Source organism: Sander vitreus, chromosome 1, assembly GCF_031162955.1.
Source record: "Sander vitreus isolate 19-12246 chromosome 1, sanVit1, whole genome shotgun sequence".
In the NCBI taxonomy this organism is placed as follows: domain Eukaryota; kingdom Metazoa; phylum Chordata; class Actinopteri; order Perciformes; family Percidae; genus Sander; species Sander vitreus.
In genome coordinates, this window is record NC_135855.1 from 36,352,685 (window position 1) to 36,496,850 (window position 144,166).

At 41.5% G+C, this 144,166-nt stretch overlaps 1 protein-coding gene across 2 annotated transcripts; it reads right to left on the reverse strand.

Moving 5' to 3' along the window:
* Positions 1 to 33,898: 33,898 nt before the first annotated feature.
* On the reverse strand, positions 33,899 to 100,262 carry mpped2a (metallophosphoesterase domain containing 2a). 2 transcript variants are annotated; one of them, XM_078253891.1, is made up of 7 exons: positions 99,857 to 100,262; positions 97,327 to 97,611; positions 78,320 to 78,501; positions 70,096 to 70,321; positions 36,801 to 36,916; positions 34,892 to 35,005; positions 33,899 to 34,060 (listed from the first exon to the last, which is right to left on the reverse strand). In XM_078253891.1, the coding sequence occupies exons 2-7, from the start codon at positions 97,437 to 97,439 to the stop codon at positions 33,942 to 33,944; spliced, it is 870 nt and encodes a 289-aa protein (XP_078110017.1). In that variant the 5' UTR covers positions 97,440 to 97,611; positions 99,857 to 100,262; the 3' UTR covers positions 33,899 to 33,941. The 2 variants fall into 2 exon arrangements, with proteins under 2 accessions (XP_078110017.1, XP_078110022.1); XM_078253896.1 differs by lacking the exon at positions 99,857 to 100,262 and adding an exon at positions 98,506 to 99,180.
* Positions 100,263 to 144,166: the final 43,904 nt, after the last annotated feature.

Sequence of the window (144,166 nt, forward strand, 5' to 3'; positions counted from 1 at the left end):
CATTTGTTGACAATGTTTTTCTTAGTTTCTGAACAGCTGACATTTTGGAGATGCATGTTATGACATCTTTGATATATATTAACACTGACAGATTTCTGCAGTTGTGAAGTCTGTCAGAAGATGTATGAATATCTTGTACTTTCTACATGTAAATATCTTAAAGCAAATCAATTAGATATTTTCCTTGGATTCAGTTTCAATCAAAGTTTCTGGTGCCTGGTTAGCTCACCTGGTAGAGCGGGCGCCCATATATAGAGGTTTACTCCTCGACGCAGCAGCCGTGGGTTCAACTCTGACCTGCAGCCCTTTGCTGCATGTCATTCCCCCTCTCTCTCCCCTTTCAAGTCTAAGCTGTCCTATCCAAATAAAGGCCTTAAATGCCCCCCCAAAAAATTAAAGTTTCAGTCTGAATTCAGAAACGGAGACTATTGTTTTTAAAAGTTCAGTTTAGCAATGATTTAACATTAAAAACGTTAAAATGTCCACACTTGAGTGAGGAAACAAAAAGAGAAATAAACTGAAAACACAAGACATGACCAAACTGTTATGGCTAACATGTTAGTGAATGCCGGGCAGATATTGTACAGTGGGTTTATCAGGTTTTTTTTAACCAGAAACTGGAAATGAGACTGGTGAGAGCTGTGAGACTAAATGTTACAGGGAAATGTGCCATTACTTGAGGACACATCTCATCTTGAAACTGACACCAAACTGTTTTATCGTAATGAGAACAAATAACCATAAATATGCTGAGCAAGTTGCTGTGTTCACACTGCGTTTTGCTCAGACTCTCCAGAGATACTTGCACATATGAAAGTGAGAACACCCCAGCCGGTGGAAGTTAATTATAGTAATAAAGTGTGTGGTGGCCGGTGGGACAAAAACATTGCATCTCTGTCTGCTTTATAAAACAAAGGAGGAATACGTCTTAGTGTGAGCCATTGTTGTGTGAGAATATGAGGATGAAGATTGAATGTCAGGAAATCTTCATCTGAACCAGAGCTCTTCAGTTTCCTCCAAAGATTTTCCATTTCACAATAGGCACTAAAAAGAGCTCTTGGTTGTGAATTAAATTAAGAGAAATAGAGAAAGGTAAGACAGAAAGAAATTGGTTCACCAAATTAAACAGATTATATAATTTCATGACTGACTAACTCCTGGGATGCATTGAACAGACAGAGTGATGATTAGTGTCTGATAATTTCAAGGTGGAATTTTTTTCTTTAATCATCATCCACTGAGAGGAAGCCTGGTTGTACTGAGGAAGTTGGTACACATTTCACTCTTTCTCTGCCAAAAATCTACATCACTTTCCCCAGACTCAAAGGCTGAAAATCAAGTAACTTAACAAACAATTAGGACACAATTACAATCATTACATTCATCAATGTTCCCTCCAAGATAATCAGACTATAATGGCATAACCAGATTGAGCCTGCCTCAATAATAATAACAACTTCATTTGTATAGCACCTTTCATACTTAAAATGCAGCTTAAAACCAAACACAATAGAGATTGTTGATAAAAAATACAATAAAAGATCCAATTAAAAGGCAGAAAGAAAGTAGTAAGCATGGTAGTAGAAAAAGATAAAAACAAAGCAACGCCTTCCTGAATAAGTAGGTCTTCAGTTGAGTGTCAACAGAGCTTGCATTTATCTAATGAAGCACTAGCTGGGCAGAGTGTTCCACAGTCTGCAGCAGACGCAGTAGGTACTGTAGTCTGTTTCTTCTTTCTTCTCCCCCCTCGCTGTCACTCCCCCCTTTGGGAGTTCAACGGCTGGGTCACGGTCTGCATTTGAACCTGAGAGGACCGGCGGTATTCAGGGTGAAAGGTCAGCCCCGAACCTTGCCGGCTGTAAGAACGAGGGTCACAAACTAAATCCCTGCTTGACCTCTGTAGCACCCTGCGTGGTAACACTGACAGAGGGCTGGTGGGAGTGTTTGAAATGAGTCTATTTTAAAAGACAGTTACAGACACATGCAGAAGTAAATCAGTGTGAATATGGACAGTTATGTCTGTCTGGAGCAGAATATTTACAAGGCTAGAGTCGATAAATGAAGCCAGAATGTCAAGACACTTGAGAGCGACACTGAGCGAAAGACATTTAGGGTGTCGGTCAGAGTTCACGGTGCACGAGAGCTTTGTTTTGATGTTTTGCTCTCTGAGTTCAGGGACGGAGTCAAGCAGCGTCATTACACGATGGGTACGATGGGATGTGATAGGTCAGGGAGCGACGTATAATACAGGTTCCAGGCCACATTTAAAACAAAGATTGTTGCATACCAAAATAATTGAATCACTGTAACACCCCCACCCCCCCATATTAAATCTGATACATACAGTGTAGGTGGAGATTAAAGGTGGAGACTACGATTCTGGAGAAAGATTGTTGATATTTGAACTCAACACCCAAACAAATACAACTCTCCCATCAGTGCTCCTTCAGAACGTTACAGACTGTCCGCATCAATTATGACTCATAGTATAGTGGCGCTGCCCTCTAGTGGCCGTAGTAATTATGATGGGAGCGAAGCAGGAAGTAAAATGACGAAGTATAAGAGCGCTAAGTTACGCTTAAGGCACCGGGGTTCATCTCCCGTTTGAAAATAAATGTAAACAGAGAGGTACAGAGACAACAGAACTATGTTATGTTCTGCGTTGTGTGCGTAACCGGAAATGAAATAATATAACAGATGATTTTAACCCAAAACCACATAACCAAACTGTGGTAGTTTCACAACGTTAACGACATGTTTAAAATAGCCGTTACGTTAGGTTACGTTCTGTGGTTTAAACATGAGGACTGAAAACACTCCTATGGGTCGTATTACAGGGTAGGAATAAACGACCTATATCGTCGTATGGTTTGAAGGACTTGTTGGAACGTTAGCATGAGCTAGATTTAGCGTCCCTTTTGCTCCCATACATCCATCCATGGCCTTTCCCCTGTCCTGTGCACGAGCACCAACGGAATAGTGTTGTGTTTGTTTTTCATTCACATTGGATTTTCTTTAAACGTACACACAGCTGACAGCTAGCGGACCGTGAGGAGATATTCCAACCCATTTGACAAAAAGTGTATTGGATTAGAATCGCATATTCCGCCTTATGTATGATCCAATAAATAAAACAAAAGTGCATGATGATATCCAGTTTAACACATTTTGATCCTCACTTCGTATCTTCAAACTACAGTAAGCTAAACATAAGAATGGAGGTTGTGCACGATGAGTATGCATTTAATGACTGAGATATTTGTTTTGTTAACGTAACGTGACGTATTTTATTCTGTGGACATGTTTTGTGTTTAAAATTTCACTGGGTGAGACCAAAGACAATTTTCCTGCCTCAGCTGAACAATGACGTTTATTTTTCCCTCACTGTGTAAAATACTGTTAAAAAGTTTTTTAAAAGTGACATTAGAAACAGCAGTTTGCAACACAAGGTCAATTTTGATTATATCACATGGTCTTCATCAGCATATGGAGTTTGATCACTTGCCATGGAATTGTAGATGGTAAAATTTCCTATTTTTCTTGTCCACATTGGACTGAGCAAACTCCATCTGCTGATGAAGCTCATGTGATATAATCAGAACAGCTGCTAAATAGACCTGGTGGTTTGTTGTTTTCTCAACAAATGACTATATTTTGCTGCTTTCCAAAATTACTATTTGCATTCTAAACGATATTTGGTGCTATGGTATTGGTAGCCATGCCATCTGTGAGAAGTCCCGGGGGTGGGGGAAAAGACAACATTCTTTTACTTTTCACTCCACTAATGAAGTTATTTTTAAACTCTTTTCGTCAGCTTGTCTCTCTGGCTGTAGGATATTTCAAACGTTTGAAATTTTCAGAAAATTTGGCGTGCAGATCGACTTCCTGCCAACAAAGCAACTGATTTTAATTTTAGCCCTGGGATTTCTGCTGTGATTATGAAAGTAAGATGATAGAGCCTTGATTGCAACTCCTGAGAGGACGTCTGCAGGTTTAAGCAACCAATTTCTAAATTTTAATCTAAAAATTAAAGTGAGAGGACCGATGGTGTGTGTGGGTGTAGCAGGAAGTTGTTGAAGGTTGGTGCTCTTCAAGGTTTTTTTTCTGATATATATTCTACTACTACTACTATAAATATGTGTTGCTGTCAGAAACAAATCTTGTATTTTCAAACTGACTTTTTGGGAACCGATCTGCTTTGTAAACAGGAAGTCATCCACACAAAGGATTTCACACACTCGCCTGGGAGCTTAAAAACTCTTCTCTGCCTCCCTATTTGAACATCTCACCACTGTGATTACATTTTTGATTTAGGAAGTGAAATCAATGAGCGATAACGGCTTTGACCTGTGTCTCTTCATCATGTCCTGCATTAAAAAGAGAAAGCGGCCTCATTATTTTGTATAGTGTCTTTGTGTGTTTGGTTTCGATTTGCGTGAGAGTGTGTTTGTTTGTGGCTGTGAAAGTGGGCTACTGAGGGGGGGTTTTCTGGCTTCAGCTTGCCAGTGGACAGCCTCTCTGTTGCAGTGCCAGGGCCGGACGAAGAGGAGGGAGGGAAGGTGGGATGGAGTGAAGGGAGGGAGGGAGGGGAAGGGATGCTGGACTAGGGGAGGGGTGAGTTGGCGAAGGACGGACATCAAAACAACAAAGGGCAGCAGGGGTGATAATCCCACCTAATGCCCCCTGTCTACCCCATGTCTGCAGTGGCTCTCTGGTGAGTGGCAGATTGAGTGCACTCATGCAAAAGGTTACTTGGGTGATCAAGTGCTCTTCTCAGGGGTGGGGGCAGTACAGCCTTCAGCGGCTGCTCTGGGCCCTCGTCTCGCTCAGCAGCAGCAGCAGCGTTTTTCTGCCGCTGATTCAGCAGAGCTCTGCCCGCCTTGTTGTCCGTGGTTATGCATTATGTAACAGGGCCGGTGCTATCTGGACAGTAAAGCGCACGCAGAGCAGGACACTCTCAGACACAACACTGGGGTCAGTCAGGGATGAGGCTGTGGTCCACTTTCCAGAAATATTGATCCTGTAGCTTCAAGCTTTCTCTGTCTCCATGCACTTCTCTGATTACCTCCAGGCATCCTACTCTCACATAAATGCTACAGGTGAAATTACCCTTTAATCTCTAACCCTAATGTTCTTTTTTGGGGTCCAGGAGCCCAAGGCCCTCTTTAAAAGCTTAATGCACGTACTTTGTCATTGGGGTGATTGTAAATAGGAATAGGACCCAAATGCACATTCTGGTTTATCTGATCTTGGACATCACCAGGGTAGAAGCAGACATGGCAAAGATATATATAAAGAGCCTGTATTAAGCCCAGAGGGCATGGACCCACTCAGAAAAGTAATGATTGCCATTTCCGCCTTCAACATGAAGTTGTTGTCATATTGCTGCCTTTTCTGCATAACTGCTTTAATAAAAAGACCTTTTTGTGGATATGTAAATTCTCTGCAGCACAGTTGACTGTGATCCTGCGTACGAGGTGAGCTTAACTCAAGGGTTTTAAACGCCTCCTGTGAGATAAAGGATCTTTCAGCTGAGGGATCTGAGCGACTGGTTGGCAACTGTCTTCACTGGACGGCATTCAAGTTGTGTTTAATCTGCTTGTGTGAACTCCGTCGTCGCGGCCATCTGCTCACAGCCACAAATGCAGCGCACCTCTGCAGTTCAGTGAATTACTTATGCTTTTTCACATCAAAAGCATGTTATTTCATGGAATGCAAGTGGATGTTCTCTGTCTTTGTGGGATTCCCTCACCCACACAGACATGGAAGCTTTCTTTTTGGCTACTAAAGGAGAACTGGGCAAACACCTTTCATTTTATCATAACAGCCTTCATCTTTCTTCTGTCAATCACAGTTGTATTTACATGACATGGTAAATATGTTTGAAGTCATTTAGAATGAGACACTTTTGTTCCTGTCAGGCGTAGGGTCTGGCAACCCGGTCTCACGCCAGTTCATAAATAGTCACGTTATCCCGCTTGCTACGCTTGTTTCTCTGATAACTTAAGATCCAGACGAGACTGACAAAGAGCTAAAGTTAAAAACTACCAAGATCTAAAAAGTATGTCGAAAAAATGTAGCTTAAAACCGGATTAAAAAAGTAAATTTATTACTAAGCTTTTGGCAGGCAACCACAACCCTGATGCATGCACAAAGGGAATATGATGCAATCAGGCGACGGCGACCAAATGGTACAGACAGTTTTGTAAGTACACAAGTAGTCGTTTTTTTGGCATTTTATTATGAAAAAGCTACATATTATAGGCCTACCTTTAAACTGTTATTTAAGTTATGCTATATTCATGCTCCTGTTAATATTACGGTACAACAATTAACAGACTGCTAAAAAAAAATAACTTGTTGACTAATAAAAGTAACTCCTTATATTTTCATATATTCTGCAGAAACTCCGTTAAAGTCTCAAGTATCTGTGGAGGGCTGCAGACCGGCAGTTTTTCTCTCCTCCAGGAGAAGTGAGTGACCCTGTGTGATGAGGTGAGCCTGTGTGGAGTCAGGGGAGCTGTCGATTCTCACTCTGGCCACGACTCTGTGACTTTGGGTCGTAACTCTAGAAAACAGAGCAGCGAGAACATTGCACCCGTGTCCTTGATCGGTAGCTCATCTCCACCCAGCGAGGCACACTAACCGGCAAGCTGTGGCACTTTATGGCGGATCGAAGCTGCTCAAGTTTAATGTGTTTGTGGCTGTCGCAGCTCTGATAAAGAGTGCAATACATAACACAGGAGTAATAGAGGAGGACAAGCCAATCAATAGCCAGAGAGGCCGTTTGACCCACGTTTTAAAATGACAAATTTCCAGCCTTGCATCACTGAGAGTCTCTCACCAACAACGGCTTGGAGGGACGGTGTGTAAAAATAACCAGCATGAACGTGGTGTCTGTCAGTGGGAAGAGGCACACTTTTCCTGGCATGCCTTATATCTGACTTCAATGTGTGTGTGTGTGTGTGTGTGTGTGTGTGTGTGTGTGTGTGTGTGTGTGTGTGTGTGTGTGTGTGAAATCTCCATTTCAGGTTCAATCTCAAAAATACCAAACTGGCAGTAAGAGTCTTGTAAGTAAAGACTGGGGTTTCACCTGTGAAAAGAGGCTTTTGTAGAAGCAGCCTCCTGTTTCCTGGCTGATAAAGCACATCTGCTTTACCAGGAGATAACACCATGCATACACTCACACATATTCACCTTTTCTTTACCTTTCCCTGCCTCCCCGCCTCCCCGCCTCCCCTCTTCATTCATATCTATTTCTGTAATTCCCTATTGCTCAAGCACTTCCCTCCATCCTGGCTGCATATTTTCTTCTGTGTTTGCTCGGGTTTTCTTTTCTCTCTCCTCCCTTTATTTCTCCTATGCCTCATCTCCAGTATTTTCTCAACCTGGCCGAGCACCAGCTGCTCCATGGTGCCGGGTCTGCTCTATTATAATGTGTGTTGTCTCTCCTGAAGTGGCCTGTCCTGCAGATTACCCTGCCCTCTGTCAGGGTGCAGCCTCTAGGATTAGATTTCCAACTCCATGGGGGTGTGTGTGTGTGTGTGTGTGTGTGTGTGTGTGTGTGTGTGTGTGTGTGTGTGAGAGAGAGTGTGTTTTTGCCTGAGGGAGTCCAGAATAAAGCCTCAGATGAACAGAGCTACTTGCTGTTGTTTGACTCGCTGAGGGAAACATGATTATTTCTAGAGAGCTAATAATGACTCTACGGGCCTTTTTTCATGTTCTGGTTCTTTTTTTGCCATCAACAACTAAGAAATATTATCGAACGTGGCAAATTAAAGCACATTGAAATAAAAAATAACCATAAGCCTACTTTTCCTTTACCTCAAATCAGTCGAGAAAGAAAAATTAAAACTTTTATGTAGGCTATTTTTACACTTTATATTTATCTTTCACTAGCTCGTTTTTATTTTTCAACAGCTTTTTTCATATTGTTGGGTCTTCGCACACATCTATTTAAAGGTCCCATGACATGGTGCTCTTTGGATGCTTTTATATAGACCTTAGTGGTCCCCTAATACTGTATCTGAAGTCTCTTTTATATAGACCTTAGTGGTCCCCTAATACTGTATCTGAAGTCTCTTTCCCTGAAATTCAGCCTTGGTGCAGAATTACAGCCACTAGAGCCAGTCCCACAATGAGCTTTCCTTAGGATGTGCCATTTCTGTGTCTGTAGCTTTAAATGCTATTGAGGAGGAGAGGGGGGGGGGCAAGGTGGAGGGTGGGGGTGTGGCCTTGACCAACTGCCACTTTGCTTGTTTTCAAGCCATGATGTCTCTCTCTTTCTCATGGGTGGGCCAAATTCTCTGGGCGGGCAAAACAGAGAAAGGGGAGGTAACCTTTCCCTTTATGATGTCATAAGGAGAAGATTCCAGATCAGTCCATCTGAGCTTTCATTTTCTCAAAGGCAGAGCAGGATACCCAGGGCTCGGTTTACACCTATCACCATTTCTAGCCACTGGGCGACCATAGGCAGGCTGGGGGAACTCATATTAATGTTAAAAAACCTCATAAAGTGAAATTTTCATGCCATGGGACCTTTAGTCATTTATCTATTTTCTCCTAAGCAACATCTCCAACTTCCCTAATGCTTACATGATAATGAGATTGGCGTGTCCATGTATGTCCAGAGCAGTGACTGGTCAAGAGTGAGTGTGTGTAAAACTCTTTTTCCACCAAAATAAATGCGTAAATGCAGGGTTTTCACGATCAACGTCATGAACGCACTGGGAAACAGGGTTAGTAAATGTCAGAATGTGACTCTAGGCATCTTTTCATTTTGTTCCCAATGTTGCATTTTTTGGTTACAGTAATGGCCCAGTTTGAGTTTTAGCAATTTCAGGAACAGGAGTCTTCTTCTTCTCCCAGAAAAAGAAAACGGATATTGAAAAGAGCAAGAGACCGACGTCATCAGAAAAAAGAGAAACGTTGGAGCTGCTTTGGACGCACACACCAAATCCCAACTAGTTAATTATCCTCCGGACCGCTGCAGTCTCCTTTTCTTTCTCTCTCCTTTCCATCGGGTGGCGCGGTTGGCTCAGGTGATGTGCGTCATAGCATTGCGCCGGATGTCATCTTTCCATCACTGCTGATCAGAGCTGGAGCCAATAAATACTCATGATTACCTCAGAGTCATTTGCCCCAGGAATAATTGTTGATTGTAACATTTCCCGCTGAAGACAAAAGCCAGATGCTAGTGGGGTTTTTGTCCAGTGGAAAAGAGGCTTAAGGGTTGTTTAACACTGATAGAAGAAGAGTGTGTGGCTGGCTCGCTAAACTGGAAACAATGTTAGCTGAACTTTTTTTGTCATAAAACTGCACCAGCTAGGGTTGTTAATGTTTCTCATCCATATGTGTACTGCTGTACAAGGGGGGACACATTATAACCGGGGGGGGGGTGGGTCCTCCCCGAGAAAACTTTGAGCATCAAACGCTTTTTACAAAAAATTTTATGCAGCAATTTGTGTAGCACAAGTAGACACAATTATTGTTTTCCATCAGAAGGTTTATAGATAGATTCATTTCATGGAGAGAGAAGATAAGAGAGGTTAAGATGGTATGGTCCACTATAGGGGTGTCTGAAATCGTTGGGAAACATATTTACAGGTAAGAAGGATATATACATGTTTTGAGCCCCCTGAATGGTTATTTTGACCTCTTTTGGGGAGTGGGTTCTTTTTATATTTTTTGAGGGGGACAAATCTACATCTTCTAAATATTGGGCTCGATGGTGTTTTAAGCCCCCCCAACGTCTCCTTCCAGGCAGCGCTGCAACCGTTGACTTCAAGGCACCTAACCCTAACCTTAACCCTAACCTAGCCTAATCCTAGTGCCTTCCAGGCAGCGCTGCCTTTTTAGCTGGCAAAGCTGGGCTAATGCTACTTAGAAGTATCTGGAATTTGTAAACAAAGCATTTTTAACAGAACCGTTCCCAAGTCTTTTTTTCAAATGCATCCAATTTCAGAATTATGGCACAATCATGTGTCCTTGTGAGATTAGTGCAAGAGTTTTATAACTACATTACTGAGATAATTAGTTTCATCCCTGCATCTTCCAGTCTTCCATTTTTTTCAACAATACTGCTGCGCAACAATACAAAAAGACCAAACGGGAGAATAATGCCCCCCCAAAAAAACAATCACTCTTAGAGAATATCCACATAAGTTATCACTGAGTCGTCATGCAGCATGTGTAGAATTTTATCATCTAGTAATCAGGTAAACAATATTGGTCTCTGGTCTCCTACTAATTCAAGAGAGGCAGAGGCAACAAGCAGAGCATGGCAGCCATAATAAATCCTGCTGAGCAGCAGCCCCCTTTTTGCGAAGTCATCCACACCAGTTTTCTCGAAAATGAAAAAAAAGCCTTCTCTTTTCCTGCTCCTCCTGCTTTGTGTTCAGTATATTGTAGATTAAAGAGGGGGAAATCAATACGTTTTACCTGGATTCACCTCATGTTGCTCCGTCTTGTATTTTAAAGAGCAGAGTCGCAGCATTTCAATAACATCCTTAGGGCTTGAACTTTGGAAACTTCCCCATTTGGCCAATATTTCAGCTCAGATATTTAAGGAAAGAGAAAAGACAATATGATAAATACATAATGTATGAGTTGAATATTCAGTTTTTCTGCTTGAAAACATCTGTGGATCAGCACAGGAAGATTTCATGTTAGTTTGAGCCATTTTGACACACAAAACATAGACATAAGGGTTTACAGATTATTCTTTTCTAAATTAAGATGAGGCGACACCACAGTATGTTTGCTTTGATCGTACAGCCAGTATTTATGATTTGATTATATAAGTGTTTGGAACAGGGGGATTCTAGGATCAGACCTTTAGGGGGGCCCCTAATGATAATGTGACACGGATACAGTGCCCCCCCCCCCGCGCCTCTGCTAAATCAGTAATTTCATTAGCCGATAATCTCTGAGCTAGCTACTGAACAACAACGTCAGCTAACATATTTTTTGACGCTATGATTGAACTAAACCTGACAATATAAGTCACAGTAATAACAACCAATTTGACACAATGTTCTAACATTCAGCAATTTTAGTTGCTTATGTTTTCAATTTGGGTTCTAATCTGCGCCATGAAATGACCAACTTCTTCTCTGGGGACTACCAATGTTAAACTTCACAACCGTCTCCTGCTCTCCCTCTGACAGATCAGATAGAGACAACCGAAGGCGGAACTCTGACACAACAACCTCTGATTGGCCAAAACTACGTTTCTGTTGATGGTAATTGTTTGTCCTCGGTCACTAACAGACACGTTCCCAAACTCTCACTTAAAGCACTAAAATTGATTTAAAAAAAAGCCCCCCTAAGAGCTTGAGCCCCCCTAAAACGGGTCTAAAATCGTCCCTGGTTTGGAATATAAGTCAACCTTGTCTGTAAATGATGTAATGTCAGTATTTTCCATATTTTCCTATTCCTCCGACAGAATGAATATTCTAAAAATGCTTGCAATTCCTCATTTTGGTTTAGTGGATAGTTAGGTCTGGAGTCATTTTAGGGCATTTGTTCACATACTAGGATTTGTAGGATTTTTTGAGAACATAACTATGTTTTTCAAATACTGCCAGAATAAATTTACAAATCAACACATTTCTAAATGTGTAAATGTGAAACAGTGATATTAAGACATATTATCTTTTTGCTTAAAGTCTGAGGAGAAAGGTACAGCAGGGGACACAGAAGGACATGTCAGATAAAATAAAAGCAGCATCAGAGCCCAACATTGATTTGACAAACAAGACAGAGCCAGAGCCATTGATTAGAAAATCCACTATTAATGACTTTGCTCAGCACAGTACACAGTGTTATTGCTGCAGAATCACAATAGGAATCAAATCAGGCAAAAGCAAACAGTTTGGTTTGAGGGACTTTCAATGTCAAAAAATGCATTCAAAATATATAAATGATGACATATCAGACCAACAGTTTTGTCACAGCATCTCTTACATGTTTGTGAATATCATACTGAACGCTGTATGTAAATATGTTTTAGTGTAAATGCAGATACTGCTGGTTTCCTGGTGTGTGATGTTGTGATGGGGGATGGAGAGAGGGCGAAGGGGGGAGTGTGTGAAGGTGGTTTTGGGGGTGGAGGTAAGGGGGCCGTTTGGAGAAGCTCATTCATCAAGTCATTACAGGAGGTGGCTCTTGTGGTATTTCAGCCTGTCCATCATTGGAGGAGGAAGAGGAGGAGGAGGATGGGGAGAGATTCCCAGAGGAGGACTGGAGCTCGGCCGTCCTTCCTCCATCTTTCTCCCCCCTTCGCTCCCACCCACTCCTCCCCCTTGGACGTCCCTGCCCTGCTTCTCCTCTGACAGCTCACCTTCTGACTGCTATTACTCCCCCTTCTTCCTCTCCTCCATCACACTGTCTTCACATTTTTTTCTGCCCCCTCTATTACACCTTCCATCTCTCTCTCTCCCTCTCACTCACCATCCTCCCTTCACATTCACAGTACTTTCCTCACTCTCTTCCTTTTTACATTTCTCCTGGGAGGCCGCCCTTGACTCTCAGATGTCCCTTGCATGCCAAAAATTACTATTGACATTTCAATTCAGTGTTTTTTTTTTCCTCTCACTGCTCTCTGCTGATGCTTTATAGCAGGAGGACATTTACATGTCAATGGGCCAGACAAAAGAGAGGCAGAGTGTGCCCGCTCCTGTGTCCTTAACACAGTGGCTGTAACACTAAATTTGTGACTTCCACGGTGACGGAGAGGCTTTGTGTGCTGCATTTCTTGATTAGTAAATGGATTATTAACATAAAAAGAGTTAAACTGGCCTACAATGCCGCATCACTTTGCCAAAGATGAAGTAGCATCAGCATTTTCTTGATTAATACTCACTTTGCAATTTGTGGCATTGCAAAATGTGTAATGATGCCAGTTAACCACAATTAGCAAAACATCAATCATGTGCCTGACCATTTCTGTAACTTTCCGAAACTGACAATTCGCCATTTACACCCACATCACGCAGCGATTGGCAAGCTCTGCAGATGAGAAGGGAAGCAGGGTTTGAATTCAACATTTTTCCCTATATTTAACGATTATCGCGTCTCCCCCGTCTCTATGGCGGACAGCTCCGAAGTGTGGCCGTCCAGAACAGCTATAAAAACATTTAATTTTAAACAAACACGACGTGGAAAACATGTCGTACGAAACAATTGTTTTTCTAGTACAAGCTCTTAGCAATGACAAAGATGAGTAGGTGAACTGGCCAAATCGAAATTGTGAGTTTTGATCAGTGTCAAAAATCTGCACAATAAATAAAACAAGCGTAAATTCGTGATAGAAAACTGTAGGAAAAGGTTGGGGAAATGTTTATGGACCAAACCGACCGACAGAGTGAGCTATAGAGCTGCTGGTCGCAGCTAAAAAGATCTGATATTTGTATCAATGTCTCTATTAATAATGAAGTTTCAAAAAATGACTTTGGGTCTTGGGGTCATGGATGAAGAACTACCAAGGCCAACTATGTTTTCCTACTTCTCAGTTTGATTCTTGTTTGATCTTGTGCAGCCCACTGCACTGCCTTAGACTTTACATTATAGGATGGTGTCACAAATAAATAGTTGTGAACAGTCGCAGCCGTCACACACACCTAAACCACGCCTGTAGCTGCCAGGAGCTCCTCACCGGATGCTGATTGGTTTTGTAAGCTGGTAGTTCAGACACAAACACATTAGGTTGGAGCCTCACAAGATGGATTTTCGTGACATGTGATTGTCGCATTATATATCTTGTGATCTCGTGATATAGCGAGAATCCAGCTGGTGTGCAAGGTTAGTAAAATGGAGCATGTTCAATCTCATAACGGTGGGCACCCTTTTGCTACGGTTTCCTGGTTGAACAACGGTGTATGTAAACTCGCGTAATAAAAAGGCAGAGCGCTTGCGCACACAACACGGTGAACAAATGGTACCAAGGACTGACTCGCTGTACCTTTTCCAGCTTTTCTTAATACATCTATGCTTTAGCTTCGATTTCCAACAGGGCTACCTCTGGCTTGGTTGTGCATTTGTGTTGACATGTCCTTATCCTCGCACTGGTGAATTTCTACTGGTTGGTCGGGGTTATCTGGGGTATCTCCCAAGGCCCTTCTAGTAAAGCTTACAACAGGCGACGCCCTATGACTATATTTGTCTGTGGCCCTACACAGGACAACACCAGAGACCACAGGGACAAGATGTGGAGGCAATAAATGGTTCTAAATTAGAGAGAAGAAAAAAGTATGAGTCAAAAACAATTACATTTGCAGCATGTACAATAACAGAAAAAGATAAAGCTCAATAAATTCCATCCCTCGTGCAATATGGGTTATGTGGGGCAAGACGGGGATTAAAGATATTTAACTGCTGGTTGAAGATGAGTGGGGGTGGTCAGCTGTGCCCCTGCACCTTAAACATGACAGTGGGTGTTGTGCATCTGGCCTCATGACTTCAATTGGTTCCACAGTGTCTTTAACATAGAAATAGCCTGAAATGGGTTGTGTTCGTGCATGCAGGAGGGTGTGTTTGCATGTTTCTGAGTATGCTCGCACGCCTCAGTATATTTCCCTCACAAGAGGGTTTTTCAGTCATGCTTCTTCATTTTTTAAGCCCTGTAAGGTATCACCACCTGACTGGTCCCGAGGCGCCGGGGCTCTTGCCTTCCTGTGATTACCTTAAAGGAGATGCATTGCATATGTAAATGTCCTGTTGTGGAGAGAGCTGGCTGCTGCTCAAGTGAGGAAAAAAGCCCCTCAGCATTGATCTGCCCTTCTGCATTTAGTCTGGGTTAAGTGTTCAGCTTCCATTTGGACCAAATTCATGCAGGGGTTTGTATAATTATGCCAGAGTCAATCTCCATTACTCCTTAGCACTATCGAGCAGCTGCTTACTTTAATAAAAACACATGTCAAATTCAGGGAGAAGAGCTGCTGCGTATATCTTTGTGTGTCTGTGTTTGCCTGCGTGTGTGCATATTCTTGTGTTTGCACATAATTTGAATCAATACACACAGGAAGGAGGCATTAAAGTGGCTAAGCAGTTGCAGGCGGCACCAGCAGCAAGCAGACCTCGTGCACCAAATATTCTGTCAACTCCACAATCCTTTCAATCAGTGCAACAAGCAGCTCTTTCAACATTTGTCTCTTTCTCCCCCAGGACACGATTCCTCTTTTCTGTCTGCTTACTGGAGACCATCAATCTGTAGCCTCTCCCTGTTGCCCTTCTTTCATCATTTCAGGTTTTTTTTCTTCCAATGAGAGCTTTCAAGCCTGACCTTTGTGCCCCTGAAAAGGACCGCTGCGGGTAACAAAGACCGCCAACCAATCAGAGATCGCTCTGAGTGGCCTTGGGTATGTGTGATCCTCATTCTTAATGACACAAGAAAGCCTGAAATGGATTTTGGGGAGCTGGTGATAACTCTTTACATACGCTCACATGGAAATATCCCTCTTAACTCTTATTTTGAAATCCATTTCATGGTTGCCGCATTTTGGCGCAAAACAAACCTAGGGGTTAATAACGGATGTGTACTCTGGGACATGTTTTCATGCTAATTGAATGTGTTTGTAGCTTGAAAGAAGCTAGCACAGACCACTGATTAGCTTACAACGCTAGTATTCGGGCACCGAATACTAGCGTTCGGGGCCCCCCTACTACAGCACGTGATGACGGCGGAATGTCCACAAGTAGGCTACCATCAATAGAACAGGATAGGACCATAGAGACACAGCATATAAGAGATGAGATGACTGACAAAATCAGGAGTATCCTACGCGCACCACAACAACAACAACAAAAAACACTGGTGAATGCGCACCATAACACATGAAAAAACACACAAGGGCAGTCCCTCCAGGATTTCGTGGCCTTTTTTTTTAGATTGTTGTGGCCCAAAATGCCTGATTTTGCGATAAAAGTTGCGATGTCTTTTGTATGTTTGTTGCAATGAAGTTGCAGAAGACAGTGAAAGTTGCAAAAAAAGTTTTTTGTATAGTTCTTTAAAAAAAAAAAAAAAAAGGAAACTTGTTTTGGGGAGAATAATAATCATTACTATTAATTAATTACTCTGGGCTGAGATTTCCTAGGAACCTTACCAAAAAGGCTCAGGATGCTGCAAATGTTGGTATAATATGAAAATGGCTGGTTGATTTAAGACAAAAAGTAATAATTTATTGAATGAATCAAATTTGAACATATGTGTCAGTGGCTTGTTGATCTTTACATTGTTAGTTTATTTCCTATCCTGACCTGGGACACACATTCATACGGTTTGATAAAGTACTTATTGGACTTTAACTTAGCATTGCACTTACAATAACGAGTGTAGCTCCTCAATTTAGGTCATCCTGTACGTCTCATCTCCGGTTTTTCCTGCATCCACCGTGTGTGATTTTGTGTGTGTGTGTGTGTGTGTGTGTCAGTCGCGGGGGGAACTCAGCAGCCCCGCCCACTGCAGAGATCAGACAGGATGTAAACAGCAGTAGCTTTCAGTGACTTTAGAGTGAAAAAACGTTACATCGTACATTGATGTTAAAATGTTTACAGGTTGGCAGGACGGTCTGAAATGTTCTGCACGGTCTTTCGTTGTACGTTTTGTTGGTAAATGTGAGATGTTCGAGTCACACACGTGAAGAGAACGGTCTCTGAAACAAGGAAATGAATTTGACCCGTTCTCACTCCCGCTTGGTCAGTGGCCAAATGCGATAGGGGGCCCCGGCTGTCAATCAATATTTTCCAGTCACGCGGGCCCCTGATTGGTCCGGGCCCGTAAGCACCGCTTACCCTGCTTACCGATAGTTACGCGTCTGGTCCAGTCTTTGTGCTAAGCTAAGCTGGCTGGCACCTGCTGGCTGTAGATTTATATTTACTGTACAGACATGAGAGTGGTGTCAATCTTCTCATTTAACTCTCGGCAAGAAAGCAAATAAACCGGGTCGGTATGAGGCAGCAGGGGAAGGACCCAAATACGGATAGTACAGACAGAATGGAACAGTTCAGGGATTTATTGTGACATTTAAGGTACATAAGCTGACAGACAGACAGGGAGGTACAGGTAAGGGTTCAGGGAAAGATTGCTGGAAAGCAAGGCACAAAGCAACATTGACAATCTGGCAGGGAACAAGTGGAAATGGGCTGGTTTTATCCTGCAGGGCTGATGAGGGAAAGTGGAAACAGGTGAGCAGATGGGTGAGAGAGTCAGGGCACTGGAACAGGTGAGAGGGCTGTGGGCATCTGGTGGATGGATGAAGAATGCAGGTCTGGGGAGGTGAGAAGTGGCTGAATACTGAGTATAATAAAAACAACTGAGACGGACAGTATTACTCATTTGCGATGATTAAAATAAGACTTTGACAAAATATTCTGTAAGAAACTGAAAAAAGAAGAAACATCAAAATCATCAATACGAGGCAGCACTGAGGCCAAAAGGGAGATAAATGTTAAGATATCAGTGTGGTTCAAACAAAGTGCTTGTTGAATCATCAAACAGAAATTGACAATCCAACATCCACACCCACTTTTTGCAGTGAGTGGCAATAAACACTCCGGCCTTCAAACAGGTAGTACAACAAGTTGTGGCCAGTACTAGTTTTCTTCAAGTAGACCTATAACCCAACCTTTAGTCAAGTCTACTACAGTAGTTGCTCCTCTGGAAGGAACTTGTTTTGATGGAACATGTGTACGTTCAAAAGTTGTTTTAGTCGTGCAACAGAAAACTCTGATTGGACAGATAGTCTAGCTAGCTGTCTGGATTTACCCTGCAGAGATCTGAGGAGCAGTTAACCATAATCTTCATAAATCCACCAGAGTTTAGAATGCCAACACAAAGAAAGCGGAAGTTACGGACATCCGGCGGAATTTCCGGCAGCATCTGAACAATCTCGTAAATGAAACGTCATCGACAAAGACTAGATGAAGATAAACAGAGACCCTGTCTTATAGGTAAAAATCTTTACACATTCTGGAGGTTTTGTTTGACATCAAAAGAATCAGGGAAAGTCATTGAACTTCAGATAAATCAAGAAAGTCAATTGACCAATCAAAAGCAGGGCTGAGTTCAGAAAAATAATCATTAAGACTATAATCTAAGACTGTACTGAAAAAACAAACAAAACACACAACTCATTTGTGGCAAAATCACGTTTTCAGGAGGTTACATTTAATGCAGATGCAGCAAAATCCTAACATTAACCTCAGACTCGTCCTTTGGGGTCAGGAGGAGCAATTACTATACTTCCTCTTTTATCCATTTTTATTTTTAACAACCTGCTCCTCTTTGTTTCATTAGGTTAGCTAGCAAAGACTAATTAGTGAGTTGCATAGCAACAAGAACAATGATGAACGTTCCTTCAGCCCTTTGAGCTCCTGCTCGCTCTGTTGCTAGTGAACCTCACAGGGGAAAAAAATCCCTCAGATCCAATCAAATCACAGCCATCATGGTGGTCATTACTCTGTCTCTCCATAACCCTGTGGCTCTATGAAATATGTGATGAATGCTGTCTGCATTCGTATATATCTACGCTGCTCCTGAATCTCTCTTCGTCCATTTTATTCCTGACATCCTCTGCAGCGCCAGAATTACTGGTGATTTAATTAGTCGGAGAACAAAGGGAGCTTGACCTTCTCTGCAGGTTCAGGATAGTTGTACATCATGCAGACAGTAAGCAGATGTTCAATATTTTCCACCAGCTACTGTTTTTCCTCAAATAAACTAACTAGCTTAATAATTCTAGACCAAACACACAGATCAGATACTTTGATGCAAACTCACATCTGAGTTATTTACCATGTTTACGCCAGGTAGGGCAAGTTTCTTGCTCACCTCAGTTTTTACAGGAGTCGGGGGATGTATATCCTTGCTATCTCGCTCGCGTTCACAAAGACAGTAATTACACAGAAGGCCATTCAATTAAAGGAGGCCGTGCACCTACATGGCTCATCACAAAAAAAAACAAAAAAACAATCATGGCTAATTAAATGATTCAAACTTGGACTCGAGGCCACAGTACCGAGACACAGAGGAGGGGAGACGCTCCGGGTGAGAGCCAACCTTCAGCTGAATACTCTGATCAGCACCCGAGAGCACAAAAAAAGAGCAATTCATACTTTTCAGACTTGTGCTCAGATAACTGTGTAACGTTAAACTGTAAGTTTGATACCACCAACATCATGGGTTTGTCAGTGTGACGGGTAAAAAAATGACTCATGAGTTTGTCTGATCTGCCACTTTGGTTAAGGTAAGGCAACTCGGTTCATCCTGCAATAACTTTTTTTAATGGCCACTTGGAGGAAGCAGGAACAAAAAACTGCGTAAACACAACACTGACGTATCACCTTTTAGGTGACATATTGTTTACGTTGGGGTTGGCGGATTTTTTACAACTCATTAGTAACAACCAAAAGGGTTTTGATGGAAATATAATGGTGCCTAGATTACGTTCATTCATACATTCACATTAACATAATGAGGAGATGTTGTTAATTAGCATACCTGGCAAGTCACCATAACTTTTTCTGTCTCCTATTTGTTTCTAGACAGGCAGTGTCCAGTGTTTTATTTTTTTTACAGATTTTTCACTGAGAACAGCTGCCTGGAGTGGATGGAAAGGAGTAAGACTGAAACAAAACAGAAAAAATGGGGGATAATTATCGTGAGTTCGTCCCTACTAGTGATCGCTTAAATGCAGTCATCTATTGTTAATTTGGTGTGAGATGGGACATGAAGCACAGTCTCTGGTGTTGTATACAACAACGTTGCGCTTCTTCAGCCTCATTAACACGTTAGGAAAAACTGAACATACCTTGTTTTATAATGGAGCCATCAAAGTTGCAAAATGGACTGACAAGGTGTGTTTTTCTTCCCGCTCGTATAGGTCTTTATCTAATCTAATGGTCATTGATTGTAGCCAAGGGGAATTCCAGGTTGGACATACAGCAGTTACACTATGGCTTCTTCTAAAAGCTTACATAGACAGAGAGAGCAGATTATCTCATTGAGCTCCACCTCCAAACTAAATGATACAAGCGTAAAGAAATGACATGAATGATAGGTCATTAGAACCTTTTATCTAATTTGTCGCTGCTTTGCCGTAGGATTACATTTCTCAGTTAATCAACAATGTGTGCATGAGACAAGGTTTCTATGTCTTCTGATCTCCTCTCTCTTTCCATCTGTGTGTACTTGTGTTCCATAAATGCTTGTTACTAACTTATCGCCGGGGGAGCTTATTCCGTTTTCTCGCCTTGCAGTTTTCCTAGGATTGGGGTGGCACCTAAATCATGGTTGCAGCTGCCGTGGCCTTGATCAACGCCCTGCTGTGCCCTACTACGCTCCGCACCACCCTGCAACGCCCTGCTATGCCATGAACTGCTACTACTATTATTTCTAGTCATAGTTCCACTATCTTTGTTACTACTGCCACTGTTCATCATTCCAACTGCTATAATTAGTCCATCCATCTTCGTCCGCTTATCCGGTATCGGGTTGCGGGGTTAGCAGCTCCAGCAGGGGACCCCAAACTTCCCTTTCCTGAGCCACATTAACCAGCTCTGACTGGGGGATCCCGAGGCGTTCCCAGGCCAGGTTGGAGATATAATCCCTCCACCTAGTCCTGGGTCTTCCCCGAGGCCTCCTCCCAGCTGGACGTGCCTGGAACACCTCCCTAGGGAGGCGCCCAGGGGGCATCCTTACCAGATGCCCGAACCACCTCAACTGGCTCCTTTCGACGCGAAGGAGCAGCGGCTCTACTCCGAGCTCCTCACGGATGACTGTGCTTCTCACCCTATCTCTAAGGGAGACGCCAGCCACCCTCCTGAGGAAACCCATTTTGGCCGCTTGTACCCTGGATCTTGTTCTTTCGGTCATGACCCAGCCTTCATGACCATAGGTGAAGGTAGGAACGAAAACTGACCGGTAGATTGAGAGCTTTGCCTTCTGGCTCAGCTCTCTTTTCGTCACAACGGTGCGATAAATTGAATGTTATACTGCACCCGCTGCGCCGATTCTCCGACCAATCTCCCGCTCCATTGTCCCCTCACTCGCGAACAAGACGCCAAGGTACTTGAACTCCTTCACTTGGGGTAAGGACTCATTCCCTACCTGGAGAAGGCACTCCATCGGTTTCCTGCTGAGAATCATGGCCTCAGATTTAGAGGTGCTGATCCTCATCCCAGCCACTTCACACTTGGCTGCGAACCGATCCAGTGAGTGCTGAAGGTCACAGGCCGATGAGGCCATCAGGACCACATCATCTGCAAAAAGCAGCGATTAGATTCCCAGCCCACCGAACTGCAACCCCTCCCCACCCCGACTACGCCTCATTATCCTGTTCATAAATACTACAAACAGGATTGGTGACAAAGCGCAGCCCTGGCGGAGGCCAACCCTCACCTGAAACGAGTCCGACTTACTGCCGAGAACCCGGACACAGCTCTCGCTTTGGTCGTACAGAGATTGGATGGCCCTGTGAAGGGACCCCCTCACCCCATACTCCCGCAGCACCTCCCACAGTATCTCCCGGGGGACCCGGTCATACGCCTTCTCCAGATCCACAAAGCACATGTAGACCGGTTGGGCATACTCCCAGGCTCCCTCCAGGATCCTTGCGAGAGTAAAGATCTGGTCCGTTGTTCCACGACCAGGACGGAATCCGCATTGTTCCTCTTCAACCCGAGGTTCGACTATTGGCCGAACCCTCCTTGCCAGCACCTTGGAGTAGACTTTACCGGGGAGGCTGAGAAGTGTGATACCCCTGTAATTGGCACACACCCTCTGGTCCCCCTTTTTTAACAGGGGAACCACCACCCTGGTCTGCCACTCCTTAGGCACCGTCCCAGACTTCCACGCAATGTTGAAGAGGCGTGTCAACCAAGACAACCCCTCCACACCCAGAGCTTTAAGCATTTCTGGATGGATCTCATCAATCCCCGGGGCTTTTCCACTGTGGAGTTGTTTAACTACCTCAGCGACTTCCACCAGGGAAATTGACGACAATCCCCCCTCATCCTCCAGCTCTGCCTCTACCATAGAGGGCGTATTAGCTGGATTTAGGAGTTCCTCAAAGTGCGCCTTCCACCGCCCTATAACCTCCTCAGTTGAGGTCAACAGCGTCCCATCCTTACTGTACACAGCTTGGATGGTTCCCTGCTTCCCCCTCCTGAGGTGGCGATAATTAGCTATAATTAGTATGAATCATATTTCTCTATATCTGTATATCTGTATCAGTGTCTGTATCCAAACGTGCAGCAACAGATGCCGCCCAAGAGCCCGGTCTGTCCGAGGTTTCTGCCTAAAAGGAAGTTTTTCCTCGCTACTGGTCTTGACCTACTCTATCTGTAAAGTGTCTTAAGATAACTCTTGTTATGGTTTGATACTATAAATAAAATTGAATTGAATAAGTCTGTTAATTATGTTGCATTTCATCTTTCAAGTCCTGGTTTGCAGCATTCACATTGTAAAGTAAGGAGCTACTCAAGAAAAGACTTCATATTCTCTGGTCAAACATATTGAAATTCACCGTGCGTGGTGGAGAAAGAAGAGCAGCTGGATAAACAACTGTGACACAGAGGTTATCATACTCAATTAAGCAGCAATCGCAGAGAAAGAAACATCTTTTGTCATGTGAAGGCAGAGGGGCCGAGGGCGAGACGGCGTCTCATGTCGAGTGACTGCTGTTAACTACCAGGGCAAACACAATTGACACTGCGTGCCAACTACAACAGCTGTAGTGCGTCGGAGTGAGCCTGAGTGTGTATATGTGTGTGTGTGTGTGTGTGTGTGTGTGTGTGTGTGTGTGTGCCAGGGGTTTGCATCATTGGGGTAAAGGAGAAACACTGGCGCCCACTGTTTCACAGGACAGGAGGAGGAATTCCACAGGATTAAAAGGAACAATCCTCTGCAGATACTCTTACACTGTTAGATCCAATCAATTTTTGATTTTGTTTGTGGCAAAGAAATGCTGCCGGGTGCCAGAAATGAGGTTGTGTTTATCTTGTTTGTGTGTGATTAAAATGCTGCTGTGTAACTCCAGATATAATTAGTGGAATTTTTTTGATAGCTCCAAGATTACCGGTTAAAAAGTTTGTTGGGTTTGTTAAAATGCCTGTGGAAGTCCTTGGAAGTTAGTCACCTCTGTTGTGTTTTTCTTGTATCTTAACATGACCCTGAAATTCAGAAATAATATTTTTTTTTTAAAGATTCCCACATTTCACAAATGCCTTTAGAACCCTCAAAGAATGTAGTTTAGTTTATTGAAAATGTAGCTGTTGCTTGAACTTACAGCACAGTGGTGGAAGAAGTACTTAAAGGTTTAGTGCTTAACTTTTTGATTTGATTAATGAATGTCCGTTACATTCAAGCCATTGCCAAATGAGTTGCTACAAAGCTAATGAAGACCATCAGCTCCACACAACTCTCTCTGTATCTCTCAGTATGACTATGTTCAGAAGATTGTGTTGTCCTGCAACTTTAGCGTGCAGAAACTTCAGTGAAGATAATTCCGTCTTCTGAAAAGTCCATCATGTTATTTTAATCCTCCGTGTCCTCTGTGGGGTGGTGTGCGATCATGGAAGGCCTGAATCATGTGGACTCGCCAACAGTTTTGTTGTCGTTACTTAGAATTCCTCATGGGGGTGACTATGCACTATAGCTTTAAATCATTCAGTACAAGTACCACAAGTAAAACTACTCCATTACAAATAACTTCCAGCATTAAAAAATCTTGAGTAAAAGTACAGAAGTTGACCAGACGCCAGAAAAAAATGCTCCCAGACGCTGTTTGTTCAAGCAGCAAAATACCAAAAAAACAATATTTACGTTTAGAGTGGCGGTGCCCTCTAGTTGCTGTAAAGATTTTGACTGAAGCAAAACAGGAAGTAATGTGATGAAATATAAGAGTGCCAAATTTCCTCATAAGGAAGTAGTTTGGGGTGGGGAATGGGTCAAACAAACACAGTACTTTTATATGGGTCTGAGTCCTGTTTTTTTAACTTAACAAACATCACGTCCAGCGTCATGTATGTAACCTTCAGGAAATTAAATAGTGTCTGATTTTAGTTTTTTAAGATTATTTTTTGGCCATTGTCATATGGGAGAGATGGGAAATGACATGCAGCAAAGGGCTGCAGGTTGGAGTTGAACCTGCAGCTGCTGCAACAAGGACTGAGCCTTTGTACATGGGGCACATGCTCTACTAGGTGAGCTATCCAGGCGCCCCATAACATCTGATTTTAAGCCAAACCACGATATTTTTCTAAACTTAACTAAGTAGTTGTGGTGCCTAAACATAACCAAACTGCGTTCATTTCAAAACGTTAAAGACGTGTTTAAAATCACGTCCTTTACCGTTCAAAACCCGTCAGACGTTCTCTGGTTTAGATATGAGGATGTATTTCCGCCACCGCTAGGGACGCAATTTTATGAAACGCTCCCATAAGTCATATTAGAGGGTAGGGAACAAATGACTTATATCGTCGTATGGTAAGAAGGACTTGTTGGTTCTATTTGCTGCTGCACACTGGCGATTAATCACATGACCTCAAAATTGTTCCTAAGGACAGTACATGAGTAAGTGATGAAAAATGTTTCATTTCTGGGAATTTATCAGTATTTCTTTTCTCTTTAATATTACCATAACATTATCCAAAAACAACCAAAACCAGAAACGATTTAGTTGTACTAGACCGCACAGAAAAGATTGAATGTACCTTTGGCTCCATGGTTTATTCAGGGTGAGCTGCTCAGCTTCATGTTACAAGCTGGGGAACACTTGTTTTCTTTTTTTACAGTTAAAAGTTTTTGCCAAACCTCTCCTGGCGTTCTCTGCCGACCCTCCCAGTGCTGTGGTTGGCATCCTGTGGTCTGGCTGCTCCCTGCCAGCCAACGCAGCAGTAATGCTACCCCATATGGCAGACAGCATCTCCTGCTGAGGGACTCCTTCACTCCTATTAATACACACAGTGTACTAAAGGGCTCAATTGAATTAATCAGCTTGAAGACATTAATCAGACATTAATGAAGTATTGACCTCTGCACCGCACTGCTGTTCACCGTGTCGGCCTGCCTGTTTACGTCTAGAGTTGTATCGACCTGCTGCTCCGTTTCCTGGAGGTTTTTTTTGTTGATTGTAGAGAATCTCCTGATTTTCACTAAACTGACATGAAAGCTGAAGCTGCTGCAGAGTTTTCTGTACAATAGGCCAACAGCAACGGCTGTCAGGAAGCAAAACAAAAGGCAGAAGAAGAAAAAACATTTTCAATGCAAATATATGGATTCATTGTGAAACATGGTGTATCTGTTGAGCACGAAAGTTCATTCCTGACCCTGGGTATAGTGGTTTGACAAAACATTATGGCTCAAGGTCCACTTACTAGTTTTTTCCTGAGCTTTTGTTTCCTCACATGAGATGCAGTTGAAAGCTCTAGAAAAAGTTAAGTGGACCTTGAGTTAACATAATTTCTTTTTTTCAAATGTGGCGCAGCCTCCCTCAGTTACCTTTATTAACCTTTATTTATCCAGGTAAGTCGATTGAGAACAAATTCTCATTTGCAACGACAACCTGATCACATTCACACAGTTCCACATTCATACCTGGAAGCTGCCCAGTACAACCACAGTCTGATCTGCTGGCCACTGAGCAGCTCCACTGGAGCGGTTGGCAGTTAAGGGCCTTGCTCAAGGGCACCTCAGTGGTGGGAATGAAGGAGGGACAAGGGCTGCTCTTTCACTTTGCCCACTTAGATTTGATTGATTTTGTCAGTCTGGGGATTGAACCGACGACCTCCCGGTCACAAGCTTGCTTTTTTTGTTATTTTGTGATTTTGTATACCCAGGATTCATGTACGCCGTCAGGTACCCAAAATGTTTCGCTTTGAGATACTTTGAGACATTTTACAATGGGTTTCAAAAGGTTTTTAAGCCCAAGTAGTGTGACAATTGTTTTCATTCTTAGGGGAACTTTAACTCTTCAATTAACAAAGAAAATGAAACCACCACAATTGCAGATACAAGGTTTTTTCATGTCACTGTCCCTACTTTAACTTTAAGTACTACATTCTCAATTCTCAAAGTACTCAATTTTTGCAGCTCTAACCACCACTTAGAACATAGAAGATCAGTGGTGAGGAACATCTGGCCAGTTAGGTGGAGAACAGAGAGAGGGAAGTGCAGCAAGTCTGAGGAGAACCCCGGGCAAATGGGGTACAAGGAGCGAATGATTTTATTTCCTTTTTATTTATTTTATTCATAAGGACAACACACATTAATTAACATTCTGTAAATGGGCCAGTGTTAGCCAGTCGGCTAATTTTGAACTGTAGTCCAATAGTCAGTAATACATCAACAGTTTCCACATTCAGTACATGTAGCCATGCAAGCAAGCAACAAAACACAGATGAGGTAACACTGATTACAGCCATTTTCTTGATACATGCAACCATGCAGAGCAGCAATAAGCAATGAGACAAAACAAATACAACAATCATAATGGAGATCTTGATAGAATTACGGGTTAATGCAAGAGAATATTTCATATATACCCCGGCCATGCAGAGTTGACTATATCTGAATGAAGAGAGTCCTAACACTAGGACAGACGCTGCTTAATCAATGGGGACAACCAGGAAATTTCCTCTTTCAGTAATCAAGTTGTTTGACGTCAGTTGGTCATTTCATAATCAGTCAAAAAATCTAATTGCTCAAATTGGATGGGCGAAAATCAAGATGAAACCAAAATTCAAGATGATAAATTTTAAGTTGAACATCAGTTAATGACGTCAGTCATATGATCCAAGAAAGAACAGTTCAGATGAGCAACCCCAGATGCTCACATTTTCTGAATTTGTAAACTCACACAGATGGTAAATTTGTGTCGATGCAAAGTAAGTAAGTAAAATATTTGAATGCTGTCACAAAGGTGAGTGCAATGCTGCAGGGAAAGGACCCAAATGCAGATCATCCAGGTAGACAGGAAGTCAGGGTTTCTCTGTTTTCCTTTTGACGACAATCAAAAATACAAAGGCTTACACGCATGGGTAGCAAGTCCGAACAGAATTAACTGAGGGCCCAGAAACAGGAATGGAGCATGGGAAAGGGTGCAGGCAGGGAGGTACGACGAGTTCCAGGGTATCAGATGCTTTACACGTGGCCGGCTATTTTCATAAACGGACATTTCAAGCTCTCCGTTTTCAAAAATAATATTGTGCACAGCTGTCAGTTTTCAGAAAAGTGTTTGTTTAGACGTACCCGTGTATATATGCCGTCAATGCTGTCAAGAGCATGCCAAACCTGTAGGTGGCAGTGTAACGAGAAGCTCAAGCCCACGTTAGCCAATCAGAATCCCGAAAATAGCAACAACAGCAACGAATCACTTCCTCTCTCTACTCTTCCTCACTTCCTCGGCTGCCCAAACCTCCGTTTGTCTCAGTTTACAATGAAAAGTGCGAACAAGTTTTCCAAAATCTCTACTCTGGCTGGAGTTTTTAGAAAGACTCGTTTTCAGAGGCAAATTCTCCGTTTGCGTGTAAACGAAGGGCACAAACGAAGGGAAATGTCTCCGTTTTTCAAAATAACTATGTACGTGTGAACGGGGTAAGAGGCTCCAAAGCAACAAAGACAATCTGGCAACTGACTGAGGAAAAGGGACTGACAACACTACGACCAATCACAACAATACACAGGGTGATGCATCCAGAGCCCCATATGCTTAGCTACCAGCAGAGCTAACAAGTAGATTAAACTGTCGTCATCTGTTTAGCTCGCCTCTGACCCGCCTATATCGGATACACCGATGTGATTGGTGCAGCTCGGCTACAAGGGCATAGTTAATGAGCATCATTACTCAACGCCAGAGTGACTCAATGAGCAAATTCAAATTGTGCTCACGCAAGAACTCTGGATTTCTAGGGTTACTGTGAGCAACTGCAACTAAATAATTTCCTTGAGGGGATCAATAAAGTATTCTGATGCCTACTTTTTAAGAACTAAATTCTTATGTAAACTACATCTGTCGAATCTAGACCAATAAAAGGTTTTAAAAACCTGCATGTCTCCATCTAATTATCTGTCCCGGCAATGTCAAAATGAATGAACATATAAAAGGTGGCCAGTGTTTTATAATTTGCTAATGTGGAGAGGCAAAGCTACACTGACGCATTTGATTGTCTAGGATGTTGATTGTCCGTTGAGCAATGTTCTTGATTAGTGAATAATGAAACAATGGTGCCCAACAACTTTAATTACGGTACTTTTCTAAACTCCATCAAACTCATCAATGATGTGCTTACAAAACGGCAGCAAGGAGAAGGAGCGAGAGAGCGAGAGAGAGCGAGAGAGAGAGAGAGAGAGAGGAGAGTGGAAATCAGGAAGGAGGTAAATTATATACCATTATACAAATGTAGCTTTTGTTTCTGTGGAGATGTAAAGAAACTGAAGGTACTAATCATCTCCCGTCATTCATCCGATCCACTTGTAAGATAATCACATATTGTTACGGGGTTACCACCGGGGTCAGTTCTCTTTCTGTTCAATCAGCTCTCCGAGATTCATTTAAAGCTCCGAAACTAAAGAGAAATGACAGCATCAACCCACTCTGCAGGGAAAATAATTAACTTGAAAAAATAATTAGGAAAGCTCTACAATTAGCCAATGGACTTTCAATTTAATTTGATCAGGTTTTACATTCCGAACGGACTAAATTAAAACTGAACCAATGGCTGCCTGATTTGCATATTGCTGTGTACTCTCAGCTGTGCCTCCTAGATGGTTTCTATTGTTTGAGTGTTTAACTTCTGTTTGCCTTTTATTTTTTATTTTTATCAATACTTATTTATTGTTCCCTCCCATTTTTGTTTATTCAATCTTGGATTGTACAGCCTTGTTTCCCTGGTTTTGAAAGGTGCTTTATAAATACTTACCATATTCACATTTCTGTCAGAAAATAGTAAATTCCAATGTGTCCATTTAGATTTTTATACAAGCTCTCAGGAGCTTATTTATCTCCATTTCCAAATAAAACCCCAAATAATGTAACTGTAACAATAAAATATTTAGTCTAAAAAGATGTTAAGTAAGGCCACATGGGAAAGATGAGTGCATGGAAAGCATGACTCCGATTTAGAGAATTATATCAAACTAACTCCACTCGTGCCAAATGAGCTCCAGATTACAATAATACCAGTGGCGGGCAATTAAGTCCATATAAACACTGCATGCAGAGTGCTGGCACCAGAGTAAGCCACACACAGGTTGGTGCTCAGACTCTGTCTTGCCCCGTATGTATCAGCAGCAGACTGACAGAATGCTAACCTGACAAACACCCAATACCACCTGCAGCTGCCTGTGCAAGGATAATTAATACAGCCAGCAATTTGGCAGAGCGATAAACGTCCTGACGCTGAGACATGAAAGGGTGACTGGTGGAGAGACTATCACTAACAGAAAAGGCAGAAGAGAGAGAGAGAGAATGTGTGGCATAGAAGTCATCCTGCATGAACTTACGCTAAGCTTCTAAAGAAGTCTTAGAGTATATTAGGGCCTACAGTATATTGAAAGGACTGCAGAGGTACATGTGCAGCATTCAAGTGCCCGTATGCATTTACACCCACACTAAGAGGTTGAACGAACACAGCAGAGCCAGAGCAGCCGTGTCTCCTCCTGCTCATCTGTGGCCTATGTTAATATGATTAGACTGGATTATGGTAATGTGCAGGGGGATCTGGTGGGTGTGGGGCGATGCTTTGCTGCTCTCGTTTCGGGGAATAGTTAATTGGTTGGGTTGCTTTGATGTTGTGGTGATGAGAGAAGGGGGTTGGTGGGAAAGGCTGGCAAAGGCGGCCCGCAACTCAAGCCCATTTTATTTTTGGCCTAAGAAGGATCTGTGCTGGCCAGTGTTGAAAAGGAATGAAACCTGATGAAACCAATGAGAAATGATGCAGATCTGGGGGCGCAACATTGTGAATATTCAGATAAAAAGTGTATGAGGAGAAACACAAGCCATGTCTTTATTCTCTCATACTGAGTGAAGCATGTTGAGTGATCTGTTGATCTGAGTTTTGTCACTAGCTGATGCATCTTAAGTTTTTCAATAGTTGATAGAAATAAACAGCAGCCTTTAAAAACTAAGCTGCCATTTTAGCCGCAGTTCTGACATTGTCATTTCAAATAAACCTCACAGCTGGAGTGGACCAACAGTTTGCAAAACAGTTTTACATTTCAGTGTTAACGGTTTTTATCTACACAGTTACAGCGGGGAGAAAAACTGCTGCTGCTGTACTGCCTTTATATTCATCTGTGGGTCAACACTTGTAAGCGTGTTGCTCTTCTGGCCTCCGCACAATGAGGACCAGCAGGTGTTCTGCCCGTTGAGGCAAAACACCTACTGTGATACTGGGCTGTGCAAATGAGTATACATTTATATATTTTAGACATAAATAACAAAAAGCTCTCATAAGTAGGCCAAGCCTGCTCGCAGCTGTGTCCACTGCATGCACAACATCAATATTTACGAAACGGGCGCTAATTCACATTTCGCTAATGTCAAAAGAGCAAAATGTAAATGTACTGTTAACTTGAAGTCAAACTGATAATTTATGATTATTCTATTAGCAGTTGCCAGACAACATAAACATCAAAACAAGCAAATGAGAACTGCCGGAATGCATGTTTGGCTGTTAGCGATCAGTTGGCTTCCGTTACATTTTAACTAAATATAAATATATCAGCCATGTTTATGATGAATCTCATCATGACAATCGCACAGCAGCAACGTTTCTCCAGAGACGTTGACTCAAACCACTTGGAATTGAGTCACGGACGTGATGATTATATCGAAAAATACTTGTTACTTGATATTGACTTTAACACCAATGAATAGTGACATCCCTTGGACTTGAACCTTTTGACCTGAGCCCACACATGAAGAAATGTTATTAAAACAGTGAGCCAACTCTTCCCTTTCCCCTACAGCGGATATACTTAGATTCAAATCTGACAGCAGCCAAGCACTTTGTGTGAACGGAAGGGGAAGGTACGTTTGGCAGCGCAGACCAGCAGACAAATGGACTGTATTTATATAGCGCTTTTCTAGTCTTAATGACTACTCAAAGCGCTGTAACATAGTACAGGAACCATTCACACACATTCATACACTGTGGCCGAGGCTGCCATACAAGGTTCCACCTCAACATTCAGAGACCGCTGGCGCAGCATCGAGAGCAATTCAGTGTCTTGCCCAAGGACACTTCGACTGCAGGGCCAGTGATCAAACCACCAACCTTCCGATTGGTAGGTGACCGCTCTACCACCTGAGCCACAGTCGCCCCGACAACAGGTGATACCGGTATCACATTCAGATGTAAAAATTCCACAGTGGTCAGCAAAAAAAAAAAAAAACAGAAAGTAAGATGAAAAAACAAGCAGGCCAGAAATGACAAATGATTTTAATTTGGTGTGAATGACATCTGGAAAAAAAAAAAAACATTATTTCTGTAGATTTACTCAGTTTAAATTATTACTTGAGACTTGCAAAAATGGCTTTGTCCCACCTCGGGCAAACTGCTCACCTGTTGTGCTATGGTGGCCTTGAGGGTGCAAAACACAGCTATTCTAAAAACCAATCAACAAAAACACAACTAAGTTTGTTGCGATATGACAGCATTTAAAGAAGCAAAACACCAGCACTCAAAGATAGTCTTCTCATTTACAGTTTTGTGGGCCAACATCTAAAACAATTGTGGTTTAGCCCACAATAAATAAGACCATTCATTTGTGAGTGCCGGTTTTTGCTTCTGTGAGCCTTGCCACTACCGTGCAACCAGATACATTATTCAAAACGTGGAGCTCTGTGTGCTGCTACTTAATACGACAACATCTTCAAATGCATCGTCTTTTAAGATTTTCAAAACGCTCCTTTTTCCGTGATTACAAACGGAGTTCGTATGATCTTGGTCTGAAGTACCGAGGACGCGAGACTTGACTCTGACATGACCTTTGAGACTCAAAGTTGGATTGAAACATTCAGGACTAACCCTGGAATTGGAATACTGGTCACATATTAAAGATTAAAAACCAAGACAGAGCTTGATAAGTAAAAATTTTGCAATTTTATTTGCATATAAAGGCAGCTAAATATATCACAATGAACTGAAAGAGAGAACTAACATTTCCATGAAGAGGGATACAATCAGAGAAAGAGCGAGAGAGGAAACGGAGCACGCAAAGAGCATTTACAGCGGCAAAGTTGAGACAACTATTGGCAACATTTTTTTTTTGTGCTAGCAAGATTGCATTTACACACAGTGCAACATTAGAAGAAAAAAAGAAAAGAAATAATAAACACAAATACTATCAAATTTACACTTTAAAAGGACAACTTTACCAGGTTTAGGCAGGCGTGTTGTTGGGAACAACCAGCACCTGTTGGATTGTGACTCTGACAAATTTTCCTCTCTCATCCAAAATGAATGCCTACCCTACCGGGAGAGTCGGTACAAAAACATTAAAGAAATGTCTGAAGAGCGTCTGATGGGAGCATTAAAGAAACATGTCAATTATACAGGTGCATACAAAAAAAATGCACCAGATTCATTTTTTCCGTCAAACACAACTTTTAGTACAGATGTTTTACAACATGAATATATAATATATATATATTTTATACATACATTTTCCAAATTAGATCAGAAATTCATAATGGGATGTTACAAAGTAAATTTTTCGGGCTGTAATGTGATAGCATTCTGTCCTTGCGTTAGTCAGGTGTTGTTTTGCGGGGTAATAAATAAGGACTTTTCTCTGAGCTTGCAGAGAGTGGGGCTCTAGCTGAGAACATTAAAGCTAGTTTAAGGCAGCGTCCCTGTCAGCCAATAAAAAAAGAGAAACTGACGAGAATACAAAACCCAAAAAAAAAAAAATATCAGATGATACAACATAAAACAATGGCATCCATTGTCCTGCCAATGCAAACCAAACAAAGAAATTGTACAAATTCACAAAGCATCATTTATCTTACAGATCTGACCAATATTTATCAAGAGCAAGATTGTTTAATCACAAAATCCCCCTGAAAAAGGAGAATACCGGTGTCGCTCATAGCTCAGTTTTACATCCCCCCAAATTCATTTCACATTGCATACTTTTAAACATTTTTATTATTATTTTTTTTTTTAAATAAAAACTTTCCAAATCATTGAACACATGCCGATATGATGGTACTGGCTGAAGAGGACAAGAGTGTGAATATTCCTCGTATTTTGTTTCTTTGTGGTCATTTAATTGCATTGTTTTGTGATCAAACAGAAGAAGATATTTAACAGCTTATGTCAGGAGCACAAAATAATACTAAGTATTTTCCTATTACCCTGAAAAAATACTGATTTGTGATCTTATGAAAATGAGCTTGTTAAGTTGAAAATAACTTATGATCCACAAAAACGACGATGAAAATGACGTTTCCTGTTCCTCCTGTGGCTGTCAGGCGATTAACAGGAAGCAGAACGGTACATTGAGTTGGTATAAAAATGCTCAACTCTGCAACGTTTCTTCATGGATAATCTCCCTTTGTGGAAGTTGTTTTTCAGACTGAAACGAGATTGAAAAACATTCTTGCTCTTCTGGAAAGAACCGAAGAAACAAGCCCCGATATCTGCAACTACGCCAACTGCGTGTAGAAAAACTACATTCTAAGAGGGAAACCAGCATTGTTGGCACAATTAGAAAAACAATAAAAACACCGGTATTCTCCTTTAACCCTCCCAGACAAACTTCCCCCACCCCGCCCCCCCTAGTCTCCAAACCGTCTCAATCTCAACAACAGCTTGGAGAAGATCAAAAGTTTGCAAAGAAACACTTAAGAGTTTTTTTTGTTTTTTTTTAACTTGACATATTTATATGAGAAGTAGTTTATCGCGCCTGCCACCCTCCCCACCCCCGTCCTCTGGTCTCAGGAGCTGGAGGGGTTGGGCAGGTCGAACACGATGGGGGGGTTGGTGGGCTGGAAGCTGACAGTGCAGGTCGACGCGTTGATGAACGTCGTGAAGCCGTCGGTCATGATCCCGTAGCCTGAGGACGGGGAACATGTGTCAGCAGCAGGTAACCTTCAATCACCTCAGATACTGTACAGTCAGGGAGCGGGGGGTGGTGGTGGGGGGCGGGATTGGGGATAAATTGTTCCACGAAATCTCTAATTGGTGCACTCAATATACCTATTTCTTTCACTCAGTTTAGCAATTTGTACTCTTGACTTCACTTGAAGTATTTCCATGAATTTATATCATGAATGTATCTCCTTTATTCTACTTTCACGTCTCTGCATTAATTGCTATGAATAGCTTGAGGTTAATCATTTTGGTTTTGGGCTATTCAACACAATGTTGTGTTTTCTTTGACATCCCTTTAAAGAGTTTTACACGATAGGAGATTATTTCAATGTAATGACTTCAATTAAATTGATGAGTTCACAATCTGAAGCTTCTTTCTTTTTATAGCTGAAAATATTTTCATGCTCAGAAATTAAGTCATTTGATTGTATTCAGATTACTATAATAAAGGGAAAGCAATATTTTGATTGACCACGTGAAATAGTTAGGACTGCTGAATTTTAGGTTAAGTTACAATTTTGTCAAAGGGATAATTTCACAAACAAAAGGTTTCACTCTCCAAACATAGTCTGTATGTTGTTCCTTTGTTGGTAACAGATCATTTTTCTACACGTGTACTCCCAGATGCGATCCCTCTATCGTACAACCTAGAAATAGGATTTTCCTGTAAGGTTACCAGAATAAAGGAGGATAATACAGTCGATCATAACAAAGCTGGACAACACTGTATTCCTCTGTATGTCAGTATGAAGCTAAGACCCTCCTGACCCTGGATTTTTTTTATCCGCCGTACCTTCGTGTATGCCTCCGAAGGCATGAAGTTTGGGTCGAACCCTCTTCTGGACCGTGTTGAGCAGCTCCACACAGCCGACCCGCTGCAGCTCCTTAGGGACCCAGTCTCGGAAACCTACAGACAGACAGACATGTTACAAGTTTTAAAATCTCAGTTCCTTGGTCTTGTTTATCATTTTCATCAAGTGCTTCATTACGCTGCCTTTATTACTGACCAATCATCAGCAATGGATGTACACAACTGTAACACGTAGGACTGTGCAGTCAATCAAAATTTCGGCTTCTAATGATCACAAAAACAGAATAATCCAGAAAAACGATTATTTTGCACATTACGTTTTGCAAGTACGCTCTTATTTTGTCTTGTGTTCTGAATGAAGGAAAAAAAAGTTCAAATGGGAAAAGTATTAAGTTCAGTTCAAGGTGTTTTGACTGTTGATTTGTTTACTTACTGCTTCAGTTTACTTTGTAAGTTCAACAATTGCAGTAATCATGTTATATAACTGTGATTTCAATATTGACCAAAATAATCGTAATGATTTTTTCCATAATCGAGCAGCCCTAGTGACCCGTGACCTTTACTAGATTATTTAAATTGTAGCGGCAGCAGAGAAACCTCACTAAGCATCAATGAAGTCAAACAGTGACAAGCAGGGGTGTCACAATTCTCTGAATCCACAATTCAAGTTGGTTTTCCCGGCTCTGATTCCTGTCGTATGATTTTTTTACCGAAAGCAGAGGTAGTGCCGAAGTAGTTTGTGATTCTTTTTGTTAAAATTGTACAAATAAGAAACAGATAATATCTCATATCTCGCTGTGCACAAGTTGAAAGTCTGCAGTTTCCTGCTGCAGGAAATGTTTCATCATATTGGACTTCCAGCCCTTCATGAAACTACTTTTGTACAATGATTACATTTTGCTGCGTCACTACTGACTTACGTAAAGCTTATCTAAACTCTTGACAGAGAACGGCGAACATATTCAAAGTTCATTTTCTTTATATTGGCAGACTTTTGTAGTTCAGAACCACATCGTGATACTCAACTCTGTAAATAAGTGAAAACCTCACAACTGTTCATTTACTGCCTTTTCATCTCTCCAGTCTTCTTTTTTCTTCCACAGTCGTGCAACCCTGATTTGTTTTGCATTTCATGTTTTCCAGTTCTGGAGAGCCACCTTACATCTTCAACCGCCCCCTCCTCTCCCCAGCTCTGCTCTCCTCTCCCATGGTCTCCCTCCAATCGTTTGCAGCGTCTGTCACACTGGTGCAAAATCGAGTTTTCATGCAATCAAACGGCTACAGCGGCTGCCGCAGCAACAGCAACAACCCTCCGTAGGCGAGGGGGAAGGAAATCACTCAATAAAGCCAGATGAAAAACAACTGGAGCCCAAACAACTAGAAGAAAACTGAATCAGTCTGTAGTGAAAACCAAACAATATGTATTTTATTTTTCATAAAGTCACACACAAATATTGAATCAGACCGTGTAATCAGACCGTATTCGGGGTGTCCACTCCAGATACTGCTGGATTTAGATAAAACCAGTGTCGACTGTAGTCAGGGTTTCTACAGGTTTCACCAAGTCAAATTTAAGACTTTGTAAGACAATTATGAATGAAATTTAAGACCTATATCACGACATCAAAAACAAAGTCAGATGTCAGAGTCAGGAACCATTGTCTGAAAAAATTCAAATTCCAAAATCTAAGACGATATCTAGTCTCATATCACGATATCGATATATTGCCAAACCCTAACACACACACACACACACACACACACACACACACACACACACACACACCGCCTGCTGCGATGCCTCCAGTGACTTCATACCGATTTTAAATAATGAGGCACAACCTCATTAGATATGGTGATGAGGGGGCTGTAATTGGGTAATTGGACTCACCGAGCGGAGGTCCGTGGGTCATCAGGATGTCGATGCCTTCAGGGACGAGGTTCCATTTATCCAGCAGAGACTGACCCCGAGGCAGGTTGAACCCCCAGCCGTTAAACCACGGAGTCCTGCATAGACGGAGGGAGAGAGATCACATTATTATTGCTCAGAAGACTTAACTCTACCATGATTATATACATAAAGTTAAATTGATATCTGGAAGTAAAATATATTATATGAATTTATGCACCTTTTCCTCAGCATGCCACTTCTTAAAAGCTGCAGCAGCAAGAAACTCTTGTTTTAATGCTCATTATCTTGCTTCTGTCCCTATTTGCTCTCTTTTCACTTCATAAACAGTTTCAGCTTCATCCAGAATCTGTTTTTAAGACACAGATGCGAACTAACAAGTTATTTTTGGCTAGGTTGTTTGAGTGTCCATGACCTAAACTGAGTGAAAATGTATTAAAATGGATTATATGTATACATTTGTAGTAACACCACGTATCACAAAGACAAAAGGGCTGCAAGTTTTCAGAAAGAGTTCATACAATGTTAACAATTCAAAATTAACACTTGCTGCTGCTTTACTGTAAAAGGAGTCAAGGGAATGGAACTAGTTAGGGCTTTTATTGTGAAGCAGCTGACCCTAACCCCCATGGGGAATTCTAAGTAATGACAACATAACTGTCGGTGCGCCCACATGATACAAGCTTCCGTGATCGCGCACCCCCCCCCCACACAATTGCTAGTAGCCAAGGAGGACACGGAGGATTAAAAAAACATTGACTCTTCAGAAGAGGTCATTATCTTCACTTGAGTTTCTGCGCGGGAAAGTCGCCGGACGACACAATCTTCTGAACATAGTCATACTGAGAGATACAGAGAGAGTTGTGTGGAGCTGATAGTCTTAATTAGCTTTGTAGCAACTCATTTGGCAATGGCTTGAATGTAACGGACGTTCATTAATATCAGAAAACTACACACTAAAGCTTTAAGTTGACTTGTGTAGAAGAAGTGTTTAATACATAATTAAGATAGATCAGAGTACAAAAAGCTACTTGATGTGCTAAAATGATAATCACAAATATTTTGTTCTTTTGCAATTGGAACATTTTAAATTGAGCTACATTTAATAGCACAAATCTTGAAATCAAAACAAGTTGTTTTTGTGTAGTGGAATGGCTTTGAATGACGACTAAAAACGCTTGTCTTTTACTGTGAACATTTACTGTTCAATATGTTGCAGTTTTACAAGAAAGAGAACAACTTAAGCTTGACGGACATGTTTTGCATCTAGCGTCTCACGTTCATTTCAGTACAAGCTAGCAAGAGTACACAACAGACAACTTCCGTGTAGGCTACTTCAAAATAAAAAGGGACTTCCTGTGATGGTTCGCAGTAAAACTAAATTAATGTTAAACAAATAAGGTTGTGTACCTTTTCACATATCAGCTGTACATCAAGTACTGTAAATAATGTAAATAGTGAGTTTTAATCACACTACAATTTACCATTTCCTTGAGACTGTTTTAAACTGAACAACATGAATTTCTTATTCAAGTGCTTTAAACAAACATTTCACAACATGGAACCTGAAATAATGATGAAGCCACAACAGGATGCATGAAAAAAGGACATGCAGTAGTAGTACATCACTGTACACCACAGCATGTAATAAAAAATGCATGAGATGGTTAAACTTGAAACAAACATCTGCAATCGGTCAGCATGTTTACCCGTGAATAAAGAGCGTTTGATGCACCAGTGTAGGAGCTTTAAATTCAAAGAGTCACAAGCAAGTTTCATTGATTTTAGAAGTCAAAACCATACGACTGACTGCGCAAGCCTTTTAGAAAAGGAAAAAAAAACAGGGAATTTCTAAACAGCAGGGAGCCCCATCATGTGTCAACCCCCATCCCCTCTGCTACACGGCTACAGATTGATTGACAGCAGCCGGGCCACCTCCGGCAGCCTGGATGGGAGTCTGCAGCTCCGGGGTGACAGGCAGCATCTCAGCCTTCCCCGGCAGACACAAAGAAAGCCTCGATCTGGCTGAGTGGGAATGAGGGATGGATGGATGGATGGATGGATGCAGGGGGGTGAAAACAGATGAAGAAATAAAGCGAACCATGCAATGGTGAGATATAGGAGCGGGGGCGGGGGAACCGAGGGGAGAAAAAGAAATCGAGTAGAGGCCGGTTGATAAATTGAGCCTTCATTTATCACAATAGTTGTAATGGGAGAAGAAGGCTGACAACAGAGGAAAGGAAGATAGATTATCACCACATAATACCTTGGTATATAAGCTGACCTACTGCAACAAGCCCAGGAAAGAAATCTTTTCATTTTAATTTTGCAGCACAGAGCAGCAGAAGAGTCGCTGATGAAAAGACAATTTTGACTCTTGTTATTTCCCAGGTTACTTTGGGACATATCGCTGAGTTGGGAGCAGCTTCCAGTCACTTAGCGATGGTGCTGTGTATGGTATTTGACTGAGGGGAAATCAGTGCACAAACATCAATAGGCTTTGTTATAGTGAGGGATGGACACTCAGACGCTAATCAATACTTACTGTTCCACAGGAGGGCCGAGTGGGGCTAACCAGAGCCTGAGCAGACTCCAGATGTGTAAAACATGAGCTCTCAATCCCTCCTGGTTCATTTTAAAAACACAACCAAGCTCCTAAAGTATCTTTGCTCAAAATAAGACACCAAAAGAATCCTATTAATTCAGCATGGCGAGAGAAAGGAGCATTATAATGCAGTCTAAGCACCGGCTCAGCCAGTTTGGGTCTGGTGCTTGAGCAGTATCGAGTGTTTGTGCACTCCGAGAAAGAGGAGGCGACGGCAGACCTGAAGCTCGCTCTTTGGTTTGCTCGCTCAGTCGTTGCCTCGTTCTCTCGCTTGGTGGAGAGCTGAGAAATGAGGTTAAAAATGAAATGTGAGGAGCGCACAGGGGAGTGAAGGCCACAGACTGAACTGATTAATTAGAACTAATCACACAAATCGGAGCTAATGGAAGTCTAATGGATTACTGGGAAGACGCGCCACTTCATGGATGGAAATAGTGCTGCGGCGGCTGCTGTTTGGAGAAACTTAGAAAGCAGTGAATCGGAGCCAGAGCTGGCCTGGTCGGCTGGCTGCACACAGAAAGCACGAGCAGGGTATTTGTCTAGCTCTGGTTTTGACTAATAGCAACAAGGCCAAACTTTGAAAAATGGCCCAACGCATTCATTTCCACCCCATTCACAAAAATAAATCGTGGTTTCAGGCAGCACAAACAAATAAATGGCTGGAACCTTGATTTTGCTCCGTGTTTCACATGTTTCTCTCGCATAAACACATTCATCTGGGAGATGAAACATAACCCCTGACATGAGCCGTGGATCCGGAGCCAACCAAAAGGTCCTGACTGAATGCAGAGCGAGGCGCTGCAGCTCGACGCCACAATGGCCCCATTGTCGGCTGTCTGCCTATGAAATATACCTTCCATGCAAGTGCATTTGTTAACCTCCGCCAAGATTAATGACATCCCAGTCACATAAAGGAGAGATTGTTTCCTGTGTGGCTGTGACACAGGTTTTATTATACTGTACTACTGTGTGTGTATGTGTGTATTGGGCAGAGAGTGCATGTCCACCAGCATCTGAGTAGGATGTGAGTGTTGAACAGAATGTACTCTGCCAGTGTCTCAGTCTGTTCTCAGAGTATGTATATGTAGACCAGCATGTGTGTGTGTGTGTGTGTGTGTGTGTTGTGATCAGACTACATTCGGAGCCCAGTCTTGCCTTGACAATCGCCATCTGGAGTGCGTCGCCGTGGCAACAAAGGAGAAGCGTCTGGAGGCAGAGGCACAGTGGGACGTAAAACAACATCACAGAAATAGAAGCAGAAGTAAGAGAAAAAGAAAAAAAAAGGATGAAGGAGGTGACGACCAGGGAGAAGAAAGACAGATAAAAAAGAGAGGAGGAGGAGTAAAACAAGGGAAGGCGTGGAAAGATGGCGTCATGTGTGGTACGATCAGAATCAGAAAACGGCTAATTGCAATAGTGCAAAAGTATAAAAACATAATATAAAATAAAAATGAGAAAATGTGAAAAAACTGTGCGTTAAAGTAAAGCATAACTATTGTGTGCCGACGCCATAAGAGGACACGTTTAAGTTCAAAAAGAAGATCATCAAACCTCCAAGAAACCTAACTGTAAGAAACTATATAAAAAAAAAAACTCTTTCACTTAAACAACAGTGACACACAAAACAAAACGCTGCATCAACAGGGCGAAAAGCAGGTAACCAGGTAACAGGGACACTTAATGATCCCCCAACCCGGGAATCAAACAGTACAAACTCGGTTCAAAATCTGCAGCCTGGGCCGACAGCGGAGGTGAAGCAGATAGAAGCCATTCAGCCCTCGTGTGCAGAACGTCAATATTCAATTAGGGCGGTGGACATCATTAGGACGGCAGCACAGGGTCTCTCTGGGCGTGACAACGCTCTTAACCCCTCTGTTCCCCTGAACTCTTCTCTCTGGGTCCCTAGACGAGTTATGATACCCCCCCAACAAAACACACACACACACACACACACACACACACACTTTCTGAATGCTTCATTCCTCTCATTACACCTTCCAATCTGACTCCCCCTTCACTTATGAGATCATTTAAAAAAAATGTTTACACCTCACTGAATCAGCTGTTTGAAGGAAAAGTTTCTTTGATGTTTATGTGTCCCTGTTACCGAAATCGTCTTGGATCCTCGTCGAGGCTGGGCAATTATTTAACCAATTTTATTGTCTTGTAGTGAAAGCGTATTGTAATCGTCCTGGTATGATCATTACGCGTGAATTACCACGTTTCCTATTTTTTCCATATAAACAATACAACAGAAATAATTGGCAGCTATTTTCACAATCACTTAATTGTTATAAGTATTTTTTATTTTTTTTTTAAATAATTGTAAACTGAGGAAGACCCTGGAGACATTTTTAACAATTGCCTGTCATTTTATAGACCAAACAATCTATTCATTTGATCGTCTGACCGCTCATGTTTCTTGCTCTGCTGGTTAGCAAAGTCTCAGTGTGCTGAATAAAATGTTATTGTGCACATGTCCACATCTATAAAAAGTAAGTGTTAAATAAAAAGAAAAAAAAGGGAAAAACTCTCAAAAACGACACCCTTAAAAAAGTGAGAAATAGCAACTCCTCACATTAGAAGAATTCTCTATCTATGAGCACATTTGGTCTGTAGAATAGAAAAACACACACACACACACACACACACACACACACACACACACACACACACACACAGAGCACTGTGTATGTGTTTTGGTTGTGTTGAGAGCAGAGATAAGACAGAAACATGTCTCAAGGTAAACAGCTGCACCCTGGGATATCAGCCCGGCACTGAACACATGACGGAATGAACAAGCTGCACCGTGACCAGCTCAGAGATAACAGGAGGGAGAGAGGGAGAGAGTTGAGAGTGTGTGTGCAGGTCCAGCGATCCATCGTGTCTGACCTCTGAGTCAGAGCAGCCCCAGGGTCAGCGGGGGGAGGGATCTAATTGATCAACCTGTCAGAACCAATGAGGAGGGCCATGTTAATGGGACTTTTATAAGCCCCGCGGGACGCACCACCTGACACTCAGAGCTGTATGAGTATGTGCAAAGCAGAGTGCATGCCCTGTGTATGTGTTCCGTGTGTGTGTGTAATCCCAGAGCCCAGGTAGCCTTATTAAAAGGAGCCAAGTGGAGACTCTGGCTGGGTTTTGACAAATGGCCTCTCAACACCAAGGCCACCTTTGCAAACTTTGGGGACTAGGTAGAAGGCGAAGTCACAAGGGTGAAGGGGCTGTGTATGTATGAGTGTGTGTGTTTGTGTGCTCTGCTCTGCCCCAGCACTAATAACCTGTGCCTAGTGACTGATGGAGTGTGGAATGGATTAATCTCGCTGCAGTCATGCTGCCAAATGCAGAGGCACTAAGGGTTAGCCACCAGACTTAGCACGCTTAGGAAAGGCTACAACCATGGGGACGGGTTGGTTCACACTCACACATACACACCCTGTCCCCAGGGTTTGTCTTCACGCTGAGATGCAGCCAGCTGCAGTTTGACCTGGCCGCTAATGTAAAACAACCGCTGCATCAGCCAGCAGACGCTTCGCAGCAAACACAGCTGCTTTCGACGACCAGGCAGCTTCCAGCAATCCACTACATGCAGGTCTGAGTGCATGTGGAGACAGAACGAGACGGTGAGTGGAAGACCGAAAAAAAGGAAGCGAAAAGGGCAAGTGCCCAACATTGTAGCAGGAAATCAAATGAGAGCAGAGATGTTCAGAGTGCATCCCCTGCCATGATTTACACCCCCCCTTTCCTTTAACATGCACGCACACGCACACACATACACACTCTGTCTCTCTCTCTCTGCAGCCAGAGATACACTGGATTAGCACAGACATCAAAGCCATCAAAGACTACAGTAAAGGAAACTGCCGGTCTGTAAGTGGGACTCATTGTGCATGCATCTCTCCTGAGTCCTGTCATGCCGTAAGAGCAATTCATATTGACTAAGTGTAAAAACAATTTAATAACAACACAATAAAGGGTCTGTGTGTCTGCATCAGAGTGAGCACACATAGGCTGCACTAAGTTTCCTCAAGTTTGAAATTTGAATTTCACATCTTACATTGAGTTCACGTCGAAGGATACTAGTCATCTAAAATAAAGTCTCATTCTAGTCATTGAAACTAAAATTGGTGCTGTTCTACAGTGCCTTGGGAAGCGTTTGTAACAGAATATAAAACCACTTCAAAACAAATTACATTGTCACTAAATTAGCAAGAACCATAGGTGGTGGAGAAGAGCTCACTGTAACTGAAGCAAGTGGTTTTTTACTACTTCACAAACATTTAAGACGTGCAGGTGCAAAGCTGCCTGTGGATGTGACAGGTGGGGTTTGGCAGGAGCAGGGAGGTGTTATAGGAACTGATGTGTCTACATGTGAAAATGGAATTCAAACACTTTGAAATATGGATATGGACCGGCAGGAAGCCGGGCAGGTCTGAAGAAACCAGAGACCAGACTAATAACGAAAGGGGTCCTATTCAGAAAGCCTGTATGGGGGCTGGGGGCAGGGGCCGAGACCCATTCAACCTGCCCTGAGACATAGGGACAAGGGTCCCATTACCCTCCTCCAGCCCCGACCTCCGTGAACTTGATCCTGGGGAACAATGCAAGAGGGGCGAAGGGGGAGCTGGGGGGAGGAGTAAAGGGAGACTGGGGGGTGATAATATCTCTGGGAAATAAGTGAGCTTTCCTCAGTGACAATAAGTAAGCTTTACTCATTTCCCAGCTCTGCTCCAAGGTCCAGGACTGAAATTTATTTTCTACGGATTTCAAACAAGACAAGGTGATCTGAAAATCGAATGTTCCGTTTCAAAGCTGTACCCTCTTACAACATTTCTTACTCAGCACAAAGACTACAGGTCCAGGTCTGCAAGTTAAATTGGAAAATGCCGTTGTTGAAAAAAAGCAGACGAGACGAGAAGCGGACTACAGAGGTTCTTTCTAACTTTCAAACTCGTAGTCTTTCGACCCAACACTGACTCAAGCGACATCCCTTGAGTAGATGTATCACTAAAAGCTGCACTTTTTAGCCGTATGTCCAGTCTGCTATACATTGTTGTTGCAAGCACAACTGCCGATGTAGATGAAAACATAGTATCTTAACTAGTAAGGGTGTCACGATTTCGATTTTAATTCAAAAATCAACCGAAATTAAGTCACAACCTCGAATTCGAATTAAAAAATGGAATCGTCGATGCTGCCACACCCCCACGTCATGTCCGGTCGGCTTGCCAAGCGGGAAAAACACACACACACACACACGTGTTGGAAGTGCTGCGAGTCAACCTCCTCTAACTTAGCTACAGCCAGTCAAAAGATAGCATGGCAACTGCAGATGCAGGAGACCCATCGACAGAACTTGAACCCCTCCTCTTTCACTGAAGTCGCCGGTGTGGAAGGATTTTGGATTTCCAGTGAGTTATGTTGACAACGTTCGCATTGTCGACAAAAAAGCCACAGTTTGCAAGCTCTGCTATGTGCGTGTACCATATCCTTCCACTGGCAGCACGACTAACATGGCAGCTGTATTCTCAGTAACGTGACAATCTGCAAGAAACAGGTTTGCTTATAAATCACTAAAATAGCAGTGACAGCACCGTTCGGCTTAGTTATCAATGCCGTTAGCATCGTGGCTAACACTTTTGTTACTTTATTTTTTGACAAATGGTTTCGGCTGTGCTTTCTAACATGTCATTGTGCTAGCCCAGCACCGTTAGCCTTTACAACAGAGCTGCTTCAATACACTTGTTAGATCATGTTTCATTACAGAGTTCTCCGTTGATTTGTGTTTGTCGCTGTGTGCGTGGTGGAATATAATGTAAGTGTGTCGGAAATGCAATGCACTACGTCACGTAGGTCCCCTTCAAAGCCAGGCTAATGTTAGAAGTCCCTCTAGTGGACAGAACGTGTAACAACAACTACATGCTTATTCACCCTTTGCACATGAAGTCACGCTCCACTCGCGCAAATTATGAACGCCATGACGGACGGCGGAAGAGCTATGCTGTAGATGGACGGCAAACTAAACTCGTATGTTTTTGTTCGTGTTTGTGTTCTCACATTCACAATCTGCAGAGTAATCCTCACCAACACAAGCATGTGTATGTATTGCATTTCTGTTTTAAATGAGCCATGAACCAGCTAGCTGCTGTGCTAACCAGCTGTCCTGCTAACAGGTCCAACCCGATGATGACCCACATAACTAGCCAACATCAGTTATTCACTGACCTAGCTACATATCGTACCTGTAACCCAGCCAGCTACAAAAGAACTGGGAAGCATCCAGACTTTTAAAAGCTTTGAGATCAGCACCAGTATATGGGGATACCCCGTTTACCACATAGTGGTACAGATCGTGTGGACTGAAGTCGGGCAGACTCTGTGATTTAATGAGGTCTGTGAAAACGGAGGGAGAATCTCCAACTTCCAACTTCTCAAAATACTGCTCTTTGTGAGCACCTACCAGATGCCCTACCTCGACCGATAACGGCACGACAACTTGTTGTTCAATAGAAGAAGCCATATAAAGCCATGAATACAGTTTATTTAGCGTTATGTATTTCAAACTGATTGAAACTATGAAACTTTCCGCTCGTCTACTACTGTTTAGCCTGTGCTTCCGCCGTCCGTAATGGCGCCGTCACGTGGTCGTGTGACATGTTTGCAAAGGGTCAATAGTGGTATTGACGATGCATAAGCCTAAGTAGTGTAGTACATATTAATAACAGGCTGCATTTGAGCATTAAATCTTCGAAAATTATTAAACCTGTAATTAAACCTCTGGTACTTCAAACGGGCATTATCAGAAAAAATATTATATCGTGATAAATATCGATATCGAACAAAATGGGAAAATATATTGTGATAATTTTTTTTCCCCATATTGCCCAGCCTTAATCTTAACAAATCTTATTTATTATTATTCAAAACCTGCATGCAGCTCAGAACTGGTTGTTGATGCACAAACCAATAACAAGGGTGCGGTGACCATCTTTTTCTTGAGATTTTTTTAAAGAGCACATTGCATCCAGTTTATCATTACATTACCTCCCTCTATTGTTAATTAGTTGTTATTGTCCCTAAGTTATAAGGAGCCCTCGATGCACAAGGAGACAGACTTTCTCAGGCGTTTGTGGCTTGACTCCTTTTTGATTGGTTGTTGTGGCCTGTGGCTCTGTTATAAAGATATTGTTGTTTCTTATTTGGTAAGTGGTAGTTTGATGTCTGATAAAGGTCTTTGACAGAAATGTTGCATTTTCAATAAACTTTGAGCAGTGTCTGTATAGTGCTGACACTATTACCCTTGAATGCACAGTCAAGAGGAGTAGGGGCCTTTTGTAGTTTGACATTTGGTAGAAAGAACTATTAAACCATCTTTTATTATCGTTCATGTTTGTATGTATGTATTTTAATCATGCTTTGAGAGTTTACAGGAAAAAGAACCCACACAAGAACTAACTCAGTGCAACTTACGTTCCATTAGTTACTAAAATAGTCTTATTATATGTGTTCTTGGTTTCTCTTCACAGCTTTCACACTAGTGGGCTTTCCCTGTCACAGTCAGGTGAAGAGGAAACTGACATAATAAATTAAGCATACTGCAAGCTGTTAAATGACATTGCTGCTTTGATTATATTGGTGTTGTGGAATTACTCTCCTCCTGAGGATTAGGAGAAAGAAAGCAGCAGGTTCTCACAGACTCCTGTCAAAAGGCTGGGAGCACACCCTGCCTTGTCCTGACATGACAGGCCAACCTGTCTTTGCTGGAGAGGTCAAAGATCAGGGGGGGGGGGGGGGATTGGACGAGGACAGGGTGTTAAAAGGCAACAGGAAGGGCCACGGGGTCAAGCCAGTGCAGATACATGGCACTTTGTTCGCCGTTATTGTCTCGACCTTACAACGAGTGGATGCTAGCCGGGGCACAGAGACGCAGTGGCAACAATAGGCACAGGAAAGCACACAAACTGGCTTTGTTAGTCTCATGGGTTTGTATACAAAGAGCCGGAACACAGACAAAACTAAACACACAAGGCTGAACAGGGCAGCCTGTACAAAAGAGTTGTACAGACGCACCCATAAAATATAAAATGCAATTCTTTTAAGGGAAAAACGGATCGACAGATTAATCGAGAATGGAAATGTTTGGAAAGATTTGTTAGTTGCAGCTCTACAGCTATCAAACTGGCCAATAAGTTATTCCATTTCGCCATAAATTTGTCATATTCCTTTAAATATATGTCTTTAATATAAGAGACTTCTGTTTCTATTGTTGGTTGTTTGCCTGACACTGATCACTGAACGGAGGTCACAGTTTGCCCACTTCTTTTATTTACGACACTACATCCCTGCAGACACCTGGGTGTTCCTACCACCCACATTGGGTGTCTAAATTCAGAGAGTGGAGATAAGCAGAGTCTCGTCCTTGCCACTGAAGCTGTGCAGAGGTCAGCAGGAAGGAAGGGAAATGCTGCAGGACGATGTGAATGCTATCACCGCCGAGCAGAAACCAGTAGGTAGGCTGCCCTTCTGTTTATGGAGCTGTCATTACTGCCGTGATTGATGGCTCGCTACAGACAATTCACATCTCCCTCACGGGCCACATAGTGTAGTGGGAGACGAAGTGGAAGAAGCAGAAGTGTGTAAAAATGTGTGTTTGTGAGTGGGGAAAAACAACAACTTTGAAAAACCAGCTGTACAGAGGACCAAGCTTGAAGTGTGGACTGCTTTAGAGGATACCACAAATGCAAAAAATATAACACCTTGAACAGTCTGATTGAGCCCTTGCCTCATCTTTTCATTTCACTCCAACTTAAATCATTAATATTTTCTTCCTTCTAAAACTTGGAAAAAGAAGAAAACTCAGTGAAGCTTCACCTCTTATCTCTGCATCAGAAACCTTCCAGCACTTAGCATCTCTACCATTATATCTAGACTTGTTGTCATTGATGGTATTACTTATTCATCTAAGCTTCAGCTGCGCCAGCACTTAGGTTGGTGACCTTTCACACCAAACTCTGCAGAGAATAATGGTTAGGACAGTAAGGAACACTTTCAGCTGAAATCTATGTTTAGGGAGAAAGAAAAAAAAACGTCACTGTGGTAAAAGGTGCAGCAAATGCAGGGCTGCCGCACCTCAGGCCACAGAAGCTGGGGCCACAGGGCTTCCTCTGCTTTTCAAATATTTATCGCCTCATAGCGAGAGACACAGCATGTGACGGAAAACAAGATGGAGTCCTGCTGGGTCCAGGATCTGCCAGTGTACACACACACACATACACACCAGGACAAACACAGCAAAGGAAAAACAAACAGATGGGAAGATTCAGATGTCAGAGACATACATGTACACGTGCCCCCTTTGTAACCACAACCACAGTGATGATAGTGATGGAAACCCACTGCTGCTTGCCTGATGAAAGAGCAGCCTGGAGTTTTTAGCATCTTCTCTGTTGAATGAGCAGGTAGCCTGAGGTCGGGTTCAGGGGGAGAGCAGGGGACCGTCTCCTGACAGATCGCCTTTACTCCCCGGCTGGTTGCTGAGCCATCTTGGGCACGCTTCCAGGGGATTGTGATTGCATTTTATAGCCTCGAGCAGCCTCCTCATGTCATGTATCCCTCCTCATGTAGCAGACATCTGGTTAGCTCTGGGCTCTTCTAGTCTCCTCTGTGCTCCCTGCTGTGCTGGATCGTTTGATTAAGCCTGCATCGCTCGTAATCATACCCATAGCTCCTTCCTTCCTCTCATACCTGCAGATCTGCTCCCTAACTGCCTCAAAGTCCCATGACAACTGCATTTTGATCTTGCTTCTCTAACTTGACACATTATTTAGTTTAAACAGGATGTTTGGGCGAGATGTAATGCAATTGAAAACCGCAACAAGGAACAACCATTTTATGAATGATTTTAAGCGCTATCCTCTATGACTTTACGTTAGGGCTGCACAATATTTTGTTTCATCGTCTACATCGCGATGTGTGCATCGCAGGACGTTGCGATGTTGACGCTACAACTTCTTTGCTGCTTGATAAAAAAGTAAACTTTCACCGTCCTCCTTTTCCATGATTGCTACCAGCAGACCCTTCCCCTTTAAGACAGGTGGTCATGTGACGTATCGTTAGTCAAACGGGGGGGTTGTTATGAGAAGTGAGGCACTCCCGTGTGTAGAAAAGTACCGTAAGCGGCAGCTGCCGCTGACACAGTGATGCACATGCTTTTCCATGGGTAGTGAAGCTACAGTAGTTAGTGTTTTGTGTTCGCTGTAAAGACAAACTAAATCACCTGATTAATGCAACGTAATCACGACATATCCCGGCCATTTTTCACTGCAGAAAGCTGCTACCAGCCAGGCTAAAGCTAACATAGTTAGCCTAAAGAAACAAGGCGTTTGTCCCAACTAACGTTATGGTTCGGAGCTGCGACGCTGGAAACGTAAAACTAATCTACAACAGCAGTCTGTTTCTGATATAACGTCATTTACACTGATTTAAGTGCTCTTGGATACACAGTTTGTTGAAGAGTGTGACACACAGGCTCTGCATGCACAGCAAACCAACAATCATGATCAATTTTAATCAATTTATCAAACAACCAAAGCAGGCCCCGCTAGTCGACCACAACCTGAAATTTAGAGGAAGCAACATGCATGCATTATTAATATCATTCACTTTAGCCTGGATTGATATTATATGAATACAATGGTGTCATGTCAGTCAACCAGTGTATTTCTTCCTAATTTCCCTCTCCAAAATCACTTCAGAAGAGTAATCACAGCCTTACTTGCTTTGGTTTTTGTAAAGCATTAAAGTTCAACAAAGACTGGTTCACATAAGAACATTTCCTTTTTCATTTTTATTTTCTTTGTAGATGCACTCCTACAAAATCACCCCAGTAGTTGAGAATGATTTAGTATTTCTAAATAGGGCTATTGTAAAAATTAGTCTTTTTTTCATATCGCAATATTTATCGCAGGGGAAAAAAAATATCGCAATGTAAGTTTTTTCCAATATCGTGCAGGTCTACTTTGCATCATGATACTCATTTGAGTTGTTGTGCTTTTAAATTCCTAATAAAAATCAAATCAACATGGTTTGTAAAGAAAGGGAAACAAGGATTCCAGGGGTAAATACAATTTGTGTTTTTTCAAATATGTATTTTCATTTAAGATATTAAGAATATCATATTATTTAGGTCCGGGTAGTGAGGGTAAAAGTCTCTCCTTGCAGCTCATTTTCCAAGATATTTCCTAGGTCCTTTGTTTGATTTTGACTTGACTACAAATATACTTCGGTTTGAAACAAACGTTCATAAATTGCCCGCTGGTAGAATTACTATTCTTTTAACACATCATGCACAAATTGATGACATGTCACCAAACAACACAGGATGAACTCTGCTATTCATTTGCACTCGCATGCCTCTGAGCAGCATGGAACCCATTTATTACCACTTGTTCACCTTGCCCCATCACTAAGCTATTCATTATCTACGTGACTAACCTGCACAGCCATTAGCTGCAATGCCATTCATTTCTTGTAAGTTAGCGCAGGTATGCTGTTAATGGGCAACGTGCTATTAATTCTGCAGGTACAAAGGAAAACGTGACCCCGTTTCAGAGAGCTGCGGTGAGCCGGTGCACCGCCAACACAAGGCTGCCGTGTGTTTAACAGGCCTCATAGGGAAAAGAGACTTACAGTGTGTTTACACAGTGGCATCTCTGAGCTGGTATTAATAATAGAGCCACTTAGCATTCAGAGGCACTGGTCTCAGCCACGCTGTTTGTTTCACAGGTCATTAAATTTATGCCGCAGCCCTAATGTTCATTACAGCAGCAAACTGGCCAGGGGTCTGTAACACTCGCTCACTGTCTTTAATCCCCCGCTGTATTCCTAACACTGGCTTTCTTTTCATCTCTCTCTCTCTCTCTCTCTCTCTCTCTCTCTCTCTCTCTCACATCTCGGTCCATTTGCTTGACAACAGTCTTTTCCTTGTTTAATTAAAAGGATTGCGCCAGTGTTTCCAGTTTTTTTTTCTCTCTCGCCCTGTTCTGACAAAATTATTCAACCACCTCACACAGGCAGAAAGCATCATTTCAAAAGAATGCCGGGACAAATACTCTAGTGTGGAAGAAGTGTTTGTGTTTTAGAAAATCTACACCATTCACTAGTGCAGTACCTCCACCTGTGAAAGCTGTAACTGCAGCACAAAGCTGCTGCTGTGAGGCCAGTTTGGCCAGTTTCACTTTTGTAGGCGATGCTGGCAAGAGCTGATCCCTGCTCTGGCTTAACGGCTGGTAATTCCACTTTAACTGTGAACAAACCAAAGTCACCGTGCTGCAAGCTAACAGAGGCTGGAGGTCAAAATGATAGACAAAAGGCACACACAATGTGAAAACTCATTAAGGGGTTTTACAAGGATTTTACAGAAATGATGAGACCGGAAAACAGCAGGGATTTATATACGCTAACAGGGAAAACATAAAGAAAAGAGTTTATGATACTGGCAGATTCCTTGCTTTTCCCCTTTTTGGTCATTATTTTCTTAAAAATCATTAACCTTCTCTGTCTTCTACCTCTATACTCCACTCTTCTATTTGAGCACCTACTCTTTGCTTCTCATCAGGTGCTTCAGCTAAAAAAAAACATCAATCTTAACCATCACACACCTCAAAGACATGAACCATTGGGCAAAAGCAGCAAAACACAGCAGTTCTGACTGGGGGAGCAGATTTAATGCGCTGACAAGGTGGGGGGCACGTTTTAACATGCCCGCACACACACTGTAAATCAACACTGCGTAAATTCACGTTGCAGACACAAACAGCAGCCTGGGTCCCACAGGCTCCAACCGCCCACCAATCCCTTCATTATTTCTTACTGTGACTGATTATTCTCTTAAGAAAAAATTAAAAACACTGCCACACAGTCCTGCAGGAGAACAAACACTTTAAGGAGCTAGCAAACACTCTGTTTAATCTAATTAATCCTCTTGGAAATGTAGCGCACGTTGAAGGCCGACTGTACAGCCACTGGAGGAAACCAACAGCAGTTGAACCGCAGAGGAAATCAGGAAGGATTCCTTGTAGGAAGAAGTTGTGTGGGTTAGAGACTGACTGTTCATGTCCTCTCCACTGCGTAGACCCACAGGACCAAGATTCCCAAACTAACTTCATATCAAGAATTCAAGGATAATATAGATGAACATTAAAGTTAAAGCTCCCATTTGAAGTACAATACCATGCTGTTAAGAAAACACACAGGGCCATGAAAAATTATTTACAGGATTTGCATATTTGTCATTAGGGTTGGGCATCGAGAACAGATTCCTACTTGGAATCGTTTAAAAAATTACGATTCCGGTGGAATCGTTTCTTTATTGGAATCGTTTGGAGGATTTGGTTTCAAATCTGATCACGGGTTCCAAATTTAACATGCGCAAGTTTTGGTTTCCGTAGCGACCAGGCGCTTGTTGTGTGGCAGCCTTGGAGCGCAGTAAGCGGCGCTCTAGTGTGGCTTTATTTTACTTTGAAAAAGCCCGGTAAAATTGCAAACTACCACTGAATCAAAATAAAACTTTCCTCTTATTTGTGAAATAAGCATGTGGCCCGTTTCAACTCCACCCTTCAAAGAACCGGAATCGATAAGAACCGCAATTGGAATCAGAATCGTTAAAATCCAAACGATGCCCAACCCTATTTGTCATCCTTTCGAATATTCACAGAACAAAAATATGAAAGCATTGTATAACCTAATAATGCAAGGCAAGCAACCTTCTGTTGATCATATGTGCCAAAACTGCAACCACACGTGTTGTGAGGCCCGCAAAACTGACTAAACCTTTGGCAAGATCGCAGACCAAACCTGACCCGAAGCCTGAAGCTAACGTCCCTAATGTGCAGAGGAATACTGGATACAGTCTAAAATGCATTTAGTGCAACACAACAATAAAGACATTGTTTACTCTACTGCTGCAGGAATCGTACCATCCATCATAATCGAGAGTGAAGCATCTGCATCTGAAGACAACAGCTGTAATTTTATATATTATATTAGCCTAGTTAGCCATTCATCATACACACAGAAGAAAAGTATTCAAACATCAGACCCACTGACAAAAAAACCCTAAACAAGATTTAACGACAAACCAATAAGCAACTATCAACATGAGCATGATGATGATCAGCTAATGTTAGCATGTTAAAATGCGTATGAAGCTTCTTGCTAGCATATCACAACATTTCTTCTCGATGTCTCACAGCAAAAAGATACAAATATAGTATTTATATTTTTAACTTTGACTTTCACCCAGGAGAACCGGGATTGCGTCCCGTGTGTAGCGTTTAACTGTATTTATTATTATTTTTTTTTTAAATAAAGCCTTCCCCAATGTTTTTTTTCCTAAACCCAACCGTCTATTGTTTCCCTTAGCGTGTGACGTTGGTCTCCATCGTGTTTTTTTTTTTTTGTTTTTTTACACGTGTGTGACGTTCTCGCGAGAGCACGGCACGTGGCGACGCCATGTGGTGTGTATGTTTACATCCGCTGTATACAGCGTAGACATACACGTGGATAGCTCAAAATGCGTACAGATAACACGCCATTTGGCTTTAGGAAAGTGGCGTGTATGTATGTTTTTTTTCTTGTGTTGTTTTTCTTGTTTAACATGTTTTTGTTTCTTTGACAAGAACCAGGACTCAAACCAGAAATAAAGAGTAGAATCAGAACAGGTATTGATAAACTTTAAAATATACTCTCTTAGGGAACTAGATGATCTCACCCTCTGTGTGCAGTGTCTGTCTGTCGGCCCTTTGCCTGGTCCGGGCCTGAATCTGAGCGTTTGCAGTGGAGGATCAGAGGCTCTGCAGAGCGTTGAGTCATGTGGCTCTCTAATTAAAGCTGACGCTGCCACCGAAGCCAGCCAGCCCCTGGGTCAAAGGTCACCACACAGCCACTGACACAAGCAAGGAGCCAGCCACTGTGAAACAGGCTGAAAGGCAAGCAACCGCCACCACCAGCCTGCCATCCTCAACCTGCCCTCCTCCCCCACTAGTCCCTGCTTCTCCTTTTCTTCCTCCAATTCCCTCCACCTCTTCCTCTCCAAGACAAAAACCCCGCCTCCACACATTTATCCACTTAATGACATGGGAGAGAAAGAATAGAGACGGAATAGAAAGAGGAGGAAAGGGAGGAAGAGAAAAGGCTTTTCAGAAGAACATCTAAAGGAAACTCGCACTTCAGCGGCCTTTCAGCGCAATGAAAGAGCGGAGACCTTGCTCAGAAGGCGCAAGGCCATCAACGAGAGGGCCAAACATGTCAGTGGAAAAATAAATACTGTAGGTGGAGATGTGAACTTCCCTGTCACTACCTCACATATGAATGATCCTATCCGATGACCAGAACAAAGGCATACTGTTGACCTTTGCGTGTCCATTCTTTTAAAGCAAAGTGGAACTGGACCATGGTGTTGTTTTCTTGGAGATACAGTCATGGAAAAAAAGTATTCAAGGACGCTTGTGTTGAGGTAGAGCCAAAAAAAAAGCCATTCATCATGCTCGAAAAAAAACAACAACACTCAACCACAGTCTAAACGGGTCCCTTGTTGTATTTGGTCAAGTACAAGTGAACCAGATCTTGTTTACAGGTCAAAGCTGTTGTAGCAGGTCAGACTTTGCACGTTGCAGAGGAGGCGAGTCAATGGTGTAGTCACTGCAGCTTCATTTACAGCGTTTCAAGGCTTTATTTTGCGATACTCGGCTTTCTGAAAACACGATGAACTGCTGGCTGTCAGATGTCAACATCCACCTCTTCCTGCTGCTGCCCAGAAACACTCATGCTTTGAGGTTGTTTCCGGGAGTTGATTGGGTTTACGTGCTCACTCCTAACAAACTGCTGCTCTGGTTTCATTTATACGGACACACACAAATAGAAACTAAAACTGAATACATAATTACCATGTTTTGTATCAGACGTGACACTTGTGTTAATTAAAACCACTGACCCCTTGTAGAGGTTTTTTTTTTTTTTATCTCAGCATAAATATAGAAAATACACTCAAATGTGAGTAGTAGAAATGAGTGAAAATGATAAACCTGGAATGTCAGGTTCTTGGTTGTTAGGTCTGGGTATAATTTGAGAAAATGATATTAATGCCTTACTCTGCAAAACCCATTTTTTAATTTCTACAAACACAAAATAAAGTTCTCAAATTTAACATATTGTGTAAACACAAGATCTTTGCCGAATAAAATACAGTCAAATAATGGCAAGATTTTGATTCAAATCAGGAATTATCTGATAAAATAAACAAGATGACCACTAATCTGACTAGACATTTAATGGCAACTTTCAGTACTTGCAGCTTTAAATACTTCAACGGCGTTACAATACACAGCCCTGTTGTTTTCTGTGAAAGATCAGGAAAAAGACTAAAGACTTGGAAGCTGATAATGTGAACATTTTAAAGCAAGAAACACGTCAAGCCGTCTTTGTTCACATTGGAACCAAAATGAACTGAAGGCGAGATGCATTTCCTTTTAGCCTGGCGTTAAGTGTCTGGCTGCCACAGATGGACGTTTCTCACACTTACGAAGAAAATCAACAGCTTCCAGATAAAAGATGGAAACCATATTAAGTGAAAAGAGTCAGGAGACATATATTGCGGCCAATTCTGCACATTAACGTCACAACATTCAGACAAAGAGTCTTTTTTCCATGCACATTTTATATCCATTAGTTTGATATCCAAGTAGAAGAGAGACAGCGTATCTGAATGCCACATATCTGTCTCTCTGTGTCCCCATCAAAGGGACGAAGGCGTCACCATCTCAGACAGAGTCCGTCAAGTTCTTACACTCTCTCAAACACACACACGCACGCACGCAAACACGCAAACCGACAGCAATGATTACCTTCCAGAGCAGTGCCAACAGCTGTCTGCTACACAACTACAGATCAGAAAGAGACCAGCTGCTGAAACACAACTGTCTCTTTCCATTATTCACAGTGTGTTCAATTTTACATCACACTAAAGGTGGGAAAACCTCACACCAGACTGTGCTACTGACATAAACAGATTAAAAGACAAAAAAATGATTCATGATGTTATAATAATAATGAAAGACAAGCAGAGCAGGAGGTCAAACCACCCACTGATTTCTGCCTATTCATTTCTTTACTTTCTAATATTACGCTTTGGCTACATTGTGCGTGTAACGTATTCAGACCGGTTGCGGAGCAGATGTGCCGCGAAATGCATCTTTTCACTGGCTACACCTGCAGCGCAGGGCGTAGGATTGTGTGAGTCACAGGTGAGACGGTGAGCTTTTGCTTTGGGATTGTTGTTTCTTCAGTTTTTGGAGCATGCACAGCGCTGTGAAATACCTATATCACTAATCTATCGTCAGCTATTAACAAAGGACGCAGGTGACAGGAAACAACAAAATGAAAATAGAAACTCTTAAAACCAAACTGCCAATACGCTCATTATGCATTATTAAAGAACAATTCTGGCGCAAAACAAACCTAGAGGTTATTAACAGAAGTGTACCCACTCTGTCTCTCTCTGGGACATGTTTTCATGCTAATCGAATGTTTGTAGCTTGAAAGAAGCTAGCGCGGACCGCTGATAAGCTTACAACGCTAGTATTCGGGGCACAGGGAAAGTAAAAACAAAATCGCTATTTATACCACTAAAAAGGCTCAAAATATTACCACACTTCAACAGTAGCATAATGAGGGTCCCAAAATGTTAACCGAAGCATTGAGAACTTTGTAAGTGTACAGACAGTTTATTGTTAGAAGAGCTGTGGGAGCTCCGTGAAAGGGCTACACGAGAGAGAGAGCTACAGGTAGTCAATGCCGCAATACAGCCTCGTACTTCGGGAAACTGGTGGTGTACCTGCGGACATTGTGAAGCTATGACCACCCAACAGGAGTGTCTGTGTTGCACGGACTGGGACCTGTTGCGTTGCAACACCCAAGAGACGCGGTGTTTTGTACAGTCTGAAGATTTCCCCTCTCTGATAAACAGGGCTGTACTTGAAACTTTTTTCCATGTCCCGAAAATAAATTGGGGATGGCGATCCAGACCGGAGGGACTGTCCTTTAAGTAATTTCCTGTACATCGGTAGTTTAATTTCAAAGAAATATAGACACTTTATGATCCATTTCTGTTGGACCGCACACACCTCACGTAAAAAATATGAAAGAAGGCTGATCTAACTATCTTCCGCTTGTAGAGAGGATCTCTGCAGGTGCATACGCACTACGTACGCAGTGCTCTCATGCCCGGTGTAGCCAGTTTCATTGATTATAGTGGAAGCATAGTGTTGGAGCATCCGCTCTGCATACATTACATTTGCAATGTAGCCGGCCCGTAAGGCTTCAATAAAAAAGGCAAATTGCTACAACCAATGATATACTGCACCCTTACAATCCAAATTAACAATCAATACAATCCAAAATCCTGAAGGCTAGAGACAATTGTAAATCAACTACTAAATGACTAATCTTGCTTTTATTGGATTTACCACAAGTGTCAACAAAATGCCAACACAATTCTCAAAGAGCCTTTGCATGTAATGTGGAAAGAAGTTTGAAAAAGAAGAAGAAAAAAGCATGGTTTTTACATGCTGAAAGATTTTTGATGTTTTGGACTTGGATATTAGACTAAAGGACAAGATCTTGTTCCTTGAAAATGTGAAAATACAGCAAGTGTCCCAACTGAGCAACAGCTTCACCTGCATCACGATAACATCACCGTGATTGAACTAAAACTTGATTTGGACTGCATTCAAAGAAAAAACTTGAGGTTTCAAAGACAAAAACTTGACACTTAACACCAGACTAAATTATATATTTTTTTGCTGCGAATCTCGTGTTGTGGCCTGGATCCAGAGTAGGATTTTGGCTGTGTCAGCCCTTATCCAGACCCGACAGTGTTTGATGGAGCTGCTGGCCATCGTGTGGCAGACCTCTGGCTGCCCGGCTGGTGACTGATGCACACAAGGCCACGGAGGAGAGCTTTATTAAATGACAGCGAAGACCCATCACTCTCCCTCTGACATATTGGGGGCTCACCTTGGGGTGGGGGTGGTGGTGTGCACCAGGAGGAGTCAGGGAGACGTGAAACATTTAGACCGTCTACACAGCTCTGTAATGACATAGGGTGTGTTGGTTGGTGTTTCCCGTATGTTGCACTTATTTATTTTTGTTGCATAACGTGTGTTGTGCATATGTATATGTGTGTGTGTGTGTGTGTGTGTGTGTGTGTGTGTGTGTAGGGTGTATCATTTAGCAGGGAATGCTGTGAGCCGGCATACTATAGAGAGTGAGGGCGCGATGACAAATCCATCACTTAACCCTCTCATTCACTCCTTTGATACACACTGAGAAACTTCGCATGTGTACACACACACACACACACACACACACACACACGCACACGCACACGCACACGCACACACACCAGCTGCAGGAGGCTCCATACAGTCTGAACCTCCTGTAACCTGACGACCACCTGCAGCTGCACCAGCACCCATGGGTGCAAAGAGCAGGGCCAACAACAAGAGCAACAAGAGCACACACACACACACACAGGCAGGAGCCACAATTTGGCCCCGGTAACAGATGCTTGACGATTTCTATTTTACGCTCCATTAAGTAAAGGTGTCACATTTTAACATCAATAAATCATTATCTCATTAATTCTGAAACATTGCTGTAATAAATGTGACACAGCTGTGGACTGAAAACATTTCACTTCCCCAAAAAGTTTTTTAGGAAAACTGAAAAACCAAAAAATGTTTTTTTTTTTTAATAGTCCGACAGTCATGTTTTATTTGTTTTTCTGATCATATTATGAAAGTTTCCTTAAGAACTAAAGGTGATAAACCTTTAGGATGTAATCCTCCATAAAAGGATAAGACAATATCTACATAACTCCTATTGAATCATGTGAAATCTGCTGGATTACTTTAAAACCTAAAACAGAAAGAGGACGCTGTTAACTGTGTACATTTAAAGACAACATTGATTTAAAACACAACTAATTGTAAAGGTGCTTACATACCAACCAGACGGCCGATCGTCGGCAGGAAAGGCAGTCGGACTGATCAGTCGGGTCCCCGAGGTCCAAAAAATGCCTTAGAACACACCGAGGCGTAGCCGACATGAGCGTACGCTCTGCGCGTGCGCGAAACGTAATACGTCTCCATAGCAGCAGGCGGCGCTTCTCTGTATTGTTTCTATTATCAGTCTATGATTGTTTCCCAGAAAATGAAAACCGGCAGCTGATTGGACGAATGTGTCACATGGGTCTTTTTTCTCCGGAAATTCACAGCCAGACTGTCATGGCGGCTTGTTCAGAATACGATCTCATATTGTACTAAAATAGTTCACCGAAACGTGTTTGTGAAAACATTTTAAGCGAGAAATAGGCCGTGCAGTTGCTGAATCTGTCTTCATTTCAGATCAACAAAGGTCAGTTTAAAAGATTTTCATCAGATTTTGAGAGGCTCATCCATTCGCCATTTTCGGGTGAGCCCCGACTGCCCTGTCTCCGACTGAACATGTCGGGTCGGCCCAAATGAAGGCCGATGGCTCCTTGGATGGACGACGGCACGGAACACACCGAACAGACTCGAGTCACTGACCTTGCCAGACGGTCCGACGGCCGATAATCGGCTCTGTGTGCCAGCGCCCTTAGTGTGACTGTTTCGTTTGTTGTCGGTTTCGTGTTGGTCACATTTGGGGCTGCAACTAATGGTTTTCTATTGATCAATTTGTCTGAAAATTCTGAAATTCTGCTATAATCTCCCAGAGCCCCAGTTAATGTATTGTGATAACTGTTTATGTTGTATTTAACTGATCTAATCAGCCCAAAACCCAAATTATTTTAGGTTTACTATCATATATGAAAGAGAAGTATCAAATGCTTATCCTTTTTTTGAGAAGGGAATGTTTGTCATTTTTGCTTTAGCAATGACGAATAATTGGTGATCAAAATAATTGAAGATTAATTTTGTCAATCGACTAAATTACTAATTCTTTCAGTCAAATGTTTCAGTCACATTTTCTGTTTTTGGCAAAAACATCAACTGCGATATTCTTTAAGACCGATGTGTTTACATTGAGAGATCAATGTAAATCAGAGCATAAAAACTTTACACAGGACAGATATTATGCAGGTAGTCTCACTCTCAGGTAGTTCATCCAAAACTTTTTTAAGTGAATGAAAGAAATATCACCGCAGTGTTCATGGGGAAAAAGCCATTTCTCAGTGGGTGGCAAATGCTTAATAAAAAAAGAAAATTAAATTTTTTTTAAAAAACCTTTTAATTCACTAAATGTTTTTGACCATAATGTGACATTTCAGAGATTCAAAAAGTTTCAACAAACTCTCTGCAGAGAGAAAGAAACGAGGGCAGAGCGACCATGAAGCCCTTGACTTCTTGGTGATGGACATTTATCATGGCCCATTGCCTCATCGGAGGCAACGCTGCCATGTGTTCACACTCAGACAAAGAAAACAGTGTGTGTCACTGTGTGTGTGTGTGTGTGTGTGTGTGGTGGGCAGACTGCCAACACAATCTGACATCGGCTGGCGCCGGCAAAGAGGTGAGTTAGGGGTGATTAAGCTAAAAGCAGCTGACAAAAAATGTCAGATCAACGACACAGACAAATGAAAACCAAACAAAGTACACCTACACATACATACATACATACATACCAAATAGTATGTATTCACTTTCCCTCATGTGTTATAGAGTCTTAAGTATTAAAGAGAAACATATTAAAACATATTATCCTATAGAAAAAGTTTTAATGTTTATACTCTTAAAGTGCTCATATTTTGCTTTTTGGCTTTTTCCCTTTCCTTTATTGTGTTATATATCTTTTTTTGTGGATGTAATAGTTTTAAAAAGTGAAAAAGTCCACCCCAAAAGAACTTACCATCTCCAACAGAAAACACTGTTCACAAACTGCTCCAAACAGCTCTATTGTAGTCCAGCCTTTACTTCAGAGACAAACGTGAGTCACTTTTGGGCTCTATCTTGCACCTGACGGAAGTGTCTTTGCTATTTTAAGACCGTCCAGCGCCCACATCGTTTAAATAGCAAATTCACCTGTGCCCATCTTTGCGCCCATGGGCATGCTGGTCTTACAGGGAGGCGTGTTCAGGTAAATTCTTGACATATTGCTATCTTGAGGCAGCGGGAAGTAATCGCGCCATTGACCAACAAAAACCTGGTCTAAAGTCAATGGCGCAGCATTTCATTGTTATTTTAACAGCGCATTAGTAAAATGCGCCTAGGCTTTTGCACAGCACTATGCTTGTTACACACACAGGGTGAGCCAGCAGCACAGAAACATGCAAAAGATTGCAAATAAAAATATTACGGTGCAAATCCGCCATCATAATAGCAATGCGCCAAGGTCCAAACGCGCCTGGCTTTTAAAGGGAATGGGAGATGACTCTCTGATTGGTTTATTGCATGTTATGCCCAAAACACACCTATGATTAATGAAGACACTAAATACAACCCTTTTGAACCATGCGCCTGGTGCACGGACCTTTTTTCCACCGTCAAACTAGCAAAAGTGGATTTGGACACGCCCTAAACGCACCTGCGCCATGCGCTTCACGCCGTGCGCTTAGTTAGTTAAAGCTCCATTGTGTAATTTTTTGAGTTAATTCTTGGCAAAAAAAAAATTTGTTCTTTCACAAATATGTGCTCATTCATGTGTAATTACTTCCACCAACTAATCAAAGTATTCTCGTACGCGTAGAATCTGCCATTCAGAATCATTCAGAAGACAAAAGAGCTACTCACGCGAATGACGGCAGCCATGTTGCGCCTCCATCTTTAAAATACATTAGCCAAAGTGGGACATACCTCTGCATTTTGCGCTTTTCACTCAGTGGCACTGACTGTGACGAATGCCAGGGAGGGGGAGAAGATTACTTGCTACTGCCGGCAGATTTAAAAGCCTGTTGAAGATGGAGGATTGCGCCTATTCTCTAGGACATGTAACTGAGTCGCCAAGGAAGTTAAAAAGAGAATTAAAACGACAACGCGACAGGCAAAGCAACAAGACCAAAGTTAATATTGGAGTGGCTTTTCCAAGATGGAAAGAGCTCATGAGGAGCAAGGATTTTAAAAGGGACGACGACGTTGCCTGCTTTCTTCTCGACAGGTAATTCTGCCTATTTGTGTAAATTCTAAGTTTTATAGTTGCTACTTGCTTGGCTAACTATAGCATGGTTGTGCTTAACGCTAGAACGACGTCTAGGATACTTTTCCTTGCGTCAATGATGAAAAAGGATTGTCTACCTTGTAACATAAATGTAATCATATGTGTTGTGATTTCCCTGGCAGACAACTCACGTCATGGAGTTGTAACACAGACTAGCTACAGCTAGAACAGCTGCATGTAAACGATGGAGATACTAAGAGCTAATTTCGGTTTCATTGACATTGTTCATACTGCTCAGAGAAATATATTAAAAACGCAAACCTCCGTTTTTTCTCTCCTACGCTGTAAACATTGCCTTACACTATTAATCTCGTACAATATACAGAATAACGATAGGACGGATACCTGATGTTAGCAATGAAATGGTACCAAAATAACATAAAACTAAACTTAGCACAAAAAGTAAGGAAATTTGTGTTTGGTAGATTATTTCTCTGTGGTAACAATGCTTTTCGACAATAAAGGGGGTGTCCATATACTTTTAGCCACTAAGTGTAAATAGAGAGATAAATAGATAATTTGGCAGAGGAGGGTAAAAGGAGTCCAGAGGAAAACAACCTCACAGATCTCTGCCCTCCTCAAAATGAAAACATGCTGATATTCAAACACCACCACTGTGCATCACTCCCTCTCGCTCTCTGCCTCTCTCTCACGCTGTTCCCCTCTCTCTCTCTCCGTCTCACACACGGCTGACCTTTACAGTGAGAAATGAATACATGAATAAAACTAAAATCTGCAAATGACACATCTGCATTCGGCCCTCGAGGTTTCCCCCGAGGTGAGTTTCAGAGAGTCAAATGAGGGCAGTTGGATTTAATCTGAGGCGTGCACACACACACACACACACACACACACACACACACACACGCGCTATTGAATAAACCAACCAAACATTGATTGCCATTTCATTTGCTAACATGAACCAAAGAAAGTTCTGTAAAGAAAGAGGAGAAATAGAAAGAAAAATGATTGAAAATGAGAAGCGAGGAGAAAGGTACTGTATTGTGTCAATGGGATAGGAGATAAATGGTAAGAAGAAATGAAGAGGAGAAGAAAAAGGAAAACGACAGGAGAGGAAGCGTGACGAATGGGCGAGAGGGAAGAGCCTCCCCAGTGGACGAGGAGAAGAGGAGAGGAGGGCTTCGGCTGGGAGGATCAGGGAGGAAGCAGCAGCAACAGTTTGACCTTCGACCAGGGAGTTAAGTTGCGGTCAAGTCCAGAATCACAAAACAGGTTAATCCCTACAGACGTCTCTCTTCCCTGCTCGTACTTCTCTATTCTGAATCAGTCAGCAAAGCTTATCAGAGTCGGCAAAGCCAGCAGGATTCCTCACATATCCGGCCACTCCTATTACTGATGTCTGAGCTGACCGTGTGTGTGTGTGAGACTTAATTGGATGATTATTGTCATGATATCTTTTACCGGTTCATGATTTAGTCGATGAAATAATCACTACTGTTCATCACCGACTCCCAGAGCTCAAAATTATGAATTATTCAGAGCTGCATATTTAGTCTGACCAAGTGTCCGAAAATCAAAAAGGATTCCGTTTATAATATTTGTTTTATGAAACAAATAAAAGCAGTAAATAGTCACATTGGAGAAACTGGATAAGGCAAATGATATGGAATATTTGCGACGAATAATCGATTATTCTGCATTAGTGTGTATTATGTGTAAAGACCTGGTCACACACACGGAAAATATTTGATATTTCTAGCTGATAAAGGACTCAAAGTTTACAGATTGATTACTCTTAGGGGTGTAATCATCTAACAATTCAGCACAGAGGTGAAGTGTTTAAAGTGTTTAAACTAAAGCTGTCAGACTACTGATCGACTGAAACGGCACTCAACTTTTTACCATTTACTAAAGGGCAAAAAACAGGAATTCATATTCTGCATTGAAGCAGTAGATTAAAGACAGAAAATTAAAAAGAAGACAAAAAAAATACATTACATAGGTTTAAAATTCAGAGAAAAGGAGTTTTACTTTGCGCCAAAATCGTGTTGCCTGGAGCAGAAAGAGTTAACGATGTGAATAAAATCCAAAAATGTCTCAGGCTCTGAGAGACCTTTAGCTCCTCTTAAAAGACGCTTGATTGACACGGTGCAGAAGCCTGTTCATCTTTCCACTCTGTGTGTGTGTGTGTGTGTAGGAGTGTGTGCGAAGGGGAGGTTTAGGTATTGGTCTGTTAAGCATCTGTCATTAAACAGTGTGTGTTGTGTGTCTTTCATGGTACACTGCTTTCACTCCAAGCAGGAGTGAAAGGGTCAGAAGAGAGTTTTACTCCAGCTGTATAGAACACGGTGTCAGAAGCATTATAAAAGGTATTAAAAATGTGTTCTAAAGTGATTTGTTCAATAAAGAAAGAGCAGAAATGAGAAAGTCAGCATTATGAAAATAATCTGTAGTTGCAAGAAGCCCAAGAAAGATGTAATCCTCCCTGTTTCGTTTCCTAATAATTCATATTACCTACTTAATCTGATAATAAAAACTCAAGGATATTTTCCAAGTACTTTATTTAGTCAAGACCTATAGGTTCATGTTTCAGTAGTGGAAGTCAGAGTATTTCAAATATCTGAGTGACAGCAGACTATAGTGTTCATACGCATTTAACGTAGTTACAGAATGAGAGAAATTAAATTGCATTTCCTTGCAGCTTTTTATAACTCAGCTCACATTTTGCAATAAAAGCAATATGTTGCAAATAACAGGACAGTGTTGTTTTGCGAGGAAATGAAACGAGTAACCAGACTCCATAGACAAAAAGTGTCATTTTACCTCACAGAACACGGGAGTTGCTGGTCTACAGCTGCCTTGATTTGTTTGCGTGGATAAGTAGCTCATACAACCTCACTTCTAAAAATTGGAACTGTCCCTTTGACATAATAAAAACCAAGTAATTTAAGGAATCCAAATTCTTATCACCATCCTTAAGCCTTCGTTTTTATTTATTTTTTTCTTCTGGCAATAAAACCCACAGCCAGAGGATCGCTCAGATTCACATCATCAGGGATTTTTTCCCTCAACACTGAAGATTTCTATAGATACTGTAACTGGTTTTGCAGATACTCCAGTGAGATTAATTAACCGAAGCAACATGTTGGACACATATTTATGTAAGCAAAAAGCTTGGCCTTGTTCAAATCCACCTCGATCCCTGAAGAGTGGAGTTCAGAACCGACTTCACTAGCTCAGTTTTAGAAGATAAAAAGTTGAAACTATTGGCGTTGGAAAGTGCAGATTTTTACTGTTATGATGAGAAAGCTAATTCGTTTGCATGCGTTACTTAAGGCCTAATGCGAGGACAGCAGACATGGATGTGTCCAAAACACTTTTAGGAAAAACATATTGTACTTAATATACTGTTGCACAGTGGCATATCCAAATCTTTCCGCTGTAAATAGCCACATGCTGAACTGACAACCTGCTGCAGATAATTATGAAATAGATTATGTTTGAAAAGCGCTGCAGCAGAATGTCATTTTTATCCATAAGACCTTTAAAAACAGACATTTAAATGATGGATGGATAAAAAATGGTGGGAGCAGTGATGAAAGGAAGGGTGTAATGTTGCTAATCAGTCACTCAGAGCAGAATGTTTCCTTCCATCTTGTACAGATGAAAACCTGCAGGGTCACTGTGTGTAAACTGCTGCTTCTTCACGATGCCAAAGAGAAAACTTTACAGTCCTGCTTGCTCTTGTGGTAGAAATCTGACTAATTGATCCAGCAGTTAAAAACATTACTTATTTAAGTTGAAATGAGGAGCTGTAAAGAGAATAAAATAATAATTGAAGTAGTTTTTTTTTCATTGTGCTGGTGATAATCTAACTATTGTATTTTGTGTTGTGGTGGTTGGACATATTGTACACTGAAATACGTTTTCATTCAAAGTAGGAACAATCTGCTTTTTCACATGCAGAGTAGATGCAAAATGTTTTAAAATTGTGGCATTTAAGGTTAAAAAAACAAACAAATGACTATTGGTTGGAATTCTCTTTTTTTAGTCACAACCAAAAAATACAAAATTTTCTATGAAAAAGGCAACAGCTTTTTGTCATGAAACTGAAAACCTTTCTGACCACTAAAAGATGAACATGGTTAGATGAACTGGTCAGCGAGCTGAAAACCTAACATATTTAAAAGGTGGAATCTGGGATTCTGGAGAAAGATTGTTAATATTTGAACTCAACACCCAAACAAATACACCTCTCCTGTCAGTGCTCCTTCAATGTTAGCATGTGGCAGATGTACTGTCCCTCTTGTTCCCACTGCATTTCTCTTTATGCATCTATGGCCTTTCCTCTGTCCTGTGCACGAGAACCTACAGAATAGTGTTGTTTGTTTCCCATGAACACTGTATTTTTTTTAAGTGCACGCAGAACGGACAGCTAGCGGACGGAGAAATACGCTAAATTTGACAAAAAGTGCTGCAGAATCGTGTTTTTTAATAAGCAGCAGCAGCAGCAGCAGGAGAGCAGGCCACTGCGGCGTTTTTCAGGTGGTAGTTACACGCTACATTTCCTGAGTGATGCTGTCGCGCCCTGGCCTGCAGCAGCAGACCGCTGAGGGCTCGGAGGAGCTCGGCCACCCAGGCGGCGGGCTGGTGAGCTGTTGATGAAGTGAGGGGTCACCGCGGGGCTAAGTGAGACCTCACACTGGACAAGCAGGCCAGACCTCGGGCCACGATGGCATATGGGTGTGAAGGAGGTGAGGAAGCTGTGGAGGGGTGGGGGTGAGAGGTTGGCCAAGCTGTCCATTCCGCCTCTCACGAGACCCCCAGCTGTCACAACAGACACTTACCAGCTCTCACACTAAACACCCACCAGGGAGAGGGGGGCAGCATCCTTCCTCTTCCAAAGGATGGAAAAGAGGAAGGATGCAGTGGAAAAAGGAGAGGGTAATCTCTTCTTCCTGCTGCTGTGATGTCTGAGGAATGGTGGGATCTGCCCCCGCCACTGTCCCTCTGCCACTTCTGAAGCCAGGCTGCAAACCTGCTAATTATAGCCACTAAAAGGATGAAGGTGTGACCCAAATAGTTATTTTAAGTCTGGAGCAGACTTGTGAGAACCACTGCACACAGACAGAGAGAGAGAGAGAGAGAGAGAGAGAGAGAGAGAGAGAGAGAGAGAGAGAGAGAGAGAGAGACTCAACAAACACACGCGAGCCCAGGTGACACTGCAACACTGTAATGAAAGCAGTTTGGACTTTCTTTCCATTGGACCATCTAGCAGAGGTGAATAGAGCAAAGAGAGGGCATTGAGTCTAAGTAGTAGTCCAAGTATAAAGGATCATTAGATACACAACACTGTATTGGCAAACTATCAGCATCAGTCCAAGATCACTTTGACTGCAGAGAAATAATGCTGAAATGATGAGTCAGTTAAAAGATTAGTTAGGCAATCGATGGCAAAATAATCCATTTCAAATTGAATCACTGATTTTATTCAGAAATAAATATTCTAATTTTGGCTTCACTGATGTAAGGAGTGGCTCATATAACATTTTTAATTAATTATTGGTCTTGGTCAGAATAAGTGAGCAATTTTAAGACAATACATTATAGTCTTGAGACAATATTTTTGACAGTTTTAAAAACCAAAAACAAAGAAATAGTAAATTTCATTTATGGATAGAAGTAACTGTTCTACTTACTGGAATACAACTGCAATAGTGATGTTTTAACCATAGATGGCTGGCTGTACTCCTGGTTTCATGTTAAGCTGTTGCTTTATGTGCGTTCATGTGGTACATTTTAGAAAATGTTTCATATATTTATCAGTCCCTCCAGGAATTCGCAATCACAAGAATTCACACAAATTCAACAAATCACAGTGAATTCAGTGTGACTCGCGATTTTGACCAATCGCCGCAACTTTACCGCAAATTTGACCAATAAGCAGAGTTTCCCACGACTTCAACCAATCCCAGCAGTCCCACGTGCCAGACTTTGCGTCAGTATGTGAGGCTGAGAGCCACTGACCAAGCGGGAGTGAGAACGGGTTGACGTAACACACGTACCTCGCTGAATTCATTTCCTTGATTCTGGTATGAAGAAGAGACGTGTGTGACTCAAATGTCTCACAATTACCAACACCACGTACAGCGAAAGACCGTGCAAAACATTCACACCGTCGTGCCAACCTGTATACATTTTAACATCAAAGTCCGCTGTAACGATTTTTCACTCTGAAGTCGCTGAAAGCTGCTGCTGTTTCCTGTCAGCTTTCTGCAGCGGGCGGGGCTGCAGCTCAGTTCCCCCCACGAATGACGCGCGCGCGCGCACACACACACACACACACACACACACACACACACACACACACACACACACACACGGTGGATGCAGGAAAAACCAGAGATGAGACATACAGGATGACCTAAATTGAGGACAGCTACGTAAGTGCAATGATTAAAGTTAAAGTCCAATAAGTAACGTTACTTTATCAAACCGTATGAATGTGAATGTGTCCCAAGATCAACAAGCCACTGACACATATGTTCAAATTTGATTAATTCAATAAATTATTACTTTTTCTCTTAAATCCACCAGCCTTTTTTCATATTATACCAACATTTGCAGCACCCTGAGCCTTTTTGGTTAGGATAAGGTTACTAGGAAATCTCAGCCCAGAGTATTTTTTCTTTTCTTCTTTTTATTTTTAAAGAACTATACCAAAAAAAAAAATCTCAACTTTCTTTTTGCAATGTTCACTGTCTCTCTATTGCAACAAAACTACAAAAGACATTGCAACTTAAAAAAAAAAAAAAAAGAAGGTACGGAACCTACATTTTACCTCAGAAATCAATGTTAAAATGACACTAATTCACAAACACAGGTTACCTATTCTACATTATAGTGTATTAAATATCTTGACTGCATGAGAATGTATACATCAATGAATGCAGCAGTGATCTCAGGAGAGTTTTCTTCCATCATGACTACAAGTATTTTCTCTACACCAAAACTTCACACCCACCTGCCTCCGTTTGTTGAATACATGCTGCTTACACCATTCTTCGACCGACCAACCCCACCCCCCCCACATTCTTTTCACACCTGATAGTCTATTGACGGAGTGTCCCGGTACCACGCGTATCACTTAACCCCATGTCAAAACACAGGTGTAACGTAAGCCCGGGGAGCAGGCGAAAGTCCTGAGCTCAGGTATGGTATGCTCAGAAGGTATGTGCGATCTGGGAATGGCACCCTGCATGTAGCAGAGAACAGAGTTACTGCAGGCAGGGGAGCTGGAAAACAGCCAGACACTGACAGAGGGGAAGGCACACCTTCGCCTTAGGGATCCACAACACGACGAGATAGAAATGCGACTCAGCGGTTATGAAAGGCAGAAAGTGATGAGAGTAGTTTTGGATGGAGGACAAAAAGGATTGGTGGAAAGACTGGTGCTCTTACCATGGCGCCCCGTATATCCGGAATCCCTTTATGGTGACGTCCGAGTCCTGCAGGTACACACAGTTTGTGAGGAGCGTCTGGACATTGTCAAAGTCCTCTGGTTTGAGTTTGGACACTGAGGGGAATCGGTAGTAATCCTGCTTGACCAGCTCGGCCATAAAGTCCTTATCAAAGGTCAGCTCGTGGTTCCCGGCGATCACCACCTTAAACTCATACGGGAGGCCACCTAGAAGAGACGAGAGAGGGAGAGGGTGGTGAGCTGAAGCCCTGCATCCACATATGCATCCACATGTTGAGCTCTAGTCTGTAGCCCTTTCTTCTCATACTAGAATATTGTCCTCTCTGACATTTTGTAATATCTCTGACCTGAAACAAACCGTAAATGTGAATGTATAGCATATCAGGAACAATTGCTCCCCCAACATGTAGCTGAGAATGCCTGAATACATTTTTGTACAAAAGCTGACTGAAGTGACGGCGGAACATAGAACTGAACTGAGGACGTTGCAGTTACACGGTATGAGTCTGGTTCCATCCTGCATACGGGGATGTCAGATCTTGTCCAAAGGTTTTAGTATCCTGTGTCCTCTACTTCAGTTTCAGCTCCCCGATAGGCCTGTATTGCCTTTGTATTATTATTACCCCCACCAAGGAGGTTATGTTTTCAGTTCGGTTTTGTTTGTCAGCAGGATTACGGAAAGGATTACTACTGGGCCGATTTTTATGAAATTTGGTGGAAGGATGTAGCATGGGCCAAGGAAGGACCCACTAAATGTTGGAGCAGATCTGAATCGCGGGGCGAATACACACATTATTTTTCTCTTTCGTTAGCACTGTGAGATAGGGCATGTGGCAGGGTTCTGCGCTCTCTGAGTGCTATTCCAGTTGCGATATGAAATTACAGGAAACATAAGCATCAAGTTCATTCATACTGAAAAAAGTTTCAATCTGTTTTTAAATAAAAAAAAATAAAAAAAATGGACAAATAAAGATTTAGAACAACTCTTAACTCAACAGTGATTTTACATTCCTGAAAAATGTAGGTGTATCCTTACAAATATTTGACTTTTGTAAGTCAAAAAACTAATGTTATTTCTGATCTATATTTGTACACATTTTACTGCATGTTGTCAGCAAATCAGCAAAGGATATTATTAGTATCGTTTCTAAGGTTGTTAAATTAAATTAACAAAAAGTACAACACATTCTTATGATTTCATTAATGATTGATGATGACGGCAAATGATTATTTACAAACAATACCAAACTAATTTACCAAACTAATTCTTCACACGCTGCACATTTTGTCCAGATTGTACAGCTCTGTTCTCAAGGCAGATAAGTATTTCATAAAGTCTCAAAGGGATTATACTTTCCACCTGGTTGTCCTAATATTTTGTACATGGAGCATACATTCCCCCTGTATACCTAACTCAGAGCACAGATCAGGCCTGGAAAGAAAAGTCAGATGAGCAAAGGGGGAAAACACCCTCAATTCAGACAGACAGTCAGAGAGGTTACAACCACAGCTGACGGCTCTGCTTGACCCCAGCAGTCCATCTCTGCAGACACCGGGCAGCTGGAAAAAGCATGAACCTGAACTAAATAGAGAAGAACATCTATTACAATTCTCATCCCCTCATCTTTCAACTTCTGCTGTGGCCTTTTCGCGCTCCTCTTTCAGGGTGATTTGTCCCGGTTCCCCTTCGCCATCAAGAAACTGACTTACTACTTTATTCCAGCAGATTGAGCACTCAACGAAAAGCTCTGGCCTTCATCACCCCTCCATTCTCTCTCCTTATTTCTCTTTTTCCTCTCTTTCATTCTGGTGTTTTAGGCGTCCTGTTGATTTTGCTACTTTCTGTCTTTTGTAGCCTGCTCTGCACAGTAGGTTCTTTATCGACTAATCTGCAGGCTAATTTATGTGTAGAGTTAACCTAGCAGCAACCCCCAACCCAGGCAATATAATATATAATAAAGGCTGCTACTAACGATTAATCTCCCGATTATTCTCTTGATTAATCTATTAATTATTTGGTGTATAAAATCTCAGAAAAACGTCTGTCTCAGTTTTCTATAGCCTAAAGTGTTCGTTTTGTCAGACCAACCCAAATATCTTTTGTTCACTTTTAAATGATACAAAGAAAAGCAACAAATCCTCACAAGTTAGAAGCTGGACCTTGGTAATGATTGCAATTTTTGCTAGAGAAAAATGACTAATTAATTATTAATCTGTTGTGGGTTCAAATTCAGCAGCGGCACTTTAGAAGTGTGGCATTGACATGAGTGATGGCTCAATGCTATGCTAATGATTTCATCGTGATTGCTAAAGGACATACGGTCACATTGTTTTGCTGACGTAATGTCATGTAGTGCTGTCAAGAGGTGATTTACTGATTTATTTATTTTGTTTTATGAACTGAATACAGTTTCATAGCTTTGAAAGCATTGACGTTGGATTGAGATCGATATTCGGAAATCATCACTTCCAACAGATTAAGGCAGCCTGTGTTAATGTGGATGTTACTCAGTCTCGAAACACGAGTAGGAAATTGGTTCTGACCTCAACTCTGGGCAAAAGAACACAACTTAAAACGTACCACCATCTAACCTCCTTAGGATAACCGTGTAGTGCTGGGTAGCCATAATTACAAATCAAATAAACATTCAATCCACTTTTCAGATGAAATACTGTATATAAACGTAATAGAAATCTAATTTTTTACTGCCAATGACAATCATCTAGCAGAGGCTTTCAAAAGGTTTACGTTTATTGTCGGAGTTTCTGATATGAGCACAGCTCAGTCAGCTGGTTTTGGTGATTTGCATGTGTGAAGACATTGGGGAGTCTGATTAAATGGAGCTAAATTTAGTTGGGAAGTCAAAGTTTAGAGGTCTAGATTACACATATCCTTTGCATACGTCCTTTGAAACTGCTTTTCGGCAGTTATATTTTAACATTTAGCAGATTTTACAGGGTCTCCAACACATTTATTGACAAAAACTGTGCAAAAGTCAAATGTATGTACACTGCATAATTATTGCACATATTTACAGGCAAGATTCATGCATCCACCTACAACATGGAGTTTGACTGGCAGGAAAGTATTCGGCTTATCAACACTAGCCGATAGCCCTCTTTACGGGAAGTGCTTTTGTCCGTTTTGAGCCTCTGCTCCATAATGCTCTGACCAGTGATAGCAGGAGGGTTTGATGCATGCCAAGAGGGCAAATTGAATAAAATGTTGAATAAAGAGTCCAATAAAAAAAAAAAGTTGAATAAAAATGCTTTTGCCTCATGACAGTAAGTTAAGGAAAAGACGTACTGCTCAATGCAGCGTTCAAGCTCACAATTGGAAATAAAGATAATAGAAACTGGATAGAATATAAATTCAATCAGGATACGCTGGCTCAATCCAGATGCAGATAAAAATTTCACCGCATCGGTGTGTCAGAGAGAGAGAGAGAGAGAGAGAGAGAGAGAGAGAGAGAGAGAGAGAGAGAGTGTGTTCTTTAATGCTGAAAATGAAAGAATCATGGTTTCCCGGTCTACAGGTTTCATTCCCCCTCCTCTAAATTAGCTCTTGACGCGTCTCAGGATCATAAATTCCAGTCTAACCTTATGCAGTATGAGAGCACTGTCTCTCAGTCCCCCCCCAACACACACACACACACACACACACACACACACACACACACACACAAAAAATGGTGGGGAAACATAATTACCATCAAACAACTCTACAGTATCTCCATTACTCTACTGGGAATTTCTACTGCTTTTTATTGCCACTGTGATCCATCTTACAGAGGGCTGGTGGAGTGATACACCTAGATTTATATTTTATACTTTGCCCACAAACGGGTATGAAAATTAAAATCAGCACAAAAAAACTCTGAAGAACTACATGTGCAGACAAATGTTTTACCTCTCAAAAAGGCAGATTTATAAAAAAAAAAAAAATCTAAAAAACATTTAAACAAGAAAGTGATTACACAGTGCAATACTTAAAACACACTCCAACCATCCCTCTGACATCCCTTCAATTAAAAGGTGAATATCTAAGAAAATTAAAGGGAATCCTTGAGGAAATATGATAGAACCAAATCAACATGTTTTCCAATTGGTGCCGAAGCTGCGGTCTTAAACCACACACGCGCGCAGGAAGTGAACAAAACCTTCATTTGTTAGTTCTCATTGTTGAACACAACGCACGCTACAGAGGCCTCTGGGAGCAGCTTAAAGCAGCAGATCAGAGCTGATTCAGGGAAAGCCATCCTCTACGTCGATCTCCAATGATCTACTTCAACAGGCCGAACAGCAGTCGATGGCCGAACAAACCGCTGACTCCTCCAGAGCCTTCTGAGAGGAGCAGACGAAGGGAGGACACTGCTCAGTTTACAGACGCTTTAAATCTACAGCCTCATCCAGCCCAGAGTTTAGAATCTCTTTGGATGTTGTTGAGTATTCTGTTTTAGTTGTATCAATTCTGACTGGAATTCCAAACGTAATAGTCTTTTCCTGTACTTTAGTGGTAATTTTTTTCTACCCTCGAGAGAGTTCCGAGAGGTTGATGACCAGGTGTGATCTCCACACGTACAAGCCATGGTGCTCCCAAATACACTGAGCCATTTTCCACTTTGCCCTGCATCGATCCCCAATTATGGCCAATATCGTGGTTTTTACTGAGGCTTAACAAAGCGCACACACACACACACACACAGTTTGTGTTGATGAATGGAGGAGTTTGTATGTGTTTGTGTGTTCAACCTTTGTATATATATATATATATATATATATATATATATATATATATATATATATATATATATATATATATATATATATATATATATATATATGTGTGTGTGTCTGTGTGTGTGTGTGTGTGTCTGTGTGTGTTTCAGGAGGGCATATTAGGGCACAACACCTGGCAGTAGGAGTCAGCCTGGTAAAGTGGGTGCACTACTGTGGCTGTCCAACTACAAATCACATTCACAATTCATAAAACCGAAAATTTTAAAAAGGTTGACAGTATGTCTAAAGGAACACGCCGACTTTTTGGGACTTTGTCTTATTCACCATATCCCCCAGAGTTAGATAAGTCCATACATACCCTTCTCATCTCCGTGCGTGTTGTAACTCTTTCCGACGGTTCCACCGGTAGCTTAGCCTAGCATGGATCCTGAAGGTAATCGGTTCAAACTAGCCTACTGCTCCCAATAAGTGACAAAATAACACCAACATGTTCCTATTTACATGTTTTGATTTGTATAGTCACAGTGTGTACAAATAACAAGGTCACATGAGACACAGCCATCTTCTAACCGTATACAAACTGGGAACTATATTCTCAGAAAGGCGAAGCACTGCTACTTCTGCTACTTGGGCGGAGTGATATGCTTGCAGCACCTGAGAAGCACCGGACAGAGAGTAGAAATACTTTGCCTTTCTGAGAATATAGTTCCCAGTTTGTATACGGTTAGAAGATGGCTGTGTCTCATGTACCTTGTTATTTGTACACGCTGTGACTATACAAATCAAAACATGTAAATAGGAACATGTTGGCGTTATTTTGTCACTTATTGGGAGCAGTAGGCTAGATGGAACAGATTACCTTCAGGATCCGTGCTAGGCTAAGCTACCGGTGGAGCCGTCTGATAGAGTTACAACACGCACGGAGATGAGAAGGGTATGTATGGACTTATCTAACTCTGGGGGTTACAGTGAATACGCTAAAGTCCCAATAAGTCGCGTGTTCCTTTAAAACGTTTTAAAGAGGATGTTGACTTCTGGGTACCAATACACTCCCTGGTAGCTAGTATCCAAATCTCCTAATCTCCAAATATGGTGTCAATGGTGATCACGTTTTTAAACATCTTTTTTCTGTCTGTTATGTGCCTTCCATTCACATCGAGCAGGAATTTTGCATCACTGACCTTTTGAAAACGCACTCCAGAGTGGATACAAAACAAAAAGGTTGCAGTTGTAACGACCAACCGCATGAGGAGGAGGAGGAGGAAGAGATTCAGCCATTTCACAATGTGGACTGTACAACAATCCCTAAAACACTATGTGTGAATGGAACCTGTCATATAAATGGTGTTTTTAAATGTATCTGCGTTAGTGTGAACACAGCCTCGAGTTTACATATGGCAAAGAAGTGGAAGATCAGGAGGCGGCGAGTTAGGATTGCGATGGAAGCTATGTTTTAGGTAAATACTGTTGAAAATATGAACATGCAGAGCATACTGACCGACAGTAGAGAAGTGGATTATGCTGCAGGAGTGGTTTGAGAAGTCTCTACAGACGCCTGAATTTCTTTTTTGCTGTGAAAACTGGGTCAATGTTGGAATCTGCTGTAACTGCTGTGAATCCAGACTGACTGCAGCCGCTGTCGTCTTTGGAGAGGCCAAACTTTGACAGCTACCTTTCAACTCTACAGGGGGTGAGTGTCTGATACTCTAAACAGATTTTGAGAGCAGTGCCACTTTAAGCTAAGGGGTTCTATTCACTCTATTATTGTAATTATTCACCGTCTAGTTTAAGAAAGTGAACTTCATGGTTAAATGAGAAACATTGTCACTAGAAATGTACTTTCCACTTTTTTGTGCACAGGCCAGACTACTAGCGAAAAGCGAGGAGGTGTGTCCAGATAGCCTGGGAAAACCCTGACGAACTTCCGGCAAATTTGAGATTTGCTCTGCGAGTCAGTCTGACCAAGAGTCCATTCAAGCCCATTTCCAATTTTTCCAAAACGAGGCACCAATCACAACACGATGGCGATAGCACAGCGACGGCAAGCAGCTTTGAATGTAAACAATTACATTCAACATAACGGCCACCGAAGCGCAGCAACCCGTTGATGCCGCCGTCACTGCTACGTCACCCGGATCGTTGGTCTGATTGGTTGAAGGACTATCCAATTGCGCCCAGAGGCATTTGAGCGGCGTCCGTTGCCGGCCTCATTTCCAAAGGTCCGACGCCCCTTTGGAAATGAGCTGTGAATGAACGTTACCCAGACCCACTCTCAATTACAACTGAGAAGGGTCTGGTGTCGCCCAGGGTACTGGTCCAGAAAGAACACAAAGTCAAAGTTCCCCTTGGCCACTGGATTTTTTTTGGATGTGTATTCTCCCCCTAACAGCCAATGGGACACATTAGGTGTAACTAGCTAGCACAATTTTGTGTCAGGAGGGTGTCTCTGTGTATTTGCGTGTCTGACTGATTTAAAAACTGACGAGGAACTCCAGGGGCACGTTCAATGTGAAAACTGTATGCACCATATTGGTATGGCTTCCGGGTTGAGCGACGTTTCCTGAAAAACGTGTGTGTCAGAGGTGTTGGGGCTTGCTTACACAAAAACACACAGCCATTTTAAGGTTAAATAAATGCTTGGCTACGTTTTGTCGGGGCTAAATGCACGCCAGTTCTTATGGTAATTTCCTTCAGTGGCTCTCCTTTTTACTCTTGTCTCTGTATGTTTATGGAGTCAAGGCTTCGGGAGGCACACACATTTTCCTCAAGTTTAAACACACATCTCTACCATGATTTGTGGCAAAGTTGTCCACTTGTGTCTTTCCATTGTACTTTATATACAATCGTGATGCCTCTATAATATGCTTTGCGTTCAGTATTTTAGACGTTGTGCTGTTACCGTTAAATTTCAGGAGGTTGTTTAATCTCACCTGCTGAGGGCTGATTAACAGGCAAACTAAAACGATTGAAATATAGACAAAATAATTAAAATTTCTTAAAACGTTACAGGCAAGTGAGGTGGGTGGCACCTATTGATTGATGCACTTGGTGAGAGGGAATGTCAGACAATGTGTGTGTTTTTTTTCATGTGGGTGAAACATGACTACATTAGAGCGACAAAAATGCTTCAGGTCTCGTCTGGAGGGGCTGGAGATGAAACACTTGCTGCTGGGATAGCGCACGCACACACACACACACACACACACACACACACACACACAGGTCAAAGGTTAACTGAGCCAGGGTGTTAGGTCAGAAGGGTTAAACTGGCAGTTGTGGGATCAACACGGAGGGGGGGAGTCATTGTGTGGTCCAGTTACTGGTTATGTGTGCAACATGTCTCGTGCCTTTGCCCGTCCCCCTGCTCACGAGAGAGCTTGTGCTTGTCAGCTTTGTGTGAGTGTGAAAACCAATGCGCACGTCCAGCGGCGTGCAGACGAATGTGTGTCTTAAGCTGCTCAATACCTAGCCAGTCGTTGAACTTCTTAACCTCGGAGGGCAGGCCCAGCTCGGTGAAGTCACCCATGTGCAGCAGCACGTCGCCGTAGGGCATCTGGATGCCGTCTGTACGCGAGTGTGTGTCGGACACACACACAAACCTGGTGTGTCCTGCTGGCTTGGGAGTGTCATAAGGAATGGGGTCCACCCTGAAAAGACGGAGACACAAAGAAAGAGAGCTGTGAACATTTACCTCAATAATGATACTATAGTAACCAAAGTATTCTGTTATTCATTAGATGTGGATCCTCAATTCTGATATTTATTTAGATTAATTATAATCTGTTAAAGTTAAAGTCCCTGATGTTTGCAGACATTTTACTGTCTGTAAAAAAGTGTCGGTTACACTTTACTTGAAGGCATCTACGTAAGAGTGACATGACACCGTCATGAATGTGTCATAAACATTATAAACAAGTCACAAACGTTTATGACATAACGCTTCTGTCATTCAGTTCTTGTCATGACAAGTTAGAGTTAGGGTTAGGGTTCATGTGTCATGACTGTGTCATGTGTTCATGACAGTGTCATGTCACTCTTATGTAGATACCTTCAAGTAAAGTGTTACCAAAATGTCTTTATCACCAGAGCAGTAACTTTCTCATAATGCTTTCAATCTGAAAGGTCATTTTCTTACCCATCAAATGACACAGTCAACAGTCAAGTATGTTTGATTCCATGTTATTCTAAACAACAAAAAGACCAAACTCAACCGATTTTGCAAACAATTACATTTTCCACTTATTTTTGAGACATCTGCCTTTGGTTTTATTTCATAATTTTGCACATTATTCTCTGTAAAAAGGAGCTGCAATTCAAAGAATGTGCCTTTTTCCCTTTTTGTGATATTAAAAATAAAATAAAAAGGTGTACACAATCCAGAAGCATATTTTTAGGAAATGTATGCTAATTTCACACCAGATAGCAGAAGGGGCACAATTGAAAAACAGAAAAAAATATAATTTGTTGTGCAAAATAAATTACATGGTCCAATAGAATAATGCATGCAGCAGACCAAAATGCATCTGAAAGAAAAGAGGAGACATTACAATGGTAACAAATGTGTAGTTTGGGCCGAAAAGGAACCACCGATGGGTTGATTTGTGCACACAAGGAGGGCAATGGCTGTTTTGTGGCCACAGATTGGCTAAAGAGACGGTGAATTAAGGCTTGCCATGTCCTCTCTATCCATTATCTAAAGAAAAAACACTTAGACCCAAGTCTGGCTGGGAAAAAAGCCTTTTAATCAGCCTTTTTGTTGGATGTAAGCACGTCTGTTAAAAAGGAAGAAAAACCTGTACTTTTTTCTGACTGAAAGAAGGAAAAAAAAAATCATCTTGTCTATAATTGAAGTCTACAACGTGCAATCCTCCAGCACTCAGCCACTAGACCATTATTTCATTAGAAGGGATGTCACTCTGTCGAAAACATCAGACACATAATCAACGCTGCAATCTCCAACCTGACACACACACACACACACGCACGCACACACACACACACACACACCTCGCATGTGTGCACAAACATAGCATGAAAACAAGATGAAATCAAAAGGTTTCAGACTGAAGAAGTCATCACTGCCAGAGATGGAGAAAATAGGCACATCGGCACAAAAGAAAATCTTATTGGGGGGGGCAACATTGCATTTGAGGAGTCTCATTTGGGAAGCAATTTTCATGTTTTCCCATTTCTGGGGCATGTGGAGAAGAATATTGTGCATCGAAAAGGTTCACAAACAGCCTGCAATCTGTTGTTCTTAAGTTCTGGAGACTGAAGGGCGTAGCAAATGATTAAAAATTATTTTCATCAAAACCATTATTCTGCCTTGTATTGAGGCATTTTTTAATTTATTTAAGTATGTTTTGTGTTAATTAGTCACCCATTTGTATTGTGATCAAAATTGATTAGAAATCTGTTTATAGACAAAAAATAACTAGGTGTTAATTTTTAGTCCAATCTGGTAAAATAAACAAAATCAAATTGCTGTTCTTCTTCACATTGCAAAAAACATGTAAATTCAATGTTGCAACAAATCAGGCAAACTCACGGACTGACCAAGACACCAAATACAACCGGAGATATTAAAGGGGTCGATAGCTCCATAGTCACAGCATAGCAAAGTCAAGTTGCTGTTGTCTCACTGTATATGCCACCATATCGCACAACTCTTGTCTGGTGCCACTGTCTTCAGTCTAACCACCATTTGTAATCACCATCTGTGATCAGTGGCCACTTTTGCTGCAACACAATGTCTCTCATCCTTCGACCTATATGTGCAATTGCAAAATCTTGGCAGATTACTTAATGCGAATGTTATATTTCTACAGTTTATCTTGCAATCAATGCAAGATAAGATCACTGCTGCTGTGATAACTTTCCAGTAAATGTATTATCTGCTGTGCAGCGTTTTTCCGTCTAATAACCCAAACTCATGGATCTGTAACTCAAACTGGACATCCTGCATCATATCTTACTGTTTTACCAGAATCTAGAATTAAGTCTGCTACTTGCATTTTCTCGCTTGAAGCCTGCAATCAGTTAGTTATCGGTATTGGTCCTGTCTTGGGGTGGGACGAAATATCGATAAGACAATATATTGTTGTCCTTGCGATATGATAATCGATGCGCTGGCGCCAAATATCAATATTTTAATTAATGAAATAAGGAGCTCTAGATAGATTTCCCTGCTCCTCGTCTGGACTGTACTCTATATGTCTGTAATTTTAATTTACAGACTGAAAAACTTGTGCTGTTTTTCTAACTGTTTGACTTGCAGTAAATAAAAGGGAGAAAACTGGCACTTTTCACAGGCATTTTGTATTCATAGTTAGACAGATATCATGATGTATCATTATAGGATTGTCTAGCAATATATTGATTATGGCAGAATTGCTGTATGGTGATATTAATCGGTATTGTGAGCCATGTATTGTGTATTGTGTACCGTATCGTGAGGTACACTGTGATTCCCATCCCTAGTCCTGTCCCTCCTTCAAACCTTTACCGCTGCAGCTGGGAGATCTCAGCTTTGCTCTGAGACACTGGAGCACAGCACAATTCTCAGTAACCCAAGCAGGCTTGAACTTCATATTAAAACACATTGGACAAAATGAAAAACTAGCTACAGAGATAATGATATTTACTATTGACTGTGTGCAGTAAATAAGTCTCTGTGCACCTATATACACACAAACGCATTAACTTCAGCCAGCAGAGCAGCACATACATTGCAGTGTAGCTGGTGATTAGATTTGGTGCCTCGGCGTCATGCAGCTTTACAGGATTCGACAGTTCTCGTCATGGAGGAAGGACGAACGCAGAACCACATGGGATGACAAAACACACACATATGCACGCACGCGCACACACACACACACACACACACACACACACACACACACACACACACACACACACAAATTAACACAAAGCCAGGAGAAAAAAAACCTCCATCTCCTCCCCTTTCCTTTGAGATTTAATCCACCCGGAGAATGTAAGTAAATACCAGCAGTCCCTATCAATTAAGAGCAGGCCCGGGCCAAGAAACCTTCATGATAGTGCTGCATAGGTTGCACACACACATACACACACAATGAGAGAAGGCCCCTGTCTTTTCTGTTAACATATGACTGTATAACAATCCAGAGGTTCATTAGTAATGTATACAGGAGTTCAGGAGTTCAGCAGTGCAGCAAAGGCTTCTGATCTATTGTAAACGGAGACAGTGAAAATGAAAAAGTCTTCTTGCGCTCTGGCAGCAGGTAAAAGAATATTCTCCAGTGACAGACTGAACTGTGTTAGCATGAAGGTTCGTGTTAACATGTCTGAGCTTCAGCGTGACATCAGAGGAAAGACTGCGGAGGGAAAAGAGTGGGGGAGAAAAAGAAATGCTAATGCGCTCGAGGAGGGCAGGAGCACACTCTCAAAGCCGCCATGACATTGGAGCGGACACAAAACCGAGGTCTGTGGCTGCAGAAATATCTGCTCGATGAAGAAATGTCTGTGATCCTTCAGCAGAGAAACCTCATGCGTGCATCAACTTCTCCTCACCTACAGCTGCAACATTTGTCTGTCTGCATTTTAGGAAACAAAATAATTGTATTGCACTTCTGCAACTTAACATTCATTTTCATTTTAGTGCAGTGTTTCTTGAGCTAACACCAGCCAGACAATCCGGTTTTTGTTCTTAATGCCATGCTCTCGTAATTACAAAATTCACAGATGTTCCAAATTTGGGAACTAAAACATATTTCCAAAAAAACAAAAAATCAAGCCAACTTTTTTCCACTTTGCTCATTCTGTTTTTCTCCAAAAAATGTCAGGTTTCTCTGCTGCTTTTACATTTCAAGTTGTCGTTTATTCACAACACATAATGCTTCAGATTTAAATGTTACTGGGCAAACTCAACAAGGACTTTCATGTGAATTGAAAATCAAGCACTTCAATTTGATTATTAACACACCTTGCAGTAGTTCATAAAGAACCCTGTAGCCTCCATGAAGCGCACATATATACACACACACACACATCTACATTACATTAAACAAAAATACATTAAAAGAAATTCAAACAAAAAATATAATCAAATTTAAATAAGAAATTTAAATATGCAAGCAGGCAGTACGTAGCCGGGTTGGTTCAGTGGTAAAGCAGGCGCACATATACTGAGAGGTTTATGCCTCGACGCAGAGCTGACAGAGCTCTCACCTAGCTGTCAAAAATAAAGGCAGAAAAAGCCCCAAAAAATAATCTGCACATGTATAATATCAATGCTGAAATAAGATGCTTTGCCCTAAAAATGCTTTCAGATCAGAAAACCATACAAGGTAAATGTGAAACAACTAAATTCTGGAAAAGTGGATTGAACCCAGACACAGTTATTGGTTACATGTGCGATACAGAAGGGAATAACAGTGAGAGAAGTATAAATCTTGGGAGAGACATGCGGAGGGAAGGAGGAGTGCTCTCTGATGTCTGTAGGAGGATATTCAATTTGACTGAGCACACTTGGCTCCGTGGCCTTTTAGAAAAACACACAAGCAAACAGGGTCAAAGTTCAGCCTGAGCTTGCTTCTTCAAACGTGACACTTAACTCGCAGCAGATAAGGTCGCCGTCTATGTCACTGTCTGACTCGTCCAGCTCTTTAAGGGCGTCACATAATCATTGTGATTGATTGCAACACTTCCTTCCGAGTCTATGCGCCGTCCAAAACAGACCGTGGTGGTTTGCTGTGCCGCCAAAAAACTGTCCAGCTAAAAAGCTCTTATCATACATTTTAGTATAAGTTATATTAAACCCCCCGCTATCTATCACTACAAGAGATAACCAATGTTTACTTCTAATATAAAAAATAAAGACCTCACCAAAGGAATCGTTGCAGAACTTTCATCTCTCAATGATTTCAACTGTGAAATCCACTATTTTATTAACATAAGTTGACTCAACTTTTACCTTTATCCAGCTTTGTTGTCCTTGTTTTTGGAGCTGGATGTTTATGTCTGTGTCAATATGAAACCGGTAGCTCTACAGTATTTTGTATATACACTACACGGCCAAAAGTATATGAACAATCGACGAAAGAATAAGAATCCTGAACATCACACCTATGTCATTCCAAAACCATGGGCATTAACATGCTGCTTTAACAGGCTCCACTCTTCTGAGAGATGTTGGAACCTGGCTGCAGGGATTTGCTCCCATTCAGCTACAAGAGCTTTAGTGAGGTCAGCCCCTGATGTTGGGTGATGAAGCCTGGCTTAGATTCAGCATTCCAGTTCATCCCAAAGGTGTTGGATGGGATTGTGTTCAGGGCTCTAAGCAGACCAGTCAAGCTCTTCCACATCAAACTAGGAAAACCATTTCACAATTTCTTTATGGCCGTTTTCAAACCTGCCTTGTTAAGTTTGGTTGAATCGAACCCTGGAGCGTTTACCCCGTTGGTGCGGTTGGTTTGGGCAGGTGTGAACACAGCAGTCACACTCAGGTGCGGATCAAAACAACTGGTCTCGTTGTGGATCCAAACAAACTCTGGTACACTCCAGTGCGGTTAGTTTGTGGTGAGAATGTAATCCGACCCAACTACCAGGTGTCCTCCGCAAGTTTGAGTTAAAAGGCTCCTGTAGTCAGGTGTGCTTTGCAATCTGCGATGGTTCGCTTGGATTTTCCTCCATGTGAAACAAAAGCGAACCAAGGGGAAAGTGCTCTAAGTTTACAAACTCATCAACTGACTTGGCCCAGAGCAAACAAACTGATGCTGTCTTTGTGCACGTGGGCATTGTAATGTTGAAACAAGACAGGGCCTTCCCCAACTGTTGCCACAAAGTTGATTAAGATTCCCCTTAATTGGAACAAAAAGAGCCTTACCTAAATAACAACTATATGGACAGGGGTGTCCACAAACCTTATACTTGTAGTGTAACAAAGTATATTAAGGCTGGGCTGAATATTTTGATGCCCATTAACCCAAGCCCTGGCAGAGTCAACGACCTTTGAGCTGCCCACTTGTCTAAGACAGAAACGCACGTCAATCACAGTCCGCCCCACTGTCTGTTTTATACCTGCCGCCACTTGCTGCCGAAGGATTAGCCTCCAGCTCCTCCTCTCTCCTTCCTGTTCCTTCATTGTTAATGGAGCCGTCCTGCTAATGATTTCTCATCAATAAAAAGCCCCCCAGCGGGGACACAGCCGCCTAAAACCTCCGAGGGTCAAAGGTGAAATGTGGAGATAGACTGCTAATCAACTGAAGCTGACCCGTTCTTACATGACAAACAGGATCAAGACTTGTACACTCACTGGTTCAAAGGGTATCAGGAAGACACAGCTCCAATCAACTCGACTCTACAGGCTGTGGGTTTTTGTATGTGTGTGCAACTGCAATATAACAACAGCATTCACTCATCGAAAATTGACAAATTCACACACCACCACCACCATCATGCATTCCTGTTCATTTTGCAATAAATGTCAGCTGATCACATTTAATATTTGTTTAAACTACATATACGCTGCACTCTGCAACGGTCTGACTGGATGAGAGCTGCAGATCATGAAAAATAAAATCATGAGCAAACTAGGGCTGCAGAATTAATCGCAATTGTATCAACAATCGATGACTAGTGCAATATCCAAATCGCAGGGGGGCGCAATATTTGTTAAAGGCAAAATATGTGTCAAGCCATTCTGAATTAAGTGTTGTGGTGCTGCAGAGATGTCCCGGCCTATAAATCGTATCCTCTTTGTTTCAGTCCCTCCAGAAAAACGCGATTATGCGATCGCATAATTCAATGCATAATCAGCCAAAGTCTGCATAGTCCGCACTTTTCGCTGCATAAATTGCAGAATTTCCGCGCAAAATATGCGGGGCTTGCATGATTTCATAATCCCCGCATTTTTGTTGCAAAAAAGTCACATATATCTTAGCAGAAAGTTGAAAAATGTTGCGTTTACTTCACACAAGAGCAGCCATTTTCCCCTGTTGCCATGGGAACGTTATGAAGTGACGTAATTACGCGACGTGAACATCATCGAAAAGCTGCAAACCCCGCCATGAAGCCACGGTGAAACCGCCGTTTTTGCAAGTTCCCGCAATTTCATCGCATAAATATCCCGCATATTCCATCGCATTTTTTAAGAAAACATGCCGCATAATCAAGGATTTTTCTGGAAGGACTGTTTGGTACAGATCCTTGCAAAAATCACACTATAAATCATTTTAATTTCTTTCAATGGTTAATAATTTTCAATGAAAATGAGAATAATTATACAAAAACGATCATTCCCTCCAATATCGTGAATCATATCGCAATCGCAATATCAGTCAAAATAATCGCAATTAGATATTTTCCTCATATCGTGCAGCCCTAGATCAAACCAAATTTCCATGACAAATTGCTTCCTGTATTTGACAAACGTTTATATCAAACAGAATCAGTGAACTCGCTTCTGGTCGTATTATGTTACCACTAAAAAAAAATGTTTTTAATGTAAGAAACGATTGGCCAATTAATCAAATTTTTGATTGTCAATTAATCAATTAGTTGATTAACAGAACATTTAACAATAATTGATGAAAAGTCATTCCTCCAGTTGCTCAATTGTGAATATTTGCAGATTCTTTGTTATTTATATATATGAGCATTTTTCACTATTTTTGACATGACAGATAAATCCATAATGAAAAAATAATTTGTTGCAGCCCCTAATGATTTTCAGGAAATAAAACTAAATCAAACTGTGATATAAAATGGAGAATAATTTGTACTTTTCACCTGTTTAAAAGTCAGTGCGAAATGTTATTATACAGAGAACCAGTTACAAACGTTAGTTGCTTTTATTGTGACTTCAATCTCTCCGATTGAACTGAGCAAGATGTGCCGACAGAAGTCAGACCATTTCTAGACTAAACAGTTTCTATGATCAGACCTTAAATCACAGCAGACTGTAAATGGTCCTCTGTAACTTCACAACAAAGACGGTCGGAGAATATTTGATGCTTGTGTGTCCCCTATGCTGCATTAATAGTAAGTTCACACCGTCTTTATCGCTCTTTCAGGAGAAACATCAAAACACAGTGCTCCCCATTTCTTGTCTATAACCTCTGCATCAGTTCCCCTCCCCCTCCTACACACACACACACACACACACACACACACACACACACACACACACACACACACACACCTTCGAGGAGCAGAGAGAGCGCCTCTCTTATCTTCTGCATTTCAGCTGTCTGCGCTAATTCAATAAACTTCAGAGGAACAAAATGAACACAGGAATAACGGAGAGGGGGTGGTGGTGGAGCTCAAGGGAGCGAAGAAAAAAGGCAAAGGTGGTAGAGAGAAACAAGCAAACATGAAAACCCAACAGGAAAAAAGGAGGCTAAAGCACAAACAGAACGTAGATGCGTAATGATTTTAATTCACGAGAGAGGAGGGGTAAAAAATGAGCATGACTGCACTGTAAAATATATTCAAATGAGAATTGATTTTAAAGAATGGTGAGTGATGGCCTTTTGCCTTAATGCCTCCCCCCCCCCACCTCCCGCCCCTTTTTACTCCATTTGTTCAAGCCGGGTGAGTCCTCCTCATCCCTCCCATAATGGGCGAGCATGGCACACAAAGCCTGCGTTGGAATATAAGCACCGCAGAAACCTTCCGGCACTGCACTGCGAAATAAATTGCTTCTGCTAATGCCCCTTTCATTACGGCACAGCCCTTAATTGTGCTGCTGACAGTCTGCCTGGCTGCAGGGCTGATGGGAGGAAGGCTGAGGAGACGGGCACGACGTGGCCCCCGGGGCCAAACGCCAACCAGCAGACTGCTGGGAGAATAAACTAGTGAAGTAGTTTGGACAAACATCACGGCTCACAGCAGAGAGTACAAATAGAAAACATGCCAGCTTCACTTTACAGCACCGTGTCAGGCAAATTATCAATTTTCAACCTATGTTTTGTAAGATAGCATTCAAATGGTTTATGTCGCTCTTTTCAGTAACCAGGTATACTCAGCTTATGTAAAGATCCAGTTAGGGACTTCAAACCCCATCAAATAATTGTGCCTTTAGAAGAAACACAATTAGAATTGGGTCCCTTGAGCCTCAATACTAGGGTTCAGCTAGCAACTACTGTCTGTTTTTTTCCACTTCTTGTACAGCCGCTTGTGTTAGGACAAAATCTTAGGCTTCTTTTGTTAAATGAAAGAAATGGTTTGTAAAAAAGCATGTTTTTATACCTAAAAAGTAAACTTTGCACACAGCCCATCACACAGTGCAATGATCATTAGTAATGTAAGAAAATGTAAATCGCCCGTGTGCAACAAACACAAATACCTGCATCATACTACTTGTGTAGAGTTGGATGCTTGCACATACTCGACAGTAACATGTCTGTACAAAACAAACAAACAAACAAACAAACGATTCAATGTGAGTTAACACCCACCAATTAAAGCATCAAGATGCTGCTTCTGTTAAAACAGAAGATTGAAGTGATCCCATTCCAAGAACGACAACAACAACAACTCCTCTCCATTTCTGAATGATAGGATACATTCGTCAATTTCACCTTACCCTACCCACCTAACCCTTAAAAACACCTTACAGAAAAAAGAAAGCGTGTCTTGTGTTCAAGCTTCTATGAAGTGTTCTGTGAGAAAATAAAATGACGGTTAAAATGAGTCACGTGTATTATAAACAAAACACTGATTACCGGTAAAAGCAAACTAAACACACTTTAAGCTGCATAAATGGAGGACTTGTCACGTTGAGAAGTTGCAGGCTGTGGCAGCTTTGCCTCCATTTCATGTCAAGAGGGAAGTGACATCATCAGGAGATCATGCCGTGCGATGCCAGGCTCCGGGGCCTAGCAGGCCAAAATCTCAAAAACATCAAAAGGGCTTCAATCTCAAAAAACAGCAGACCTGTCCTATGTCAACTGTCAACTGTCACTTAACCCCCCCCCACACCACCACCACCACCTTCATCATCTCCACCACCAGCACCGTCCCGCCGGGCTCCAGCAGCAGGTCAGGGGTGGAGAGGGAACTTAATCAAGGGTTCTCAGGTTACAAAAGCCCCTCCACTCCTGCCGGCGAGCAGCGGCAGGCAGACAGACAGAAACAAAAGGCCACAAAACCGGACTGGCTCTTTGTTTCCAGAAGATCTGAAGCCTGGCTGCTGCTCCTCCACAAACTGTTTGGGAGGAAAACAGCACAATGGTTGAGAAGTAAACATGAGGCTGCACCATTAATTGGAAACTCTCGCCTTTGATTAATAATCAGATTTTCGTGCCACAGAGGCATTTTCAATTCCCGAAAAGTCCTATTGCGGTACATCAATTTGGTTTTCACTTGATTATTCAGTCTGACATTGTGTTCATGTTAGTCGTTTCTGTTATGAAAGGTGAAAGGGGGTTGTTCTCTTCTCAGAAGGGTCTGACATATGCGGCCCTACAATGTCATTTTCAGTCCACACGTTAGCAGTTGCTAGGTTAACTTAATATTCGTTATGTTCATCAAAGAAACATGTCGATTTAAGAGTTATTATTTCTGTAAGTCGACCTATGACAACCTGTATAGCCCATCTATCTCATCCACATCCATTCTGGCACTGGAGCAGGAAGATGGCAGTGCCTGAATCCCACCTGAAAGGCTGACTGTCTTTAATTTGACCTCCTAAAAACATGATTTTGCCACAGTACTTTTTTCCAGTACTGTATCGGATAACAGTCAGGATGATCTTTTTTTCTGAGCTCAGCTCTGCTTTTGATTGGTCCGTTTGAAGTTCAATGATTTTTCAGATTCTTCCGATGTCAAACAAAACCTACTGAATGTAACAAATTAAAGTTTGCTGTGCTGACACAAGATTTTACACATCCCTGAGATAACTTCTCTCTTTCTACTTGGTCTACTACCATCCACATTTAAATCAATACTTCATAAATAATTCCACCCTCTCATGTTAATGTCTACAACCAATAATTGTGCGTGTTTTGGTGGCAGTAATCTGACTTCAGAGTCAACGTTCCCTCTCCGAACAAACAGTTCTTTTTGAATCAATGAAAAAACAAATTAATTCAAAAGGTCTGGAACCAGGCTAAAAGAACAAGTGTTTACATTACAAATGACCAATCAGAACCATGTAACCCTATCAAACCTCACACAAAGTACCGGTGGAAAATCAGAGCAACAAACGCAGAAAAAAAAAAAAAACAATCACACAAAAGTTTAGAGAACAAAATCCTGAACATGTTTTAGTTCCTAGAAGTGGATCATCATCCATCTGTCATCTGGAGACACTTTTTCCAGACGACCACAAACGACTAATAATATATCTGTATTGTAACAATTACCGTGAAGCAGTAACAATCCCCTCAATAGTTAGGTTTCTTGAAACCAAGACAAATAAGTTATTTATAGTTGTGAGGACAATACGAGACAACACAAGTGAAATGAGTAGAAAAACAGCACACGACTGCTTCACCTAAAACAAAACTCAAACAGAAAAACATGAAGCATACCCTGATCCACTTGAAAAGGAGGAACATTTAGTTTTTATTTCTATCTAATGCCTATTATAGGAGGAGAGGGTGAAAAAACTGACACTTCTGATGTGTTCAATGGTAAATTAGACAACATGGGGAGTTTTGAATTGTCTACATTTATGTTTGATAGTCACACAATTATGTGAATATTTCCATCTTCAAAGCATCCCCCGCTGCTGAAGTAAACAAGGTCTAACTTGTTTGCAATATTCAAACATTATGGCTATCATTGGGGGAAGGGGGGGCATCATGCAATATCATGTTGTGTATGTTCAGGTGAATATAGATCTGTGTGTGTTACTGAATGTTAACTGTAGTTTGATTGTACATGTATACGGATATATACAGCTGTGTGCTGCTACGTCACCTTTGCTCTTTCAAAAGACACATTTCTCCTAAGGGAGGCAATGAAGGCTAATCTTATCACGACACAAGGCAAAGGGTCCCTTCTTGGACAGTCCAGCTACTATTACCGACACAGAGATGGAAATGTCCTGTTTAATTATCATCTGAGCACCTCGACCGGCTTTCTTCGTCACGTAAATCCCCGTGCTGAGCATCCTCCCTCCTTCCAATACACAAACTCATTAATGGAGAGATCACAAAAAAAAGAAATGTTGATTTTTACGGTGCGCATATATAACAGCATCAGCTGCTGCTCTCACTGTGCAGAAAAAAATAAAAATAAATCATTATTCCAAACAATTTCCTCGAACACATTTACAGCGCTCCGCCACCATACTAAGAAAAGAAAATATGCCACATTAAAAAAGAAATCTCAAGGAGTTCTTTAATAAAAACTAGGACGGTGTTAAAATAAATGTGTGAAGGCCGTGTTCTTTTGGTGCTGTTTCCTCACTAGCTAGTGTCAGAATATCCACGTGTATAGATGCTGGCAGCAGCATCATTAAATGATTCATACTTATGAGCTCTTCAATCATTCAGAGGGTGGGAATAATTAACGAGGCATCTGGAGGAGTTTGTTAAATATGGAATCTATTTTTCCGAGCATTTGTGAGGTGGTTTAAAGAATTTCCATTTTCCAGCATTAAAATTAATTTATTGATCCCAGGTGTCTTGAGTAAATGAGGTTTGATATAGAGTAAATAACTGCCTTAAAAAAAAGGGAAAAAAGAATGCAGCATCTACTCTGTGTTTACAAGACATGTGTCTGTGACACCGAAAAACACTGATTGGCTGCTAAGTGTCCATATTGTTCCAGTCCAGTTTTTATACCGTTCTAGATCAGGTAACCACAACAGTACTTTGGGCAACGTTACCAGTCTCCCCCCAAACACACACACACAAAAAACTAACCTAAACATGGATTAAACTGACTACAAATCTGAGGTGTCCTGACATAAAAAATAACGAAGTAGGCAGAGGAAATGGCTCTCCACTTCACAACATTTGTGTGTTTTCATATCCAAGTGCCATTATTTTGTCTTCGTCAAAACATTTAGGTTGTACATAAAAACGCAATCCATGTGATTACAGATTTTGGGTCAATGCAGCTAATTCTTCATTAATATAATTTTTTTTATTTCCGCTAAAATCAGAGCCCTGTGCAGGATAAGTCCTGTAGCACAGAATATCACCAACTGTCAAGTATGAAAAGATTCTTAGTGTTTTTAAGTCATTATTTTAAATCAGATTGAAATGATAATTTTTGCTAATTGTATTGCATTTCATCTAAGCAAAGTTCTCATGCAGTTGATTTAGGTTACGACAAAAATAAACACAGATGCATTTGAGAAATTTGGCTTACTTTGTTGGGGGAAAAATGTTTTGTAGAAAAACATCCTAAAAGTAAGGAGTTGTATGAAGGCTATAGGAGGTGTTGGTGGCTAAACTAAAGTATTGTATTAGCACCAGTATTGTTTTACAAAGACAGACTTTCTGCTTTTTAACACCCTGTCGACTTGGAATTGAACTTAAGACCCACCGATTTAAAACCTGAAATACAAACACAAAGCTGGTGGAAAAAGCATGCAGACACCAGATTTACAAATGTTTCCTAATTGCTCTGACAGCTCTTAACTCAGAGAGGAATGGACAACAACTTGGCGGACCAGGTTGCTCTCTCCTAGGGACCGTTACTGGTCCCAGCATGCTGAGCCCACACAGGTAAACACACTGCAGTAATCAGTAAACCCTGTTTAAAGGGGATTTTGTGATCATGAAAGAAAAATTCCCCTTTGATACATATTTAGCGATGTAACTGTCCACATCCTCCTCTATGGAAAGCCAAGATAAACAGCGTTGTTGAATCAGAATAAACCTCCCATCTCCCCTCACTGACCCTGGCAGCACCACTGACAGTTTTCTTGGCTTGCATGGTGCGCACATCAGGTGGGAATTAAAAAAAAATTAACACTCTCAAGGCGTTAATGGCGTAATGCAGTTAAGTCATCGAGTTAGAAATTCCAACACATCTGCGATGAAGATCAACCACAAACAACATCCTCCCTGCACAATCGAATGTGGTCCATCCATGTTATTTAGTAGTGGTTAGGGTTTGCAGCCATTTCCTTGTGTTTAAGACACTACTACGGTATGTCCAAGTTCTCCCACACACTTTGAACAATATTTCATCTTAGCAGGCTAAACGGCTTAAATGCTCAACTAATAACTTGTTTATTTACTAAGATGTATGCTTGACAACCCAGTTCATTTTGAAAATTGATTAATTGACATTTATCAACAAAAGTGCACATTTGTTCTTTCTATTATGATGGACGCATTTCCAAGGATCAATTGAAAAAACAATGGACAGAGTAACTGACGATGAAAATAATCATTATTTGCAGACTAACTAGGATTTCATTCTAAGGGGAAATTCTTCAACCATGCAAAAAAAACAACAATATTTTAAATCATTTGCTGCTAACCTCTTCCTAGAGTCCAATAATGTGGGACATTTTAAGACTTCTTTATTCCTTAAATTCAAGACCTTTTCAGACTATTTAAAGGGCTCACAAAAATCTTGAAACAACCCCCAGATCTCCAGTCTAGAGTCCTTTTAGTTTTTTAGTTAACTCTCTTGTCAGTTTGTCTGTCTGCGTCTGTGTGTCGGGCCTTCCCGCAGTCTGGCCCAGATCCTGCTCAAATTGGATTTGAAGCCATTAGTGTCCCAACTCGAAGCATATGTTCCAAGTTGCTGAGCATTTCATTTCACTAGACGACGATGAGGGGGCCGAGGGAAATACACAGACGGCGCAGAAAAATAAACCAGACACAAACAGGGCTGGACAGAGTTTTCGCTCACTTACAGACAGCAAGAGAGATGTCCCATGCGCCGAAAAAAGCCCACTTTGACTTCAGGGTCACGTTCCTGAGCATTAGTTTGCGACTACCACTGTGTGTGTGTTTGTCAGTCTGAGTGTGAAAATGCTCTATGTGCATGTTTTCATATGCGGTTCAGAGAGCGATACCTTCCGCACCACACAAAAGGCGCTGCTGTACTCCATCACAGAAATGTAAATATTCTGTCTGGTGGGGGGGGAAGACATTAGAGCAGAGATTGTATTTCAAATGGCAGGCAACCCCCTCACTTGAGATTTGTTTTCTCTCTCTTTGCTGTCAGAGAAGCAACAACTTTATTTATGTCCAAATACTGTGGATGCAGTGAGCGAGAACCCCCAAGCAAGTCGGATCATTATCTCTCAAATCTAAACAAGCCTTTACTTTCCCAGAACAGAACGTGTATTCTATCAGCACTTAAACATAGCAGGGGGATGGGCTTATAGGAGTGTGTGTGTGTGTGTGTGTGTGTGTGTGTGTGTGTGTGTGTGTGTGTGTGATCCTGGGGTTCCCAGTCTGAGTTTAAGAATGGCAGGGTAAAACACTGCAGGCTCTGTGGAAGCCAGGAAACAGCCTAATGTATTTATCCAAACACATATCTGCTGAGAGGCCCCATGGCTTCAACACATCCCCTTCCTAACAGGGGCTTCACATCCAAAAACTACCACAGTGCAAATGGGGGAAAAAGCAGGGCCGCACAATATGGGCAAAAAAGAAAAAGAAAAAAGGAATATACCGATATTTAGATAAACGTTGTGATTATTTCGTCCAAGTTTGCACCTTAAACACACTGTCACTGTGTCATTTTTCATTGCCGTGTTTCTCAGAGCAGCAGAAGCTGGAAGATCGTGTTGTCGGACTCTTAATACACCTAATAAAAAGCTGTATTTTTTTATACAATATCATCCCCAATCTGCTCTTGTTTGTCGTTGCCTGGAATATAACTAAGCTGTCTCCAGATGACAGATGATCGTCTACTTTTAGAAACTTATGCGTTTACACAACGTTTTCCTCTCAAACATCAGGCAGATCCATTCCTTTCCCACTTTGCTTGTTCCTCTATTTTATAGGAAAAATAGGTTTTTATGTAAGATTTCTCTGCTGCTGCTTCTCCTAATGAACAACGCTTAAGGTCAACTGGTGCAGGAGGTAAAATGTTTTAGAGCTGGGAAAATATTGTTTGTGCTATCTATGATTTGCCGTGTTGAATAGGAAGAATTGAGGGAGCCTCTTCAAACATCAAACTAGAATCTGGTTGGTGAATCCTGTGCTGTCTGCCATGTTTTAACCTTGATTCATATTGAAGCATTTGGCCTGATTTATTGCCATCTTTGTCATCCATTAAAATGGACTGACGTAACACAAACTGCGAGGTGACCTCGTCTCCTTTTCCACATCAGAGGCACTGCACTCGCTGTGCTGGCAGGCCTGCGCACAGCTGAGGAATCCCACAACAACACAGTGGCAGGCACAATAATGTGAACACTGCCAACACCGGGACGAAGGTAAGAGTCCCATTCAGCTGTTTACACGATTCCATAATTTGACCAGCTCCCCAAAATAATCCTGTTTACATGAACATGATTATCCAGACAGAGTTGTGGGAATCTGAGTGTTTGAGGTAAACAAAACAAAAGTCATGTTTGCCAGATGTTGATGCTTCCCAGAGATCGAGTGTGGCTGGCTGACTTTTCAGCCCTTCAGTCTGCTACACTGCAACCCAAATCTTCCTCCAGCTCAAATCTATCCGACGGTTGTCTAAAAATGTCTTCTTCACGATGTTTATGCATCTGCCTGAGCGCGGTGTCTTGCACATCGTGTAACATGGACTCCTGTTCCGAGTGTCAACCCCGCCAACAGACGCCACTTTATTTCCACTTCACGTTAACATGTTCTCAAGCACACATGCAACATGACCGCCTGACCGCCGTCCAGGACGAAGGACTTTACAGTGTCTCCTATGTGATGGCCATTTGTGTCAATTTAACAAGAGAACTCCACTTATGACTCTGTTCACTTTAACTTCAGTCTGATTAGAGATGCCAATAGATTAGACATGCAGTAGCTAAACGAAGATTACTCCATTAAGATTTAGCGGTTCGGGGGAAAAAAATATATTTTTACAAACTGCTGCTGTTTTCTGGAACAGTGTTTCAGGCTTGTGGTGAATAAATGGTTGTATAAACACTCAATCATAAGTCCATCTTTTTTAACCTGATTTGACAATGTGTGGACAACAATGAAAATAAGCTTTAAGCTTTGTTTTTACCCACAACAATTTAATTATATGTCAGGACTTGTATTTACATAACTGATATGAGCTTCATTTTTTCACATTAATGCCAGTTCGGTGTCTGACTTTCAAAAACTTGATATAACGTCGAGTTTTGAAGCGTAAAATCGCCAACATGTTTCATATTTAACTATTTTGGCCAGATATTTCATTTTTCCTTATTTGCTGCAACTGTAATGTAGAAAATGGCAAAAAGAAAATTGAAAAAGGCAGAAGGAATGTGTCGGCTTTTCTCCAAAAAGTTATCGTGGATCTAAAACAGCCGAAATTGACAAACAAATCCACTATCATGACAATAAAAACCCCACACAGGCACAGACACTCTGGTGCTCTCCTTCAATCTCTTACTGTCCCTGCTGCAGCTTAACCTTTTACACAGCACGCTCAGTGAATATAAAAAACATCTCCAGCTGTAATTGGGAGAAGACACAAAGCATGCAAACATGCAGCTGTGTATTAATATCTGTCCGCAGATAAAACACACAGCACTCTGATGAGTGTGTGTGTGGCGAGGGCTGTCAGGTCACAGCACTCTGACCCACTAACGAGAGGCAGATTGTAACTACATCAGACGAGAGCTACGCTAAGTAACTGGTCTGATAAATAAATAAAAAGAGCGCCCTAATGCGGACAAATTGTTCATGCACCACAATGTGGCACAAACGGCAACGGTCTCATAGGTCACAGAGGCGAGGCGCCCGCGACGCACGACAGGGAGGAAAAAACGTCAGAAAAGCTTTTATTCACATCTGTGTGAACCATGGAAAGCATTTAAGTTTTTAAGTGTGCGAGTGTGTTTGTGTAAATGTTGCCCGTTTTTATAATGTGACTTCTGTGTTTTAAACAATATGGTTCACCTGCCACACATTTTAATTTCCTTAAAATGTAACACAGTACAGTTTGTGGTCTCTACCTGTTCTCAAAGTGTGTCCTCGATAGCCACCGTACCACGAGCTTGAGCCAATTATATCAAACTATAAACAAAGACTCTGCATTAAACAGGCTCCTGATTGGCTTCCTGTTGCAACTCAAAATCTCTGAATTTCTGCTTATTTTCCCCCCAGTCAGAATTATTACATCTCCTGACATGTGTTTAATACGTCATACAAAACCAGCCTTAAAACACCAAAACATAAAATGTGAAATAAAATAAATGAATCGAGACCTGGGTGAGTGTATATTTAAAAGTAACAGGTGTTACATTTGTCCATTTAAGATAGAAAACAGTCAGGAGGACGCATCTAATGAAAAGTATATTTAATTTGATTAATTCTGATTTTAGTTTACATGGCAGGTGATGCACAGTGTGTGTGTGTGTGTGTGTGTGTGTCACTTACATGTGGACATGTGGAGGTTGGAAGCGGCTCTGGTTGATGTTGTAATGTGTGAAGGCCTGTGTGGGGTTGGAGCTGTACTCGTCCACCGTGATGGTCACTTTGCCATGAGCCATCCTTCCGCCGTTTGGACATGAGATGCCGTTCGTTCACCGGGATTCAGCAGCGAGCCGTGCAGCGGTCATCCTTCAGAGCCGCTCAAGAAGCCCAGGAAGTCTCCCAGCAGCAGCAGCAGCAGCAGCAGCAGCAGCGACCCGGCCGACCAACTTGACCACGACACACTGCAGTCTGCACCGACAGGAGCAAAGAGACACACACACAAATCAGCTGCTTTACACAAGACCACAAGGCATGCACCCACTTCTGAATACACTAGTCGGAAGGTCTTTTACATAAGAAGAAAGTAGAAAAAAAAACCCTCTGAATTAATTCATTCAAATGCATTTTTGACTCTGAGCACAAGCAGAGTACACATCAAGTAAGGAGGGGATCTTTTTTCTAATTATTTCTAATCACAATGTTCATTGTGATCAATACTTTTTGCTACAATTACAGTTTTCTTGTTTGGTTTGAGAGCCCAAACAAGAACATAACTCTTTTTTGCTGTGCTACAATTTGAAAAATGCAGTGAGGTAACTTAAACATAATTTAGATTTATTCTAGCTTTTCAAACAATATGGCATTACGTTAAGTGACGAGAAATTCTTTCAAAAACTAAACACTGGACTGTGACGACAATTTACTATCTGGAAGGCACTTTTGAATTGCTGCTCTTCCGCTCATAATCCAGCTGGTTTTAATGCAAACTAATATATTCAAATGTAATGACTGCAGCATGGCCTCTGAGACATTAACCCTGTTGAAAGCTGCAAGTATAATTCTCTGCTGGTGATCAAATATGTTGCAAAGCATTCAATAATACAAGAAATTCGTCACAATGCATGCACAAAACAGATCTGACAATTTACCCTGATACACACAAAAATAAAGCAAAGCTCTGCTTTACTTATTCCAGGCCAGGTGCTCTAATCGTAAAATGAACCAGGATCAATCAATCTGTCAACAGAACTTTGCATAACAGTACATTAAAGACACACACTTTCACAGCTTAAATTCTGGAGGGAAAAGCAGCTATAACGCTGCACAACAAGTGTAGTGTTTGCATCTTCATTGCTCACTCACCGGGCTTCGCTGTGTCTCTCCTTGCAACCCTGAGCTTCCCTTCTGTCTGACCTCCCTGACTGATAGTAAAGTGGCCACTGTGGGCTTTTTATACCAGACCTCCTGATGCAGCCACAAGCACAAGAAGAAGAGGAAAAAATGCTCTCAATTTAACGGACGTATTTTTGGAGGGTAATCAGCAGCTCTGGAGTTCATTTGATGGTTAAATCCAGTGATGCAGTTTTGAGTAAAAAAAAAAAGAAAAGAAAAGCTGTGACCTCCAGTTGTTGAATATCTTGAAGCAAACAACCTCCCAACTGAAAACTGTCCTATTTTCACAAAAGCATTGATTTATGTTATCTGGGTCAGCTGGATGCTACTTGCTATAATATGTGCTATGAATTTAAGTCAGAAAGATTTATGCCAGCCTAGAAAAAGAAAGGTGGGTAAACTCAATTCCTGCACACACAAAAAAAAGAAGCTCTTTACATTGCAATGACATTATTCCAACTCCATTGAATCCTGGCTGCACAAGAAACCAGTTGGCAAATCTTCCTGGTCCTTCAAAAATAAAAATCTCACTTCAATTAAAAGCTGCTCTGTCAGATGCCTTGAACACACTTCACCTCATTTCTCACAAGGCAAAATCTAAAACCTGAAGTACTACTACTGCTGCTGCTTCACGGAAAATGTGCTCTCTTTTTTGTGCAACTGCAGGCCGATTTGTGTGCAGCATGCTTTACGACAGTGTACAGTGTGCAGTGTGTGTGTGTGTGTGTGTGTGTGACTCGCCTTGCTCGTCTGTCTGTCTCTACCTTGTGGCTACAGTAGCAGCAACTAGCTCTGTAGCTTAGCTTGCTAAACCTGCCCTGGCAATGGATTTCTTTTTTTTATTATGCAGGCTGTAGCTTCGTACTGAGCTGCTTTTCTATGACGGTGGTGCACACACACAGTGTCAGCCCTGTCTTTGAATATACAGAGCCCCCCGATACACACCATATAGCTAACTTCACGAGTAGAAATCACTCCCGGGTAAGCAGAGAGGGTAAAAGGCAAATAAATTGACCCTTTCTGATACCATGCGTAATATACACGATGTGTGCTATGCGTATATTGCTGTTAACAGCTTGCAGAAATGTACACAAAAAGAAAGGAGGTCGGTGCAATCCTGAACTCTGTTCCTGAAATAATAATAATAAAAAAAAAAATAAACATCCAAAAGGTGGTCAGTGTCACGGCACCGCCGCGCTAACCTCTTGCTCGTCCTCGTAAATGACAAGCCACCTTTTAACTGACGGCTTTGTGTCAGGAATTTCTTTTTTCCCCTCCCTCCCTCTTCGGTTTTCAAAGCAAAGCGGAAAGGTTGCTCTACCTTCGTCGTGTGGGTTTTTTGTGCGTTTTTTATCTGGCCGGAGAAAGAGTGTCGGGTCGGGGTCGCCCTCTACGCGGCGGCGGCAGCAGCAGCAGGAGCGGCGGAGGGACGCGGGTCCATGCGGCAGCAGCAGCAGGAGAGCGGGTAGGTTCCTAGCGGCCGTGCAGGGGTTGCGGCAGTCTGACTGGATAGGGCAGAACCTTCGACCCGGCGGGACCTCGGCTGGCTCCCGTGGAAAGAACCCAGACAAGAGAGCGAAGGGGAGTAGAGCCGGATAGTAGGGCGAGAGACACTGACAGACAACAGGAGAGAGAGTGCAGCCTTGGTCTGACGGAGGGGGAGCCGGAGTGCAGTGAGTCGGAGCTGCCACTGGGGTCAGAGAGCAGAGAGAGCAAGAGCGAGCACAACCCCCGCCACCTCCCGTGCGCGCGCCCTCACCGGCGGGCACACGCGCGGCAAGGCGCGATTGGGAGGGAAAGGAGGAGGGGGGAGGGCGAGGAGAAGAAGAAGGAGGAGGGCGTTCGCGCAGTCCCGCGCTACCTCCGTGCTGCATTCACTTGCTGTCGGAAATTGCGCACTTTTGTTGAGATACACCGAACACACGGCAGCGACTTGAGCCTAAATTAATTAACTTAAGCATGGGGCGGATTTTTTGGGGGTAATAAAGCCAAATTGCTTATGGATACATATTTTCATTTTTTTATATAGCCTAATAATGATATTAGTACACATTTCTTATAACTTTCATAACGGGTTATACGTTGTAAACTAATAACTAATAAAAATGGCTTTATTAATAGCTTTATTAATGGACATTATTTTTGTTGTTGTAACCCTAACTTGTTTAGCATACGTGTTTGTTTTAAAAAAAAATTGTATGTACAATTGAGTTTTTCATATTTTCATTTTCAATAAATTATTAGTAGCCTACCACTTAAAAATAATGCATTCTTTATAAAAGGGTTATATGTTGTAACTAATAATTAATAAATGTTTTAGTTAGTTAATAAATACATTTTAAGGTAACCCCAAGTAACTCAGAATAAATGTTAGTTACCAAAGCCAAAATGATTATGTAGCCTATAGTTGAGTTGTCACATATTTTCTCTTTCAATAAATTAATAGTTTCCCTTACTAATTATTTACTTATAAGTTGTATGCTTATATAAAAGCTGAATAATGAATGAATGAATGAAGGCTTTATTTCGAACATGTAAAAAAAATACAATAAAGAACAAAAGCAAAATCAAATGGATGATTTACTAACATTTGCTCCAGCACAATGAACACAGCCTAGGGGATTTTTCACAATCTGACAAACCTCGCTTTTTAATGGGTTATTACTGTTCTATATGTCATTAATAAATGATGTATTAACCATTAATAAAGCCATTAGTTACTTATGAATGCTTTATCAAGAGTGCCATATTAAAAAAACACCAAATCTGTTAAAACGTCTTCAATTAGCCTTATTTGCACTTCCTCTTTGTTTAAATAAAAAAAGGTCCACATGAATTTTGAGTTCTCAAATCGATTGCAAACCCCAAACTCACCCTTCAATATTCATCCTACTGATTACTTTAATCATGCTGGAGACACTGAGAACAGAGACGTCCACCCAGGCTCCTAAATGGACTGTTTTCCCTCAGTATGGTCCGTATCGTGTGTCTTCTGTTGGCCTGAAGAAAGGTTTTCCTGTGGTAGGCTGTGAGGCTTCATGACATGTCATAATAAGAAGGTTATTGATTTTTTTCCCATGAAATCTTATGCAGTATTCAATATTGTGGTTGCTGCACCTTGAACTCAGCATACACTGCCTCGTTTGTAAACCAGCACACATGCTGAAACTAATTGATGGTCTTGGTCTTGATGGACACTAACGGTGAAATCCTGACACAATAGATGAATTTTTAAATTGGACTTATTGTAATAATCGAGGCATCTGAACAACGCAGACTTGGGCTTACTGTTTACTTGAGCATCAACTACTGAAACACAAACGGTGCCAGAGTGTAGAAGGTGTTGTAAAATATATGATTAGAAGACAACGCAGCCCCTTTGGGTTCACAAGTAAACAATACTAATGAGTACCTGTGGGAGTCCTTCACACAACCTGAAATGGGGCAGCACAGTTTCCAAACTTTCATGCAACTTGGATGACTGGGTGTGAAAAAAAAAAAAACAGTACCCAGATCATCAGGGTTTAACTCCTTGATTATCAATTCACTAAATTATAAATGAAGTCTGGGAGAAAGTTGGTCTTGATTTTGTTTCATAAGTGTTGAAAAGTACCATATTTTCTAAATATTTATTTCTTGTAGTGTGCAGCAATAACAGAGGTTCAATTCAAATGGTGGTTTCCTGTATTTAAAGTACAATGCAGCTTAAAGGGTTGTTTACTAGTTTTCTGACCTTTCGACTTCATTTTTTTTTCTTCTTGTGTTAACCTTACTGTATTGAGGTTGCATCTTACAAAGTCAGCAAACAGCTTTACTGTACTTTTATCCAGAGATGATAATATCAGTTTTTCGGTCGGTCACACCGATCAACGACAACTGGATGAATTTCTTGAAATTGTGTACAAAGATTCTTGGTCCCCAGAGGTTGAAGCCTACAGGCTTTGGTGATTCCATGGACTTTTTAACTATAGCACCACCAGGATGTTGACATTTTTGGTTTAGTGAAATTACATCTTTTGGATGGACTGCTATGAAATTTGGTTGGATGAATCGTGATGGCTTTGGTGAATCGCTGACTTTTCATTTAGCACCACCAGCAGGACAAGGTCATCTCTTATCCAGTATAATATCTCCAAATGTACTAAATTGATTGAATTGACAAATTACAGACATTCATGTTTTCCAAAGGATAAATCATAATGACTTTATTGATCCCCTGACTTTCCCTCAATGAGGTTCACATTTGTGGTTTGCAGTGAAATGTCTCGACAGCTGTTGGTGCAGACGTTCACAGTCTTTGTGAACTTTGGTGACCCCCTGACTTTTCATCTAGCAGCATCATCAGGTCCAAATGTCACCAGTATTTTGACAATGAGCATTACATTATCACACAGTTGCTAGCGAGGCTGTAGACTTGTAGTCTTGATCCACCCATGGTGCAGACTCCAAATTACTTCCAAACATTACTTCTTAGACAGTTTGGTGTCATGATTATTCGTTCTATTGTAGGTAATGACACGTCATACTTACAGCACATTCACAACTGTACTCCACATGTGCATCACATCTGCACATAATGAATAAAAACAGCTTTGAACTTAAATATGCACACTCTGTATGACGACAAGGCTAAAATTAGCTTTCTCAGAAGCTACTATTCATGCCCTTGTTGTTTATGATGGTACAGCTATCATGCATGGTGTCCAGCCCTAATTTTCCATTAATTCTCTGTGACTAAACTTGATACTATTATATACTATTAGTTTTATGCATTGTATTTTAGTATCATGAGCCCTGCACATGGAGTACAGTTGTCATTGCATTAATTATCTTTGTGAAGGAAGAAGTCAGGTGCTAAAAAAAATAAAAATAAAAAAGAGTACAATTGGATAACTTTCTTTCTTTGGTCTTCATTAATTAATTGGAATGATTCCAGGAACTATTCATAAATAACTTGGTGGAGAAAACCAACTACAAACAAACATTAAATAATGGATGATGATTTAAATGCTGCATCTTTTTTCCCTCTGCTGAGCGACCTTTGTATAAGTGATGTTGGACTCCAAGTTGTCCTGAGAAAATAACTCTTCTTCTCATCAGATGTTCTTCGTCTGCTCATTGCCCATTATTTTCTTATATCAGGACGCACAGGACTCACTTACTTGCAGTAAATTGACTTATTAGTTCATATGTACAGTTCTCATTTCACTCCACTCTGCTGTAATCCTGTAAAACAGTTTTGCTGTGTATTACTTCATGCAACCTTTTCTGATAAAACAGGAAGAAAAAAAACGTTCCTCAAAATGGCAACAGAGCGTTTTGGCAAGTTAAATCAAACATAGGCAACCCTGTCTCCTAAAAAAAGTTCCCTAACTAAACTACAGTCTTAATTATGTTTTGAAGGAAACTTCTTTTCTCCCGGATTACACGTCCTCGAAACAAACCTACTTCTTTAGGTTCCGGCAACAAAACTGTAGGTTTAGTTAAAGATGACGGTTTGGGTTAAAGTTTGTTATGTAACTGAAGTTACGTAGCCTACATAAGTTAACTATGTTACGTGTGTGACATATATTAACTACGTTGCATACGTGGCGTTAGTTTAGTATGTTACATAACTTAAGCACGTTACATAAGTAAGATTAAGTTAAGTTATGTTGAGTTTTTGACCATCCATCCATCCACCCATGCACCCATCCATCCACCTACTCACGTATCCATCCATCCACCCACCCAACTATCCATCCACCTATCCATTCATCCATCCATCCATCCACCCATCCACCCATCCATCCATCCATCCATCATCCATCCATCCACCCACCCACCTATCCATCTATCCATCCATCCATCCATCCATCCACCCACGCACCCATCCATCCACCTACCCATGTATCCATCCACCCACCCACCCACCTATCCATCCACCTATCCATCCATCCATCCACCCATCCATCCACCCACCCACCTATCCATCTATCCATCCATCCATCCACCCACCCACCTATCCATCCATCCATCCAACCTCCTCCATACGTGGACTTTAATTAGAAACCTATTTGTGATACGTCAAAAACAAACATAATTTAGGACAAAATACATTTCCCTTGAAATGTAATTGAGAATGCAGTTAAGTTGTATGGGAACTGATTTTTTGTGAGACAGAGCTGGTATTTGCTTATATACAAGTCAGAAGACTCTCAGTAAGGAGCAGAGGCTTAAAATGTTCAATTCTGTACCACATCATCCATGCCCCATTCTCAATATCTAAAGTATGATAGAACTGATATTTTCAATTATTGCTATTTAGTCAACGCAATTGTATTACAATACATTTTTTGAATTTTTTCTGTATGATATTTTTCTGCTTTAGGAAGATGAATGATAATATTAAATTGCTGCCCATCACTGAGTTCAGCAACGATTCAAATCAGTCAAGGAAAAAAAAAATAAAAAATAATTAATTTGTCAGTGCCAAGGCTATACCTTTTAATATACTGATGGGATTTCTGATGAGAAAAGGCTGCGTGGGGACAGTCCATAATGGACTCATCTGAGGGACTCTGCCACATTTACATGTCTTCCAGTTGAGGCAGAGCCTGCTTTTTCTAATTTTACTGACATGCTTCAATTTCCCAGGCCCATCAGCCTGCTCCCCACTGCCACAACAGCCCTGCGAGTCATTTCCATTTGACTTTTCTCTTATCTGCTAAAAAGAAAAGAAAAAAAAAGCATTTTCCATCTACTAGCCGGCGGGTGTTAATGTGAAAGCAGGGTTTGAATTTTATGTGGAGAGGCCACATTTAAACATTTGACCAGCGTTTGTTCTCCTGGCTGCATATAGAAAACTGATGATAGATAGGAGACCAAATGTCACAGAAGAAATGGCTTTTGCCATGAATGTTTTATTCAGCCCTGTGTCGCGGCGATCACATTTATACAATAGAAAATGTAAATGTTATGCAGAGCGTTAAGAAAACCACTATATATTTTATGACCTTCTATAAAAGAGGGTACAATGACTTTCCATCCAAATAAGGTAGAAATGGAACACATATTTAATGAGAGTGGGAAATAGGAGTGTGAGCTTTTTCAGGAGGCAGAAGGTGATATTCACTTAACCTGCCGGCAGAGGCGGTTCAACGGCTCTAACCTGCACAGATTTATGCCTGTCTTTGGCTGTGCCTGTCTTCCCTGCCCGCCATGTGGATAAATAAAATGGAGGCCTGTCTGTCTAAGAGGACCATCCACAGACAGACAGGAGTTGGGGGGTTTTAAATGTTAATGTCATTCAGATTTATGGTAGGCAGATAGATGGTTGCTGAGGGTATGGCAGGCTAGATACTGTTTATGTCATTGAAATGCACACAGAAATGCCCCTGAGCCTCAGCAGCACCGCTGAAGACCGAGTTGCCGTCGGCACCATGCATGTGTTTACAAATGAACAGAAAATTGAATACAATCAGTAATACAGTTTTCTTTCCCTTTTCCTTTTTGCTCAGACTGGTCGTTATCAGCTAGAAAGAAAAAAGATCAGAGCAATATACAAGATAATTCTATTAGCACACAAAGTGCTTTTGTCCAGTGGAGCTTGAAGAGAAAGAGAGAGCAAGAGGGTATAGGGGAGAAGAAAAGCGAAGAGAGAGCACACTGGCATGAAAGCCAAGTGTATTAATTCTCCTCCCATTCTACTGCTGTGTTGTGATAGACTGAGTAATATGCAGGCTCACTTTCTATGCCAAAGGCTAGACGAAGGCTCTCTCTCTCTGAGTCAGTCCCTCTCTGCCTCGCTTGCTCTCTGTCTCTGTCTTTTCAGCCCTTTAAACTTTAGCAATGTGGAACTGTAAGAGTATATAATAATTTAATAATTTCCCCTGAGATCCAGATTCACCCCAAACCATTCAAAACAATGCCTGCCTAGGCTTCTTCTCTCTCTCTCTCTCTCTGTCTCCCTCTTATTCTCTGCATGTGTGTGAAATGGTCGATACAGTATAAATTAGGAGAACAGCGAGCCACGCTGGCTTCCATGTGGAGTGACTGTGTATTAAATCACGTTAATTGATTAGCTGAAGTTCAGAGGAGGACAACACTGGTTTGTCCTCAGCTGCTCTGTTGAAGTGGCTCCTGCTCGTTTCAGGTGACGACCTCAACACCTACACTCTCCATTAATCCACTCTCAATGCTTTTTATCGCCGTAGTAACTTCCTCCATCCTCTGCTTGTTTGTTTGCCAAGAACCCCCATGTGCAATACCACGACTCAAAGCCTTAACGTAGGCCTATATACAGTATGCTGTATCCCAATTCCATAATAAGGTTTTGTTAGGTATACATAAAGATTGTCACCGTTGCAGATTCAATTCAGTTGATCTTTGACTATGCTTTTGATGTCAAATTAATAAATTGTGGACCATGCAGCAGACCAGCAGAAAGTACAGTAAAGTACAACAATATTTATACCGCTACATTTCAACAGTATGCCAACTATTTTTCCTTCTTTTAAAATGAAAATACAGCTCATTTGAATTATTGTTGCACACATACAAATAACAGGAACTGGTTACACTTGGACACATTTACTCTCCAAAAGGCATAAATAGATTTCTAGAATCCACTGGAATTTGGGAATATTTGACTCAATATAGTTTGAGATGTGGCCTATTTATTATACTCACATTATGTTTTTTCAGTCATTTGATCGGACCCCAGTGATTGATATGGAATTTACATCTCTGAGTTTCATGTTTTAAATATTGTAAATAATTTGATGTGTACACATTGACTCAATTGATACGCTCGACCCATGAATGTATTATAATAACGGCTCGACCTGGCATTCACACCTGGGTTGAATCAGGTGAAGTCTATTATATGAACCTTATTAGTCACACCTTCAATATCACCTTTTGAAGATATCACAAAGGAAGAAATGTCGTAATTTTACTTAATCAAAGTTTTTGTGGTTGTTATTCTTATTGCTGAGAGGTTGTTTGTGCCTGGTTTATGTATTTAAATGAGGTGAACAAAATATTAAAAACGCCTCACGATAAAATGTTGTCTTTGCTTGGTTCAACATTACAGTTTCTGGTCATCAGGCAGCGAGGGAGTGAGAAGGACGAGGAGAGGATAACGACGGGACAAAAGCATGTCAGCTGTTCACACAGTGAGGGTTGAACTTCCAAACATTGAGACTCACCCAGAAAACAGAGCAACAGAAAGATGGCAGAGACATCAGATTAAAGACAATGAACACAACAACAGCAGAGAGAGAGAGAGCGAGAGAGAGAGAAAGAGAGAGAGAGAGAGAGAGGGAGGAGACACTCAGAGGAGAAGAGAAAAGGCAAATGAATGTGTGAACAGACTGATAGGCGAGATTAAAGGAAAAACTCACCATGAAACATTGTTTATTCAGATTTTGGGCATGCACTGTGCATTTCACTTTGTTCTCTGGTATATTTTTGTGTTTTCGAGTCAGTACTGCCAAAGATACTGGGCTTCCATTTCGCCGGTTTGTTTCCCAGAGATGAATGTAACGCAGCCTTGAGAGTCTTGTTTAGAGCATGGATGTATTATGAGAACTGTGCTGTGTCTGAAATCACTTCCATGGTTACTCATTTGATGCTCCCTGTATAATAAACACTCAATAATTTGCTCTATAGTGAGTAATGAATGATATTGCACCCTTGTGAATCATCACTAGCATCAAATAAAAGTAATTTTGTAAGTCACATCCAACAAAGACGAAGCATTGCATGGCTTTAAGCTAAAAGTAACATGCATGCTGTGGAGAATTTCATTTCAGTGTGTGAACGTTTGAAGGTTATGTGTGGCGCTTAAAGTGTCACACAAAGATGTGACAAATAAAACGAGACTGTTTGACAATTTAGTGCACAATGTAGCAAAATAACATTCATCACAAACCTTTCTGTATTCAGGAAAGGAAAATTGATAGTATTGGTAGTATTTGTTGTCATGAACACCCTGTTCACACTCAAACACATTCAAATCTGTTCACCACTGAGCAGCTCCACTGGAGCAGCTGGGGGGGGGGTAAGTGCTTTGCTCAACGGCACCTCTGTAGTGGTAAAGAGGGAGGGTAAATAGCTCACTGCTAGACATGCACATGTAGCACTGACTAGTCTCGCACAGCATTCTGGGATGGGAGAAAAACGCGCTATGGTTCATAAGCATTTCTTTAAACCAATCACAATCATCTTGGGCAGTGCTACGCGCTGGACGGAGCAATGGCGCCTCTGCAAAATAGCCTCGGGAAGGAACTTGTTTTGGTGGAACGTGTACGTTCAAAGGTTGTTTTAGTCGTACAACATAAAACTCAGAAATAGATAGTCTAGCTAGCTGTCTAGATTTACCCTGCATAAATCTGAGGAGCAGTTAACTATAGTCCTCATAAATCCATCAGAGTTTAAAATGCCAACACAAAGGAAGCCCTAGACAACGGATACCCGGCCTAAATGAATGAAATCCGGCGGAATTTCTGTCGGCAATGGAGCAATCCTGGAAGTGGAACGTCGAGGATATGGACTAAGCACTGACTGACACAACAACCCTTCTTCCTAGAAATTATGTTTATATGGAACTTATTTACAACAGCAAACACAATGCCACCCGGATTAAGTTTTCTATTTTTATAATGAGGGAATGTTGCTAAACATATTTGGCAAGTTGCAAAAATGTTGCCACACAACGTATCAGTGAAATTTCATTATTTATTTCATTTGTTATTTTTGCCAAAATACAATCCTGCATTACAAATACTACTCATAGTGACTACAGCATTATTATTAATATATATTAATGTTTTGATGGTTATGTTTAGGCACTCAAAAAGGTTGAGGTCAGGGAAAGATCACAGTCTTGATTTAATACAGAAAAAGGGACTTTATTCTGAAACACCATGTGATTATCAACATCTAACAAAAACCATGATCTTTTTCTAACCTTAACTTAATTGCTTCTTACTCCGGTCTCTGGAGTCAAAGTCCTGCGCTTTGTAGGTGCAGCATCCACCTCATCCTACAGAGGGGGAGCAAGAAGTAGTCAGATATTTTACTGAAGTAAAAAGTAACAATATCACAGTGTAGAAATACTCTAAGTAAAATTCCTGCATTAAAAATCTTACTTAAAAGTAATATCATCAGCATATACTCTAAGTACCAAAAGTAAAAGTATCAATGTAGAATAGTGCACCTTTTCTAACAATATGTAATATTCAAGTATATTTATTGATGCTTTAATTAATGTAATCATCACTTTAATGTTGCAGCTGGTAAAGGTTGAGCTAATATAGATTACTTTACATACTGCTGTGTATCAAATTTCCCTGCACTCAGTTTTATCTTATCTTAATCTGTAATAATACATCATAATGTATTTGTTGATTGGAAAGGTATCAATATAGTAGTGGAGTAAAAGGTACAATATTAGTTTCTGAGTTTTAGTGAAGTAGAAGTATAAAGTAGCATAAATCATGTATTAAGTACCACAAAATGGTACTTAAGTTAATGTACCTAGTTACTTTCCACCACTGTCATCCTTGCATCTCTGGTGTGGTAGATAAATGTTATGGAGCCCCCCTGGGGTCAGCTGAGAAAAAAACTAAACCGTGCGCACAGAATAAAAATCCGTTCCCTCGGTTTTATAAACGTGCGCAAAGTTAGAAAGATATTCACAGATTCAAACTTCCGGGATCAATTACTCTATAGCGAAATGTTATTAAATCACAAATGATGCATCTTTCCTAACGTAGTAAGGTTAACAACGAGCTACAAACAAATTTTCATCAAAACGAGTCGTCCTCCAACCTGGAGAAATAACATTGGTCTTCACGAGCAGCCGGCGGTGAGACGGCAGTGAGACGAGTGCTTAGGGACCGTCTACAAACTACAACACCGAAAGAGATACAACAAAAATATGTATTAATTAAATGATTAAATAAGGTAGTGTCTCCAAACTTACCTCAATTATAACGTGTCTTTTTACTTGCAATACCGTGATTGGTCACTGGGAGTAATTGGTAGAATTTTTGTTGTATCCAGCTCTCTTAATGCATCAATGATTTTCGGTAAGAAAGCATACTTTACTCTTTTTTTTTTACTGGAAACTACCACTATGTGCTACATCAGGGGCACATGCGCTTTCACTTTGTCTGACACAATAGCTCTTCCGAGAAAAAACAAGGCTCGGAAGCAGCATTTCCTCCGAAAAGTAGTTCCAATAGACACCACACGTTCATTTGTGGTTTCTACAAGATACTGCCAAGGCCATTATCTGAATTTAATTCAGCTACTTAGAAGAAAGTGGCTAGACTGAAGCAAGTACAAGCATGTAGTTAGCATATTTATTTTACAGCACAGAGAAGCCAAGTGTCCATCCAGTATCTGCTATGAGAGGCAATCTGAATGAGTGTTACTTGAGGGAGCCATTTGGCATTCCTTGTAGCAGCATTCTACATCTCTGTGTGGCGTGCACGAGTGAGGCCATCATGTTGGACTAACCTGCTACCTCTCTAAGTATTCGCAGTGTGTGTGTGTGTGTGTGAGCCAGGTACCTCTGGGATGTGTTTCATTGCTGTTACCTGCTGTGAAAGTTGATGGGGTTCCCCACCGAGGACGTGCGAAATGATCCTTGCAAGTGATTTGTGTGTGGATGTGTGTGTGTGAGAGAAAAGGGAGGTAGACTTTAATGTGTAACCTGACATTTTGCGTGTGTAACAATTATGCTTGAACAGGTGAGATAGGAAGCGAGTCTGATTGAAAACCCAGGCGTCGAAGTCTCACGCTGCGGCTTTCATTTTACCTCACAACTGCTTCCAAACCCATTTGCTTGTTGCTGTGTGACTCATTTCAATGTCAATTTTCAAAACTCTCCTTCATCCGGTCAAACGCCCCTGTACATCCCCGTCGTACGGTGGCCTGGAGAGCGTAACGCACTACAACTTAAGCAAACAACTGCAATTGTACAAAAGACAAGTAAATGGAGAAAATAATCTTCCCCACTTTGAAAGAAAACATGAAGTATTTAGAAAGAAAATTCTGCAAATAAATAACTTTTTGTGGCAAATGCAAAATGAGTGAACAGTGTTTATTTTAATTTTAACATTCTAGTCATATGCACCGCCCGCAATCTTCTGAACATAGTCATACTGAGAAATACAGAGAGAGTTGTGTGGAGCTGATAGTCTTAATTAGCTTTGTAGCAACTCATTTGGCAATGGCTTGAATGTAACGGACGTTCATTAATATCAAAAAGTTACGCACTAAAGCTTTAAACATGTTAACGATGTGAAACGGTCAAAGTTTGGTTACATTTAGGCAACAAAAACTATTTGGTTAAGTTTAGAAAAAGATCGTGGTTCAGGTTAAAATCAGTGCATCTGTTACGTTACTTGACATAGCTCAGTTGTTCCGTAAAGTAAAAAAAAACTCATCATTTTATTTTATTTTCAAACAGGACACGGACCCGGTCTCCTGGGTGATCTACCACCCTACGTTTTTGAGTGAACCATTGCTTTAAGATGATCACATTGAGTCTGCTTGGATCCAATTTGGTATTATATGTATTAACACACACCCGAAACCTGCAGCAGTAGAATGGGAACCTATTCTGACTAAGTTTGGACCCAGCCTTACTCAGATCACAGGTTGGGTGCAGTACATTTTCTTGCAGATCATATACTGTCCATGAACCTGTATTCTTCTGTCCACATTCTTCTGCTTTAAGATGTTTGCTTGAGGTGATTAATGTGTGAATGAAATTGTCTGCTCCCTCTGTATGTCTCTCGATGGAATGGATGGCGATTTCATGAGACTACTGTCAGAGTGTCTTCTAGAGGAGAGAGAGAGCTGGCAGAGGTGTGCGGAGTCCGCCTGCCGCTGCATGTTTTATCTTCTGTCACTGAGCTTTCAGCGCTGCGCTGCGCCTCTCAGTGATTTACTGTCTTACAGCTGCCTCGTCACTGCACTGAGCAAGTGTGTGTGTGTGTGTGTGTGTGTGTGTGTGTGTGTGTGTGTGTGTGTATGAAACAGAAAGTGATGGTGTGAGAGATATATGAGAATATATGATGTAAAGAATATCTGTTTAGGAACAAATAATAATGTCCCAAAAAGTGAAATTATTCGACATCTATAAAATATAGTAGGGCTGCTCAAATATGGAAAAAAATCATAATAAATTAAATAATAATAAATTTGATTAATTGCACAGCCCTATAATACAGGACTATGCAAGCCAAGTGAAGTCAGCTTCCACTCTTGATACAGCCCTTAAAGTTGATTCAATTTCATGCTATTATAGGAAATCATCTAATTTCTATAATATACTACAAGTCCGTTATTGTATGATTAATGAATTTGAACTGATCTTTCATTAAGCTGAAGGACAGAGAGACAGACTGGAGCGATGATGTCATCCGGACACAAAAAAATGTTGGAGCTCCTCCATGGACGGTGAATAATGGAACAACTGCAAGGACACTGTGACAGCAGCCATAGTGGTTTTACTGGGAATAAGCCCTCCATTCAAATAAAACTCACTTAGATGGAACAGAAGGGGATACATGTGTGGGGAGGGTTTATATCGGCCAGCCAGGGTGAGTTTTGTAAAATGTCTTGGATTAAATCAGCATTTTGAAATAGTAATAATACCCTTTAATCAGTTTACTATCAGCTGAACACAAGTGGATTTTAAAATAAACTATAAAAGTATATTTATTAGCTACTGTATCTGGCACTACTGTACACGGTGAAGTCCCTGAGTACATTTCAGAATTTCTGTATAATAGAGCTGCAAAGATTAATTGATTAATCAATTAGTTGTCAACTATTGAAATAATTGGCAACTATTTAGATAATCGATTAATAGGTTTGAGTAATTTCTTTATGAAAAATTCTCTGATTCCAGCTTTCTCAGATGTGCTTATTTTCTAGTTTCTTCACTGCTCTGTGACAGTAAACTGAATATCTTTGACGTGTGGACAAAACAAGACATTTGAAGATGTCATCTTGGGCTTTGGAAAACACCGATTGATGTGTTTCTCCATTTTCTGGCATTTAATAGAGCAAACAACTAATCAATTAATCGAGAAAATAATGAACAGATCAATCGACAATAAAAAGAATCGTTAGTTGCAGCCCTACTGTATAAATTTACCAACTAAAAGGATAATTACAATTATTTCGCAGTTTTGGACACTGTTATGCGCTCCCCCCCTGCTCTCTTCTTCCTCTCTGTTCATCTCAGGTGTTCCTGATTCCTGATTGTCAGTGTGGCCCCGCCCCTGTATATAAAGAAGGCTGGGAGACAGGGATCGCTCTCTGAGACTGAAGCAGCCCTGATCACCGTTGTCTTCTGTTGTCTTGGTTTGTGTTTATTGCTTTGAGGATGGAGGTCTGGTAGTCTAGTTTTCGCTGCTTTTTTTCCTCTCAGTTAGTCACTACTCTTTGGTTTAGGGGTAAAGTTCTGGGTCCGACAGCCCTTGATGGGTTGGCTCAGGCTTCTTCCCTTCTTTTGTTCTTTTTGGCAAGACCTCCAGACTCCCATAGTTTTTGTTAAAATCCTAATTAAAGGTGCAATATGTAATACTGACAGCTAGTGTTTAAAATAGTTACTGCAGTACAAATTCAAAATTCCGGCAGAGAGTCGTCTCCCCCGCCCCCTCCTCCTCAGACTCGAAGTTCACGGAGGGTTCCAGGCTGAGACCGCAGAGTCCACAACAATGTTGCTAGACGCTTGTCTCACATAGCCAGACATTACTTCACAGCACAGCGGAGTAGCTAACGTTATATGCTGACTATATTGACAGTCATAGAAGCCCGTGCTTACGTGGACCTCTGTACCCCACTGACAGACACACTGTTTTGGCTTAGAATTACGGCAGGAGCTGCAAAAACACAACAACCTCGCCGTCCTCTCCATCCAAAGGACAGGCACACTTCCTCGGCTTAGAATTTGCTATGGTAGGAACCACTAAAAATAACACTAACTTGCCCTCCTCACCACCTGACTGAACACACTTTATTGGCTTGGAATTACGGCAACAATCGATAAACACACTGCAAACTCACAGTCCTCTCTTCCCGATTTACAGTCCCCCACTCTTGGCTTAAAGTGCTCATATTATGCTCATTTTCAGGTTCATAATTGTATTTAGAGGTTATATCAGAATAGGTTTACAAGGTTTGTATACAAGTATGAGGGCGTGCCACGCTAGCAGCTAGGCGAGCATTATAACGTGTGTTACAAACCTATCTAAACCTTTGTAAACCTATTACATGCACAAAAAAGATGTATAACACAATAAAGGAAAGAGAGAAAAAGCCAAAAAGCAAAATATGGGCACTTTAAAATAACTCACCGTTGTCAACTACGGCCACTGAACAGACTACATGTTGTAAACAGCCACGGCCCGCTTGCCTGGTCCTCCGGTAACGTTAGCAGTTAGCAGGGTTAGCATGGCGCCGTTAGCCAGGACCAGTCAGGATCACTTTACTGGCTGGGTCTTAATTGGTAACCAACTCAGGTACTCTAGCTATATAATTCAATGTGAGTACACAAATGTTGAAATAACATATAATTCCCGTCCCTTGTAGCCGTGATAAATTAGCCTGAAGCTAATGCTTACCTGTTCAGGAGGAAATTAGCCAACTCGGCGTCCTTTTGGGCTGTCTCCATCTTTCAAATACATCTCCAATATTTACCCGGGGTTTGTTACGTCTGGTCAAGCAACTGTTAGAAATATGCAGTTTTTTTTAGGTTGGGTAGAATCTTTCTCCGTTGATCCTGTTTGTTTGTTTGCTGTTTTCATGGCTGTACTAACGTTACAGCTGTAGCGTGCTGGGTTTACGTTTTTACAGGTACTGTATATCTGGCAACCCGGCCTGGCTGTCAAACTGGGCAGTTAATAACAACACAGGCCAAAGCACAAACAGAAATTCCGTCACGGAACAAAAATTTTAAAAGGAGAAAATACTGGCATTAGCATTGTTGTCAGAAAAGATAGTATTTCAACTCAGCATGTTACCTTAGTATCTGATGACGCATTGGGGTCATTTTTGGATTTATTACAGTAAATATATTACGTATTGGACCTTTAAGTTGTGAATAACTAATTTATTTGGTAACACTTTACTTGAAGGTATCTACATAAGAGTGACATGACACTGTCATGACACATGAACCCTAACTGTAACTCTATCCCTAACCCTAACTTGTCATGACAAAAAACGAATGACACTTGATGACAGAAGCGTTTTGTCATAAACGTTTATGACTTGTTTATAATGTTAATGACACGTCATGACACTCTTATGTAGATACCTTCAAGTAAAGTGTAACCATTTATTTTAAGTAATCCTTGGGTTTGGTGTTCTTCGATATGTTGACGGTCACATTTAAGTTGTGTGTGTTTATTGTGGTTGTAACAGACACCATTCCTAGCAGATATACCATTATACCATATAGGGCTGGGTATCTGTACTCAATACCTTAAAGGTATTGACCCAGTTTATCTCTTAATACGTCCATGGTCTATGGTTCCAATTAGTCTCAAAACATCTCCAGTGAAACAACACCTGCATTCGATCCTTTTTGGACCCAGATCTTGGAAACAATGACTATTTGTATGGTGGCAGAGTTTAAATAACTGGGTCTCTCTACTGTTCAAAACTGAAGAAGTCTCTCGGATGAGGGACGAAACGTGTTTGGCGAGAGTTGCAACATTTAAAAGTAACTGTGTTATAATGATTATGATTCCAGAAAAACCATCTATATCTCAGGTAGAGTCTGTCACTATGTTGGTACAAGGCAAGTTTTTTATTACTGTAAGAAGGATTTTACCTTTAATGACATTTTAATATAAGTGTATATTTTATGCACTGACTATATCATTTTTGAAAGGACACACTGTATTTCCGGAATTTCGATGCAGTGTAATGGTATGTGACCGTGTTTCCTCACACATGTTGCGTGTAATGCATATGATACTGTAACTAACAGTGTTCAGGTTTCTGTTTCCATCCACCATGCGTGTTCAGCACACACAGTTAACATGAACTCTTCTTCCTTGGGTCTCAGTGAATCAGATAGGCAGCCCAGCCCCCTTGAAGGAGATTACACAAATTTATGCAAAGCCTGTAAATGATTTATACTGCAGAGCACAACAAAGGGCTTTTTTACAACACCGCGGACAAGACGAGGAAAGAGAGAGCGAGAGACACACACTGACACCTACAGTAATCCACACATTCACCACCACATACATTTTACTGTGCCACTGCCAACAGAAGACGCGCAATAAAAAATGATGGAATTTATGCTTAAAAAAAAATAAAAAAATAAAACTAAGGGCTGCATTTGAGGCATATTCAGCCATTAGTGTTATTTCAAAGGAAGTACATAACGCCCTTCTTTTCTCTGCGCACAGAACAGCTATTGTGGCTAATTCATGGCAGCAGAGTGCAGTGATGGTGGAGCTCCATTCAGGACCACAGCACTCACTGTTGGCCTTGGGTCTATGTTTAGACAGAGCTTTTAAGCACTCTGATGTCTTGTGTTCACTGCACTGCACACAAAAATGGGGCCATTACTTCCAAGCAGTAATGGGATATATTTGGTTTGTGGACCTGAGTGTAGAGTAGTGTTAGTGAGTTTGTATGCATGTGTTTGTGTGTGTCACATACATGACATGTTTGATTGTTTAGACAGGTATGGTATATACCATGCAGTCAATTGAAGGCCATATAGAATAAGGGTTTGAACTTCTTACAGTGTAAAGTGTCTGGAAGGGCAGAAGTGGTGGCATTCTAAAATCGATTCTGGAATCCTCCGAGCTACAACCGACAATCAAATGATATTAATCTTTTATTTGAGTAAAATTCTCATCACACACTCGACAGCCATTTTAATTCCAGACCTCGCCTCCCTAGGTGCACATGTTCCACCATGGGAACATGTGCACATGTTCCTTCCCGAGGCTATTTTGCAGAGGCACCATACCTGCGTCTGGCGCTTAGCGCCGCCCAAGACGATTGTGATTGGTTTAAAGAAATGCCAATAAACCACAGCACGTTTTTCTCCCATCCCGGAATGTTGTGTGCACTAGCCAGACTTTCCTCTGCAGCGCTATGGAGATAGGTCTGGCAATGCAAGAATAGAGCTTCAGCAATGGTTAGAATGGCCCCGCATGAGGATCTAAGGCTGCAAGCAGGCTCGTATGGGGTCGGCATTGTAACATCACTCTATATCCCCCCTCGATCCTTTCTTGTCTGCTCTATAATTTTGGAATTCCCAAACTACAACTGTTTTGAGGACGGGAGGGAACATACAGAGGCTCTGAATGTGTTTGCCCTCCTGATTTTCTTGAAACCTACCTACTGTGGTTCTAACTACGCCCTCCTGAGGACCCCTGCTGGCTCCCAAACCACAGCTTGGGAAAGCCTGCCTGAGGTCAGTGGTTCTGCCCGACATCAGTGCAGCACGTTCGCCTCCAGTTCAAAACACTTCCATTGCTGACCGATGGACTGTGACCACCCCCCCAACCCACTTCCACCTCCCCAACCCACTTCCACCTCCCATACATACACTGTTACCAGGTGCTGAGACCCCCACCCTCCGCCCCTTTAACCCTGTCCTTCAGACAGCATTGTCTGGACAAACAATGGGGTCATTGTTACCTCAAGGTGGCGTATTGTGAGGGGTTTTCACAAGGGGCTGCAGAGGTGACCCTGACAGTGTAACTTAGCACCCATCTCACCTCCCCACACACACAAACACGCACGCACGCACGCACGCACGCACGCACGCACATGGTCTGTGGTTCCCAAACTTTGTCGCTCTATCAGGGCTTCAGGTCACAGGGGACATCCAAGGTGGGGAACAGTGTGCCTGTCTTATAGCCCAGGGTGTGTGTATGTGTGTGTGTGAGAGTGTGTTTTAAAACAGCAACACGGTGTTCATACTTGAATTATGTCCACACTCATGCAGAAACATTTAACACGTTTTTACTTTCTCAACACCAAAAGAAGCTTGTTTAAAAATGCTTTCTGGAGGGAATATTACAGAAGCAATGACATGTAGTGTCAGCCAACATTGTGCCCTCCCCACAAAACAACAAAACAAAACAAAACATTCTCATGAACGGGTCTGATGATATCGTACGAAAACGTATGCACGATTCGTATGATAACTTTGTCTGGGACACGAACTGCGCTTCCCAGCTAAAAAAGGCCCTGTGTGTTTAGGATGTTCCTGGTCCTATACAGTAGCAGTCAATGTGGTGCATAGTAATAAATACGTGGAATATATACAAATAACTTTACAGAACAAACGGTGCTACGCTGCGTTCTGTGTCACGTGCATAACCAGAAGTTAAGTAATGTAACAGATGCTTTGAATCAAAACCACGTTTTTTTTCTAAACTTAACTAAATAGTTTTGATAGATAGATAGACTTTTATAGATCTCAAAATTCGGAAATGTCAGTGCTACAGCCTCAAAATATCAGACACACTGCACACATACAGAATATACAAGAAATAATAAATAATAAATAAGATGCCCTTCTTTTCTACCCATTCTAGATTAATACACTCTTTAATATCTCTCAACTGCTAAGACTCTGTCCCTCCATGGATTATATCTGTCATGTGACCTTGAATACAAATCTGAACAATCAAGGAGCTCTCACAACACATGGTAGGAGTAGCTTAACTCTTATTGGTGCATGGAAGAAAGTGACATCAGCTTTTTCCAACTGAGCCCCGCCCCCTTCAAACCAGTGAGCAAAGCAAAGATAAAAAAAACGCAAATACAGAAATCTGTCATGTGAAAAATTCAGCATAGTAAGAAGTTGATGAAATAAGATACTCGCAAAATATAATGTTTTAGTGGTATGAGTTTCCTTTTATATGACTTTATCCACCTTTGTAGGTTGATATGAATACCCTCCTTTAAAAACTCTTGACAACAAGGCAGAAAACTTGTATTTCATGAAATAGTTATTCAGTCTAATCCAACGTTTCCCCTGTTTTGGGATCTGTAATGTCAGGGTGAAGATGGATGACCCATTTGTCCATCTCCTCTCACTGAATACCAGGCTATCATCTTACATACACACGACTCACTGTCAGTCTGTCTCCATCTTTCTGTCTGATGGAGTATGAAGCTGGAAACAGACTCACCTTTGTCAAGTTGTATCTTGCTGGCTTGCAGGAGGGGGGGGCATAAAGTTACTTCCTGTGCCCAGACTCTTGAAAAACAAATGTTCACCACTCGGCAGTGATGGCACGCTGTACGCTCGGTTACGTTGTAACCTTGGTTCTCTGAGTGAAGAGACTATCTCTCCAGCTGTAGGCCGCTCGGAGACGGTTCCGATCAAACTATCAGTGATTCCACGCCAGCACAGGTGCTTTATAGGAAATAGCATAGGGCGTGGCCGGGCAAGCCCGTGTGTCTTAAAGAAGTATCCACGTACCTGACCTCAGGGGGATCATCCCCCGTACATATGGAATATGTAAAGGTGGAGAGATAGTCTGATTACGATAGAGAATTGTGTGCTGTCATTTGGCTTGTGAAAGTGTTATCATGCTGCATTCAGCTGAAGGGTTTCATCATTATTATTGTTTCAAGACGTATTAACCTGAGAAAACAACTGAACTGAAAAAGATATATCAGAAGTCAGTTAACCTGCAAGAAAGAATCAATGCCATGACCAAGGGTTTTCTGACCCCGAGCAGTAAGTGTTTTTTTTATTAAGTGGCAAAAAGACTCAAAAAGATCCCCCTTGAAATACGAGAGAGATTTCTTTCTCTTAAGATCTGCGCGTTCATCTTCCTCTACTCTGTGTACACAAAGGGAAAACCTTTCTAGTCTTTACTGCAAATTAGTGCAAACAATAAAGTTATAAGTCATTCAATTTTCGTTAAATCAAACCCCATTTTTGAGATTAATTATGGATATATTCCAGTTGTCTTCACACACACAATTTTTTTTACACTGCAACAGAGCTGCATTACAAACTCAACATTTCCTACATCTTCTTCAATTGGGTAAACATGGGGTGGATAACAAGACAAGGAATATGCTTATCTATTCTGGGATAGGGGAAAATATTATTATTTCTTTAAACCAATCACAACCGTTAAGCCCCGGATGCAGAAACAGTGTCCTTGCAAAATAGATAGCGGAAGAGGAGGAACATCCTTTGCGTGAGATACGCGGCAGATGTCAAGCTTAATCCAAGCATTGTACATCCGTTGAGCAGATTAGAGTTACAGATGTCAGTCTGCACACCTGTAACTTGTCAAGGTAACCAACTTTACTGTGTCCTAATGTGTGGAAAATTACTTGTGCCGTGCATAGCTTGAAATCAGATCGCGGTTGCTTATGGCTTGATGGAAAAAGCATGATTTTTTTACGTCTTTTATTAACACAAAATGAGTTTGTTCGGCTGCACTCTAAATAGATGCAACAGCTGCTATTCTGTATTTCTGACAAAGTATCTGCTGAAAGAGGGTTTGCTGTAGTATTAAACTGCACATCCTGCACGGTAACAGTAAGGTATCGCCAAATCAACCAGGACTGATTCTTAGATTCTTAAATAACAGAAATTATAAAGTTTTAAAAAAAGAAGTTAAAAGCAGTTGATAAATTCAGGATGATCTGGATTTATGTTTGTTGGATGACGATGTGGCCACTTTTTAATGCAGGCGTTTTGGGAAAAAACCCAAATAATGTATCGACGACGTCCACCAATCAGAGACATGCAAATAGTGACAGAGAGAAGACTGAGGATCGCTGATGTCAACAGGCATGTGACCTCACCACCGGGGTCAGCGAGGTCATGCTGGGTGTAAGGGGTGACGTGGGAGGAGACGAGGTCAATGGCTGATTAGAGGTCTAAAACAGTGAGCGGGTCAGAGGGTCAGATGACATCAGTGTATTGTAAAGAGAAGACTATTAAAGTGAACTCCCTCTGACCTTTGACCCATGACAAAACAAGTGATTAGTAAGTGTAGATCATGAATGTCTCGGTTCAGAATGCTGTTGTTTTTTATCTCCATCTTTGCTGCAGATCCTTGCTATGGTGATTTTACAATTTTAAGATTAAAAACATTATTATTGTTCACTAACGTTTAATGTTTTTATTTCTCATCAGATTTGCCTCATAATTTGTAGACAAGAGCACAATTGCAAAAGAATGGGCTTTTCCGGGAAGGGGGCTTAAAGAGACAGGCACTAAAACGGAGCGTTTCAGACAGAGGGTGAATACTGTATGTTCAGACAGACAGTATGAGAAAAAGAATGTGCTTTTTGAACATTGAAGCATGTAATCATGTTCTAGTAGAAACCCAAAATACAAGTATGAACCTGAAAATGAGCATAATATGGGACCTTAAATGACTTTCTTGTGTGTTGAGGCAATTTTGAATTGAATTTTATTAATGTATTCTTTTATCTTGAAGGTTTTTAAGGTTTGTTTGTAGTCAGTTCAACGCATGGTTATAATTGTTTCAGTGAGACTTAAATGGGCATGGCAATCTTCTGGTTGAATCATCAGTACGGATGATTTTGAAAATATCTGGTTCTTTAATAACGACAAAGGTACCAGCTTGTCTAAATAAATAAAAATAAAAAGGAAGATCAACTATGATTGCTAAAGTTGGTAAGAAACATCTAATCAACTCCTGTTGTGTGCCACAGTTATATGTGCATAGCAAGATGGCCTTTGACAACTGTGTTGATTGAAATTGAAGCGTATCTGTCCGTCAGATGCCTGTGAGACAGATAACTAAAAAATGGGACTGAAACTCCTCCTGTGCAGACAAGCCCTGACTGGCTTCTTCTCCATGGCAACAGCGGCTGAGGCTCACGGGTATTATACTATTTAGAGAAATCCTTCATACCAGACTGACATGATATCTCAGAAACAAAGAAATTATTAAAACATAAACCTATTATTACATTATGAAACTGATCTCTTTTTAGAGGTTTCTTGTTATTTTACATCTGGCAGCCAATCATAATGATCTAAAATCATACATACAATAGGGTTGAAGCGTATATACCAGTATGAATATACCAGTTTCAAGGTATACCGTAATATAAAAAATTATGGTTATCATACCATGTAGGCTACAATTGCTTATCTACAGTATTGATTTTTAGGAGTCTAAGCGTGAGGGGGCTGGGATCTCGCGTATGCAAGGCAACGCAAATCCCTATTGAAACCGCTCAGGTTTTTATAATTGGGTTTTGCCCTATAGCTCCCAGACTGTACATTCAAAAATCCTATATCCACGCATTCCCTGAATTCAGATGAATCTTGTGATATAGGCCACGCCCATTTTCGCCTAGAATATATTTCCGCGAAATGTGTCAAACCTTCAGTAAAAGTGCTACTGCAGCCTACACCGTTTAAATTATGCAAGTCAAACTTTCAGGGGTGGTAGAGAGTGTGAAGCAGGTGATCGGCCATTAGAGGGGACCATAATCAAGGTAGACTCGATTTGGCGTATAACTCAATGAATGTGAATGAGAAATTTGAAATTGCAATTTACTTCAGACCTTGCAGCTCATGCGTTCCTCTCATTTGCCTCACTGCCGCCGCGCTTCGGGTTCCGCTTTTGTGGAGTCCGCGTGTCGTCGGGGGGATTCGCGCCGGGAAGGCTTGGACCTTATCATAACTGCTTGCAGGTCTAGTTTTTTATGTACTCTCAAAAGACTTTTACACATATTTTCCATTAAAAAACTGGTTTTGAGTTTCAATTATAATACAGCATTTGTTCTACCAAAAATACTTCTGTTTCCATGCCTTGAACGGTCATCGTAACTGATAAAACTACTACTACTAATTGTTTATACCAGATAACATGAAATATTCTGAGATGGTTATGGGCAGTGGCGGTTTTTGGCACAGGCGAAGCGGGCAGCTGCCCGGGGCGCATTTTTTTATGACTCATGGGGGGCGGCACAAGCACTTAGGGACCGTTCGGTATTTATGGAATGGACCACCGGAGGAAAATAGGGGAGGGTCGTGTCTTTTTATTCTTGGCTGAGGGGAGGGTCATCCAACATTTTTCAGTCCTGAAGGGGGGGGGTCACCCAACTTTTGTATTCATGAAACAGCAAAATTTCAAAGTGGCTTGTTTGGTGCATATTTTTCCATGTAGCTCCATGTAGCTCTGCCCTCCTTCGCTACCAGATGGGTCTGACCCATGAGTTTGCTGGGGGGCGGGGGGAGCTTCCCCCGTGGTGGCTGAAACAGATAATTGCATTGTTTAAAAAATTTGTGGAACAATTCTGGCATGATCAGATATTTTCTAAATATTTTAAATAACACAAAACAACTAAATGATGGTAGGTAATACATCAGATTTCATATACTGCTTTAGTAAAAAAAATATTACCTGGCTGACGATGGCAGCAGCAGGACGTAAAAAACGAAAATGACTGTTGTACTATGTCTGGACATCTTACCATGCCAAGGTTGCAATAAAGGTTTCCTAAATGCCACATTTGATGTCAGCTTACTAATTGATTGCGGGTTTTGTGTAGATTTGGACTTTTAAACGGCAACTTTTCATAGACTTTTGTTTAAACGGCGAAGAGGAGAAAGCCTAGTGATGAGTCCATAGCAACCAGTTTGTGTGTTGAATGTTACCCAGAGTGCCTTGCTGAATGGTCTCAATATTTTATTGTTCTATTTCATGTGAATACTAGTTTACTAGAGGAGTAACTTAGTATTTGAAGTAATGCAGTAATGCAGGAATTGTGCATTTAGTTTCCATGCTTATTGTGTTTCCACAACAATGTTAGTGAGTAAATCTACTGAAATGGCCACCACACCATAACAGAGGAGTGGGATGCGTCAGATCAGAATGCAGAGGTTTAGTCTTGTGTGTCATACCTGTAAAAAAAACAAAAAAACAATGAAAATCTATGTATTTACCAAACGCAAACCAGTACAGAACTATTGATAAATTGTTGGGGGAGGGTCATGCCTTTTTTCTAAGTTGTTTTTCTAAGTTTTTTCTAAGAAATTTTTTTTATGGTGAGGGGAGGATCCCAAAACTCCTCCGGTGGTCCCTTAAATAAATAACGAACAGTCCCTTAAAAAAAAAAAAATCCTTGAAGCGGTTTTCTACTCTATTATCTATCATTTCACCGTGTGGGGAATTGGCAAATTTGCGCCCCCTGCTGGCTGATAAGGTGCCGTGCGCACACTGCACAGAGAAGCTGTGTGAGAAGGGCAAAGGGGAAAGGAGGAAAGGGGAGGGGGGAGCGGGAGACAGTTCACCTCTGGGTCAAACGGGTTGCTGGGCATAGGCGCCGATACCGTTGGTGCTCCGCTAATACTGAGCACCCACGAAGCTGATCGCGGTTATGTGTCAGTTAAACTTTTCATCTCAATCCTATCCTGAGTTGAAAGAGCCTTGCCTACTTTATGGCTTTATTATCGAGTTGATAGGCGTGTGTTCGTGTCGGCCGTCTGAAATGCAAACATTTTTTGACTATTTTTTTTTTTAAAGGGCGTGCGCCCGTGAGCATTCAATAAGGGAGCAGATTTCATACAATAACAACATTGATGATTTTGCATCAAGGAAGGCCAGAAAGGTCAGGTTTTAGCTTTAGTTTGTGTTTTCTGTTCTTAGTGCAATAGTGTAACAGTTAGTTGGGTGTAATTCAATGTAGAACCGCCCCTGGTTATGGGTGAAATACCGTTGCAACCCTAACATACAATATGATTTATCTAACTATAAATCGAGGAATCTGTGTGTGTGTGTGTGTGTGTCTTTCAAACAATCCTGCATGCGCAAACGACACATAGCACACTGTTGCGAGGCTCTGTTCAGCAGCGGGGGCAGGGAGTTGCTACATCACTCGACGGCTCATTGATTGTGGTTCACCGGCTCTGCTACCAATGGAGAGCCTATATGAGCCACTGTACAGCAGCAGGGACGGGTTCAGAAAAGCGACTGGCGAGAAATCTAGTGACTTTCTGAAGAAGAGAGACACCAGTGTTGTCCGGTGAACGCAAGGTCTTTCTCTCTTCTCTCCGCCACAGACACCTCTCTCTGTCACTTATGACTTGATGGACAAAAGGAGCAGCGAGTCTACAGGCGTGTCATATACTGTAGTAGGCTAGCGCCTTGCATGGCAGCTCCGCCACCATAAGTGTGTGTGGATGGGTGAATAAGAGGAAAATTGTAAAGCACTTTGTCCAGTAAGGTAAAAAGGCGCTGCATAAATGCAGTACATTTACCACTTACCATTGGATAAGTGGTTCTCGAGAACACTTTGAACGGGCAGGCTACATGACAATGCAGCAAGCAGCGATACTGGGAACCAAGCCTTTTATAACTGCATTTTGTCACATGTTGCTTATGAGAATTTTTTGAATTATTCAAAATTATTCAAATCAAAAGTCACATATTTGTTTATGCAAAGATGTAAATGTCTTAGTTAATGAATGTTTTTACATTGATTTTTTACTCCTGTCCTTTCTGTGGCCATTTTGTCAGGTTCCCTCCACTACTACTCTACTCTCCCTCTCTCCTCCTTTCTGTTTCCAGATGATGACCTCATGGCTGTAAGAGTCACACTATTAAACAGCCTCTCACCTCTTTTACAAGACCAGTCAGCCTGCAGCCGGGGTTCATATGTTCCCAATCAGACTAAAAATAGAACTACACTCTCCACACTACTTTTAACTGCTCCAAATATGTCTCAGTTTCCTCCAGTCTGTACGAGAACACAGAAAGATGTGTTCAGTAAATTGGAATTACTGGCCATCCTGCAGCAGGTCAAGTATTTTAAAAACAAAATCAACCTGCACAAGGAATTAATGTAACCTTGCACAATTTTCTGCTTCATTTTTTATGTAAAATCTAGAGTTTAGGACAAAGAGATAACACATTTGTCACCTTGTGATAATATCGGCAGACAATATGAAGACATAGAGGCTTCATGACAAGTTCAAGTCTAGTGAAGAGAAACAATTTGGTGTTTAGTCTGATCCAGAAGTTTATTAATTTGTACTTTCCCTCAACCTGCCTCATCAACTTTGGCTTCAGGTAGAGATTCCTTAATTTTTTTTAGATGGACAAAAGTCCCCAAAAAGCTTCTAAACTGATAACAGACTAGTAGAAGTATTTTTCTAGCAAGTGACACCTCACTCAAAACCCACCTGTCTTACAGAGGAAGTACATTCTCAAAACTGGCAAGTCTTGTTTTTTGTTTTTACCCATGAGACTCTGAGGTTTCGGTGCCTGTGCTGGCATCTCTCGGCTGTGAAGTGAAAATGTCACAAGGCTGTCATGCTATCAAAGAAAATAAATGGTCCACTGTAATCCTACTTGCAGTGATAAAATGTCAATGTACTGCGGAGCGCTCTGCCTGGGTGCAGCTGCTGAGCTCCTGACAGCTCTGTCAGCAGAGGTGGAGATCACCCCAGCCAGCAGCAGAGAAACAGTCATTCTCATCATTTCCATCTGTGCTTTGGGATACCAATAGCTGAACTTGCAAGATGTCTGCAGCAGAGGCCGTGGGGTTCATTTTAGACCATAGGCTTTTTTCACAGCAAACAGTTTGACTTGTTGTATAGTAGGAAAAGCACAACCTGATCTCACAGAAATATGCGAAACGACCACAACCTTTAGGTCTCGTATTACCAGACCTTCCTCGACAGCGCTGCGGAGAAGGGTCTGGCTATTCCACACAGCATTCCGGGATGGGAGAATAACGTGCTCTGGTTTATTGTTGTTGTTGTTGTTATTATCGTTTTGGGTGGCACTAAGCGACGATGCTAAAGGCAATATGTGCTTTTTTTTTCAACAACTGCCATTTAAAGGTGCTGTAGGTAGGATTGTGAAGATCCAGGACTTAGCCAAAAATTATGAACATTGACAACTTCTCAGTCCCTCCCCCTTTGCCGCTAAAGCCCCAAACAGTCTCCTAAGCCCTGTCATGGGGTTACCCCATGCCTTCAATTAAGCCAGTGGTAGCATTGGTCCTAGCATGCTAAGCTAACCCTAGCATGAGCATTAGCATAGCTGTTAGCATTAGCATTACCATTAGCATGTGGGCTAGCATCAGTGGACACATGGCTTGTCAATTCATGTTATTTCTTTCAGTGTATTTAAGTACTAGTTGAAAAAGTAGAAATCATGATTTGATAAATACGACACATACACAGTTAACTTCAAGTTATTTATTTTAGGTTATTGGATTTACCCAAGGTCATCCAAATGTTTGCATGTCTCATTCACCTGTTCTCATCTTCAAGCAGGGATCTGGGTCGAAGCGGCAGAGTTTGGTGTAATTTATAGAGGGGAAGACCTGGAACGGTCCAAGTGTAAGCCAGTACAGAGGGGGGTACTGGAGTGCCTAAAGCTTTCTGTTTTGAGAAACTTGTTCAACATGTAACATTTAATTTCTGGTTTTATAGTTGGTATATTGTGTATTAATGTAGCCAGAAATGTTTTGGAATGTTGAGGTAACATGATGGGGTTTGTCTTGTAGGAGGGGCTTCAGGTATAAAGGAAGGAGGCAGAGGCTCCTCGGGAAGAACAGTTTTGGCCTGGAAGGGTGCAGGTGCTAGGACCCAATAGTCAGGGCCTGATTTAGGCTTTTGTATTGTTTAATATTTGTTTGGTATGATAATTTGAATAGTTTATACTTAGTTTCCTTGTTTGGTTTTTGTTATTTTTGATATATTTTTGTAATAATTCATCCTTGCACTACTGCACTTTCCCTGTGAATGGGGAAGAAATAAATCAAAGCACCAGGTGAAGAACTGAGTCCATGTCTCCTCCTTCCAACATGGGGCTAAACCTTACAAGCCCCTCCCCCCACAAGGGAGAATGAATGCGTGTGAATGAGCAGTGATTGACACGCAGTTAGACACACCCCCCGGCCCTGATTGGTGCATCTGAACAGGGAGCGGTGGATTTTTGCAAATCACACTACAGGCTGTAGGTGGTACCAGAGCAGGCAGATTTTTTTTTTTTAAATGACCTGCTTTGTCTAGTTCTACTCGAATATAGGGTGAGTTTCAGCAAATATGACAGAAAGTTAGTTTTATAAGTCTTACTTGACCTACTGCACCTTTAATATGTTTTTTATTCTGTAATAGCTTCTATATGAGATTGGTATGGACGTAAAGCAGAAAACAAAAGTCAATGCATGTGTGTAATTCATGTTACGGGGAGGACAACTTTCAATCATGAGTTCATTATTACCGTTTCGGACAGCACCGTTCGGATGGCATATTTAGTCCTCCCTATTAAAATGATTAAAATGAAGCCCTCAGTTTATTTGGCTGTGCTGTAAACCAATTCACAAGTTGTCCTTTATCTGCATCAAGAGCTGTTACACACCAACCAGACGGCCGACCGTCGGCAGAAAAGGCAGTCGGACTGAAAAATGCCTCAAAACACACTGAGGCGACGCCGACTTGAGCGTACGCTCTACGTGTGCGCAAAACATAATACGTCTCCATAGCAGCAGGCGGCGCTTCTCTGTATTGTTTCCCAGAAAATGAAAACCGGCAGCTGATAGGATGAATGCGTCACGTGGGTCTTTTTTCCCCGGAAATTCACAGCCAGACTGTCATGGCGGCTTGTTCATAATACGATCTCATATTGTACTAAAATAGTTCACCGAAACGTGTTTGTGAAAACATTTTAAGCGAGAAACAGGCCATGCAGTTGCTGAATCTGTCTTCATTTCAGATCAACAAAGGTCAGTTTAAAAGATTTTCGTCAGATGTGGAGAGGCTCATCCGCTCGCCATTTCCGGGTGAGTCCCGACTGCCCTGTCTCCGACTGAACATGTCGGGTCGGCCAATATAAAGGCCAACAGCTCCTCCGACGGACGACGGCACGGAACACACTGAACAGACTCGAGTCACTGACCTCGCCAGACTGTCCAACGGCCCATAATCGGGTGTTATCGGTGTATCGGTGTAGCTGCTAAAGAAGTGTCTGCTGCCCCCAGTGGTCGATATACGTGTCATTTCTAACAGAACTCTGGGACCTGTATTATTATTACACACTTTCTGTTACTGCCAGTAATGGAGCAGCAGTGGCACTATCAGATCCCCGGACAGGCAAGATAAAACTGGGCGGCTACAAAAAATGTTGGTGCTCGTCTGTTGTGATGATAAAAACCATAAGAATTCTCTGTTAACAGGGGATTTCACCACCAAGGACCAACTACGCATCTCTTTCCCTATCACCCCCCCCCCCCCACACACACACACACACACACACACACACACAGACACAAACAGCACCGCAGTGATTTGTATTGCAGTTATTGGTATTTGAGCAGCGGGGCTGTTTGACATCGGAGATATATAGGCTGTGGCCTTCTTACAATAGCCTCGGCCCCCTGGGGAAACTGGATCCCATCTTTAGTTTGGAGCTCATTAAGCCGATTATTCCCATAATCTCTCTGATGGCAGGCAGAATAAAGAAACACACACTAATAATTGCCTGCTTACATTTTGGTCTGTTTGGCCCTATTAAAAAATATAAAATGTACAAAAAAGGAATACAAGCTTTGTATGTTTTTTCACATTACTGGTTTCACTTGTAGCTCTTTTTCAATAAGTGTATCTCTCTATACCACCTCCCCTCAAAACACACACACACACACACACACACACACACACACACATAATCCTTTGTCTGTCTCCTGTCAGAGGGTTCGTGACATGACTGACAGCTCTGACACCACCAATCAGCTGCAGCTCAGCAAGGTCACCCACTGATGCTTGGCTCTGATTGGCTGCTGTGCTTCTACCTGTCGTCCCTGTCTGCTTTGATCACTCTCTGTGTGTGTGTGTGTGTGTGTGTGTGTGTGTGTGTTTGTGCTTTGTATGTTTATCTCTACAGTTGGGATGGGAAGGTGGGGGGTGTAAATTCAAAGAGAGACAGTTTGTTACTGAAGGTAATTTAATAACAGCAAAGTCAATGAAATGAAAATGTCAATAATATTTCACATGTATGGACCTGACTTCTCTTGGATACACACATTGACTCATTACAGAACGAGAAGAGCGGAAACTTCCTGGTCAGTGTCTGTACTTTCCAGGTACAGTAGTACTGATAAATGTAAATGGACTGCATTTGTATAGCGCTTTTCTAGTCATTTATATAGTAGAGGAATTATTCACCACACACACACTGGTGGCCGAGGCTGCCATACATACAAAGTCCCACCTGCTCATATATAGAATGCATTCAAATACTGTGGAGTTTTACTTTGTGACTGCTTTTTCAATATGTTGAATTTCTTCTGAAGGTAATGACAATATTCCTTCCTTCATTCCTTTCAGCTTCAACCACCAGACCTTCAGTTACATTGTGTGTGTTTGACAGCTTTGAGAAATTCAAACTTTATTCTTAATCGTCACATACACGCAGTACAATGTAGTGAAATTCTATTGCTGCATTTAACCCATCCTAGGTATTAGGAGCAGAGGACAGCTATACATACAGCATCCAGTGGTCTTCAGTATCTTGCTTCAGTGCTCAGGGACACTTTGACATGTGGCCAGATGACCTGGGATTGATCCAGCAACCTTGTGGTTGTGGGGAAACCACTTCACCTCCAGGCCACAAGCCACCCCAAATAGATAGAGCTCTAGACTTCCTCTGTGGAAGTTAATAGAGCAGACACACTGATCATTTAAATAATAAATTAAAAAAAATCACTGAAGTCAATTAATGTACTGATTCCTTGCTGAAAGTAATTTAACAGCTGTAAAAGTCAGTGAACAAAATGTAATTTTTAATCTATTACATCAACTAGAGATTGTGACTTCATGTTGTCTGCTTTTTCACATTGATGATGTTATAATATTGACCAGTTATTCTATTCTTCTTATTTGTCATTATTTGTATTCAATCATCAATTACCTTACTTCTTAAGAAGTCATAATCACTGCCAAAAATTATAATGTGAATTAACATTACACAGCTAACTATTATACATGTATAAAACATTTTATTCATCTGTTTTCTGAATGAGGGACACTCTTGCACATGCACAGAGAAAAGTGATCTGTGCTGTATAACAGTATACCAGAGAAGATTAAAAAAAGCCTTTCCTTTCATAGTAATTCCTCTCGCCTTTCTTAGTTTCATTTTCTCAATACATACTGTACACCCGCTACCTGCCTTGAATTACCCATCAGGCCTTGCAGGGTTGGCCACAGCCAGTGATCAACTCCCCGATGGCCGACACTAATCACGTCTGGTTAGTAAGCAGCATGATCTGCTGCCAGATTCTCCCTGCACCCTGCTACTGCCTTGGCCTCTGTGACCCGGCTGGCTGCCCTTTGACCCCTCGTCACATGATAAGTGTCTGTGACCTTTGACCTGTTTGGATAATTAAAGAGGCGTGACCTCGGGGAGATTGCATTGGAAATCTGTCGTTGATGATTATTGAGGTTAGTGAGATTAGTATGAGGTAAGAGAGCATGGATGAAGGCGTCGCCTATTTTTAGGAATGTTGAAGCGGTACACAGTGTGAATGTTTTATTATTATGTCTTTCCTCCTTTATTTCAGTCAGCCTGAGTCCCTGTAACAGGGTTAACTCACAGTGGATGATGTGTGAATCTAAATAGCCTTTTGTTACTTTATCTTTTTTTTGGCACCCTCAAATCACTTTTCACTCAGTTTCAAAAGTGAGAGATAATATAAATATTATTACTACTTCCACAAAGGTGTCATATATATATATATATATATATATATATATATATATATATATATATATATATATATATATATATATATATATATATATATTGGTCCTGTTTGAAATTTTAGAAGGTTTGACAACTGGACAAGGAGCGATTGATTTGTTTGTGGTGTGAAACTAGATTTGGATGTGAATTGTGTAGATATTGAACCTTGGGATCCCCCAGGGGAAGCTGGAAATGTTGCTGAGGCGAGGGACGTCTGGACTACCTTAACGCGACCCATCCCTGGATGAGCAGCAGAAAATTATGGATGGATGGCATTTTGATTTTCAAGATTCTCGGATTCTATGTGTATTTTGATGCACATTAAGATGCAGATTAAATAATCTGCATCTTAATCAAGACCCAACTAATGGGTTGGATTTTTAAGTCTGATAACAATATTTATATTTATTTAAAAAAAAAAGGTATATATATATATATAGAGAGAGAGATTTTAACAAAACATTTTTGATAGCGTTCCCCTAAATTAGCTAAGATAGATATGTTCTGAATCAGGACTTTTTACAGTTGAAAAATAAACTTGTCAGTACTCTCTGGTGGGCCAACTGTGTAATTGCAACGCAGTTTCTAAATTATATCTTGGGTAATTCTTCACAGCAATTTTTCATCACTTATCGGCAAGCATATGATACTAAAATAAAAATTGGCTGACTGCAACGGCCATGTCGAGGTATATATTGAATTAAAAACGTTTTCTTTTATTACAATAAATTCAGAAGCTTGTTTGGAGAAGTCTCTGAGTTCCTTCCGTGTTTTTAGAACAACTGTTAGACTGTCATGTAAACAAACACAAATCAGACTTTTATCTCTAAGCCAGCACTGATACTCACATTTTCGTGCACATGTGAACGTGGCCAATGTAATGTGTACTGAACAAAGGAGGGCTGCAGCAAACAGAGAGCCAAGGGCTGATCTTAACAGACAAACAGCGGCGAGTCTCTTTGGCAGAATGAATCGGCATTCCACACTTCTCCACTCCACTTGGTTACTGTCGCTAAGGCTGGAAAACTTTATCCGGCACTACCAAAGGGACGCCTGTGTCCATGTGATTTTTTCCCTCACAGCTCCAGTAGATTTGGAGTGTGTGGCTGGCTGGGAAGATGAGAGGCTAAACCTACAACAAAGGTCTCCAGTCAACATATTCTGACTGTTTTTGTAGCACTTGAATTAAAAGAGGCAAAAAAATGTCTTGTCCAAGTGGCAACCTTCGGCCTGAGAAGTGAAGCCAATGAGGAAAGTCCTTATCTATGTGAGTTGTGCTCTTAAATCCAAACCTTTGTAAACTGAGACGTTACAATGTGCTTCCGTTTCCTGAGGGAATAATAATATATGCCGTAAGATTATTATGAAACTTTTGCCCAAACGACAACAACAATAAAGTGCATTCCACAGCTACTTTTACTTAAGTAAAGGAACCGAGTACTACTGAACACAGCCCAACGCATTCTCATGAACGGGTTCGTATGATATCGTACAAAAACTTATGCACAACAATTGGTATGATAGCCTAGAAAATGACACTGACTGCCGGACGGTCGTGTGACAACCGGTCGTGTTACATTTAGCCGACAAAAGGTGACAGACAAAAGGTACTCCAGTTAAGTTTAGACACCGAAAGGTCAAAACACCGGTCCCGGGACCTGCCACCCCACCCCCACGCTTTAAAGCCCTGTGTTTTCGGACCCACCCGACCTCCTCCCTATGCGGATCTTCGCAGTCTCATACAGTGGCAGACAATGGGTGCATACAGTAAAAAATATGTGGAATACATAAGATTTACAGTTTATCACTTTTCGTAGCTATGTGTACAAATGGCTCATGAGAACAACCTGCACAGCCTTACTGTAGTCTTGTTTGTTTTCCATCCTTTGTCAAGTTGAGCCCAGAAAGTCTTATTCTCGACTGAAAGACTTCCCCTCATCAGGTAGTTGAAGGAGACAGAGATGGGGATGGGGGGTCTAAATGTGTGATGGTGACCGCATGTCACCAGGTTCACCTCAGTGAGCTGTAATTCATCTGACATTTTCACATGCGCTTAATTGCCATTCATTCTATAACAGAGCACATTGTGCTCATAATGGCAGGAAATGTCAAGTCAGCTTTTAAAGGGGAGGATCCCTTCAAATTGCTTTCCTTTTAGATGAAAATACACACCTCTGTCCACAGACGAGGCCCAAGGCAGTGTGATGGCACTGTTGACATGTGTGATTTTCTACCTGATTCATAGTAGCAGAGGTTGTGCTACTGTAGCTTTATTCATGGCATTTAACTTGAACCCCTCGTCAGCTCAAAACACATCATTTACCACACGCTCTTATTTAAAGGTGAGGGCTGCTGACACACCCACTTCAATCAACAGTTTTATTTTTATTCATGATGGATTTTGTGTTCCGTGCTCCCTCTGTGCTTTATGTCACCTTTGCAGTATTTTCCAAACTTTTTGACACTTTTGATTAACACGGGCGATGATGCTGAAGAAGGGAAAGGACAAAGAAATTACGATAATAAACACTTGAGCTCAAGTACTGCATGATAAATAATTAAACACTTTGTGTTTTCAGTGACTCACATCTGTGACAAAGGTTCAATATGTTTAATGTGGCTTTTCATCATTCGTACAGAGAAGTTTGGTTTTAAAGCACACAGCCTAAATGTAAATGCTTTTCTTAGATCTTTGGATCTCGCAGCCAATGCCTTATTTCTTCTCTTTTCCATCTGTCTTCACAAGTAGGAAGAATACAATATGCCTGTGAGTAAAAAGACCATTTACAGCTGTTGATGCAATCTCTTATATTCATCAAAATCCCTCATAAAGAAGCTGGAAAGTGTTCAAAGCCATTTTAAGATAACCTTGACAGTTGAGAAGCCACGAGAAGTGTGAAACACAAAAGGCATCAAGAGAAAGATGAGAGGGAGAACGGGGAGAAGAGGAAGAACGGGAGAGCGAGGGAGTGAAGGAGGGGGAGGAGGGAGAATAAATAAAAAACATTCAACTCTTAAGGCCCACCTTGGCCACCTGATTGTTCCAAAATGAGAGCAATGCCCGACCCAAGAACGAAAAGAAAAAGAGAGGGAAAAATCAATACAGCGCAATTAAACACAAAGCATGGCTCTGTGGAGCTGAGGGGAATTTGTTATTTATTAAATTCCCTCCTCCACCTTCTTTGCCCCCAAACCCCATAACTCCTCAGTCTTTAATGCATGAGCTGCCCCTTTCTCTCTTCAGGTAATCTGACCTTTGTGGTTCGGACAGGACTGAAACGATTGTGAGAGAAGACTGAGGGGAAGTCAGGAGTGTTCTCGCTTATTGATCCAAGCCCCGCCAGCTTTGGAGCAGAAGACGAGTTGCTTTGGTTTGGTAGAAGCAGCGAGCCGGTGTGGAATATATTTCACACCGCTGTGGTCACACTGCAGGGCACAAAGGGCAATTCTGATTTGTTTTCTTAGATCGGATGTGCATTTTGAAACACCGACTCAAACATCTACAGTATTTGTAACAAAGGTTCAGTTGCCCTAATGGATCAGTTCCAACAAGTCCTCCCAATTAAACGACAAAACGCGTCGCTTGTACCACATTTGTGGAATGACACGTGTGTTTTCTGATCCGACTGCCTTCCAAAACCGTTTCAAATCATTGTTTCAAAAATAAAACCACTTTCTGATCGTACACAGCTCGGTTTGGTTAGGTTTAGTCACAAAAAAATACTTAAAGGTTAAAGGTGCCGTAGGTAGGATTGTGAAGATCCAGGACTTAGCCAAAAAATTTGATTTTTTTTTAAATGACCTGCTTCGTGTAGTTCTACTCCAACATAGGGTCAGTTTCAGCAAATATGACAGAAAGTCTTACCTTCTGCCGAAACAATCGCTGCCATAGAAGTTGCCAAGTTTAGAAAGAAATCATGGTTTGGGTTAAAATCATCTGTTATGTTTCTTAACATTCGGTTATGCACGTGACGCAGAAAGTGAAGTAGTTTGTAATTACAGAGTCCATAATTACAAACTCATTTAAGTATGGTTTGAACCCACAAACATGTATTTATATATAATTTTACTCTAGAGCCCAAGTGTATTTATTTTTTTAAACATAAAAAACAACAAATTATGTTATTTAGAATATTCCAATTTGATTGTAACTTTGAAGCCTTTACTGTTTTGTTATCTTTGTGGATTTGTCGCTATGAGCGACACCTTTCCCATTACACATAGTTGTTTGACCCTTTGTTAATATACAGATATGAATCATTGCAGCTTTAAAGATGCTTAAAAGGGAATGCAAGGAAAAGGGGCATGGTCTAACCTCAACCACTCTATTTACAAAGTTTCCAGATCATTTTTGAGGATGGCTCCAGTGTGTTCGAGGTGGCCTTAAATGCAGGTTAATCTGACAGAATAAACTGCCGATTCCACAATGATCCCTCACTCAGTGATAATCAATGCAGACCGCACGGCTGTTCGAGGAGTATCAAACAGACACTCTGGTTCAGTGAGTCGAAACTGAAGTCTGAGGAGACGCTGGAGTGGACTCGCCATCCAGATATGCAGAAGGTGAAGAAGAAATCAACAGCTACATCTGTTCTCTACTCTACACAGAACTTTTCCAAGGTTGAAAACACATTTGTAGCCTATAAGAGTTCTAACCTTTTTAATCTACATTGAATCAAATTAGGAAAAAAAAGTAATTGCCTTTCAAGCACAAGGACAAAAGTATTTTTTTTGTCTTTTATTTTCTGTATTCTTTTCAATGATGATTGTGTGATTGACGACCTTGTGTGAGCACCACTATACATTAAAGCACGCACGCATGCACGCACGCAAGCACACAAACACGACCTCCATAAGCACCATCTCCAGAGCCCGTGCTTCCCTCCCTCCTCCTACCAAAACCCAGAGGAAATTAGTGGCCTTGTGTCGTTTTCAATGGACCTTGTTTCTTTTCTTCTTCGTTCCTTCTCTCTCTCCCTCTCTCTCTCTCCCTCCGTCCGCCTCTGTTGGCAAATTTGATCCAGGCCCGGGATGGGGAAGCAGGGTGAGTAAATGAAATATTGATCCGCTCCTCCGTGGCCTTGCCTTCACCTTGTCCTGCGTGCTGAGTTACCGACTCTTCCGTTCTGCTTGTAATAGGAATTATTACAGGAGGCCGGGGCGAGTAATTACTTGGCATGCCGGAGAGGGTGCAGAGGAGGGGCTGCTCTATATTTCCTCTAAAGAAGTTATTTACCGCACTTGCTACCTTCAACCCAGCGCTGCCCCCTCCCTCCCCTCTGACCGCCCCTCCTGCCGCAGCCATGTCATTCTTAACCTTAATTCAATTGTGTTAACCATCATTAATCATATGAGGTGTCAAGGGAAGTTTATCAAACGCTGGCTGAACCGAGAGGCTGCGAGGCTAACTGAGAGAACACAAGGACTGTGTTTGCAGAAATGTCAGGGATCCAGACCTGTTTATGGCTCTGTGTATGTGTGTGTACAACATCTGTCTACATTTCCTTAAAAGCACCTGTGTTGCATATCAGTTGCTCAACACACACTCTAACCATGTGTAAAATGACACACATGGTTAGAGTGACAGATGACACAGAGATATTTTTTGAGTGTGGTGTTGATGGACACACTTTTTGGTCCCACTATGAAAATGCAACACAACTGTACTTACAGATAGAAAATAAAGTGAGGAAATAGCTCATGGTAGTGTGATAGCTCAATAAAAAGAAAAGAAATGTTACTTTATTTTTACCCTAATTTCTAATTTAGGTTTTACATTTTTAATTCATCAAATAATGCAGCTCATTTAATGTTTGTCACACTAACTTCCTTAACGGTACATTAATTTCTTGAATACTAAATGGGGAATGACATCAGTTTAGACAGCTGCTTCATTCATGCTTCACTCGCTGCTTGGCTACCAGCTAGTATCCAATATGTTCATACAGATGTACAGTATTTATGTATGTACGCTGGATTGCAAATAGACAAAAAAAGAAGTGCATTTGCCATAACTTTATACTCATACTCACATGTTCATTTAGAAATGAGCAAGGGTCAGCTTTCTCTTGCTGTTTCATGTTATAGCGCACCTAGCAGCAACGCTCAAACTGCAGCTCACGCTTGAGTTGCGTTAAGAATTTTAGGTGGCACGCTCCGGAACGCAACGACATGTGAAATCGAAGCATCTGCGTTTGCGTACTTGCATGAATCATAAATGCCCTAAATGGACTTCATTTATATATAGTGCCTTTCTACCTTACCAGACAAAGCCCTTAAAAATGTTGCCTCTCATTCACCCATTCACACATATTCATACATACACCGATGGTGGCAGAGCTGCCATGCAAGGCTGCCCTGCCCATTGGGAGCAACTTGGGGTTCTCAATGACACTCAACTCAAGACACTCAACGGACCACCCGCTCTGCCCCATGAGCTACAGCACTCAACGCTTTTATGTCAACGTTTCTGCCGTAACGGTAGGTTAGCAGCATTTTTAGGAGTTGAAAGCATGGACACAAACAAACTTGTAGAATTAAAAATAAAGATTGTGTGTGTGTGTGTGTGTGTGTGTGTGTGTGTGTGTGTGTCCTGTAGCTTTAAACAATACATTATTAAACTTTTTCAGCATTGGTAAGGGTGAAATTGAAGAAAGTAAAGTTTTTTTGTCTAAAGTTTAAGTTTAGGAACATCTCTAGGTTTAAAACAAACTCCCAGTTGCAAACTTGGGTCATAAATTGGTGATTTATTTTTGTATTATGATTATTTTTTTGGGCTTTTTATGGCCTTTAATTGACAGGATAGCTTGAAGACAGGAAAGGGGAGGGAGAGGGGGGACGACATGCAGCAGAGGGCCGCGGGTCGGATCTGAACCCGGGCTGCTGCCAAGGACTCAGCCTACATGGGGGGCACACTCTACTGGGTGAGCTAGAGGTCGCCCCATAAGTTGGTGATTGAACCACCGCATCACTTTCTTTTACTTATTGTTGTGTAGTCATGGCTCCTTCGCCTTATCCTTTCCGAGTAATGAAACTCATCTTATGAATTATGACATTTCCACAAATTCCACAAAATGTTAGATTGCCAGGCTTTTGTTCCTGTGTGAGGAGAGAGTCAGTGGGCAGGACACCTGCAGCAGTGACCTGCTGTTGTGTTGGAGTTTGATGTATTCCTGCGTCGCTCCACGAGGAAGTGGCCGTTTGTTTGGGTGATAGATCCACAGCGGTTGCGTCCTTGCCTTAGCGGTGGCCCGTCTGGTGCTGCCAAGTTGGGTGATATCCCACTGCATCAGAGTCCTGCTGAAGGTCACCACTGATGGGACAGAGGAACTAGCAGCAATCCATCCTAGGATGGGACACTGGTTTAACAAGGCTACAGGGCTGGGGAGGAGGGAAAAAGAACAATAAGTAACCCAAAGCTTTCTTTTGTGGATGTTGTTGAACCATTTGCTGGCAGCCTCATAGTCTGAACAAGTTGGTTTAATGAAAAAAATAACAGCCTTGACAAAATTTTTCTAACATGTCAGGAAATCTTTTCAGGCACAAGAAATAGTTTTTTGATAAATATTACTACAAATGCTGTCCAATGTTCTTATTATTGAGTCACTGTAATGGATTTCTGTTGGTTTCACTTCATTTGATAGAGGAATGTACTGTAGAAAATAATAAAACTTCATATTTTCTCTTTCAAAATGTAATGAATGTTCTGTAAGATGCTTTGTAAGTAAATATATTTCATATCCAAAGAAATAAAGTAATTTAATTGATACAATATTTACAACATTTTGTAAATGTGAGCGAATAAAGCTATGCAACACAAATGAAGCGTGAAGTATACAGTACTTAATGATCCAAAGGGTCTCATTATTATTTTACCTTGTCGTTCCCATTGAGGGAATTCGGTTAGGAGACATTTTCAAAAAAATATGATGGAACAAAGAAAGAGAAATAGCAGCCAAATTCAGATGTTATGAAGAAGTTCATGAATAAATGTGCCTTTAGCAAAGCAATAAGAGCTAAAGTAAAAAGTTATAAAGAGAGAGGAAGAAAGAGCTAAAAGGAGGATGCAGAGGCAGAGGAGTGGGTAAGGTAAAAAATGGTCTTCGTTTAGAAACAACATTGGCACAGCTTATGCCTACCATACCCTAGAAGAGTTTGAACAGACTTTGAAAAGACTACAGTCTGACATCATCTCACATCTAAAGACAATCATTTCACATCTAACGTTAAAGACAAGTCATAATATGTAATGACTGGGGATCATGGGGAGTCACACATTGCACGACAACTAGATTCGTTTTAAAAAATGCAACCAAACTAGCTAGCTGCTGCTAGCGTTAGCTGATAACTTAAGGGAAATTTTGCAGATTTTCTGTTCTGCTGTACATGTAGATGAATGGCGGCAGTACCCGGAGGATGACTCGCTTCAGAAGAGTTGGGGGGGGGGGAATGGGACTGACTTCTATGACCACCTTACACCAAACGATTGAGACGACGGGAGCGTGCCCCAACTCTAGCAAGACTCATGATTTCATTCTGATATTGGAAATTAGTATGCTACAGTGGAATCTTTTGAAAAGTCGTTTGGTGTAAGGTCAGCATCAGTGGTAAGCGAAGGCAGCAGAACGTTGGCTGGAAGACGACGAGGCACATATCTGGCACATGAGTGTGGCTAGAAGGTCAAGAACAAGCAGAGAGTAGACTGTTTAGGGGGAATGAGGGACAGGTGTGCAGGCCAACATGTCCACCAAACCATACGATGATATAGGTCGTTTATTCCAAACCTCTAATACGACCCACAGGTGTTTTCTTTCCACATATATCGAAACCACAGAACATTAAGGTTAAAGGTTTAAACACCTTGTTAACGTTGTGAAACGGTGGCAGTTTGGTTAGGTTTAGACACCAAAACTACTTAGTTAAGTTTAGAAAAAGCTCATGGTTTAGGTCGAAATCAGTCATTTACAATGACATTGAGTCAATAACAAAGACAAAGAAAGAAAGAAAAAACAACAGAGGAGAAGTAATGCCTTCCTAAAAATAATAGAAAGCTACTAAAACTTTCTGAATCGGAAAGATTATTTGCCAAGTACATTTGGATAATTAGGATGTACAGTTATGTAAAGCAATTACAAGTAGAGGTTTAGAGGTTTAAAATCAGATTTCTAAAATGTCCAAAAGGTACAAGTGAGTTGATTTTAAGGAGGTGCTATATTTTGTTCCAGGAGACAGATACACTACTATTAAAAGCAGTTTTTCCAAGTTCAGACCGAGCTTGTGGAACATGAAATGTAAAGCCCAAATCAACACCACTGGCTTCATTTGAGGAACTTTGTCACTTGTTTGAAGTAGGATCTCTTAAACAGCTGACAAAGTCAAACTTTTTTAGTTAACAAGGAGCCTGAATACATCAATAGCCTGAACCTGTTTGGACCTAGTCTTGCGTTGCCAGAAGGTCTGGCTAGTCCACACAGCATTCCGGGATGGGAGAAAAATGTGCTCTGGTTTGGTCTTTAAACCAATCACAATCGTCATGGGCGGCGCTAAGGAGCCACGGTGCCTCTGCAAAATAGCCTTGGGAAGGAACTTGTTTTGGTGGAACATGTGTACCTTCAAAAGTTGTTTTAGTCGTGCAACAGAAAACTCAGATTGGACAGATAGTCTAGCTAGCTGTCTGGATTTAACCTGCAGAGATCTGAGGAGCAGTTAACCATAGTCACTCATAACAACTCATAAATCCACTGGAGTTTAAAATTCCAACACAAAGAAACCGGAAGGTACCAGACATCCAGCCGAAAAAGAGGGCCTGCGGAATTTCCGGCGGCCACAGCGCAATCCGGAACATTGTGGTTGTAGACTAGTTTGGACCTAACTGAAATAAATGTTTTGCATCTTTGAATTTAGCCCCTAAAACTAAAATCACGCTGTTCAGTAGTTTTGATCATTTGTGTACAATTAAAGGGAACATTTTGACACCTAAAATAGTTTTACCATACATCTTGGCGCCTCAATCCAGGCCGCTGATGCCTCAGGATCCCGATGGAGCCTTTCTGGGCCGGCCCTCTCTAACTAGATCAGACCAAGCCCTCATAGATTCTATTACCCAACCACTCTATTACATTACATCTCCATTTACGAACCTTAAGCAGCTCGGAGCATGGCTGGGGCTTCGACCTTGTCAAAGAGGAGAAACTCTGACCGTATTGAGTAAGAGAGTGAAAGAGAGAAAGAGAGAGGAGAGAGAAGGCAGAATAAAAAATAAAAACAGGGACAGGGCTGAAGTGTAGCAAGTGTGTTTGAGAAGATGGAGAGAGCTGGAGGACAGGGGGGAGGAGGGGGAGAAAAGGGAAAATAGAAAATCGATAAGCCGGTGGGAGCAGGAGGATGAAGATTGAAGGATGATGTGGATGAAATTTGGGGCCTGGGGAGGAGGTGGCGTTTGAGAGATTGCGGAGTAGCTTAGAACACTGACGGTGATGGCCATCGCTGAAAACGTATCAATGAAGGCAGTGTGAGACAGTGGGACAGGATGGCAGATCTCAGAGGCGACCAGCTCGTCTTCTGAGACATTGGGGGGTCACAGCTTTTTTCAACTTTACCAAAGAGACAGACACAGTCTTCTTCTGGTATTAAGACCTGTTCATTTCCTCCCTCCTCTGATCTCAAAACATGTCTTAGGAACTCGTGAATGTGACACTCCATCCGCCTCACTGTCCACGAGAAAGAGGCGGACCATCACTTTGTCAATGATTGATCTTTTCAAGGTGTCTGCTACAAAAGAAAAAACAAGTTGGTCAGTCCTCACTCAGAGTCCAGTGTCTTTGTCTGTTGAGGTGAAGCCACTTCCTCAACAGACCAGAAGAAAAAGTAATTTGTTCATCGGTGATTGATTCATTTTATTTACCAGCTTGTTCCTACTGGAGTTAATACAACTGTAGTCTTGCATTGCCAGACCTATCTCCACAGTGCTGCGGAGGAAGGTCTGGCCTCTCCACACAATATTCCTGGATAGGAGAAAAACGTGCTCTGGTTTATTGGCATTTCTTTAAACCAATCACAATCGTTTTTGGCGGTGCTAAGTTCCGGACGCAGCGGCAAACTGTGCAAAATAGTCTCAGGATGGAACTTCTTTTGGTGGAACATTTGCACCCCACAAAAGAAAACGCCACATACAATATTAAATGTTAACTGTTGACACAATACAGTAATGTGAGCTACATAAATGAGCTGGATACATGGTTAAACGAAATTTTCTCTTATCAGTGTATCGCCGTGTGTATTTTGTCCATAGCAAATCCCTGCCAATAGGTCCCAAAATGTCCAGTTAGTAAGAGTAAATGCTGTAGACATATTCTTTGTAAAGCTTTACAATACTTCCCCGAATGAACCAAGCAGGCCTGCCTTGTTGCACGATCCAAATTTTCAGCCTGTAATGTTGCTCAGACTGTGGAGTTTAAAGTTATCTCAAAGAAAGCGGAAAGTGAGGGACATCCAGTGGAACTTCTGGCGGTACCGGAACTACCCCGTAAATGAACCGTCATCGATATAGACTAGTACAACTGAGGTTCAGGAACAAGACAACACCTATCTCCCAGTTGAAATCTCTAATTGACCCACCTGTGACTCACTAATACAAATCACCAGTCCAGACCTGTACAGTTGGGCAAAAAAAGTATTTAGTCAGCCACCAATTGTGCAAGTTCTCCCACTTAAAAAGATGAGAGAGGCCTGTAATTTTCATCATAGGTACACTTTAACTATGAGAGACAAAATGAGAAAAAATCCAGAAAATCACATTTTTAATGAATTTATTTGCAAATTATGGTGGAAAATAAGTATTTGGTCAATAACAAAAGTTCATCTCA

Coding starts and splice junctions, on each gene's coding strand:
- mpped2a (XM_078253891.1), bottom strand. CDS start 97,439: ATGGCTCATGGCAAAGTGACCATCACGGTGGACGAGTACAGCTCCAAC. Junction 78,502..97,326: donor CAACCTCCACATGTCCACAT/GTAAGTGACACA, acceptor CCGTCTTTTCAG/GGTGGACCCCATTCCTTATG. Junction 36,917..70,095: donor CGGATATACGGGGCGCCATG/GTAAGAGCACCA, acceptor CCGTCTATGCAG/GACTCCGTGGTTTAACGGCT.